The 144,179-nt window shown below is 36.2% G+C and overlaps 1 protein-coding gene across 1 annotated transcript; it reads left to right on the forward strand.

Moving 5' to 3' along the window:
* Window positions 1–106,264: 106,264 nt before the first annotated feature.
* LOC132285809 (uncharacterized) lies at window positions 106,265–107,034 on the forward strand. The gene has a single exon (XM_059788036.1). It carries the CDS (start codon window positions 106,333–106,335, stop codon window positions 106,831–106,833), a length of 501 nt encoding a protein of 166 aa, XP_059644019.1. The 5' UTR covers window positions 106,265–106,332; the 3' UTR covers window positions 106,834–107,034.
* The last annotated feature ends 37,145 nt before the right edge of the window (window positions 107,035–144,179 follow it).

Raw genomic sequence — 144,179 nt, forward strand, 5'->3', positions numbered from 1 at the left:
AATTACCATTCAAGAGGCCACAAACACTAATTCTACATCTAATTAGTAATATGCTCACAAGGTAATTAAACATACTAAGTTTCAAGAAGTTATCAACCTAACACAAAAAGTCTCTAGATTTCAATCAATTCTAAATAGACTCAAATTAATATATGTTAAAGGATATAGCACGGTCTTCACATATATTATACCCAATATCAATTTAAGTGACTACAACACTTAAAATAAAATTAATTAAGCTAATTAATTAATTTTCTCTAGATTTTTAAACAACTCCAAATGTCCTCAAGTTAACATAGGTTAAAGAACTCACCAATGCCTACTTTAATATCACATTACAAGTTGATTTCATGCTTGTTTCAACTATGTGAATTAAACTTTAATAAAAGAAAATTATTAAATAAAATTTGCAATTCTTATTCAAATAATCCTAATTCAATATATGTTAACAAACATACCAATGCCTAATTTACTAGCATATCATAATTTAATTCTAAGTCGTATACCATCATGGGAATTAAATCTTAAACATAGAAAATAACTAAATTAAATTCTAAAACTTGGACAAAGGCATGCATACAAGTTGTATAAGCTATCAAAACATCAATACAACATTAATATGAACCTAAGACATCCCCTACCTCACTTTGAGATGAAATCTCAAATTCCCCACCGAAATGAAACCGCTCCAAATCCTTTGAAACTTCGGGGTTTTGTTGGGGACAACACGGTGATCATTAAACCCCAAGGGAGTCCTACCATAATCCTAACTTGGCTTCAAACCTGAACTCAAAAAATGGCCAAAACGGGATTCCAATCGGTTGGAATCGAAGGCCTCGTCAAGGCAAACAATAAATACTAAGGCATCACCACTTTTTAATAAAGGGAAGAAGTCCAAAAGAGGAGAGAGAAGGCGGCAGCCATTGGAGGAGCTTTGGCCAGCCAAGAGAGGGGAAAGAGATTAAAATATCTGATTTTTCATTTTAGAGACCCCTATTTATAGAAAAACCCTAAAAGTGCCCCAAACGGGTCTCGTCGAGTCTGAAAAAGTTGAATTTGAGCAGACGTACTCAAATAGCAAAACACCATGAATGAAAAAGAACTGAAATGATAAAAAATGATCAACGAAAGAAACATCGTCGAAAATCGAGTCCCAAGCAGAGAGATATGCCCCAAACAAGTTTAGCGGCAACCAGGGTCAAAAACCCGAAAACTGGAGGGATTGACCGCTAGACAATTCTAAGAGTACATGACTTGATGAAAAGTGAAAATGAATCCCGTACAAGAATTCAAGACCCAAGGAGACACTTTGCAATTAACTTTCATTAATTACATAAAGGCCCCTACACAAAAGGATAACTGCGTAAGTGACCCAGAAGGAAAATATCTTCCAAAAGATATTTTCTTAAAAACCCTTGAAATAAATATCTTCAAAAGATATTTACGAAAAATGCCCTAAGAAACATAAATGTTTTTAAAGAATCCTTTCATCCACGCCCTTGTGGGAAAAGGAAACAACCGGCGAGCTTCTCTCTAAAAGTAAAGTTATGCCTTTCAAGGAAATAAAACTACGTGAAGTCAAAAATCAACTCCGACCACGAAGAGTAAGGTTATGTGAAAGGAAATTTCAACGAAAAAAATTAATCCGTAAAAATGAAAAAAAAAAAAGGAAAGGAAGGAAAATGACCGAGTCATTACAGTTATCGCCTCTCTCTATCACACAATAGACCCAACCCTAAACCCCATTTTCTTGAATTTACATCAACAAATACTATTACGCAGCTCTACAACTCCTCCATGAAACCCAAACTGGAAATGAAACTTACAGGCTTCCAATAGCGTGACTTACTCATATTTCTCTACATACAACCTTTACTGAAATGCAACTGTGTAGATAAACCCGATTGCTGCGAATATGGTGGTTGGAGTTTGGTGGTTATAGATTTTTCCTTACCCAAAAAAATTAAGGATTGTTAGGTATGTTGTTAACTCGGGTCAAATTTAACTTAATCAAGAACTCTCTCCGACAACTACTGTATGTGCCACCATCCAGTCTGTGATCTTGTACATATCATTGATTGTCCCCAATGATGACACACTTTAACAGGCTTGTTAGCCGCCATGGCAGTCTAGTCGCGAATGGTGGCGAGCAATTTTTCATTGACAGCGTTGAGGAAATTAGTAGAGGCATCGATAGAATGTGTGTTAGATTTCGTCTTGAGATTGGTTGCAAAAATAGAAAGATGGAAAAGAGGTAGAGAGAAAAGACACGTAACACCCACAACCACCACCTCAGACCATCAGAACGGCCGCCACTGCAAATCGTTGACCACCACATCTACATAACAAAACCATCACAGCCAAATTGGCGTTACCACCAAATCTGCATAACAAAACCCATAGCCAAATTAGTGTAACCACCACCATTCCACCTCCACAACCACCAATAATAATAATATATTTTGGCAAACTAACCACTGCTGCCATCCTCACCCCACAACCTTTGCCACTATCCCTATAAACATCACCACCAAAACTCCCTCGCAGATAATGAATCCCATAACCGATAGTTAGGAAAGAGAATGAATCATTGATATTTAACATATGTGTGTTAGTGATTTTGTGGTACAATAGTTTGGCCGAGTTAGGGTTGTAGATGATAGGTGGTACAGTGGTACAGTGTGTTTGAGTTTTTGGGTCTAGTTAAAAAAGATGACAACCTTATCTTTTTAGTTCCATTAGTTGTTGAAATTTTCTTTGCCACGTCAGTAAATTAAAGATGACAACATTTGAAACTACGTCATTTTATAGTAAGAGCGAAACTATCTTTTACGTTTTTTGGTGACTTGATGAGATAAATTGCAACAAAATAATAGTTAGGGGGGGGGGGGGGGTTTCCAATAGGGGTTTCTTGCATTTTACCCTATAATTTATTACATAATGTCTAAGAATGGCACTTGGTCCTCACTCATGGAGTGTTTATGCGAGTTGAATGTAAAGTTTCAAGTGATAGAAATGGGTAATATAAGATAAAAAAAAAAAGAATGAAGCTTTTATCAAATCCAAATATTTTTTTCCCTCCCGTTGGGTAGTGTGAAGCCTGATAGATACTATACACCAAGGCCTAACTCCGCGTGGAAGATACAGATTGAGGATTATTTGTATCAGAAGAAGTTGTATCTGCCTCTTTCTGGAATAAAGCTAGAAGAGATAAAGGATGATGATTGGGCCCTTCTTGATTGACAGATATTAGGGGTCATTTGATTGATACTGTCTTGCAAGTTGCCTTCAACATAGCAAAAGAGACGAGAACAACAAGTTTGATGGCTGCCTTTTCAAAAATGCATGAGAAACCCACTGCGTATAACAAGGTATATTTGATACGACGATTACTCAACTTAAGAATGTCAGAAGGTGCTTCAGTGACTAACCTTTTGAACGAGTTTAACAATGTTACGACTTAGTTAAGCTCTGTAAAGATCGAGTTTGATGATGAAGTTAAGGCGCTGCTTCTCTTATCCTTTTTGCCAGAAAACTGCAACGGTTGTGAGTAGTTTTTCAGGGAAAAAAAAAATTGAAGTTAGATGATATTCAGGACTTGATTCTCAATGAAGATATTCACATAAAGGAAATAGGGGAATCATGTGGATTTGATTTGAATACCGAGGGTAAAGGAAAAACTTCTGAAAGATTAGACTCAAGCCGTGGTAAATCCAAATCTAGACACAAAAGAAATTCGAAAACTAGAACCTGCTGGAATTGGACAAAGAAGGGGTATTTAAGGTTTAAGTGTCAAGTACCAAAGAAGAAGAGCATAGGAAAACAAGAATCTGTAAACACCGTCAGAGAAGATGTTATTGATGCTCTGATTATGAGTGTAGATAGCCCGGTTAAGTCTTGGGTTTTAGACTCAGGTGCATCCTTTCACTCCACCCCGTATCGTGAAATCATGGAGAACTATATCAATCGTGATTTCAGGAAGGTTTATCTGGCTGATGATAAACCTTTGAATATTATGGGTAAAGGTGATGTTCGGATCATGAAACCTAATGGGGTTGCATGGGAGATTCATAATGTGAGGCATGTTCCTGGCTTGAAGAGAAATTTGATCTTTGTGGGATAACTTGATGACAATGGGCACGCAATTAACTTCGTAGGTGGTTTGTGGAAAATCACCAAGCGAGCTATGGTCGTGGCTCATGGAAGGAAGATGGGTACTCTGTATATGACAACAAACACCAAGAACGCCATTGCAGTTGCTGATGTTGGTGTACATTCAACTATGTGGCACTGTAGGTTGGGTTATATAAGTGAGATTGGGATGAAGGTACTTCTTTGAAACAAAAATGGTCGGGTATTAAATTAATTGAAATTGGTTTGTGTAAGGACTGTATCTTCAGGAAATAGAAGAGGCTTAGTTTTTTAAAGGCTAGTAGGACACCTAAGACAAAGAAATTAGAGTTAGTATATATAGACGTGTGGGGGCCTTCTCCAGTTTCATCTCTTAGCGGCTCATTGTATTATGTTACCTTTATCGATGATTCTACGAGAAAGGTATGGATTTATTTTTTAGCAAATAAATCTAAAGTATATGGTACTTTCAAGAAGTGAAAGGCCACGGTGGAGAATGAAACAGGCTTGAAAGTGAAGTGTTTGAGGTTTGATAATGGTGGTGAGTATAAAGACAGAGGCTTCAAAGAGTTCTGTTCTATTAATGGCATTAGAATGGAGAAGACTATTCCTAAAACCCCGTAACAGAATGGGGTTGCAGAATACATGAACAGAACCTTGAATGAGCATGCTCGGAGTATGATGATACATAATGTATTGCTTAAGATGATTTGGGCTGATGTAATTAATACTATAACATACTTGATCAATCGGGGACCTTCTGTTCCTTTGGATAGAGGCTTACCAGAGGAGGCTTGGAACAGAAAAGAGGTAACTCTTTCAAATCTGAAAGTGTTTGGTCGTGTTTCATATGTATATATAAGTTCTGATGGTAGAAGCAAGCTTAATCCAAAGTCCAAAAAACATAATTTTATTGGGTATAGCACTGATGAGTTTGGTTTTCGGTTTTGGGATGATCAAAATTGAAAGATTATTAGAAGCAGAGATGTCGTATTCAATGAAAAACTAATGTATAAGGATATGTTAGCAGCAAATTCTACTGATGCAGGTGCTAATGCTGAAAAAGATTAGTATGTTGAGTTAAGGGAAATCTCTGAGGAAAATGTGCAGAGGAAAGTTCAGAACAATCCAGAAAATATAGTTCCATATGCAGAACGAGGCACACCTACTACTGTATTGAGACGATCCTCCATAATATCTAGACATACACATCATTTTTCACCTTCTTTACAAGATTTGTTGTTGTCTGATGGTGGTGAAACAAAGAGTTATGATGAAGCAGTGCAGGTTGGTGATCAACCCAGTGGGAGTCAGCTATGCAGGATGAGATGGACTTACTCATGTTAAATCAGATATGGGAGCTAACTGAACTACCAAAGGGCAAGAAGGCTTTACATAACAAATGGGTTTACAAAATCAAAGAACATTATGGCAGGAAGCGTTACAAAGCCAGATTGGTTGTGAAGGGATTTCAGCAAAAGCATGGTGTTGATTACACTCAGATTTTCTCCCTAGTAATGAAGTTAACTACAATCAGATTGGTGTTGGGAATCGTGGCTATGAAAAATTTACATCTTAAGCAGTTAGATGTGAAAACTGCCTTTTTCCATGGTGATTTAGAGGAAGATATCTACATAAGACAACCACAGGGATTTACAGTGACATAAAAGCAGGATTTGATATACAAGCTGAAAAAGAGCTTGCATGGTTTGAAGCAGACCCTAAGATAGTGATACAATAAGTTTGATGCATTCATGTGTAGTAATGGTTTCATGATTTGCTTTGCTGATCATTGTAGTTATGTTAAGAGGTTTGACAACATCTATATCATCTTACTATTGTATGTTGATGATATATTGGTTATTGGGTCAAGTCTTGAGGAGATTTAAAATCTGAAGAAACAGTTGTCTGAGCATTTTGCAATGAAAGATTTGGGCGAAACAAAAATAGATTCTTGGCATGAGGATTTGCAGAGACAGAATGGGCGGTACTCTGAAGCTATCACAAGTAGAGTATGTTAAAAAGGTTCTCAACAGGTTAAGCATACAAGATGCAAAACTAGTGAACACCCCATTAGCTAGTCACTTCAGACTTACTAAGGAGCAGTCACCTAAGACAGAGGAAGAGCGAGTATACATGGAAAAAGTTCTATATGCCTCAACTTTTGGCAGCCTAATGTATGCTATGGTTTGTTCCAGACTGGACATAGCACATGCAGTGGCAGTTGTGAGCAGGTACATGAGTAATCCAGGTAAACATATAATGTCCCAGATTTTTTGCTATTTTTATTTTATTTATTTTTTATACCTCGATTTGCGTGTCTTGTTGGTTTATTAATTTTTTCCATTATTCTTTTAATTATTTATCATCTTATTTTATGTAAATGAATGTGGCTATGCATATATAGTGGTACATATATATATGTGATTGTATATGCGAAGAGATATTTTGTCGTATGGATGAAGTTATGAACCTTTGGTGTAGCTAGTGGAGGGTATTTTTTACCTTGACAATGGAAGACTCTAGAGTCAAGTCTTGACCACAAGTCTTCATATTCATTTTGGCACCATTCAATCCCTCCCACCCAGCCACATGTTTTCCCCTATCTTCTTTCTACATTTCTTCCATCTTTTCATCTTTCCATATACAAATATAGAGATTTGATCTACTTGGGGTATGATTTAGACAATGAGCAAGAAGGGAAGTTGGTTCTACTCGATAAGGACTACTGGTCTTACAACCATTTGGTGCATTTTAAGTTTGGGATTTAAGGGCTTGGTTTCATTTTTGAGGTAGGGATGTTTAAAGTATTATGTTTTGCCTCTATTTGAGTTTCCCTACTTGATTTTATGCAATATTTGCTCCAAAATGATGATTGATAGAAGTTGAAATGATGTATGTATTCTTAATGAAAATGTTTTGCTTATAAATATTGTTGGGTGTATTTTTGAAATGCTAGAATAGTTAAAAGCACGATATATGTGCAAGTTGCTATTTTGAGATTATTTGATCTATCATGATGATGTGATTCCATTGATGTAAAGCATGCTTATTTGAGTATAAAAAGTATAAATAATTTTAGTTACTCTTGAATAATGTATGATTTCATTCATGGCATGAGCATAATTGGGGAATTGAGGTTGAAACGGTTTTAAAGAATATGTTTAGGAAGGGTTGTTAAAAGTGATTTTATGAAAGAAACCGGATTTCGCGAGTTTGAGGCTAATTCGACCTAGAGGGAGTGCATGCTGAATTTGGACGTGAAACATTGATTACTAGGCTCCAAATGGCTGCTGATTTTGGAGTCAGTGATACCTAACCAATCTCGCCTCGATAAAGTCGGTTAGTGGTTTTCGGTGTGTGTCGTGTTGGGTTGGGATTATGGTCGGGATGGTGGTGCATTTCATACCATTGTTGCATCCATGTATATGAACTAGTTGTGAAGAATGTTGCGTTGAATGAATTATGTTACTTATTTGTTTCTTGACGTTCTTGTGCATGATCCTAACTTCTCTTGACCGTTCTTTGGTTGTTGACTCAAGGGAGTCCAAAGCCATTGCTTTAGGCATTTCCTACTAAGCCATTGTGCTCACCCTTTTCTTTAACATTTTCAAGACATGGCAAGAAGGTTGTAGACGACACACCCCCACAAACTTAGAAGTTAATTTACGTATTTTTGTTATCTTTTTTAATAGAATTATGTAGGCAATGATCAAATGCATGTAACCTTATTCTTTAGCTAGCTTTATGAGAGGCCCTTGTAATCATAGCTATGGAGGCCTCATTATTTTGTAAACTTATTCTTTTGGACATAAATTATTCATTTGTAGTATGTATGTAATGGATTATGGAGATTTTTGATTTCTAAATGATGAATCAATGGTTTATTTTAGCAATTATATGCGTTGTTGTTGAGTTAGATAGTGTTCATAGACTTATATTTGATGTTTGAGAACTTTGGGTAGCATTTGACCATGTTCGAGAAGTGATCTAATTTATGGGCACCATCTAACTAGTTAGATGGGGTCATCTAATCGGTTAGATATTCCCATCTAACCGGTTAATTAGGCGGACATTTTTCCATCTAATCGGTTAGATGGTATTATCTAACTGATCAGATAGCCATCTAACCGATTAAATGCATCCATCAACCCAGTTAGATGGGTCCTTAGTTTTACATGCTCTCTAGACTAAGCCATCTAACCAGTTTGATGAAATCATGTAACCGGTTAGATAAGTTAGTAATTGCACTTTGGCCCTAGTCTTTAGTACAATTACCTTATTAACCCTAGACTTCAACTAAAGCATAGAATAACCAAGAAAAAATGTCAGTTTTACCCCTTAACAGTTTTGAAGCTACATTGAACGTACTATATGACTATTTTGCCCTTTTTGGATAATAAACCATTATTTGACCACGATAAATAACCATTATACCGTTATGGACTTCAGAACTATTATAATGAGGTGAAACGACCATAGTACCTTTGTGTGACCTTGGGTTCAGGTAAGGATTGGGTTAGTGATTCGGATCCTCGGATTTGGGTCATTACAAAACATCATTGGGAGGCAATTAAATGGATCCTTAAATACTTGAAGATTACCACAGAAACAATAGTATGTTTTACATGGAGAAGTATTGCATTGCACGGTTATGTTGATTCAGATTTGGCTGCAGATACGGTTATTTTGATTCAGATTTGCATGATTAACTTGTTTGATGTGTGGAGGACCATTTTTGCTTACATGATGTTGAAATGTTGGGAATAGCTTAAAAATGGTAGAAATTTGCATACTTGAAGTAGTCTACTATCAACACTTGTTTGATATGTGTCGTTACTTCTCAAGTAAGAAAGAGCTATTAATATTGGTGGGTACCATTTCTGGAAACCCTCACGAGACTTCACTCGTCCATTAGGGGTAACCTAGGGGTTTAAAAGGCTTGTTGCATATGCTAAATGCAACCGTGATCCCTACGAAAGTGGTGTTATCTTTATTTGCTTTATTAGTTCATAGTTGGATATAAGATTCTTTCATTTTCATACTATAGTTCATTGCTAGGGACTAGCAATATCTAAGTTTGGGAATGTGATAAGTACTTAAATGTTGCACATTTCAGCACCTAAGCTAGGGTATTTTAGTCCTTCCATCTATCTTACTTTTATGTTTTAGTTCTAATTTATGTTTTTGTCAATTTCAGGTCAATAAGGTTCAAACGGACTAATTTCGGTTCATTAAAGCCTTTTTGGAGTCAAGCAAAGACAGTTGGAAAAAGTTTAGAAAATGGTAAAAAGAGGCCGCAGCCATTGTTCGTATAGTGTACTTATCCTTCAAAAGCGGTCAATTCTACCTTTATCGGGCCTTTTATGATGTTCCCAAAGATCAAGAAGCAAACCGATTAGCTCGGGCCAAAAATGGAGTTAAATAAGGCTTAAAGGAAATTTCCAACACTGGGGAATTGATCCCCCAGAGTTCACAGAACTAAAAATGCCCTTAGGGGATCGATCCCCCAGCCCCTAACAACATTGCAGGATTTATCTATTTACTTGGCTACGGAATTTGGTGATTTGGGCTGATTTTGTAACTTATTGGTCTCTAATAAGGCTTATACTTAAGGAAACCAATATCCATTAGTTTTTAGTGAGTTTTTATTATTTTATTATTACATTTTATTTTTTTGTAATCGATATCAACGTTCTCTCTGGAAAACACGAAAAAAAAAAAGCTAGGGTTCTTAAGAAAAGTTCAGAGTCAAAGGATGGAGCTTGTTAACATCTTGTATCCATCAACCATGAGTGGCTAATTCTTCACTTAGGGCTTGGATGAGCCCTAAGTTCATGTATTCTAAACCTTTGTATTTCTATTCTTGGGGAATTATTATGTTGTAATTAAATGTATGGCCTTGTGATTTATTTATATATACTTGCTTGATTTGACAAATTAGGGCTTGTATTGATAAATTATTCTATTGAAATCTCTAAGTTGATTGTATGTCAATGTATGATTAATTAGGGATTTTACTCTTCATTAGATGATTAAAAATTAATTCTTTCATTAATTCTATATGTTAATTGCATGTATATGTGTGATTAATTAAGAATTATACTTTACACTAGATATTTCTTGTTGTTGTGTTTAGTGATGGCCATGGTATAGTATTTATTGGATACAATTGCCAATTAATTTGATGGATAAAGACTTAATCTTGATGGGTTGTTCTACAAATTAGCTTACTTGTCATTAGTTAATTGTAGTTAAGTAGGCAATTTGTGCTTGATTGTGTTAATCCATGCTTCTAATTACAATTAGTATTATCCTCATGATTGATGTGTGCTCTTATTGGATACATTTATGAATGTGTATGGTGGGTTATGACGTAGTCTTGAATGGGTTCTACATTTTAGTTTAATTGTCATTAAGTAGACAACTCATTCTTGATGTTGATAATCAATGCTTACAATTATGATTTGTGTTGATAATATGGCCACATCTATAATTACACTAATGATTTCCCCATTAATTGAAAGCATATGGTTAATTGTATGAGCTTAGTGGTGAATCCTAACCCTAAGACTCTTTTCCTATCCCTTAAACCCCTTAGTTTAATTTACTTTCATTGCAATTTATTTAATCACTTCACCAAACTCTTTTTCTGTCAAACTATCTCTCTCCCTCTATCTCTCTTTTACAATCTAATTAACTTTGAAACCAAGTTTAATCCCAACACGTGTTCAATCCCTTAGGAACGATCCTTTCTTACTTTATACTTGATGGTATAAATGTTAAGCGGCTTTTATATAAATTTAAAGTATGATACCCGTTTGATACCATTTCCAAAACCAAAGTGTTGTTCATTATTTTGTGCACACGCTCGGGTCGCATCATAATTTTGGCGCTGTTGCCGGGGATTGACGGTTTAGTTGGAATTGAATTAGGCATTAGGGCTATTTTGATTGTTTTATTTAAATAACTATTTTTTTTTTACTAATCCCTCTTGTTCAATTAGATACTTGAAAATAAGAGGAGCAAGTATTGGATCTTGGCACCATTGTGACGTTGTTGCTAGGGACTTTCGTGAGCTTCCTTGAATTTCTTTTACTATAATTGTTCAATTCTCTCTTTGCTTGTGAGATAGCCCTTGTTGACGCTATCACATTGTTTAAATTCCTGTCCAAGCATAAGCCCAAAAGGAGGCTATTACTTTCTTGATAGAAAGCATCGGCCCGTGTGAAGGCAATTTGATTTTGTGCATTGATATAACATGGAGTATAGGAACATTGTATGTGGAGGTGGTGAATTATTGTTGATTATTGTTCTGGTTTGTTGTGATGTTGTTGTGGTCTAATCTTGAATCATCCATTCGGCGTTAGGAGGTAGTTCTAGGAGAATTCTTCCCATTCTTGACTATCCCACACTTAGTGGAAAACTAATTCTAAGATCTAGGGAATATAGATAATCTAGGTGTGTATCACCCTCTTAATGGGCATCCACCTCAAGGTATGCATCCACCCTTGGGAATTCCCCATCCTAATGTATTTTCACAGCCCAATCAAATGCAACAACATCCAATAATACAAATCCATCCTCAAGATCATGTAGTGTATCCCCCAAATCCTCAATTATCTCTTCGGGATCACTATACTCCCAATGAATACAATGCACCAACATACATACGGTTGCCAAACTTCCGGGCACACCATTATGAAATCAAGCCCGCAAGCATCCAAATGTGCCCCATTTTCTATGGGTTAAACAATGAAGAACCACATAAACATTTGGATGAGTTTTTGGAAGTTTGTTCAACCGTGAAAATCACGGATCTTCCTGAAGAAGTCTTAAAAATGAAGCTTTTCCCTTTCACTTTTTGAGAAAAGGCTAAACATTGGTTCAATAACTTGAGGGCAAATTCAATCACATCTTGGGCTCAACTATGATGTGAATTCCTAAAAAAAATTTACCCCGAAAGTAGAACCGATGCTATGAGAGCTTCTATCAGTGAATTCTCCTAAAGCAAGGGAGAAACTTTGTATAAAACATGGGAGCATTTGAACGATTTGCTACGGAAATGTCCGCATCACGACATTCCTAAGTAGCAATTAATTCGCTGCTTCTATGAAAGCTTATCCGATACCCAAAAGGGTATGGTTGATGCTTCATGTGGAGGTGACTATTTAGACAAAAATGAAGACGATATTTGGCATCTTTTTGATCGCATGAGCGAAAATTCAATGCATTGTTCTTCATTGTCCCGATTGGGCCAAAATTTGAATGAAGGAGGCAAAAAAACCTCCAATCTTTCTCAAGTGGAGAGTTCCATGGAGATTGCCGCCAAGGTTGACATTCTTACTTAAAGGTTTGATAAATTCCTTTTGAGCTAAAACCCGGCAATTCAATCATCCAACTCCTTTCATTCTCAAAGTGTGATGTGCATGACTTGCTCTAGTTATACTCACAATACTTCCAATTGTCCTCATGGACGAAGTTTTTCGAGTGAGTATCAAGACCAAATCAATGCCACTTTCATTCATCCGGAAAGTAATCCATATTCCTACTCCTACAATCCCTGATGGAGTGATCCTAACTTTTCTTGGAGAAATCAAGGAGGAGGTATCATTCCTCCTCTTCATAAAAATTCCCAAGAAAAGTATGTGCCTCCCTACCTCCGAAATGCAAACTCTCAAACATACCTCTCTCCATCTTGTCCTCCTCTAAATGTGAATTAATACTCCAATCCTCAATCTTCAAATCACCAATCTTACTCTCATCCACCTCAAGAGCCTCCTAGAAATCCCACTTTTGAGGTGATCTTCGAAAGGAAAATCAAGTGTTTCATTCGCATTCTCAATTAATTGTAAAGCTTGAAGACCAAATAGGGCAAATGGTTCAATCAATGAAAGGGAAAGGGCCTATTCAACCCAAGCTTAATCAAAAGGCATACTCCATTTCCACCTTGAGGAGTGGGAGAAAAATTGATAACAAAGTTGAGAGGCTTAGTGAAGTTAGTGTTCCAGTGCAACCAAGTGTTAGCCCATTTACCATTCCCAGTTCCATGCCTACTTCACTAGGGACAAATGGTCACATTAAGGAGCAAATTCTATCATCATCATCTTCCTCCCATGTAGAGGAGCCTTATGAGCCAAAAGCTCCATTTCCTCAAGCTTTAAACTTTGCTCCATTTTCGAGGCAAGAAGGAAAAATCCATGACATGATGGAAGTTTTTTAACAAGTTAAAATCAACCTTCCTCTTCTTGATGTTATTCGATAAATTCCACCATATGCCAAGTTCTTGAAGGACTTGTGTACTCAAAAGAGGAAGAACAAGGGACCAAGCCCAAAGAAAGTGCTTCTCACGGAGCAGTTGAGCTCCATCATTAAGCTTAACACCCCACCTAAGTTCAAAGACCCAGGCGCTTCAACCATCTCTTGTACGATAAGGAACCATGAGGTCCATAAGGCTCTTTTTGACTTAAGGGCAAGTGTTAACCTCATTCCCTACTCTGTGTATCTTCAACTAGGTTTGGGAGACCTTAAGCCAACTTCGGTAGTTATTCAACTAGCCGATAGGTCTACAAAACAGCCAAGGGGAATTGTTAAGTACATCCTCATCAAAGTCGACAAATTTTACTTCCCGGTTGATTTTGTTGTGCCGGACACTGAACCGGTACTAAATCCCACCACTTATATTCCCATCATCCTAGGAAGACCATTCCTTGCCACTGCCAATGCCACCATCAATTGTAGATCCGGCATCATGGACATTTCTTTTGGCAATATGATTGTTAAGCTTAATGTATTTAACACGAGCTAACATCCCATTGATGAAGGCGAGTGTTTCCTTGTGCATGTTGTGGATGAAATTATTGAAGCAGCCCTTCCTTCCATTCCTTCCGAAGGTCTTTTGAGGTATGCCTCTCTCACTTCAATATGGATGCATTTGACATTGAAAGCTCCATATATGAAGTGAATTCTCTAATGGACTCCGTGGCCATCTTAGACTTCCTGCTATGGAAAAACTCAAAAGAACTTCTTCCTCCAATCGCAAGTACTCTTTCTTATTAAGAAGAGGAAGAAGTGGTAAGTCCGCCAATGGCCAATCCAATTTATGAGGACATTCATTATAATATTAAGCATGAATTCCTTGAGGCGACCTTAATGAATGAGGAGAAAGTGATCAATGTGGAAGTTGTCAAAAAGGATGAAGAGATTGAGTTTCCTAATAATCCAACCGAGTCTTTGAAAGATATTGCCTTGCCAAGTGCAAGGCCACTCATTATGGACTTTATTTTCAAGACCTTGGATGAAAGGAAACTAATTGCATCTTCCATCATTTCTTTCCAAATCATTCTTTTGGGAGACGTATTCATTATTGTAAGAGAAGATCCATTGGGGAAAATAGATAAACGAATCAATAAGGATGTCTCATATCCGGTTTTTTATTCTTTCGACTAGTGAGTCATCCCAACGTCTTAGACATTAAACACTAGTTTTTTGTAGAGTTTTCAAAAAAAAAAAAAAAAAAAATTTATTTGCATTTTATTATTATTTTATTTTTTTCTTTTATTTTCTTTTCCTTTTGTACATTTATGCATTCATAAATTCAAAAATAAATAAATAACAAAATAAAAAAAAAAAATTTTAAGTAACATTCCGTCTTGCTAGGGACGTTAAACTTAGCCCATTTGATTTTTAATTTTGTAGGTTGTATATACAATACCCTTTTTATTTACATATTAAAAAAAAAAAAAATGTTTCTCCATTGTGCCCTTCTGCATACTTATGCATGTTTTCATTCTTACCAAGGGCTTGATCTCATATCTCTTTACATTTTGTTCTATATTGTTTTGGGATGTATGATTTGCTTATCTATATCCCATTTGATATTTGATGTGAGTTGGCTAGTATAGTTATTCATCTAAGTTTTTGCATCCAGATCTTTCATTTTAGATCATTGACGGATTTGATAGTCTTTGCACTTACGGTATACTCTTTCCATCTTTTTCATTGTTCTCTTTGCACATTGAGGACAATGTGTAGTTTAAGTTTGGGGGTAAGGTGATCTTGTTACATTCTATTTAAAGTTGAGTTTTAAATGCATGATTGAGATTTGAGATATATTTGGTAATGATTTCGAACTTTTGAAGCACAGTGCCTTTGAAAAGTAAGTTGTTAGAGTCTAATACTTCTTGTATGCTCTAAGATGCCATTTAGGGGTAAATTTTAATTTTTGATATCATGTTTGCTTTTGTGGTTCACATCATCACGCTTGTTGAAAATGCTTTGAGAGTTGATTTTAGAATTCTACATTTGCACTTGCGCATACTAACATTCAATTTGTAGGGTACATGCTTAGTTGATTATTGCCTTTATTTATCCCAATTGAGCTAGTATGCTTTGAAAGCTTTTATTCTTGATAAAACGACCTTGTAAAAAAAGAAATAAAAGCACTAGGAACAAAAATAAAAAATAAAAATAAAAATAAAAAAAACAAAACAAAAAGCATTCACCCAAGGTGAAAGAAAAAAAAAAAAAATGAAATCAATTAAATAAAAAAATAGTATTTGATTGAATAACAAGGTTCATTCAATGTCTTGATGATTGATACTATATCTGTATACTAGTTTGAGGGTAAGGCTATGCCATGATTTTAATTTGATAGGATAACAACACATTTTGATGCCGGTTCACTCAAAAAGGATGATAGACATGATTCAATTTGCATGATTAACTTGCTTGATGTGTGGAGGACCATTTTTACTTACATGATGTTAAAATGTTGGGAATAGCTTAGAAATGGCAGAAATTTGCATACTTGAAGTAGTCTACTTTCAACACTTGTTTGATGTGTGTCGTTACTTCTCAAGTAAGAAAGAGCTGTTGATGTTTGTGGGTACCATTTCTGGAAACTCTCACGAGACTTCACTCGTCCACTAGGGGTAACCTAGGGGTTTAAAAGGCTTGTTGGATATGCTAAATGCAACCGTGATCCCTACGAAAGTGGTGTTATCTTTATTTGCTTTATTACTTCATAGTTAGATATATGTTTGTTTCATTTTCATACTATAGTTCATTGCTAGGGACTAGCAATATCTAAGTTTGGGAGTGTGATAAGTGCTTAAATGTTACACATTTCAGCACCTAAGCTAGGGTATATCCTTGCATCTATCTTACTTTTATATTTTAGTTCTAATTTATGTTTTTGTCAATTTCAGGTCAATAAGGTTCAAACGGACTAATTTCGGTTCATTAAAGCCTTTTTAGAGTCAAGCAAAGACAGTTGGAAAAAGTTTATAAAACGGTAAAAAGAGGCCGCAGCCATTGTTCGTATAGTGTGCTTATCCTTAAAAAATGGTCAATTATACCTTTTTCAGGCTTTTGATGATGTTCCCAAAGATCAAGAAGCAAACCGATTAGCCCGAGGCCAAAATGGAACTAAATAAGGCTTAAAGGAAATTTCCAACACTAGGGGATCAATCCCCCACTGTTGGCAGAAAGTTACAAAAAAAATACCCCCTGGGGATTGATCCCCAAAGCTGTGGGATCGATCCCCCACTGTTCACAGAACTAAAAATGCCCTTAGGGGATCGATCCCCAAGGCTAGGGGATCGATCCCCCAGCCCCTAGCAACATTGCAGGATTTATCTGTTTACTTGGCTACAGCATTTGGTGATTTAGGCTGATTTTGTAACTTATTGGTCTCCAATAAGGCTTATACTTAAGGAAACCAATACTCGTTAGTTTTTAGTGAGTTTTTATTATTTTATTATTACATTTTATTTTTTTGTAATCAATATCAACGTTCTCTCTGGAAAATAAGAAAAAGAAAAAAAAGTTGGGGTTCTTGAGAAAAGTTCAGAGAAGAAGAAGAGGAGCCAGATGAATCAAAGGATGGAGCTTGTTAACATCTTGCATCTATCAACCATGATCGGCTAATTCTTTACTTAGGGCTTGGATGAGCCCTAAGTTTATGTATTCTAAACCTTTGTATTTCTATTTTTGGGGAATTATTATGTTGTAATTAAATGTATGGCCTTGCGACTTATTTATATATACATGCTTGATTTGACAAATTAGGGTTTGTATTGATAAATTATTCTATTGAAATCTCTAAGTTGATCGTATGTCTATGTATGATTAATTAGGGATTTTACTTTTCATTAGATGATTAAAAATAAATTCTTTCAATTCTATATGTTAATTGCATGTCTATGTGTGATTAATTAAGAATTATGTTCTACACTAGATATTTCTTGCATGTAGTTGTATTTAGTGATGGCCATGGCATAGTATTTATTGGATACAATTGTCAATTAATTTGATGGATAAAGACTTAATCTTGATGGATTATTCTACAAATTAGCTTACTTGTCACTAGTTAATGGTAGTTAAGTAGGCAATTTGTGCTTGATTATGTTAATCCATGCTTCTAATTACAATTAGTATTATCCTTTTGATTGATGTGTGCTCTTATTGGATACATTTGTGAATGTGTATGGTGGGTTATGACGTAGTCTTGAATGGGTTCTACACTTTAGTTTAATTGTCATTAAGTAGACAACTCATTCTTGATGTTGATAATCTATGCTTATAATTGTGATTTGTGTTGATAATGTGGCCACATCTATAATTACACTAATAGTTTCCCCATTAATTGAAAGCATATGGTTAATTGCATGAGCTTAGTGGTGAATCCTAACCCTAAGACTCTCTTCTTATCCCTTAAACCCCTTAGTTTAATTTACTTTCATTGCAATTTATTTAATCACTTCACCAAACACTTTTTCTCTCAAACTCTCTCTTTCCTTCTATCTCTCTTTTACAATCTAATTAACTTTGAAACCAATTTTAATCCCAACACGTGTTCAATCCCTTAGGAACGATCCCTTCTCATTTTATACTTGACGGTATAAGTGTTAAGCGGCTTTTATATAAATTTAAAGTACGATACCCTATTTGATACCATTTCCAAAACCAAAGTATTGTGCATTATTTTGTACACACGCTCCGGTCGCATCAATACCCCTAATTTATGGAGATTTACTTAAGTATTTTAATTTCATTTTTATTTAATTGTGTGGCTATTTGATTATTTGTTTTTATGTTTAATTGTGTTATTAATTGATTAATTATTTTATTTTTATTTTATTTAAGTTAATTAAATTATTTATGTAGCCAATTGTGTATGTGTATTTATTTGATTTCATGTGATGTGTTTATATAAATAAATTGTTTCTAAATGTTTAATTGTGTTAGTTAAATGATTTGTTTATTTTATTTCAAAAGTTTATGGATTTGGGTTGTAGCCCATAAACCAACTAGATTGGTTTTGGACTATTTGAGTAGAATTTTAAATGGGTTGGATATTGATCCATGGGGATTAGTATTTATATATATAGTGATGTGTATAAATATATGTATATAATTTTCATTAAAAATAATTATTTATTATCTTAGTTACCTTGTTTGAGATTGTTAGACGTATGTTAGTTCGAGGATATATGTGATGACTGTGTCATCTTTTTCATTTTTTTGGCATTTTATTTTATTTTATTTATTTATTTATTTCTTTTCTTGTTGCCTTTGGGTTTTGTAGGACCCATAGTATGGTTTGGTGTTTGGAATAGGTTTCCGACATTTTTTGCTTTCACTTTTGTTTCGAATTTTCACAAACCCGGATATGTTAATGTGACCCGAAAGTTGACTCGATAACGGATCCAGAATGCAGAAGCAGAAACAAAAATAAGGTCTATAGGGATGTTCAGTATGCCTAAGACGTTATGGTGACTTTCCATGAAGTCATGGAACCAAAAGAAAACAAATGCGGAAGCGAAAAAGGTGAAAATAGACCAAGCATGCCCCCAAGGGCAAAATTGTCATTTCACATGAAAACAGAGTCTCGAGAGATGTACGTCATCCCAAAGACATGAACATGACTTCTCATGAAGCCATGGAACTTAAAAGAAAATAACATGCGGAGTAATGTTTTAAAAACGGACAAGTTTAGCCCTAGGGGTAAAATAATAATTTTTAGAAATTTATAGGTACTACCAAGCACACCATTGGATAGACAACAAAAAGTTAACAAAGATAGACTTAAGAATCACTTGATTCGGAGTCCGGACAGAGGAGAACGGTCAAAAACAAAATCAGGCATCATCACAGCTGAGGGGGGCAGCCAAGGTAGCCCCCATGCGCGCGCGCTGAAGGGAACCCACATCAGCTGTGTGCTGTGCAAACGTGCACAGTGTTGATTGCAAGTGCTAGGAGTGATTAAAAAATCAAAAAAATAGTATGCAAAACGGACTCCAAAACGATATTTTTTTAGAAAAGCACAAAAAAGAAACCCTCCTTAAAATAATTTTTCCAAGCTGATCATGTCGAAAGAAAATTTTATTTTTGACGTAAAATCCCCAAAATACCCTTTAGATCAGTTTTGACAAAAAAAAATCCAAAAATGCAAATTTGCTTCAAGTGTTCAAATGACCAAATATGAAGTTGCGTGCTAAAACGATCGTGCACACAAACGTAATAAATAGTTCATGACCCTCCAATATGCCCGATGCAAAATCCGACATATTAAACCTCAAAAAATGCATTAAATGGAAAATTTGAAGCCTACTAGCATCTATATCAAGCAACCGTGATATTTTGTGCAAAGTGAGCTTTCTCACAAACGTAATATACATAATAAAATGCATTACAATGGTCCATGACCTCAAAATACTCCCAATGCAAAATATGACATGCCCAAACCCCTAAAGCATGAAAAATGACCTTTTAAGCAAAATTTAAAGTCAATCACCATAGATGCATTTAAAAGACTATTAGGCTTTTGGCCACACGTCACATATATTAAAAGAGCACTAAGAAATGTACTAAAGCACACTTCCTTCCATCCGAACTGAAAATGACGTGTTAAAACCTCACATTTTTTTATTTTATTTTTCTCATATTTAAGCATATAGTCAAATAGCATAAAAGTAAAGCATAAGATCTTTGGCTCTTGGCCGCATCACATACAAGTCAAATAGGTCTCAAAGGGTGCATTTAAGTACTTAATACATATTCCAAATAGAAGCTACTAGGTTTTAACATAATTAACCAAAATAAAACAAAATCATGCTAGCAAGTGCATGCAAGGAAATACGCCAAACTCATCAAGCCACAAAGTAAGTTCAAGAATGTTGTGCATTCCTAAAACATGGTTCTTTACCTAATAAATGTCTCAAACAACGCGGGTGAGTAAACAAGTTACTCGTAGGAAATGAATATGCGTATGAACTAAAGTTTTACAAATCTTTACAAGTTGATATAAATCAATCCATGTGGGTCATGCCACCTAATGTCTATGTTTAATGTGAGACTATAGGATCATCTTAAACTACATTAGAACATTCACATCATAAACCAAAATAATTATGCAACTTAAATAACATTAGAAAATCAAATACCAAATAATAAAATATAAATTCTCAAAGTAAGCAACTTGGAATTTAAAAATGCAAAATCAATCATACGGATACTTAGACATCACGCCGGAGTAGAACCAAACACATATGACCACTTTTGGGTTACTAGCCCGTGGGTATCTTCCCCTAAGTGCGCACAATAAATAGAGGGCTCTCAAATCCCCCATATTAGAGCCATGCCCTAGCCATGGTCATTCTTACGACATCCCAAGTTTTCAAAATCAACAAATTGTGTAACAACGTGTGTGTGTATATATATATATATATATATATCAAATACATATAACCAAATACCATGCACAATCAAATTGTGGAAACACACAAGACATGCCTTAAGTCCTCAACTACCATGGCATGTAATATAATACGCCTTGAATAACATCAAAAACATAAATAAATCGTAGGACAATAAAATGGAAATTAATTAAACAACATTAATTAATTTATCTAGATTACGAAATAGGTCCAAATGACATGAAATTAATATATATCAAGAATCACACCATGATTATCACATAAATCAAATTAAAAGTCTAATTAAGCCACTAAAACACTTAATTAATTTTTAGTTAACTTAATTAATTAAAAATCTCTAGATTTCAAAAGTCCTCCAAAAATTTCAAAATCAGAACAAGTGATGGGCTAATTAAATATAATATTTTTAGCCTAATCTAAGCATGCTACAACCATGAAATTAAATCACCATTTAATTAAAAATAAAACCCATTTCTAGATCTAAATAATAAACATGTATACAAGTTATATAAACCCCCAAAACATGTAATAAACTAAGATGATAAACATGAAACACCCTACCTCACTTTGAGATGAAAATTTCAAATCACACCAAAATCAAACTTCACTAGATGTGATGAAACTTCAAGTTATGACGGGGACAACGAGGAGAGCAAGAAATCCTCTTGTGACAACACCCAAATCCAAGCTTGAACTCACACCCCAAAACTCAAAGTGCTGCAAATCAAAATCTGGATGGATAGAAATCACCGCGTCGTCGAGGCCATCAAAAAAGTCTTCATCGGGAAGAGGAGAATCAAAGAGGAAGTAGATGAAAAGAGGAGAGAGGAGATGGCAACCCCAAGCTCTAACAATGGCGGCTGGTTACTATCTTAGGAAAGGGAAAAAGCAAAAATGACTTTCCCTCTCCTCCACCTACCTAAAATAGGTCAAAAAGGTGTCCTGAACAGTCCGAACGGGTCCCGTCCGGGTCTAAAAAGTGAAAACTGTCAAGACATGCTCAAATGAAGATAGTACGTGAACAAAAAAGGTTCAAAATGGAATTCTAAGATAAACAAAAGAAATGGAGTCGAAAACCAAGTCCCGAGCGAGGAAATATGCCCTGGATAAGTTTGATGACTAAGGGGAAAAGAAAATTCAAAATAAATGAAAAAAAATCCAAAAAATTATCCGAAAGCTCCAAAGTCAATAAAAAGTGAAAAGCAACCCCTCATGAAGATTTGGACCCAAAATGAGAAACTTTTTGATAACTTTCAATAATTACACAAAAACCCCTCCACTAAATAACTAAAAAAGTGAATTTCCCGAAAGACCCAAAATGAAGTTTCATTCAAAAGATACATATAAAAATACCTTAAATACAAAATATCTTCAAAAGATAATTATAAAAAACATCCCAAGTAAGAAAATAATTTTCAAGAATTTTTGCATTTATGCTGCTATGGGTAAAAGTAAACATCTAGCATACTTTTCTACAAAAGTAAAAATGCGCATCATATGGAAATCAAGTAAAATGGATGAATGCAAAAACGTTATCAAATCCAAACACGACCTGATAGGTTACGCAAGAGGAAACGAAGCCGGGAAAAAAATGAATGTCAAAAAAATGAAAGTGTGAAAATGACGCGGTCCTCTCAAGGATGTTGTCAAACCAAAAGAAAGAGTTTTGAAAACTATTCCCGAGTACTCGAAACAACACAAAGTGACAAAAACCTGAACTCAGAAATGAAAAATCAATAGAAAAAAAAAATATCCATAAAATTTGAGAAAATGGAAAGGAAGGAAAATGACCTGGTCATTATAACTTTATTTTATTTTATTGTCGATGCATAGCTTAATTGTGTAGAAAAGTATGTTAGTTCATTTTCATTTCTTAGGGGAGTTTCAACTGGTTGGTGATATGAGCCAGCCAACCGACAGTGTATTCTAGCTTAAACAGAAGGTACGCAAAGCTGAAATGTCATTTTAGCTGGCTTACCACCACTGTCAGCAGGCTAATCCTTTAGTTTCAGTTGGCTGACACGTGGTTTCAGCCGACTAAAACCATCAGCGCACCAAATTGATTAACCCAATTTCAAACAGTCATATATCCTTCAATTTTTAACTAAATTGGGTCAAATTTGAATCTAAATTCATGAAATTTGAGTTAAATTTCCAATTGTACCAATCCCATTCAAAAATTTCAATTGTGGAGGAAGTTATGACAATTTTAGTGCAGACTGCTCCGGAAATCTTCCAAACTGTAAATGCCCAACTAAGTGAGATCATTGCATTTGTATCTAAAACCGCACCAAATGAGTTTATATGGCTAAGATGACTTAAAAAGACTCACCTTGACTCATTTAAATTCAAATCATTTCTCTCCTTCACCTTGTAATAACCTTATTACCCTTGGGTGGTGTCGTGTCGGGTTAGGACCCAGATAGTGTTTTAGGCCCTCTAGTTTGGTTCGTTACACTCACACTCCACACACACCCTTATACAAGTTGAAACACTATTTTTCACAACCTCTGCACACACATTAAAGCCACTAAATGCACATTGCACTCCACTTGTGCACAACACCCTTGCTTGGACCAATAAAGCTATCAATTGCTTCCTTACCACAATAAAAAGGTGTCAACACACCAAATACATCATACAAGTTGTTAAAAATGATAAGTGCCCAACCATAACTCTAATATGTAATGCAATTGGAACCCTAGTTCACATTCTTTAAAATTCGAGGATAGAAATGTCAAGACACAATGCAGCTTTTACACAGATTAATACATGATGTTCACAGCCTTGACTTAGCTAGGTACACTTGCTCAGATGATAACTACAATAAACTCAAAAAGGTATATCAGTGTTAGAGCTCACCAGGGTTAAAATCTACAACAAACCCTGATTAGCAAAGTTTGGGATATCATTCTGCAATGCAGCTTCAAAGAGGACCCAAACATAGTATCTTCAACTTTATCTCACTATAATACTCTCGCTTAGATAATGGACACAAAGAATGTAGTAAGGAGTTGAAATGTCAATACAATGTAAAAACTGATTTCAGCGTAGAACACAAACAATCTGAGATTTAAAGGTCAACTACAGAACTACTCCTAGTTCAGCTCAAATGTTACCATATACAGCTCCTAAACTATAAAATGAACTTGCTTAAAATGATAAACATGATGGTTGCACCAAGGTATTAGCATATAATGGTCAAACTAGAAGCCTTGCACCAGAAAACTTGCCTAAATAGAAGTTTGAGTATACAAAACTGATTGCAGCTTTAAAATAGATCAAATGTTGATTTCTATAGTCTTCATTCTACTAGATACACTTGCTCAAACAATAGATAATAATCTAGAGTGTATAGCTAGGTATATCAAAGAGTAGCTCAAAACATGCTTTAGTTAACAATTTGCTGAAACATTGTGCATAGGGGTAAATCTGGTATTTCACAACAGGATAGACTTGAACATTATTCCTTTAATCATATAAGGGAATTATTCACATGCTCAGAAGATGAACATAACCCTCTCTTTATGAAATGGTTAATTCTCAGATCAATATTCAACTTTTTCAACTTTAAATCAACTAACTATTCATGCTCATATGATATACAAGATGTTCACATTATGATTTCAATAAGTTAAGCTCAAAATAGTTATAATTACACTAGAAAAACACATTGAACAGAGCTATGAGCTGATAAATATATTGCAACTAAGATATGAATAAAAACTCAGGTTCTGCAAATGTAAATAAGTAAATCATGCTTGCCTCAACCTTCACTTGGAACCAAAATTGATTTAAACCAAATTTGACCACCTAAACCAGCTTTTAGCACCAGAAAACAGTCTCAATTGGCCTTCTTATTGATCAACAGTGAATATGCTCTCATTATAAAATTCTGAGTTAGATTTCAACTCAAATCATCACTCAAAAACTAAGAAGACAGTACTCATTCTTGGCCTTCAAATACCCTCACACATTGCAGCTCACATTTAGGTCGAAAGACTTTCCTCTTGGTGCTTCTTTTAGCTATTGTTTATAACTGCATATATATATATATATATATATATATGTATATATGCACACATGAATTGCTAAGGCAGCCCTATTGATGGACAAGAGTGGATGTGATCCTCCAATCATAGCGGAGAGAAGAAATATGACATTTTTAGAGAGTAAAGACAATTTTACCCCATGCCAAATGTAATACCCCTAATTTTAAAAGGATAGTCTCGGTATTTATTTATTTATTTTAATTGCATTTTTTAATTGTTTAATTGATTATTTGATTAATTGCTTACGTATTTAATTGAATTAAGTGTTACTTAATTAATTGACTATTTGTCTAGGTGTTATTTGTATTATTTGTTTATTAGATTGTGTGCTTAAATGATGTGTTTGATTAATTGTAGATTAAATGATTAAATATTTTATTTTATTTTATTTTATAGTTAGTAGTAATGGCCAACCAATTAGGTCCCATGAACTACTTGGATTTGAGGTTTAATGGGTATGGATAATTATCCATGGATAGTTGTATATGTACATATATAGATATATATGTATATACACATATATATAAAATGAAATAATTTATTAATTAATATTATGGTAACTTTAGTATTAATAAATAATCTAATGTATATATTTTATATATTTATATAATAAGGATATACATAGATTTTATGCGTATCATGTTTTAAGTTACCTTTTAATATTATGGTAATTTTAGTATTAATAAATAATTTGATGTATATATTTTATTTATTTAATAAGGATATACATAGATTATATACGTAACATGCTTTAAGTTATCTTTTTAATATTTTAATTTTAATATTTTTCTTTATTAAGTTGACTTGGATTAGGAAATGGAGTAGGGTTATTATTTAGCCTATAAATATATAACTATAGGTTTGTAAAGGGGGCTAGAAATATATCACGTAATATATTTTAGAGAGAGAGAGTTAGAGAGAGAAGGAGGAAGAGGAAGGAAGGAAGAGAAGAACCTTTAGAAAAGAAGATCAAGGAAGAAGAAGTTTAACTTTATATCCGAAAGTTAAAGGCAATTTCTTCTACTATCTCTCTCCCTTTGATTTGTGTTTCTATATCTGCCTAGGAGATTCCAGAATTCTTAAACACATAAAACTAAATAATTATGCATGTTTAATTGGATTAGAACATAGGTTTTATGAATTTGGTTCATATTTGTTCTTGTTATATGAATTGATAAATTCATGGATTTGATCTAGTTTCTTTATGAATTTTTACATGTTTTAAATGATGTAATTTCATATATGTGGATTGATATAACTTAAAAACATGCCTTAGAATTCTTAAACATTAAAGAATGAATTCACAGTAGAAGTTCTGGGTTGAATCGCGTAAACAGTGTTCGATCCGTTGTTACAGTGCTCGAGTCTTAGAAGCAAAGCTCGAGCTATGGACAAAAAGCTCGAGCCTTAAAAGAAAAGCTCGAGCCATCGGTGAAAAGCTCGAGCCTTGAATCTAAAGCTCGAGCTATTGATGTAAAGCTCAAGCCATAGACAGGAAACTCGAGCTATGGATTGAAAGCTTGTGCTATTAGAAGGAAAGTTTGAGCCTTACCTGTGAAATTTTCTTAAACAGTGTTAAATTGATCTTAATTAGTTTTGAAGGGTCCTGAACATTAAATAGGGACTAGGTAGGAGTTTAAATAAATTTTAAATAGACTTGATCATAACGATGCATGCTATTTAAATGTTTTAAACAAATGAATGGATTTAATCTTTTAAATTGTTCTAGCAATTGAGATTAAATATTCAGCATGAATTAAAATTAAAGAATGTTTACTTGGCTGTAAAATAAATATCAGCATATTTAAGGTTCAGTTTGTGTGGGATACATGATATAGGAAGCTTAAATAAGTTATAAGTCATTCCTATTTGGTAATAGCATGATATTATGTTATTATGTTATTCTGGATTATTTGATGTATTATTTTATTTGATTACATCAATTATTGGATTGTGTGGATGTAGTGCACCAGTATGGGATGGTGGCACTCTAGGGATGGATTAACTTATCAGTTAAGTTCCGCCTATTTTATATAAGGAAATGAATTAACTAAAATGTTCCTCCTTATATTCGAGTCAGGTCAACTAAACAAGTTGAATGACTTATCGAGGATTACTTTAGAGGATTACTTTATTCTGGATAAGATGGATTTTATATATATAATTATATACCATGATATGAGCTTGAGTCTCAGGATCTATGGTTAGGATACGTATATTGCCTGGGATGTGTTGCTAGATATTGTGTAGTTGTGTGCCCTAGTAGGTTTAAGTACTCATGCCCACTATATGTGCGTTTTGCATGTTGCCTACTATTCAGGTTGAGGCAACCCTATAGTCTAGCAAAGTTCCTTTAGTGTGTATTTATATATATATATACGGACTACTAGTTATTGTTGGATTGACTAGGATGTATACGTGTATCGAATCTCTGCTTGAACTGTAGTAGAGTAGAACTTGTTTGTGGGCCAGACCCACCATTATTTTTCAGGTATTCTTCAGGTGTAGTGGATGGTTCGTGCTAAGCGGGGATCAGTCTACTTCACTCTTCCGAGTTTTTTTTTAGGAGATTCATTTATGTTTCATGTAGACAGTCATTACTGTTACTTATTCTATTTTGTATTTTTTTAGGGGTCCATACAGTATGGATTCTCAAGTTATATTAATGGAGAATTAATTATATTAGAATGATTTTATTATTAATAAGAATTTATTCTGAGGAGTTATTGGATTATTATTTTAGTTTTCTTTTAGCAAATTATTTATTCTTATATTTATTTTGTACTCTGTGTTCGATTATTGTCGATTTGTTTTGATATCCCCGGGCGTTCGGGCATAGGCCTGGCTAACCCGTATTCGAAAATACGGGGTTATCATAATTGGTATCAGAGCACTCTAAGTTCAAGTGTCCTTAGGAGTGTCTTTCGTTATGTGACTTCCGCGTTGCGTTTCTTAAAACTTAGAGCCCATATTAGGATTCATTGTACTCTATTTACAATTCGTTAGGAGGAGCTATTGTCAATTATATTATGTAGCTACAGAATGGTTGACACTAGGAAAATGATGGGGTCTAAGGCGAAAGTGATAAAGACCCAAAGAAGTAAAGGAGTACGTAATCGATTTCTTTGACCAAATGGTAGAATTAGGGATCGAAGGTTTAGTTCCGGTTGGCGTTATTTTAACGTATAAAGCTAAGGAGGAATTTAGGTGTGTGTGATAGGTCATCGCGTCTTGGGGTCTATACGACTTCAGTTATTCTCAAATAGAAGAAAAATGAAGAGGAAGAGCCCAAAGAGGATCCTAATGGAGGATATTGTACATTATCTAATAAAGAGGGTGTTAAATCTTGAAGATGAGAGATCGCGCGACGGTGATCCTATTTGCTAGTATTATAGCGAATGATATTAGTAAAATTGATTTTTTTTTTTTTTTTTTTTTGGTCATCTCTAAAAGAGATATATAAGAAGTACTCTTCAGGAGTTTGGGGATATGGTGGAATTCTTATCAGAACAAAACATATGATTTTATATCACATGTAGGAGAACATTGGTATCACGTTGTGACGTTCTAATTTGTTTTATAAAGCCAAGTTAGACAGTCTACATTTCACATATAAGGAGGATGAGGGTTAAGCCCTTGGTATTTGCTTAGGCAAACATATGTTGCTTTTAAGCTATCTTTAAAGGATCTGTTTCGAGGTTGGATGATTACCTACGAAAGTATAAAAGGAAATTGTGAAATAATCTGGTAAGGTTGATTTCAAAAGAGATTTTTTTTTTTTTTTTTCTAGATTGAATGATGTCTAAAGTAGGAGTATATTTTGTATTATTGTGTTTGTCATATGTGTTCTATTTTCGTTAACTATTCGGGATTTTGGTATGTGTTTTAGTTGGGGACACAAGTATATGATCAACCAACTATTGTTTTTAATAACATGGAGTAATAGCTCTATTTACGCTAGATTTGTGAGCATGTGGTCATAAGACTTGGTAGATACACATAAATCTAGCTAATCTATTGGACCTGGATATGCATCATTATGGTATGTTATTTGGGATGGGATAGTTAAACCATCACCATGAGTCAAATAATCTAGTTTGAAATATTTTATGCTAGGTCTAAGTACGTATGGTTTTACAATGCCATGATAATGGTGGTTGATAATGTTTCTGTATTCGTGTGGTGGTGGTAAATAAAGATCACTGTAACGCCACAATGATTTATTAAAGGTGCTGGATTTGCTGAACATCTTCTTGGAAATTCCAGAAGTTGTTACCAAGTCAGAAGGAGGATTTTGTATTGATTTAGGTACCTAGTAAAATAACGCCAAGTGAGGATAGTAGACTGAATAAAGAATGTATTCACGAGGGTGTGTCATTAGGAGGAGTTTCCGGTGTTGCACATGGAGGAAGAAACCAAGTCTCTTCATTTACATAAATAATATGGAATTTTTTTTAGGTCACAATTTGCAACAATTAGCTGTTGCTAGGAAATTGATAACCTATTTGAAGGATAGAGAGATTTCATATTCTTTTGAAGTTAGACAAAAATGTCGGATTGACACTAAGTTGTCTTAAAGAAGCAGGGTGTGTCAAAGACAAGATAGTGAGACCAAACATGTGACGGCCCAAGTTTTTCAACCCGGTGCGTCAGTGATGAACCGAAAGATGACCCGATAATGAATCCGAAATGTGGAAGCAAAAGACAAAACAATGGTCTCTAGAGATACCATGCATCTCTAAGACACCAATGTGACACTCAATGAGGTCACGGAACCCAAAGGAAATAAATGCGGAAGCAACATTTCAAAAACGGACATGAATGCACCTAGGGGAAAAATTGTCATTTCCAGCTTAAAAGTGGGTGTCACCGAGCATGCCATTGGAAAGAAAACTAAAAATTAATGAATTTAGACTCAAGAAATACTTGATTCGGAGTCCGAATGAAGAAGATATGGCTAACGGAAGAAGAAGGGGCAAAACGGTCAAAAAGGTGACAACCAAGAACATCTAACCGGTTAGGAGACCTTCCTAACAGATTAGGAGGCCAAAAATCACGACATATACACTACCCACACTCATCTAACCGGTTACGAAACCCCTCGTAACCGTTTAGATGTGAAGGCGGCAGAATGGGCAGCAAGAAACCCTGGCAAAACACAAAGAAGAAACCCCCCTCAAAATCTAGTTTTCTACGTGAATCATGGGAAAAATTGAAAAATACGCACTGTGAAATGCCTAAAATGCCCTCCCAAGAAAACTGGTCCAGAGGGTCCAAAAAGCCGCTAAATGGAAAAATAGAAGCTGAACTTCGGGATTGATTTCCGATACCAAGACGACATTTTCTAGAAAAACACGAAGTAGAAACCCTCCCTAAAATCACATTTTCTATTCAACCATTTGAAGAACGGAATTTATTTCCCAAAGGAAATTTCCAAAATACCCTTAGGTCAGAATATGCAACAAAAGTGTAAAACGAGTCCGTAGGAGGCTCATTTCACCAAAAAAGAAGCTTTGCCCGGAAATAATCATGCACGCAAACGTAACTTACCTAGTAAGATATGCTACAATGGTCCATGGCCCAAAAATATGGCCGATGCAAAATGTGACCCCCCAACGGCCAAAATGCCAAAAATATAATTTGCAATGAAAACTTGGAATTCAAAACTATGAAATGACTTCAAAATACCATTTGGCCTCTGGCCACACCTCATACATGTTAAATGAATTCTAGATAACGAATTTCATACACAATACATGCTCCGGTGCAAAATAGCGTACTAAAACGCATGAATTTCATATAATCTCATTAAAGGCAAAATCAACATCCATGACATAAATGTGATTCTAAAAGAAGTTTGGCCCTTGGCCTCATGTCATACACATAAAATGATAATTAAAAGTGTGCTTAGGCACGCATTACAAGTTTTAAATCAAATATACACATTTGACAATTAAGACTACAATTGGCATTCCGAGCCAACCTTCACAAAAATGGAAGTCTTCAAGTCCACAAGTCATCCAAGCATAATGGAAGTCTCAACTTTAATTGTTGTACCTGAAATATACCCTAGTATCGTAGGGGTGAGTAACATAAAGCTACTCGTAGGAAATGATCATGCATTGACCTACGTTTTACAAGTTTGCATGATTTAATTATTGTGGTTCATTCCACCTAATGTCTATGTCAAAGGTGAGACTCAAGGAGCATCCTAGCTACCTAAGATCATTTCTAGCATCAATCACCTCATTCACGCAATTTTAGCAACATAGGGTCATGCTTACACAAAGCAACAATATAGGAGCATGCTTACACAAAGCAACAACATAGAGATTCTCAAGGTAATCAACTTGAAGTCTAAAATGCAATATCAACTAAATATAACAATTTAACATAATTAGAATATCTAATACCACACATCAAGACATAGATTCTCTAGGTTATCAACTAGAAATCTAAAAATGTGAAATTAACTAAATATATCAATTTAGTATGGATGTACATAACAACATTAAAATCGCCAATAACCAAAACCACAAGTCAACAAGGTAAACATGATTGTCAAGTTGGAATTGAATGCGAAAACAAATAGTGGAAGACTTGGACATCACGCTCGGAATTCTACCGAGACCTCAATGGTTATTCCGAGCACTAACCCGCAAGGAAGACCACCCTAAGTGCGCACTATCTCAATGACTTAGAGGACTCACGTCCCCGTACTAGAGCCAAACCCTAGCCATCTCAACTCAACAATGTTCCAAGATTCCAAAATAAGCCAAATAAGTTCATAACTTATACATATTGCTACTACATAGTAACAAGTTAGCAATATAACTCTCAATTGTGTATAATAAGCATTTCATATCCATAATGCTACGAAATCACAAGCCAACAATATATTCATATAGAAACATACTTTCATGAATATAAATTTAACAACAATGCCCCTTCAATACATATAACACAATCAAGTGAATACTTCACAAGTCTAAATCCATGATCTTAAAATAGAAGCACCTTCTAAAACATGATTAAATCCATGGATAAACAAGATAGAATCTAATTACATCAAAATAATTAAACTCTCTAGATTTCAAATCATTTCCAATTGGCCCCAATTTAATATATGCTAATAGAGATATCATGGTCATTACATATATTCCCACAAAAGCTTAATTAGGCCCATGAAACCACAAAATTAGATTTTATTTAATTCTCTTAATTAAAGTCTCTAAATTTTCAAACTCAACCAAATTCTCTCAAATTAAAGTATGTTAACAAACATGCCAAAAATTAATTTAGAAGCATAATACAACTCAATTTCATGCAAGGTATGACCATGAACTTTAATCTTTCACAAAAGATAAATATTAATTAAAAAGAGCAATTCTTATTTAATTAATCCAAATTTAATATATGTTAACCAACATATTAAAATAAGATTTTCTACCATGCCACAATTCAAATCAATGTTATCTATCATCATGAATTTTAAATCTTATACAAAGAATTAAAAATTACTAACTTTCTAGATTTCATACAAGGCACACATATAAGTTGTATAATCATGCTAAACATTCAATACAACACACACAAAAGCCTAAAACATTCCCTACCTCTATGTGAGATGAAATCTCAAATCCTCACCAAAATAAATCGGCTCCGAATCCGACGAAACTCCTAGGTTTTGTCAGGGACAACACCACGAACATGAATCCCAAGGAAGCCCCATCAAAAACACAACTTGAATTCAAACCCGAACTCAAAAAATGGCTAAAACGAGATTCTAATCGGTTGAAATCGAAGGCCTCGCCGAGGGAAACAATAAACACTAAGGCATTATGGTATTTCATTGAAGGGAAGAAGTTCAAAAGAAGAGAGAGAAGATGGCAGCCATGGCTACCTCTAGATCCAGCCAAGAGAGAGGAGAGAGAGAGAAAAAATCTAATTTTTCACTTAAAGACCACTTATTTATAGAAAAACTCAAAAAGTGCCCCGGAAGGGCCCCGCCGGGTCCGGAAAAGTTAAATCTGAGCAAACATACTCAAACGGCAAAAATTTGTTAACAAAAAAGATTCCAAATGAGAAAATATGAACAATGGAAGAAACGGTGTCAAAAACCGAGTCCCGAGCAGAGAGTTATGCCCAAAACAAGTTTGGCACAAACCGGGGCCAGAAACCCTGAAACTGGAAAACATCGTTCAGGAGGAAATTCTAAGAGTCCACGACTCGATGAAATGTGAAAATGAATCCCATACGAGGATCCAGGCTCAAAACGAGGCATTGAGCAATAAATTTCATTAATTGCACAATGACCCCTCTAAAAAGTGAAAACTGCGAAACTGCCCAAGAATGAAAATATCTTCCAAAAGATATTTTCTTAGATACCCCTAAAATAACATATCTTCAAAAGATATTTATGAAAAACACCCCAAGAAAAGAAAAAGTTTCCAAAGAACTTTGCATTTATGCCCCTATGGACACCGGGAGTAACCAGAGTACTTTCTCACGAAAGTAAAGATACGTATCTCATAGAAATCATTGGGAATGAAGATATGTGAAGTCAGAAACCAACTCCGAACACAAGAAGTGTGGTTACGCAAATAGAGTGAAAAATGAGGAAAAGACGAAATAGGGAAAAAGACAAAAAATGAATAGTGTCGAAAAACGAAAAATGTGGGAATGACTCGGTCCTCAAAGGAAGTTGTCAATCCACAGAAAAGAGTCTCGGAAATCACTCCAAAGCACTCGAGACAACACTAATCGGCAAGAAACCAAACTCAGAAGGGAAACGACAACGGAAAAAATTTATCCGAAAAATCTAGGTCATTACAAAACACCTATATAAAGAAGAGGTGCACAGTATGTATGGAAAGATCGTAGTTAGTTAAATTTTGTTGTGTTGACTTTCTTTATCGGTAAGTCTATCACAGATCAATAATGCATGGATTCAGTTGCAGAGTTTGCTTTTGAAGATGCTCCAATTTAAATAGTGGATACAGATGAAAGCTGGTGGTACCAGGCTAACGGTCCTTTCTGTAAACAAATTGGATGGAGGATGCAAGGACTGAGATTCACAACTCTTAGTTCTCTATTTCATCCAGGTGGAAATACGATGCATCACAATATGAAGCCGATGTTTGGAGGACAGGCAGGAGGAGGGATATAATGATTTTTCTCCAAGTCTAATATTTATTAGATAGTAGAGATGGACTATTAAAGATCACCAAATCCTTGCAGCTATTTCTTATACTGAAGTAGAAATAAGAGAGCATTTTATTGATTTAGTTGAGAGATTGCCGATTTTACATAAGGGTCAGGATTCTGGATGGGATATTGGTTGACTGATTAAATTAGGTCAGCTTAATTCTAGTTTATTTCAAACTGGTAGGACTTCAGTTCATACGAATAGAATGGATCATGAGCCGGTTTAGATGGATAGAGGTGGTGATTTACACTTTATATCAAGTTCCGTTTGGTGGAAGCAATTATGGAAGTGGATGCTCTCAACAACCGATAAGATATTTAAATCTTTCGATTTGTTGATGAGTTATCAGTTGAATTTAAAATAGGTGTAAGAATAACACTTGTTATTACTAAGGTAATTGAGAAGGTCAACTTTGAGTATCATAGCTGACCTTGGAAAAGGTGTTACCTTACTCAGATGGAGTTTAAGGCATTAGAGGAAGATTTAGTAGTTTCTGTAAATAGTGATATGACGGTCGGGCGACTGAGATGGGAAACTTATAATTTTTCTCAGTGCACTCAGACGATTAAAACGTATAACATGACATTAAATGTCAATTTTGGTGAACAGGTACGGATAAGGATGTGTATATAATTGCCCCAAGTGTAATATCTGTTAGAAAGGTGGAAAGTTGAATATCGGATATCATAGGAATCTTTAGCCACTTCCTATAACGAATATGGAAGTAGGACTAAACTGTAGTGGACGGTCAATAGGGATTATCGACATTGATTTGGAATTTAAATTTTTCATATGGAATAAGAGTGGTGGATTGAGAAAGTTCACTTGAGGACATTAATTGGAGTGATGTTCATTTTAGAGCTTCGTAATAGTTCTATAGTACAGTGATAGTGGTGTTATAACATGTGGATGTCCATTATAGTGGATGCAAAGTGCTATTTCGAAGGAGCTTTATAAAGATTTTGGAGCAGCAGCTTTGCTTCATATCTTTAGATGGAGGAATTGATTGAGAGATTAAATTAGACCATAAAGGATATGCTTGAGGCGTATATCCTAGGTTTTCATGGACAATTGGAAGCATTTACTTTGCTTTTTCAATTTTTGTCTGTAGTATTGTTGACACACAGAGGTTAGGGTGACAACACTTGAGGTTTTGTATATTACCTCGTGCATACCTCTCATTTGTTGGCTTGAAATGGAAGCAAGGATTGTACAATCGAACCTTGACTTCATTTAAAAAATATGTCGGAGAGAAATACTCTCCTTTGTAATGGACTGCGCGCAGTTTGGAGGCGACAGTACGATGTTGTAAATAGTCAAACTCGTATACTAAAGTTTTCTATCAGGGAGTAGTTTACTCATTATGTCTTCCATATAGGAAGTAAGACGATTTTTGGAGAAAGGTCAATTTTACTTATTATATTGACTTTTAGAGGATTGTGTTTATAAAGTGAGGCAGTAACCTCTGGATTAGCATTACCAAATCCTTAGCATTTGGTGCATAAGGAGTTTTGTGCGTATATTCTATGGAACTTGGATGAATATAAATCATTACTTTGTCAAATTAGGTGGATTACGTTATTGTTCGATACAACCTATGAATCGTATGATTATGGCGTTTCTTAAATATAGGAACCATGTATGCTACTTGATACATTAGAGTTAAGTGGAGTCATCATAGTGAGGTTGCGTCTACTTGCGAATAAGAGGATGTAATTCGCTTACCGTTTCCAAACATAATGGAAGAAAGTAAAGGCGAATTCTGAGGATGGAATTCTTTTTGTTAGGGGGGAAGAATGTAATACCCCTAATTTTAAAAGGATAGTCTCAGTATTTATTTATTTGTTTTAATTGCATTTTTTAATTATTTAATTGATTTTTTGATTAATTGTTTATGTGTTTAATTGAATTAAATGTTACTTGATTAATTGACTATTTGTCTAGGTGTTATTTGTATTATTTGTTTATTAGATTATGTGATTAAATGATGTGTTTGATTAATTGTAATTAATTGTAGATTAAATGATTAAATATTTTATTTTATTTTATTTTATGGTTAGTAGTAATGGGCCAACTAATTAGGTCCCACGGACTACTTGGATAAGAGTGCAATGAGTATGAATAATTATTTATGGATAGTTGTATATGTATATACATATATATATAAAAGGAAATAATTTATTAATTAATATTATGGTAACTTTAGTATTAATAAAAAATCTGATGTATATATTTTATATATTTATATAATAAGGGTATACATAGATTTTATGCGTATCATGTTTTAAGTTACCTTTTAATATTATAGTAAATTTAGTATTAATAAATAATTTGATGTATATATTTTATTTATTTAACATGGATATACATAGATTATATACGTAACATAATTAAAGTTACCTTTTTAATATTTTAATTTTATTATTTTTCTTTATTAAGTTGACTTGGATTGGGAAAATGAGTAGGGTTATTATTATAGCTATAGGTTTGTAAATGGGAGCTAGAAATATATTATGTAATATATTTTAGAAAGAGAGAGTTAGAGAGAGAAGGAGGAAAAGGAAGGAAGGAGGAGCAGAACCTTTAAAGAAGAAGATCAAAGAAGAAGAAGTTTAACTTTCGATCCGAAAGTTAAAGGTAAGTTCTTCTTCTGTCTCTCTCCCTTTGATTTGTGTTTCTATACATGCCTAGGAGATTCCAGAATTCTTAAACACATAAAACTAAATAATTATGTATGTTGAATTGGATTAGAACATAGGTTTTATGAATTTGGTTCATATTTGCTCTTGTTATATGAATTGATAAATTCATGGATTTGATCTAGTTTCTTTATGAATTTTTACATGTTTTAAATGATGTAATTTCATATTTGTGGATTTATGTAACTTAGAAATATGCCTTAGAATCCTTAAACATTAAAGAATGAATTCACAGTAGAAGTTCGGGGTTGAATCGCGTAAACAGTGTTCGATCCGTTGTTACAGCGCTCGAGCCTTGGAAACAAAGCTCAAGCCATGGACAAAAAGGTTGAGCCTTAAAAGAAAAGCTTGAGCCTTTAATGTAAAGCTCAAGCTATTGATGTAAAGCTCGAGCCATGGATTCAAAGCTCGAGTGATTAGGAGGAAAGTTCGAGCCTTACCAGGGAAATTTTCGTAAACAATGTTAAATTGATCATAATTGGTTTTGAAGGATCCTGAACATTAAATAGGAACTTGGTAGGAGTTTAAATAAATTTTAAATAGACTTGATCATAACGATGCATGCTATTTAAATGTTTTAAACAAATGAGTGGTTTTAATTTTTTAAATTGTTCTAGCAATTGAGATTAAATATTCAGCGTGAATTGAAATTGAAGAATGCTTACTTGGCTGTAAAATAAATATCAGCATGTTTAAGGTTCAGTATGTGTGGGATACATGATATAGGAAGCTTAAATAAGTTATAAGTCATTCCTATTTGGTAATAGCATGATATAATGTTATTATGTTATTTTGGATTATTTGATGTATTATTTTATTTGATTACATCAATTATTAGATTGTGTGGATATAGTGCACCAGTATGGGATGGTGGCACTCTAGGGACGGATTAACTTATCAGTTAAGTCCTACCTATTTTGTATAAAGAAATGGATTAACTAAAATGTTAAGTCCTCCTTATATTCGAGTCAGGTCAACTAAACAAGTTGAATGACTTATAGAGGATTACTTTAGAGTGGATATGATGGATTATATATATATAATTATATGCCATGATATGAACTTGAGTCTCAAGATCTATGGTTAGGGTGCATATATTGCCAGGATGTGTAGCTAGATATAGTGTAGTTGTGTGCCCTAGTAGGTTTAGGTACTCATGCCCACTATATGTGCGTTTTGCATGTTGCCTACTATTTAGGTTGAGGTAACCCTATAGTCTAGTGAGGTTCTTTTAGTGTGTGTATATATATATATATATATACACGGACTACTAGTTATTGTTGGATTGACGGGGATGTATACGTGTATCGGATCTCTGCTTGGACTGTAGTAGAGTAGAACTTATTCGTGGGCCTGACCCACCATTATTTTTTAGGTATTCTTCATGTGTAGAGGATGGTTTGTGCTGAGCAGGGATCAGTCTACTTCACCCTTCCGAGTTTATTTAGGAGATTCATTTATGTTTCATGTAGATAGTCATTACTGTTACTTGTTCTATTTTGGATTTTTCTAGGGGTCCACACAGTATGGATTCCCGAGTTATATTAATGGAGGATTAATTGTATCAGAATAATTTTATTATTAATAAGAATTTATTCTGAGGAGTTATTGGATTATTATTTTAGTTTTCTGTTAGCAAATTATTTATTCCTATTTATTCTATTGTACTCTGTATTTGATTATTATTGATTTGTTTTTATATCCCCGGGCGTTCGGTCGTGGTCCTGGCCAACCCGCATTCGGAAATTTGGGGGTATCACACCAAATCACCTATTTTTTTCTTATAGTGCTCAATGAAATTACAACTAATATATAATCATATTAGAAAATATCTTCATAGGCTTAAACCCCAAGAATTATAAAACTGGCCTTACCTTCTCTCTTAAGGACCATATAATACGTGTCAGCCTTGATGCAACCTTTGTGTGTCCACAAAAATAGATGTTTATATGCGGCAAATGGGACATCAACTTTTAAATTTATAAAACCACTAAACAACCATACGTTAGTATAGTGAGAAGGGATCGTCCACTGGGATTATTGGCTTGGAATTAACTTAATATCAATATACGACAATGTGAACTAACATCCCTATGTCAATGAAGGGCAATGAAAAATGATCTTTTCGAGTGGATGAATTAAGCTTCCTATAATCAATGCATACACGCATGAGGTGGTGGTGCATTTTGAAATTAGGTCCCCTTTGGAGCTCTCTACAACATTTATTCTCGATTTTTTAAGATTAACTTGAGTAGGACTCATCCACTTACTATCAAAAATAGGATAGATAATTCCGGCATCCAATAGTTTGACCACCTCCTTCATCACAACTTCTTTCATATTAGGATTCAACCTTCTTTGAGCTTCTCAAAAAGGTTTGGCATCCTCCTCCATATAAATGTGATGCATGCAAATGGAAGGATTGATGCCCTTTAAGTTGGTAACACTCCATTTTATGGCTTCTTTATTTTCCTTAAGAACATCTAAAAGACTTTCTTCTTGGTCATATGGCAAATTAGAAGCAATGATGACTGAAAGAGTATCATTTGGGCCAAGAAAGGCGTACTTGAGATTGAATGGGGTGGCTTAAGCTCTAGAATAGGTGGTGAGACAAGAGATGGTACCGAAGGAATACTTGAGAGATGAGGGAGTGGTTCCTTGGAGTTTTCCATGGAGGATAATCCATTAAGGAAACGGTATCCATCAAAGCATTCATTTCACAAATGAAGCTATCAATATCAAAAGCATCCATATTAAAGTAAGCAAGACATGCTTCTAATGGATCCTTGTAGAGGATAGAAAGAAGAGATTCTTGGACAAGGTCATCAAGGACATTGACTAGAAAACGCTCGCCTTCATCTATGGGATATTAGCTTACATTGAACACATTCAACTTAACCATCCTATTGCCAAACGATATATCTATGATACCCGACCGACAATTAATTGTGGTATTAGTGGTGGCAAGGAAAGGTCGACCTAGGATGATTGAGATGTGATTTATGGGATTAGGCACCGGTTCGGTATCAAGAACTACAAAATCAACTGGGAAATAGAATTTATCCACTTTGATGAGGATATCTTCAACTATTCCCTGTGGTTGTTTTGTTGACCTATCGGCTCGTTAAAGCACTATCGATGTTGGTTTTAGATCTTCTAACCCCAATTGATAATATACCGAGTATGGAACAAGATTAACACTTGCTTCTAAATCCAAAAGAGCCTTATGAATTTCATGATCCCCAATGATACAAGAGATGGTGGGGGTGCCGGGATCTTTAAATTTTGGAGGAGTGTTATACTTGATTATTGAACTTACTTGTTCAGTAAGGAGCACCTTCTTTGGAATTTGAATTTTTGACTTCCTCTTTTGAGTACACAAGTCCTTCAAGAACTTGACATATGGTGGAATTTGACGAATAGCATCAAGAAGAGGAAGATTAATTTTCGCTTGTCTGAAAACCTCCATTATGTCATTTATTTTTCCTTGTTGTCTCCCGAAAGAGGAAGAATCTTTTAAAGCTTGAGGAAATTGAGCCCTAGGCTCATATGATTTCTCTAATGGAGAGGGAAAAGATGATGATGGGCTTCCCTTCTGTTCATGATCACTTTCTTTGAATGGAGTATAAATGGATTTGGGAATGGGTAATGGACAACCATATGGTTACACCGGGTCACTCTCTTCACTAGGCATCTTTTGGACCTTATTGCCAATGACTCTACCACTTTTCAAGGTAGTGATGGCTTAAATTTGCTCATGAGTGGAAGGTCCCAAATTGGGATTGGATTCCACCATGTAATGAGCCTTTGGGTTTGGCTCGGGTTGACTAGGCAACTTTCCTTTTTCCTTTACACTCATAGAATTTTCAATTTGCCCGATTTGGGATTTAAGTTTTGTAATGGATTGGGAATGATAATGAAATAATTGTGTATTTACCTCGAGGTTACCCAAAGCAGCCAACACCTTATCCTTAAAAGCAGAGTTCCTTTGAGATGCTTGAGAAGTATGAGAATATGATTGAAAATTTAGAGATTGATGATGTGAATTGGAAGAGTGACCAACATTTTGATGATGAGAGTATTGTGATGGATGATATGATTGAGACTGGGATTGAGAATTTTGGAGATGAGGTGGGACATAATTTCCTTGAGGAGGCTTTGCACTCACTCCTTCATTTCTCCATGAGAAATATAGATGATCTCTCTATCCGGGATTGTAGGTGTTAAAGAAATGATTATGTCCTGGACGAGAGAAAGTAACATTAGCTTGCTCTTGAGAATCATTTGAGATTAAATGTCTATAGGGACAATTTTGAGTATTGTAACTTTGACTAGAGCAAATTATGCATATTTTATTTTGAATTTGGGGAGGAAAGGATGATTGATTCTTTAAGGTTTGACTCAAAAGGAATTAATCAAACCTTCGAGTGAGATTTTTAACCTCGGCGGTGACCTCAAAAGACTTATCGATATGGTAAAGATTTTTAATTTTCTTCCCCCCTAACATAGACACACGACCCAACCGAGAAGATGAAGTACGGTGCATAGAGTTTTCACTCAAATTATTAAACAGAGTCCATAGGCCATCTTCATGCTTTAGCAAGAATGTACTTCCACATGAAGCATCTACAATTTTCCTATGAGTATCGGATAATCTTTTATAGAAACATTGAACAAGTTGCCACTTTTGAAAGTCATAATGTGGACACTTCCGTAGGAAATCATTCAACCTTTCCCAAGCTTCATGGAATGGCTCTCCATCACTTTGAGAGAATCCCATAAGAGCCGTCCTCATTTGATTGGTTTTACTTATGGGGTAGTACTTCTTAAGAAATTCTTGTTGCATTTGCCCCCAAGAAGTGATTGTGTTCACCCCTAAGTTATTAAACCAATATTTTGCCTTATTTCGGAGTGAGAAAAGGAAAAGTTTCATTCTCAAGGCTTCTTTCAGAAAATTAGTGATTTTAACAGTAGAGCACACATCAAGGAATTCATCCAAATGTTTATAAGGATCTTCATGTAGAAGACCACTAAATAATGGGTACATTTGGATAATTCTGAGCTTGATCTCATAATGGTTAGCTCTCACATTTGGTAGACGGTAATATGTCACAGCATTGTAGATATTTGGAGTGTAATGATCACGAAGTAACATTTGAGGATTAGGATGTGGATGTTCTATATGAGGTGGTTCGGGAAGAACCGAAGGAGAGTTATTTTGTGCCATTAAATTAATTGGATAATTAAAAATGGGAAGAGTTCTTCTTTCATGATCGCTTAATTTCCTAAGGGAAGATTCAATTTCTTGGTCTATAGGAACAAGAGGATTGATGGGCGCTAAAAAGTGCGCATTTAAACCCCTTAAGCTTGAGTATTCTAGGACTTTTATCTATTTTACTTTCCTGTTTTAGACTAATTTCGTGTTATTGCCCTTTTCAGGTGCTTACCACAAAATAAATTAATTCAGCCAAATAAGAGCTTAAAAGAAGCTAACTCAAGCTGAATGGAAGAAACGAGCAAAGTGGAAGCAGATTGAACCAAAGTGTGGAAATTCAGCATGTTTGATCGATCTCAGCATTTTTTTGATCGATCGAAAGTTCATCGATCTAGACATTTCAAGATGGATCCAAGCCTTTGTCCTTATCCAAAAGAATTCACTAAGTTCGATCGATCCAACATTTCTTAGATCGATCGAAATGATTCGATCTTATCTTATCTTATCGACACCTACCACCCACCTACCACTTTTGTCTTTTTCCCAAAAATATCTTAAAATATCTCAGAGATTTGTCTTTATTCAAAAAGGTGCCACCAAGGATGATCGATCTCTGCAACATTCGATGGATCTCAGCCAAGTTCGATCGATCTTAACATAGTTCGATTGATCGAACTTCCGCAAGTCCGAAAAAAGACAAATTTCAGCTCATTAAAAGTTGGCTCATGGTGCAATCATCGGAAGGACCTTGATGCTCGAATCCAGACCATTGGTGTGACATTTGACCTACCTATATAAGGATTGAGAGCCATTTTTAGAGCATAGTTGTTATTCATAACTTGTAACATTCAACATAACTTGTATTTTTTCATATCTTGGAGAGGAGGCTAGAGATTAGAGAGCTTTACACATTTTGGGAGTTTTTCCATTCTTCTAGGGTTTCCATCAAGAAGGAGGTTATTCCTACCATGGAGATAGCCCTTGAGGGTTGGATGACTACTTCAATGAGTGGCTAGACATCTACTTGGGGCTAGAGTAGCCCCTAAGTTTGCTTCCTAGACTTAGTTCTTTGTATATTTTTGGGGATTTATTTGTAACAATGTTTTGATCTTGGATTTATATATATATCTTGTGGTTTTTACTTGATGTGTATGGATTAATGCTTTCAATTGATTATCTACTTCTAACCATATGTCTATGTATGCTAGAATTGATATTCATGTGTTTTTCTCTAGATCTAGTGGAGTTTATGCATGTCTATGTGTATGGATGAAGTTAATCTAGAGATGGTTAAAACATAGAGCTTAATTGAACACTCTTGCAATTTATTTGATGGTTTACACTTGTTTCTTGATGGATTGTACCACACCCTTAGCTTACTTAGTTTAATTTCATGTCTTTAGTGTAGATGTAGTGTAGTTGCTTTAAATTCATAGATAGCTGGACAATCTACTCTTGTTCCTTGGTGTTCCATACTTATGAATGCATTAGGTGTATGCTTCTAGATAGTTGTGTGTGCATAAATTGTGGTTTTATTGAATAGATTTTGGTCTTATTTGATAAGTTGTGCTTTCCATTTGATTTGGCTTGACAATCTATGCTTATTTGCCATCCATGCCTAGTTTCAATTAATGTCACACACACATAAGTTACAAGTCAATTTCCCCATTAATATACAATTGCTAGTGCCTAGTGAAGTCAAGCTTAGTGGTGAGCTATAGTACCCCAAGTCCTCCCCTCTATATCTTTCTCCACTTTATTAATCATTGAATTTTGTTTAATTTAATTTCATTTACATAATAACTTAATCAATCAATCCAACCAATCTTTGATCACTCGACCTACTAACCCTATACATTGTTTCCATTGCTAGTGCACCCCTATACTCCCTTGGGACGATCCCTACTCACCCTAGCTATATTTTTAGTTAGAGGTAGTAGTGGCTTTTATAAATTTAAGACTTAGCCACATTGCACACTCACACTCTTAGTTCATCTCTTTGCACACTTTTAGACGTTGGTGCAGCGACCACACTAAGTTTTTGGTGCCGTTGCTGGGGATTTGAATTGGCAACATCGTCCTTTGGAAACAAATAGGAATAAGTACTCTATTGATCGTGTCTTTACTTTATTTTCTTTTTGATTACTTATTGTGTTGGTTCTTGATTGACTAGGTGTATTGAGTGAAGGAAGTTGAGCAAAAGAGAATTCAAAGCAAGGAGCTAAGCAAGGCAAAAGGACTAAAAATCTAAAAAATTGTAAAGCAAAGCAAGGCTAGAAAGTTAAAAGTTAAATTGAAGTTGCTTAAGGACCCTTGGTGAGATCTTTCTAACTCAATCTCTTGTTAAATCATCGGCCTGCGTGGAGGCTTATTTTTCATTTCTTAGATAAATCGTGAGCCCGCGTGGAGGCAATTTACTTTTTTTTGCATGTTATTCAAGCATAGGGAGTATGGGATCATTGTATGTGAAGATTTGTTGATTTGTTGTAGGGGCGAAGTGTTTGTTACTTGCTTATTTCTTGTTATTTGTTTTGCTAGTGCATGCATGGTCGTCAGTCATTAAATCCTACTCTTGTCCCTCTTAATTTTCATCTTGAATAGGTTGTTCATAATCCTAGGGGAAAAGGTAGTTCTCATCACTCCATTTCATCAATGGAGGAGTAAAATAATGACCATGTGGAGGACCTTGGTTACATAGACCAACAAGGCATCCCCCACCCTAATGTACATCATGAAAACATCCAAGTACCATTAGGCATGCCTAGACCATTCATTCCACCACCACAACAAGGCTGACGAGGCCGTTTGTATATACGCCAAGATTGATGTAGTGAATGTGCGGTTCAAGAAAAGCCTTTTAGGTCAAATTTAAATTTATAAAAACCACTACCAACACTACTACTAACGTAGCAAGAGTGAGTAGGGATCGTCCCAAGGGATTGGAGTTGAATTTGGTTGTGGAATCACAATTAGGGTTAGTAGGTCGAATGATCAAACAAATAATTGGTTGGTTGATTAAACTAAAGAACAAATTAAACTAAATAATTGAATGCAATAAAGAGTAAGTAAGAGAGAGAAAGTTCTTGGGGTTTAGAGGTCACCACCAAGCAATGCTTTTCTACACCATTAACAAGTGACTAATGAGGGGAATGTGTGTTGCAATATTGATGTGTGTGTGTGTTTAGTTGATTCAATTGGTAAGGGTGACCAATTAAGCATACATTGTCTAACCAACATGTGAAAAGCACAATATATATAATAAGTAAGTATATGTAGTCTAAATAGCATGTGAAAAGCACAATATATCTAGCAAGTCATTAATCCTTTCATTAAGCTCATAAGCTAAATACACCACAAGGTTAGAGACATATGTTTCTTGCATTCAAAAGTATGGAGCATCAAACAACAAGCATGGATTGTCCTCCCATCTAACAACTATGCTACCACTACACTACAATTAAGCTAAAGACATGAAATTAAGCTAAGGGGGAGGCACAATCTATCAAGAAATGAGCATGAACCATCTAGAAAATTCCAAGAGCATTCCATTAAGCACAATGTTTTGACAATCTTTATATCTATAGCATCAATACACATAGACATGCATTAATAACACAAGAAATAAGGACAAACACATGAACATCTATTCTACCATATATAGAGCTCGGATCGAATCGGTATATCAATACCGCCACAGCTACTCAGGTTTAAACCGTTGTTGAACATCATTGGACGGGCCTACATGGGCTTAGATATGGATAGAATGAAATGATCAATTGGAAGCATTAAACCACATAAATCATTGAATAAACAAGATCTATATATATAAAAGTGCCAAAACATGTATTACAACACTAATCCCTCAATAATACACAAAATAAAGATGTAGAAAGCATGCTTAGGGCTAACTCTAGCCCCAAGAGGATGTCTAACCACTCATGGTAGTGCTCTTCCAACCCTCAAGGGCTAACTCCATGGTAGAGATTTGCTCCTTAGTTGATGAAGAGTCTCCAATGGTGTCTCTAGCCTCTTCTTCCTCTAAGCTTACTCTCCAAGAGTTCTTATAAGGTATGAGATGATCTGATGTGATATGGTATCCGTATCCTTATATAGGTAGGTTAAAATAACATACCAAATGAGCTGGGGTCGTGCACAAAATATTCCCTAATGATTGGATAAAGGACAACTTTTAGTGAGCTGGAAATTTAACTTTTTTGTACTGGAGGAAGTTCGATCGATCGAACCTTGGACTTAGATCGATCGAACATGGCTGAGATCTACCGAACTTAGGCTGGATCGATCTTTAATGGTGGCCCTTTTTGGATAAAGACAAATCTGAGATATTTTGAAGATATTTTTGGGAAAAGGACAAAAGTGGTTGGTACGGTGGTACAACTAGATAAGATCAATCATTTGGATAGGGACAAAGTAATTCGATCGATCAAAGAATGATGTTGGATTGATCGAACTTTTGAGATCTCTAAAAATGTCATCATGGCTCTGATCCATCTTGAAGTGCTGAGATCGATCATGTTGGATTGATCGAGCTTTAATCTGAGATCGATTGAAGATGTTGATTTCCACCTTTTTCTTTCTTTTGCTTCTACTTGGCTCATTTCTTTAATTCATCCCAGAATTGCTTCAATTAAGCTCTTATTTGGCTGAGTTAGCTTATTTTCGGGATAAGTGCCTGAAAATGGAAATAATACGGAATCAATCTAAAACGGTAAAGTAAGATGGATAAAGTTGCTAGAATGCCTAAGCTTAAGGGGTTTAAATACGCACTTTTCAACGCTCATCACACCCCCAAACTTAAATATTGCTAGTCCCTATCAATGAACTAGAGAGTAAAGGAATGAAATGAACAACTATACAAGTATGAACTAGAAAGCAATAAATGGATAACGCCACTTTCGTAGGGAACACGATTGCACTTAGCACATGCAACAAGCCTTTTAAACCCCTAGGCTACCCCTAGTGGACTAGTAAAGTCTCGTGAGCATTTCCAGAAATGATACCCACAAACATTAAGCTCATTCTTTCTAAAGAGGCACCAATATTGCAAACAAGCATTGGGAGAAAACTATCTCAAGTATGCAATTTTTCAAACATTTCTAAGCAAGCAAGTATGGTCCTCCACACATCAAGAAAATAATCATACAAATCAAAACAACTCTAGAATCCTTTTGAGTGGACCGACATCAAATGTGTTGCTATCTTAGCCAACTAAAGAATTAATCACATCCTTACCCTCAAACTAGCACACAAATCTAGTTCCGATCATTAAGACAAAGAGTGGACCTTTTATTAAAGCTTTATTATTCTAGGTGCGCTTATTCTTTTCACTCATATTAAATTTATTTATTATTTTTTATTTATTATTATTTTTTTATAGGATCAAAGATGGAAGTATGGTGCAATGTGTTGATCTATTAAGCTTTCTAGCGATTCATGAGGTCGAGCGTTAGGTCAATGACTCCCAAACCAGACGGCTTTAGGGCATTAGGCGTTCAAACACCCCTACAGACTTATAAGCTCAAATCAACTAGGCTACAAATCAAGACAGCCTCCATCTAATCATTTCCCACTTCTCTCCATTTGGGAGAAGTCCTCACTTTTTTTATTGTTTTTGCTTTTTTTTTTTTTGATCAATTCAATTATTAACCTAGAGTTTGGGCCCTCCACCTTTCGGCGCGAGAAATTCAGTGCTTGATGAGGTTAGAATCCCGGTTACTTAGTGAAAAGGGGTTGTTATCCACCTTTATCAAGAATGAAAGCTTTTAATGCACTACTAGCCCAATTGGGATATAACTAACTCAATAATCAACAAAGCATGTACCCCACAAATGAATGCTAGTGTGCGCCTGTGCTAGTGTAGAATTCTAGAATGAATCTCAAAACAATCACAAAATCAGGATGATGTGGACCACAAGTGCAAGCAAGATATCAATCTTTCAAAAAATTTACTCCTAAATGGCATCCATAAGGCATACAAGGAGTATTGGACTCTCAAGTCAAGCAATTTTTAAATTTTAAGCAATATAGTCCTTAAAAGATCAAAATCATAGCTAGATATGGACCAATCATAGAAAATCTCTCAAATACACAAGTCATACTCAAAAATTTGAATTTAAAAGCAAACACTGTAATATACAACATTACCCCCAAACTTAAATGGCACAATGTCCTCAATATGCAAAGAGAACAAAGGAAAGAGTATATCGGTGCAATTAAGGCATAGAATGATCGGGACTGAAGTATCCCAATTGGGTGGCATGGCCCCCCTAAACTCGGGATTAACTGTGGTCCTAAAATTTGGCACTCGGATAAACTCATCAGATAACAAAAAGGGATAATCAGTGCACAGTGGACATACAAGTGTAAATGAAATAAAGCAGGGAGAGAGGTATAAGGGTGGTCCTGAAAATCGGGTAGCATTCTCTCTCACTGTAGTCACTGTGATACACCTGATGAAGTCAAACATACAGATATAAGAATATAATAGATGACATCCATAGTAAAAACATATATAGAGAAAATAAAGTATAGAGTACATCAAAAGATCAAAGCCGACATATTCGGCTGCAAATAATATACATTGACAAAAATGAAGTATAGAGCACAGAGGTGTAATATAAAAAGATAGAAGAAACTGGAAATCTCAGGTGGATGAGGCAGGACGGGTAGGGCGAGCTCCGCGGATATCCCTAGATAAATCTCGGAACATAGTCGTGATATCCGTACGGAGTGCAGCAAAATCAGCTCTGTGGGCTACAACATCGGCTCGAATGGCAGCAGTATTAGCTCTGATAGCAACCACTGCATCCTCAAGAGCCTGAAGACACTCTCCAAAGCCGGGTGTCTGACTAGGAGCCTCAGGTATGGATGAATCAGAAGAAAGATCCTGAGTCTGCTCTTCCTTGTGTATTGGCAACCCAGCTGGAGAGTGTTGCTCTGCGTCATCTGCAGGTCGCTCTAAATCAATGTCCATACGCTCGACAGCCGGATCAACTGGTGCATCGTCTGCTGTGGGATCTGCTGCTACTGCCTCAACTACTGGCTTTGCCTCCTCAGCCTCTAGTTCCTCTGCAGCCACTACTACGTGGTCCTACAATTTGGTGATGATAGCATTGTAGCTCTTATCCTAGTCCTTCTTCAAGAAGTGACAGGAACCTTTCTTAGGGTGCTCCCGAGGATGAAAAGGATATCGCTGATCAATAAGTATCTGGGTGATGAGGTGGCCAAAAGGGAGAGACTTAGCCCTTTTGGGCTTCTCCTTGCTGATATACTCGTCGAAGAGCTTCCTCATCACGCTCCAGATGAGCGAGGGGATAGATACCCTGTGGCCTGTATAAAATGCGTAGAGGGCTGTCAGATAGTTTCCTTGCCGCTGAATCTTGTGCCCTACTATATATATGTTCCGAAAAAGGATGGAATCAAAGAACCATAGGTCATCTGGAAGAAAGGTGCGGGTGACGAAAGTCTCGCCATCAGCATTGTGACCTGTAAGAAATACTGCCATGTCGGCATAAGAAGGCCTATATAGCCACGGATATAGCTCCTGTAGCTCCGGAGGGCATTAGTGTGGACAATGGCAAGAGCGGGCTAACGAGTCCACAGTAATAGTAATCTGATGGCCATCTATAGTAGTGACCAGCTCTGCCGTGGTACGCGGGGACGATCGGAGGTTCTGGAAGAACTTCCGTACCAGCCGTAGGTAGACTGGCTCAGTAACTGGGGCAAAAATAGCTGTAAGGCCCCTCTGGATAATATCCTGGTAAGCTGATCGGGTTAGCACCGATCTGGAGAAGAAATCTGTGTCGAACACTGACTTATGATCCACTATCATGTTCGCATATCTAGGCGCGGGCCTATTGACGAGGCCGTTCCTATGCGCCAAAATTGATGTAGCAAGAGTGAGTAGGAATCGTCCCAAGGGATTGTACGTGTTGGAATTTCACTTTGACTCTAATGTATCACAAGATTGCAAAGAGAGAGATTGGTTTGATTAAACTAAGGTGCAATGAAATTAAAATGTAAGTAAAGTAAACTAGTTAGAAGTAGGGATTTAAGAGATATGAAGAGAGGTCTTAGGGTGTTAGAATCACCACTAAGCTCGTGTAATTAACCACTTGCTTTCCATTAATGGAGAATACATTGTTGTGAACAAAATGCGACTACCAATTGCAATATTAAGCATGGACCATCTAATTTATGTATGAATTTTCTACCTAAACTAAGTGTAGCACAACCCATCAATTTTAAGCATGACCCATCTAGATAGCAACAATTGTAGCACACATCAATCTAGAGAATCATGGAATTTGCAATAATAAGCCATGGAATATCTAAGCAAACATAGATTGTCTACCTACCTACAAGTATGAATTAAATTGTAGAACAACCCATCAAGCATAAGTATAAACCATCAAACTAATTGACAAAGCCATTTAATGAAAACCCATACTTAGCCATCACTAAATCCTTAATTAATCACACATAGACATCCAACCAATATAGAGAATCTAGTATATAAATCAATTCCCCAAATAATCACATATAAGACAACATGTAATTACAAAGAGAATCAATAGGAAGAATTAATCCATATGAATCATGTAAGAAATAATTCCTAATTTAATCACACATAGACATGTAAATAAACTAGAGAATTAATAGGAAGAATTAAACCATAGAAATCATAGAAATATACCAAGATTCATTAAATTCACAATGCTAGAACACTAATCACAACAATATATATAAATCCCCAAAAATAGAAATATAAGGGTTTAGATTACACAAGACTTAGGGCTCATCCAAGCCCTAAGTGTAGATCTAGCCAATCATGGAGGAGGTAGATGTGGTCATGAAATCAAGCTCCAACTATGGCTCCATCTTCTTATTCCTCGTATTCTTCTTCTTCTTTGAAGCTCTAGAGATGGAGAGAGAGTGGGTCTAGAGATGGATCTTAAGATGTGCCTCCACTTCCCTCTTTTCTTCTAACCCTAATCTCTAACTTTGCTAGAGAGAAAAACAAAATACAATGTAAAAAATAAAAAGATAAAAAGCTTCTTTACAAAATTGGTCACTTCCCTTTATATAGAAGGTCCTTTTCTTAGCCATTAAGTCAGGAATATAGCTCCAAAAATATCTAATCCCGTAACTTTTTGGTAGGTAGAATTCGCGCGCACGGGAATAAGACAACTCGCTGCAAGCAAAAGTTCGATCGATCAGAGAAAAAGTTCGATCGATCAGAGAAAAGTTCGATCAATCCAACTTTGATCGATCTCACTTTCTGCGATCGATCTCACTTGGCAGGTTTTCAAGATCAGCCTCTTTTTGCTCCAAATCAGCCTCCTTTTGCTTCAGATCCTCACCAAGACTTAGTTTGACTCCAAAAAGGCCTTAAGAAACCATTTTTAGCCCATTTTAACATTATTGACCTGAAATAGAAAAAAACACAAATAAGTACTAAAATGGGAAAATAAGATAGATAAAGGTCCTAGAATACTCAAGCTTAAGGGTTTTAAAAGTGTACTTTTCAGCGCTCATCACACCCCCAAACTTAAATATTGCTAGTCCCTAGTAATGAACTATGAAGTAAAGAAATGAAATGAACAGCTAAACAACTATAACTAGAAAGTAATAAATAGATAACGCCACTTTCGTAGGGACCACGATTGCACTTAGCACATGCAACAAGCCTTTTAAACCCTTAGATTACCCCTAGTGGACGAGTGAAGTCTCGTGAGGGTTTCCAGAAATGATACCCACAAACACTAAGCTCATTCTTTCAAAAGAGGCACCAATATTGCAAACAAGTATTGGGAGAAAACTACCTCAAGTATGCAATTTTTCAACCATTTCCAAGCAATCTCCCAAAATCTCAACATCAAGCAAGTAAATATGGTCCTCCACACATCAAGACAATGATCATGGAAATCAAAACAACTCTAGAATCTTTTTTGAGTGGTCCGGCATCAAATATGTTGCTATCTTAGCCAACTAAAGAATTAATCACATTATTACCCTCAAACTAGCACACAAATCTAGTACCGATCATCGAGACAAAAAGTGGACCTTTTATTAAAGCTTTATTCATCTAGGTGCACTTATTCTTTTCACTCGATTTTTTTTTTTTTTTTTTTTTTTTTTTTTTTTTTTTTTTTTTTTTTTTAGGCTCAAAGATGGAAGCATGAAGTAATGTATTGATCTATTAAGCTTTCTAGTGATCCATGAGGTCGAGCGTTAGGTCAATGACTCCCAAACCAGACGGCTTTAGGGCATTAGGCGTTCAAACACCCCTACGGACTTACAAGCTCAAATCAACTAAGGTACAAATCAAGACAACCTCCATCTAATCATTTCTTGCTTTCTCACCATTTGGGAGAAGTCATCACTTTTTATTGCTTTTACTTTTGCTTTTTTTTTTTTTTTTTTTGCAAGCAAGTTCAATTATTAACCTAGAGTTTGGGCCCTCCACCTTTCGACATGAGAAGTTCAGTGCTTGATGAATCTAGAATCCCGGCTACTTAGTGAAAATGGTTTGTTATCCACCTTTATCAAGAATGAAAGTTTTCAATGCACTACTAGCTTAATTGGGATATAACTAATTCAATAATTAACAAAGCATGTACCTCACAAATGAATGCTAGTGTGCGCTTGTGCTAGTGTAGAATCGTAGAGTGAATATCAAAACAATCATAAAATCAGGATGATGTGGACCACAAATGCTAGCAAGATATCAATCTTTTGAAAAATTTACTCCTAAATCGCATCCATAAGGCATACAAGGAGTATCGAACTCTCAATTCAAGCAACTTTTAAATTTTAAGCAATATAGTCCTCAAAAGATCAAAATCATCGCTAACATCAATCTCAATTCTCAATCATGCATTTAAAGTTCAACTTTAAGTAAAATGCAACAAGACATCTTACCCCTAAACTTAAACTGCACATTGTCCTCAATGTGCAATGAGAACAATGGAAAAGATGGAAAGAGTATACCGTGGTGGCGAAAGCATGAAGCCCGATAATGATCCAATTCGAAAGACGTCTCCGCCAAACTTGGAATCAACAACCTACTTGAATAACCACACTAACAAACTCACATCAAATATCAACTGGGATAAGAATAATCAAATCATGCATTCTAAGGCAATATGGCATAAAATGGGATAAGAATAATCAAATCATACATTCTAAGGCAATATGGCATAAGATGAAAGAGAGATATGAGATTAAGCCCTAGCTAAAGCATGAAAGTATGCATGACTACACATAAAGGCACAATGGTGAAAAGTTTTTATATTTTAATATTTTCATTTAATGAAAACAAGTATATAAAAAATACAAGAAAAACAAAGAATAAGATGCATAAATAAAATATAAAAAATAAAAATAAAGAAGGTAAAATGCAATGAAAGAATATGTACAATGCAAGAAATGAAAAACAATATGTACAATGTAAGAAATGAAAAAGAATATGTACAACGCAAGTATATACAAAATTTTCTTACTTTTTGTTTTTCATTTTATTTATGACATAACAAGTATGTACACACACAAAAAAATAAGACAAATAAACATGCAAGAAATGAAAATGCAAGGAAATAAGGAATGAATTTTTTTTTTTTTTTTTAAATATGTACAATGAAACAAAATGCAAGAAAAATAAAGAAATAAAAATACAAATGAACATGAGCTATACAAAAGGTAAAAGACACAATGTGTCATGTGGGTACTAAGTTTAACGTCTCTAACAAGACGGAATGCTACTTTGAAAAACCGTCTTTTTTTTTTTTTTTTTTTAGACAAAACAAATATGTATGCAAACAAAAATAAAAAGGCAAGTAAATAACAATGCAAGAAGAAAAAAAATGCAAGGAAATAAAGAATGCAAAGAATAATAATTTTTTTTTTTCAAAATTAAAAATAAAAAATTAAGAAAAATTAAAAATTAAAGTTAAACAAAATATTTTTGGATTTTTTTTGAAATAAGATAAAAGGAAATAAAATAAAAGAAAAATATTTTTGGGATATATATATATTTTTTTAAAAAAAGTTTGTGATGAGTACTGAAAGTGTGTATTTAAACCCCTCAAGCTTAAGCATTCTAGCATATTTATCTATCTTACTTTACCATTTTAGATTCATTTCATATTATTTCCATTTTCAGGCACTTATCCCAAAAATAAGCTAACTCAGCCAAATAAGAGCTTAATTGAAGCAATTCTGGGATTAAACAAATAAAGGAGCAAAGTGGAGAACGAAGAAAGCAAATGAAGCCAAAGGTGGGATCCAACTTCAAGGTTCGATCGATCCAACTTCAAGGTTCGATCGATCGAACAATGATCGATCTCAGCACTTCAAGAGAGATCCAAGCCTTGGCCCAAAAGCATAAAGTCCAAAAGTTTGATCAATCGAACACTTTTGTCCTTATTCAAATGATTGATCCTATCCACAGCTGTACCACCCACTAACCACTTTTGTCCTTTTTCCAAAAATATCTCTCAAAATATCTTGGATTTGTCTTTTTCCAAAAAGCTCAACCAGTTGGATCAATCCAGCCTAAGTTCGATGGATCTCAGCCAGTTCGATCGATCCAAGTCCAAGTTTCGATCGATCGAACTTCCTCCAGTGCGAAAAAGTTAAATTTCCATCTCATTGAAAGTTATCCTTTGTCCAATCATTAAGGAATATTGTGTGCACGACCCCAGCTCATTTTGGGTGTCATTTGACCTACCTATATAAAGATAAGGATTGCTTTTTACAAAGGGGAGCCAATATCATTTTCATATCATCTCTTGGAGAGGAAACATAGAGGAGGAGGCTAGAGACACCATTGGAGTTCTTCATCAACAAGGAGCAAATTTAAACCATGGAGTTAGCCCTTAAGGGTTGGAGCAACATCACCATGAGTGGCTAGACATCCTCTTGGGGCTAGAGTTAGCCCCAAGCATGCTTTCTATATCTTAATCTTGTGTGTTATTGAGGGATTAGTGTTATAATTGATGTTTTGACACTTTGATATATATAGATCTTGTTTATTCAATGATTTATGTGGTTTAATACTTCCAATTGATCATTTCATTCTTTCCATATGTCTATGTATGCTAGAATAGATGTTCATGTGCTTGTCTCTAGATTTTGTGTTATTGATGCATCTCTATGTGTATTGATGCTATAAATTTGGAGATTGTTAAAACATAGTGATTAAAGGAATGCTCTTGTGATTCTCTTGATGGTTCATACTTATTCCTTGATGGATTGTGCCTCTCTCCTAATTTATTTTCATGCTAGTAGTGTAGTTGTAGTGTAGTGTTAAATGGGAGGACAATCTATGCTTGTTGTTTGACGATCCAAGTTTTTGAATGCAAGTAGCATATGTCTCTATCCTTGTGTTGTATTTAGATTGTGAGCTTAATGAAAGGATTAATGACTTGTTTTGATCTATTGTGCCTTTCACATGTTATTTAGACAATATATGCTTCATTGCTTAGATATATTGTGCCTTTCACATGATATTTAGACAATACATGCTTAACTAGTCATCCTTGCTTGTTGAAACAACCAAACACACACACACCAATATTGCAACACACCATTTGCCCTCATGAATCACTTGTCAATGGTATAGAAATGCATTGCTTGGTGGTGATCTCTAAACCCCAAGACCTCTCTCTCTATTACTTACTCTTAATTGCATTCTTTGTTATCACTTAGTTTAATTTAGTTCCTCTCTAATCAACCAACCAACCAATTATTTGATCACTCGACCTACTAGCCCTAATAACGATTCCACGACCTTGTTCGATCCTTACAATCCATTGGGACGATCCCTACTCACCCTTACTATATTTTTAGTAAAGGTAGTAGTGGCTTTTATAAATGTAAAACTCTTGGCCCTTACCTTAAAATGCACACACACTCTCAAGCTTGATATGGTGTAGCGACCCCACTAGGGGCCACATCAGTTTAAAATAAAAATAAATCTTGATAGTAAAAATGAAAATAAAAATCTTTTCTTTTCTTTTCTTTTTTTTTTTTTTTTTTTTTTTTTTTTTTTTTTTTTTTTTTTTTTGGAGTTTTCGAAAATAAAATAAAATAAACAAAAATATTTTTGTATTTTTAACAAATTTTAAAACTTTTTTTTTTTTTAAGAGAAAAGAGAGTAAATAAAATAAAAGAAATAACAAAAGTCAAAGAAGATGAAAAATAAAATAAAATAAAAATAGAAAGAAGAAAAAGTCAAAAATCCAATTGGGCAAAGTTGTGATCGATCTTGACAAGGATTGATCACACCCTGATCTATGCTAGCATGATGGGATAGAGAGTATGAAATTTGCAGTGCTTTGAAATTTTTTCTAAGTATGGAATCTCGATCGATCTAATAATGAAGTTGGATCGATCAAAGAACTTTAGATAGATCTAGGAATGTTTTCGATCGATCTGACAGAGAGCTGAAATATGTAGGTTAATGCAGGCTCAAAATTTTTCTAAGTGTTGGAGCTCCAGATCGATCGAACTTTATGTTTGGATCGATCGAAGGTCTTCTGATCGATCTAACTAAGAACTGAGATCTGAAGATTTTCTTGGATCGATGAGACAGAGAGTGATTTGGATGCAGGTTTGCTGCAGGAATGAAGTTCGATTGATCGAACTCTCATTTGAGATCGATTGAACTTATGCAAAATGCTCAATTTTCAATATGAAAGTGTAGAAAACCCTATGCTAAGCCCCAATGATGGTAACAAAAATAGAGATTGAAAAATAGATAGAAGAATGTACACAAAAATGAAAAATAAAAATAAATAATAAAAAGAAATGGGAGAGGAATAGAGTTGAAAACTCTACGAATACTAGTGTTTAACGTCTCTAGCAAGACGTTGGGCCAACTCACTAATCAAAAGAATCAAAAACCGGATATGAAACATCCTTATTGACCCTCTTTTCACTTTTCTCATTTAATGTCCCACTTACAACAATGAAATCATCCTCTAAAAGAATGACTTGAAAAGAAATGAAAGAGATGATATTGTTCCTTTCATCCACGGTCTTGAAAAAAAAATCAATCATGGTTAGCCTTGCCTTAGTTTTGTGCTCTTGAAATGTATTCAAAGAATCACTTCCTTTGTGAATTGGCAAGTCAATGTCTTTCAAAGACTTGTTTAGAATATCAAGGAACACCTTCTCTTCATCCCTCTTCTCTTCCTCAAAAATAACCATCTCCTCACCTTCCAAGTTAGCTAAGGAGTCCATTAGAGAGTTTATTTCAGTTTTAGAGCTTTCAAGGTTAAAACCATAATTTTTATACATTTCAAAAAGGCACTCCTCAAGAGGGTCATTAGAGATAATAGAAGGAAGGCCCTCTTTAACAAGTTCCTCCTCCTCCTCTCCTACCTCAAGTGTGGTCAACATTTCCTCACTCTCTAAAGTAGCAATATCCGAGATAAAATCATAATTAAAACAAAGAAAGTCCTCATTAATCATGTTATGCTCTATTGGATTAGCCACTAACTCATTTGCCACTTCCTCCTCTATACAGGATAGAGTGCTAGGCATTAGCTCACTTGTCTCATTCTCCTCTTCGCTCTCATCATCCTCATCTATATACATTGAAGTTCTTGCCATTTTTTCATTTGCCTCTTCCTCCTCCTCTTAACAAGAAAAAGTACTTGCAATTTTCTCAACTTGAGCATCAAGCTTGGCTAAAGTTTGAGTATAAGAATTAATAAGTGAAGTGTGTGAAATATGCATATCAAGTAAAGCTAACACTTTTTCTTTAAATCCGGGTGAATACCTAGAAGGTGGTGGATTTGGTTCATCATAAAATGGTAGGGGAGGGTAATAGTCATAAGAAGGATTAAATGAGTGATCAAGTCCATAATAAGATGATGCATGAAATGAATTGGACTCAATCTCATAAGGATCAAAAAATGATGGAGGAGCATAAGGTAAAGGGATATAATTTCCCACCAAACTTGGATCAAACAATTCCTCCATTCACAATTAAAACCCAAATGCAACAAATAATGGCCTCAATAAGGGCTTATGCTTGGACAAAGATAAAGCAATATAATGAGCCTCAATAAGGGCTATCACAAGCATTCAAAGAAGTGAAACAATTAAAATACAAGAATTCCAAGAATTGCTCACAACGGTCCTTAAGCAACTTCAAATTTTAATATTAGCTTTAAGCTCTAATTATTGCTTTAAGTTCCAAAGTTTGCCTTCCTTGTAGTCAAGTGCCTAATTAAACAAATAATAATGAGAACAAGAGAAAAGAACATACAATGGAAAATAAAATAAAAATAGAAGCAATCAAATGAACAATATTATCTAGTTTAATTCCAACAAAACCGTTAATCCCTGGCAACGGCGCCAAAATCTGACGAGGCCGTTCCTATACGCCAAAATTGATGTAATGAATGTGCGGTTAAGAAAAGCCTTTTGGGTCAAGTTTAAATTTATAAAAACCACTACCAACACTACTACTTAAGTAGCAAGAGTGAGTAGGGATTGTCCCAAGGGATTGTACGTGTTGGAATTTAACTTTGACTCTAATGTATCACAAGATTACAACGAGAGAAATTGATTTGATTAAACTAAGGTGCAATGAAATTAAAATGCAAGTAAAGTAAACTAGTTAGAGATAGGGATTTAAGAGATATGAAGAGAGGTCTTAGGGTGTTGGAATCACCACTAAGCTCGTGTAATTAACCACTTGCTTTCCATTAATAAGGAATACATTGTTGTGAACAAAATGCGACTACCAATTGCAATATTTAGCATGGACCATCTAATTTATGTATGAATTGTCTACCTAAACTAAGTGTAGCACAACCCATCAATTTTAAGCATGACCCATCTAGATAGCAACAATTGTAGCACACATCAATCTAGAGAATCATAGAATTTGCAATAATAAGCCATGAAATATTTAAGCAAGCATAGATTGTCTACCTACCTACAAGCATGAATTAAATTGTAGAACAACCCATCAAGCATAAATATAAACCATCAAATTAATTGACAAACCCATTCAATGAAAACCAATGCTTAGCCATCACTAAATCCTTAATTAATCACACATAGACATGTAACCAACATAGAGAATCTAGTGTAGAGATCAATTCCCTAAATAATCACATATAAGACAACATGTAATTACAAAGAGAATCAATAGGAAGAATTAATTCATTTGAATTATGTAAGAATTAATTCCTAATTTAATCACGCATAGACATGTAAATAAACTAGAGAATTAATAGGAAGAATTAAACCGTAGAAATCATAGAAATATACCAAGATTCATTAAATTCACAAGGCTAGAACACTAATCACAACAATATATACAAATCCCCAAAAATAGAAATACAAGGGTTTAGATTACACAAGACTTAGGGCTCATCCAAGCCCTAAGTGTAGATCTAGCCAATCATGGAGGAGGTAGATGTGGTCATGAAATCAAGCTCCAAATATGGCTCCATCTTTTTCTTCCTCTTCTTCTTCTTCTTTTTTGAAGCTCTAGAGATGGAGAGAGAGTGGGTCTAGAGATGGATCTTGAGATGTGCCTTCACTTCCCTCTTTTCTTCTAACCCTAATCTCTAACTTTGTTGGAGAGAAAAATAAAATACAATGTAAAAAATAAAAAGATAAAAAGCTTCTTTACAAAATGGGTCACTTCCCTTTATATAGAAGGTCCTTTTCTTAGCCATTAAGTCAGGAATATAGCTCCAAAAATATCTAATCCCGCAACTTTTTGGTAGGTAGAATTCGCGCGCACGGAAATAAGACAGCTCGCTGCCAGCAAAAGTTCGATCGATCAGAAAAAAGTTTAATCGATCCAACTTTGATTTTCAATTGATCCAACTTTGATCGATCTCTCTTTCTGCGATCGATCTCATGATCAATCTCACTTAGCAGCTTTTCATGATCAGCCTCTTTTTGCTCCAAATTAGCCTCCTTTTGCTCCGGATCCTCACTAAGACTTAGTTTGACTCCAAAAAGGCCTTAAGAAACCATTTTTAGCCCATTTTAACATTATTGACCTGAAATAGACAAAAACAAAAATAAGTACTAAAATGGGAAAATAAGATAGATAAAGGTCCTAGAATACTCAAGCTTAAGGGGTTTAAAAATGTACTTTCAGCGCTCATCACCTATCACGCTCTTTAGCTGGCTGAGCTGGCTGGTGTGGTGGATATGGTAATGGGGAATGCTCAGCTCCAGCATGTGATGGAGATGGTGATGGTGTAAACGCAGCCTGAGCCTGAGAAGGAGATGGAATATGATCATCCTCAGCCTCATGAGTAGGTCACTGAGGTGGAGTAGGCTTTAATGGCTCCTCCTGTGTAGGGTCATGGTCATGAGAAGGACCGGCCTCGGCATCAAAAGTGTGCTTGCCCCAGCGGTGATAGTGACAGCGGGTTACAGTCTTGTGCTTAGTCATGGCCTGAAAAATAATTTAAAAACTTGCAAGGGGAGTCGGTACCAGAATTAAGAATTGAAAGCACAAAGTAGAAACATGCATGTCAAATAAGATAGATAAATCATATAGATGACATGAATCTATGCAAGTGATAGGATATGAAGCATGCTAAATAATGTAAATCATCCAATGTGGAATATCACAGGCATTGGGCTGATATGAGATAGCATGAACATCATACATGATGAATGAAGTGTGTGCATGAGATCTATGAAATTCGATCGATCACAAAAAGGTTTGAGATCGATCTCAAAACTTCGATCGATCTGAGAAATTTGAAAAACTAAGTTCGATCGGTCTTTCAAGATTGATCTGAGATAGAAGTTCGATCAATCAAACTGTGCGAAGGTGAAAACTAAAAAGTCACAGATTTGTGACATGGATGGCACGGGGCCTTCACAACATGGTCGTGGGCCCATCAACACATCAAATCCTCAATACTAGTCACATAGCATGGCCCATACTCCCACAAATCTAATCAAAACTCAAAAATATATAGGCATATATACATATACATACACATATATACAAACATGCTTCAAGCTCATCAATGGTGGATTTCATCAACAATACATCCTAGATCTAGCATGTTGGTAACATGTATTGTCAAGTTGAAGCTTGAAATGACAAGGTGTGGCACGGATTTTACCTCAAGTCGCGAGAGAAGATGAGAGGAAGATGGTGATGCAAATCCGAGAGGAGAGAGAGAAAATCAAAGTTTGGATCTCACCGAAGATTCGCCGGAGAAAATGCTGATGATGGGGCATAGTGGTAACAGGAAGGATGAGGGACAAGGGTTTGGAGGGTTGGATCAATCTAATGAATCGATCTTGAGACCCTCCAGGTCTATTTTTTTAAAAACTTTTCCCGATTTGTTCGATTGATCGAACTGAGATTTCAGATTGATCGAACTTTGATGGTCTCTCTTCAAAGTGTTTTTGGAATTTTTGAAATTTTTTTTTTTTAAAAAAATTAGAAATTAAATTAAAAATTTAAATAGAAAATATTTTTGGATTTTTGAAAAATAGAATAAAAATAAAAATAAAAATATTTTTGGATTTTTTTTTTAAATTAAAATAAATCAAATAAAGTCAAACAAAAGTCAAAATAGAGAATTGAATAACTAAGATCGATCTGAACAAAAAGTTCGATCGATCAGACAGAGAGCAAAAATATGCAAGTTTTTGGTTCAAAAATTCAGCTAAGTATTGGAACTTGCAGATCGATCGAATGATGAAGTTGGATCAATCGAAGAACTTCAGATCGATCTTGAAATGTTTTTGATCAATGAGACAGAGAGCTGAAATATGCAGGTTGATGCAGGCTCAAAATTTTCTAAGTGTTGGAGCACGAGATCGATTGAACTTTAAAGTTAGATCGATCTAAGGTCTTCTAATCGATCTGAGAATAAGTTCGAACGATGAGACAGAGAGGTGATTTGGATGCAGGTAGATGCAGGTTAAAAAATTTTCTAAGTGTTGGATGCAGGTGGAAGTTCGATCGATCGAACTCTCATTTGAGATAGATCGAACTTATGCAAAATGCTTAATCACAACATAAAAATTCATGCAATCCTAATCACAGTTCCTAGCAATGCATATAAACCAAAAACAAGTATCTAGACTTCACAAGAAATGAAATTTAAGATAGAAATGAGGGAGGAATAGGGTTTTGACACCCTACGAAATGTTTTGCTAGTTTTTAACATCTCTAGCAAGACATTGGGCTCTTTTAGCCCAGATAAAAGATCTTATAATCCGTCCCCTCCTTGTTGGGGTGATAGATGCTTTGAACTCCACCCAACAAATGGTTCTTTGAAGAACTTGTTGGATTAAGCTTAAAAGAAATTTTTGATCCCTTGTCAATGCAATCACAACCTTTGGGCTTCCATGCCCTTTCAAAGCAAGAATTTGAAACAACACTTTGAGAATACAAGGTTGAAGATGATCCCTTTGAAGTTTTGGTCTTAGACAAAAACTCACTTCCTTGACATTGAAGATTATGACATTTATCTACAACATTAACTTCTCCTTCATATTTGTCAAATGAATTGGGTATGGGATTGAAGATATTCAACTTCACCTTCATGTGGCCAAATGAGATCTTCATTATCCCCATCCTACAATTGATGTTGGCATTAGCGCTTGCCAAGAAAGTACGGTCAAAGATAACGGGAATTTGGCTTTTAGGATTAGGGACCGGTTCAGTGTCAATGACAACGAAATCAACGGGGAAGAAGAATTTGTCAATCTTAATCAATACATCCTCAATTATACCCCTAGGCTTCTTAATGGATCGGTCGGCAAGTTGTAAAACTACCGACGTCGGTTTCAATTCACCTAGGCCCAATTTGACATAAATCGAGTATGGAAGAAGGTTAACACTTGCTCCTAAGTCAAGAAACTCCCGATTAATGATATGATCACCAATGATGCATGAAGTAGTAGGTGAACCGGGGTCCTTAAACTTTGGTAAAGTGTTATGTTGCAAAATTGAGCTTACTTACTCGGTTAATACCACTTTTCTTGGTGCTTGGCTCTTGTTCTTCTGCTTTTAGGTGCACAAGTCTTTCAAGAATTTGGCATAGGCCGGAATTTGCTTGATTGCATCCAAAAGTGGAAGATTGACTTTCACTTGCCTAAACATTTTCATAATTTCATTGGTTTTTGCCTTTTGCTTGTCTTTTGAAATGGATCCTTTTAAGGCATCTGGAAATGAAACTTTTGGTTCAAAACTCTTTTCAAAATTTTCTTTTGAAATCTCTTCAACACAAGAATTTTTTAAAGCACTTTGTTTCAAATCAGTTTTCAACAAAACCTGTTCAAACTCATTTTTTAGCAAATCTTTCTCCAAATCATTTTCATAATCACTCTTTAAATCACATTTTGAAGTTTTCTCATTCACAAGATCATGTATATGCAATGAAGGAGGAATGGGATGTGAAACGGGACGGGTGACAACTTGAGATTACACCAGTTCACTATCGTCATTGGACATTTCAACTTGATTGTCCACAATTCTATCACTCCGCAAGGTAGTCACCGCATTAACATACTCAATGGTGTGGCCTTCTGATGAGGAATGGGTTTCCACAACACATTGTTGCTTAGGTGGGGCATTCATAGGCATCTTTCCCTTCTCTCTAGCATTAAGAGTGCTAGCTATTTTTCCTTCTTGGGTATCTAGTTTCGCAATAGATTGAGAGTGGGAATGAAACAATTGTGTGTTAGCCTCAAGAGTGCCCAAAGCATTCAAAAGTTTTTCTTCAAAGGCGGGGCTTTTAGCATTTCCTTGGGAATAAGATTGGTTTGGAAAATGAGAGTTAGCAAATTTATTCCCTTGTGATTGATAAGGTCTATAACCTTGGGATCCTTGGTTTTGAAGTGGATGGGGAATGTACTTCCCTTGAAAACCGCCTTGGGAAGGGTTTGAGCCCTCTCCTTGGTTTTTCCAAGAGAAATTCGAAAGATTTCTCCAACTTGGATTATAATGAGTACCTTAAGGATTGTTCCCTTGGTTCACAAAAGCTGCATTGACTTGTTCATTAGGTTCATTTTGCACTTGTCCGTGAGGACAATGAGAAGTAGAATGAAGAACACGAAAACAAGTCATACATAATCCATTTGATGCACGATGAGAATGATTAGAGAAGGAAGATACTTGGTTCGCCGAGTTTTGGTTAATCAAAAATTGATCAAATCTTTGAGATAAAGACTTCATTTCGGCGGGTATTTTATTTGAATGGTTGACTTGATGTAAGCCAACACTCTTTCTACCTTGTGAATTTCTACCATTCTTGGATGATAATGTTCTATGCAAAGAATTTTCACTCATGCTCTCATAAAGACGCCACACATCATCCTCATGCCTATCAATGTATAAGCCACCCATGGAAGCATCAACCATACCCTTATAATTGTCCGATAAGCTCTCAAAGAAATATTGAACTAATTGCCATTTGGACATGTCATGATGTGGACACTTCCTAAGCAATTCATTAAAGCATTCCCATGCCTCATGAAATGTTTCTCCATCCCCATGTGTGAATTCTCTAATGGAAGTTCTCATGGCATTGGTCTTAGAAACCGGATAGTACTTCTTCAAGAACTCTTGTTGCATTTCTGCCCAAGAAGTGATTAAAAAAGGCCTAAGATTGTTAAACCAATACTTTGCCTTGTCTTTTAAGGTGAATAGAAAAAGTTTGAGTCTTAAGACCTCTTCCGGCATGTCTGTATATTTCACGGTGGAACATACTTCTAGAAACTTATCCAAATGCTTGTAAGGTTCTTCACTTGGAAGTCTATGATAGTTAGGAAGCATTTAAATGGTTTGTGGCTTAATTTCATAGTGATGTGTTCTAAATGGTGGCAATTGAATGCATGTGGGTGCATTGTATTTATTAAGCACATAGTGATCTCTTAAAGCAAGTGGAGGATTGGCCATTTGAGGTGCAATATGGGCACCTTGATTTTGATTTCCTTGAATGATGGGAGGTTGTGGAGCGTACATTGGCCTTGGCATTCCAAATGGAACTTGGCCTTGTTGTTGTTGTGGTTAGTGAATGAATAGCCTAAGCATGTCTAATGGTACTTGAATGTTCTCTTGATGCACATTTGGATGGAGGATACCTTATTGGTCTATGTTACCAAGGTCCTCTACATACTCTTTATTATGGCCTTCCATTGATGTAATGGATTGGGTAGAACTAGAACTTCCTCTTCCCTAGGATTTCTAACTACGGATTCAAGATGCAAATCAAGAGGGACAAGAGTTGGTCTTAGTGATCTACGACCATGCATGCACAATGCAAAAACACACAAACACAATGAATGAACAAGCACTTCGACTTCACAACAATTCAATGAAACTTCCTCCATAAACACTTAACCTATACTCCTATGCTTTAACAACAATGATGCAAAGAACAATTAAGAATGCCTCTACGCGGGCTCACGATTTATCTAAGAATTTAAAAACAAGCCTGCACGCGGGCCGACGATTTAATTAAGAGATTGAGTAAAGAAAGTCTCACAAAGGTCCTTTAGCACTTCAACTCCAAATTTAAAGCTTAGCTTAGCAATTTTTTAAAATTTTTAGAACTTTTCCTTGCTTGCTTAGCTCCTTTGCTTGGTTGACTCCTTTGCTTGAATCCTAGCTCAATGCTCCTTGTCAAAGATGAACAAACACAATAAGTAATCAAAAGAAAAATAAAAACAAAGTAAAGACACGATCAAAAGAGTACTAATTCCTAATTGATTCCACAAATACGACGTTGCCTAATACCGGGCAACGGCGCCAAAATCTGACGACGGCTGATCCTATATATACGCCAAGATTGATGTAATGAATGTGCGGTTCAAGAAAAACCTTTTAGGCTAAATTTAAATTTATAAAAACGACTACCAACACTACTACTTACGTAGCAAGAGTAAGTAGGGATCATCCCAAGGGATTGGAGTCGAATTTGGTTGTGGAATCACTATTAGGGTTAGTAGGTCGAATGATCAAACAAATAATTAGTTGGTTGATTAAACTAAAGAGCAAATTAAACTAAATAATTGAATGTAGTAAAGAGTAAGTAAGAGAGAAAGAGTCCTTGGGGTTTACAGGTCACCACCAAGCAATGCTTTTCTACACCCTTAACAAGTGACTAATGAGGGGAATGTGTGTTGCAATATTGATGTGTGTGTATGTTTGGTTGATTCAATTAGTAAGAGTGACCAATTAAGCATTCATTGTCTAACCAACATGTGAAAAGCACAATATATCTAACAAGTAAGTATATATTGTCTAAATAGCATGTGAAAAGCACAATATATCTAGCAAGTCATTAATCCTTTCATTAAGCTCATAAGCCAAATACACCACAAGGTTAGAGACATATGCTTCTTGTATTCAAAAGTATGGAGTATCAAAAAACAAGCATGGATTGTCCTTCCATCTAACAACTATGCTACCACTACACTACAATTAAGCTAAAGACATGAAATTAAACTAATTAAGCTAAGGGGGAGGCACAATCCATCAAGAAATGAGCATGAACCATCTAGAAAATTACAAGAGCATTCTATTAAGTACAATGTTTTGACAATCTCTAGATCTATAGCATCAATACACATAGACATGCATTAATAACACAAGAAATAGGGACAAACACATGAACATCTATTCTAGCATACATAGACATATGGGTAGAATAAAATGATCAATTGGAAGCATTAAACCACATAAATTATTGAATAAACAAGATCTATATATATAAAAGTACCAAAACATGTATTACAACACTAATCCCTCAATAATACACAAAATCAAGATGTAGAAAGCATGCTTGGGGCTAACTCTAGCCCCAAGAGGATGTCTAGCCACTCATAGTAGTGCTCCTCCAACCCTTAAGGGCTAACTCCATGATAGAGATTTGCTCCTTGGTTGATGAAGAGTCTCCAATGGTGTCTCTAGCCTCCTCCTCCTCTAAGCTTGCTCTCTAAGAGTTCTTACAGGGTATGAGATGATATAATGTGATATGGTATCCTTATCCTTATATAGGTAGGTCAAAATGATACACCAAATGAGCTGGGGTCGTGCACAAAATATTCCCCAATGATTGGATAAAGGATAACTTTTGGTGAACTGGAAATTTAACTTTTTCGCACTAGAGGAAGTTTGATCGATTGAACCTTGGACTTAGATCGATCGAACATGGCTGAGATCTATCGAACTTAGGCTGGATTGATCCTTAATGGTGGCGCTTTTTGGATAAAGACAAATCTGAGATATTTTGAAGATATTTTTGGGAAAAGGACAAAAGTGGTTAGTAGGGTGGTACAACTAGATAAGATCAATCATTTGGATAAGGATAAAGTAGTTCGATCGATCAAAGAATGATGTTGGATTGATCGAACTTTTGAGATCTCTAAAAATGTCATCATGGCTCTGATCCATCTTGAAGTGCTGAGATCGATCATGTTGGATCAATCAAACTTTGATCTGAGATTGATCGAAGATATTGATTTCCACTTTTTTCTTCCTTTTGCTTCCACTTGGCTCATTTCTTTGATTCATCCCAGAATTGCTTCAATTAAGCTCTTATTTGGCTAAGTTAGCTTATTTTCGGGATAAGTGCCTGAAAATGGAAATAATATGGAATCAATCTAAAACGGTAAAGTAAGATAGATAAAGGTGCTAGAATGCCTAAGCTTAAGGGGTTTAAGTTCGCACTTTTCAGCGCTCATCAAAGGCCAAATTCCATTGGGAATGCCTTAACCAATCTTTGCTCCACAACCTCCTATGGTTCAAGCTAACCATGGTGTTCGAGTAGCACCACCGGTTGTAAATCCCCCTCTTGCTTTAAGAGACTATTATGTGCCTAATGAATATAATGCACCTACTTGCATTCAATTGCCTCCATTTAGAGTACATCACTATGAAATCAAACCACAAACCATTCAAATGCTTTCTAACTATCATGGACTTCCAAGTGAAGAACCCTATAAGTATTTGGATGAGTTTCCTGAAGTGTGTTCCACCGTGAAATACACGGACATGCCAGAAGAAGTGTTAAGACTCAAACTTTTTTCCTTTTACCCTCAAAGACAAGGCAAAATATTGGTTCAACAATCTTAGGCCTTTTTCGATAACTTCTTGGGCAGAAATGCAACAAGAGTTCTTGAAGAAGTACTACCCAATTTCAAAGACCAATACCATGAGAACATCCATTCATGATTTTTCTCAAGGGGATGGGGAAATGTTTCATCAGGCATGGGAAAGATTCAATGACTTGTTTAGGAAGTGCCCACATTATGACATACCTAAGTGGCAATTAGTTCAATATTTCTTTGAAAGTTTACCGGATAATCACAAGGGTATGGTTGATGCATCTATGGGTGATTCTTATCTTGATAAGCATGAAAATGATGTGTGGCAATTGTATGAAAGTATAAGGGAAAATTCCATGCATAGATCTTTGTTTTCTAAAAATGGTAGAAATCTAGGTGGAAGAAAGAATGTTGACTTGTATCAAGTTGATAACTCTAATGATATAGCCGTCAAAATGAAATCCTTATCTTAAATGTTTAATCAATTTTTGATCAACCAAACTACGGCGAATAAATGCCTTCCTCCTGTAATCATGTTCATCATCGTGCATCTAATGAATCATGTTCATCATCGTGCATCTAATGAATCATGTATGACTTGTTCTAGTGTGTTACATTTTACTTCCAATTGTCCCCATGGACATATGCAAAATGACAACCATGAGCAAGCCAATGCCATTTTTGCTAATCAAGGGAATAATCCCTATGGCAATCATTACAATCCAAGTTGGAGGAACCATCCGAATTTCTCTTGGAAAGCTAAGGGGAAGGCTCAAACCCTCCCCAAGGTGATTTTCAAGGAAAGTATGTTCCTCCTCCAATGCAAAGCTAAGGTTCCCAAGGTTTTAGATCATCGTCATTTCAATCACATGGCAATCAATTCTCTAATTCTCATTTTCCAAATCAATCATATTCTTAAGGAAACTCTAGGAGTTCCGCTTTTGAAGAAAAAGTTTTGACCGCTTTAGGCACTCTAGAGGCGAACACTCAGTTGCTTCATTCTCATTCTCAATCCATTGCTAAGCTAGAAACCCAAGTAGGGCAAATAACTAGTACTTTAAATGCTAGAGAGAAAGAGAAAATGCCTTTGAATGCCCCACCAAAGTAACAATGTGTTGTGGAGACTCATTCCTCATCGGAGGGTCCCACAATTGAGCATGTCAATATAGTGACAACCTTTAGAAGTGGGAAGATTATGGACAACTAAGTAGGTATGTCCAATGAAGAGAGTGAACCAGTGCAACCAAAAGTTGACACCCGTCCCGTTTCACATTTTATTCCTCCTTCATTGCATATGCATGATCATCATGTTGAGAAAGCATTAAAAAATGATTTGAAAGATGAATCAAAGCATGATTTAAAAAAGGACTTGAAAAATTATTGTGTTGATGATGTTTCAAAGAAAGATTTTGAAAAAGCCTTTGAGCCAAGAGCTCCATTTCCGGATGCCTTGAAAGGATCCATTTATCTTGACAAACAAAAGACCAAGACTAATAAAATCATTGAAATGTTTAGGCAAGTGAAGATTAATCTCCCGCTTTTGGATGCAATTAAGCAAATTCCGGCTTATGCCAAGTTCTTAAAAGATCTTTGCACCCAAAAGAGGAAGAACAAAAGCCAAGCACCAAGAAAAGTGGTCTTGACCGAGCAAGTGAGCTCTATTTTGCAACATAACACTCCCCCAAAGTTTAAAGACCCCGGTTCACCTACTACTTCTTGCATCATTGGTGACCATGTCATCAATCGGGCTCTCTTAGACTTAGGAGCAAGTGTCAATCTTCTTCCATATTCTGTATATGTCAAATTGGGCTTAGGAGACTTGAAACTGACGTCGGTAGTTTTATAAATTGCCGACTGATCAATCAAAAAGCCTCAGGGTAACATTGAGGATGTTTTGACTAAAATTGATGAGTTCTTCTTCCCGGTTGATTTCGTTGTCATAGACACGGAACCGGTTCCAAATCCCAAGAGCCAAATTCCCATTATCCTTAGCCGTCCTTTCTTGGTAACTTCAAAGGCCAACATCAACTGTAGGATGGGGATAATGAAAATCTCATTTGGCCATATGAAAGTGAAGTTGAACATTTTTAACCCAACCCCGAATTCAATAAACCAACATGAAGAAGTGTGTGTTATAGAAGAGTGTGTAAACCATGAATTTGATGAAGTTAAGTCTTTACTTGATGTTGAACATTTCCATGGTTTGTCTACCAACTTGAAAGCACAGAAAGTTGCATTAAAGTCAAGTGTTCCAAGGGCATGGAAGCCCAAGAGTTGTTTTAACCAAGGACCGTCAATGTCGTTTGAATCAAATCCAATGAGTTCCTTAGGGAGCAATTTGTTGGGTGGGGTTCAAAAATCCATTCACCCCATCAAGGAGGGGTTACATAACAAGATATTTGATCAAGGCTAAAAGAGCCCAACGTTTTGCTAGAGACGTTAAACACTAGTAAATGCTTAGTAGGGTTTACAACCCTATTCCTCCCTCATTTCTATTTTACCTTTCATTTCTTGCGTCGTCTAGATATGTTTTTGGGTTTATACACATTGATAGGAACTATGATTGAGAATGAATTCACTTTCATTATGAAAATAGGCATTTTGTTCCTGTTCGATCGATCTCAAAAGAGGTTCGATCGATCGAAATCCCTTCCTGCATCCAATCATCCCTCTGTTCCATCGATCAAAATTTTCCTGCATAAATCAGCTCTCTGTGTATCAATCGAAAATTATCTTGGATCGATCTGAAAGTTCTAAGATCGATCCAATTTTTTCTTGGATCGATCTGAAAGTCCACACTTAGAAAAAATTTTGAGATCCATGAAAAAGGCCTCTATGTGCATCGTTTGAACTTGTCTGCAGGTTTTCACTTGTTCGATAGATCGAAGTATCTTCCAGACCGATCTTGCATTGATCAATCTATACCCCCTTTGTTGACTTTGATTTGACTACTCTTTTGAATTTTGCACTTTAATTGAATAAAAATCCAAAAATATTTTAAATTTTTAGTTTATTTCATTTTATTCTCAAAAATTTCAAAAATATTTTTAATTTTAGGAAATTTTTAAAAAATCTAAAAATATTTTCATTTTATCTTATTTTTATCTTATCTTTTATTTTTATTTTTATTTTTGTTTTTATTTTTATTTTTATTTTTATCTTAAAAATATTTTCAAAAATTCCAAAAGATTTTTATTAATTTTATTATCCATAAATCCATAAAATATTTTCAGTTTCAAAAATCCAAAAATTTTCAAAAATACTTAATCATTTCGAAGCATAGATCGATCTGTGTTCCTTCAAGATCAATTTATGTTCGATCGATCTGAGATTTTTCTAGATCGATCGAACTTGTTGGGACCAGTTTTTAAAATAAAACCCTGGGGTCATTTTGATCGATTTGTACATTGATCTCAGACCATCATCTCTCTTGCCACTGCAACCCATCTCTCTCAGTTCCGATGTGTCTCCAGCGTGCTTCCCGTGCCTCCAATATCTCTCTTCCTCACCTCAAATCTCATCTATCTCTCTCTCAGACCACTTCTCTCCCGTTTTGGTAAGTTTGAGTTGGGTTTTGAGTTTCAATCATATATTTTTGATGTTACCATGTTAGATCTGAGTTTCCCATGTTTGATTCTTGCTATTTTTTAGTTGATGAAGCATGTATATATATGTATATATATATGTATATAGATTTTTTGTATATATTTTCATTTCCAAATTGATTTTGAGGGTCACGTGCCCAAACAAGTGCCCATTTGTGTGTTGTTGAGGAATTGTGGGACCCACGAGCTTGCTCAAGTGCCCCCATGCCATTCACGTCACAGATCTATGACTATTCACATTATTTGCAAAGTTCAATCGATCTCTATTTTTCTCAGATCGATTTAGTAAAGATCGATCCCACTTAAGTCCAGATTGATCTAACTTGGATCGATCTCATCTTTTCCTGATCGATTGAACCTCACAAATTTGCCTATACACTTCACACACCATCTTTTGTGTACCATGCTATCTTATTTATGTCCAATGCCTGTGTTTTCCATATTGGATGTATTCTATACTTATATTGTTTAGCATGTTTCACTTGGTCACTGTTTATTTGGCTGCTTCATCACTTGCATAGATTCATGATTATTATTCTGAGTTGTCTATCTTATTTGACATACATGTTTTTATATACTGTGTTTTAATTCTTTATACCGGTACTAACTTATTCTGTAAGTGTTTTTCTTTCTGTTTTGCAAGCCATGGCTAGGGTAAAGACTGTTGCCCGTAGGCATTATCCACGCCGGTGAGGCAGCGAGTAGAGGAGTAGGCAGGACCATCTCATATTCAGGATCCCATTCCAGAGCCAGTTCCATAGCAGGTTAATGAGGCTGAGCAGCCTAAGCAATTAGAGGAGTATCCAGAGGCAGATCTAGCTCAGTCCTCATCAGTCGACTCTTAACTACAGTCTTCAGCTTCAGCATCATCTTCTTCAGCTGAGACTGAGCATGTACCTTCTCCCTTACCACCACCGGCACAGGCAGGCCAGGTCCGCGACAGACCTATTAGGAGATATTCAAGCCTTGAGGTGGCTCATGAGTCAGTATTTGATATTATTTTCTTCTCCCGATATCTCCTGACCCGGTCAGCCTACGATGATATTGACCGGAGGGGCATTTTAGCTATTTTAGCCCTAGTTACATATCCAGTTTACCCGTGGCTTGTTCGGTTGTACTACCAGAACCTTCGGCCGGCCACGAGTAACATGTCAGAGCTACACACTACCATTGATGGCCACCCCATCCGGATCACAGTTGATATTCGTGCCAGATCTTCTCGATGCCCGCATGTCTGCCCTCCTGATGTTCATTATCCTATCTTGGAGTGGAGGCCTTCTTACGCAGACATAGCAGCGGTACTGACTGGCCACTATGCAAATGGCGAGACTTTCGCCACCCTGACTTATCTGCCCGATGACCTTCGGTTCTACGATTCAGTACTATTCTTAAACGTATTTATGGCGGGCCATAAGATCCAGAGGTGTTAAGACTTTTTGGTTGCTTTATATGCATTCTATATAGGCCACTAGGTATCTATGCTGGCACTCTACTGGAGTGTCATGATGAGATTGTATTCGACTTACATTAGCAAGTGATGAGCATGGAAAAGTGCGTATTTAAACCCCTTAAGCTTAGGCATTCTAGTACCTTTATCTATCTTACTTTACCGTTTTAGATTGATTTCGTATTATTTCCATTTTTAGGCACTTATCCCGAAAATAAGCTAACTCAGCCAAATAAGAGCTTAATTGAAGCAATTCTGGGATTGAACAAAGAAAAGAGCAAAGTAGAGAAAGAAAGAAACAAAATAAAGTAAAGTAGCAAGTTCGATCGATCCAAGTCCAAGGTTCGATCGATCGAACATTGATCGATCTCAGCACTTCAAGATAGATCCAAGCCTTGACCCAAAACACTTAAGTCCAAAAGTTCAATCGATCCAACATCATTCTTCGATCGATCGAACACCTTTGTCCTTATCCAAATGATTGATCCTATCCACAGCTGTACCACCCACCAACCATTTTTGTCCTTTTCCCATAAATATCTCCCATAAATATCTCGGATTGGTCTTTTTCCAAAAAGCTTAGCCAGTTGGATCAATCCAGCCTAAGTTCGATCGATCTCACTTACTTTCGATCGATCGAACTTCCTCCAATGCGAAAAAGTTAAAATTCCATCTCATTGAAAGTTGTCCTTTATCCAATCATTAGGGAATATTGTGTACACGACCCCAGCTCATTTTGGGTGTCATTTTGACTTACCTATATGAGGAGAATGATTACTTTTTCAAAAGGGGGCCAACATTATTTTTGATATCATCTCTTGGAGAGGAAGTTTAGAGGAGGAGGAGGCTAGAGACACCATTGGAGATCTTCATCAACAAGGAGCAAACCTCTTCCATGGAGTTAGCCCTTGAGGTTTGGAGCATCCTCACCATGAGTGGCTAAACATCCTCTTGGGGCTAGAGTTAGCCCCAAGCATGCTTTCTATATCTTAATCTTGTGTATTATTGAGGGATTAATGTTATAATTGATGTTTTGACACTTTGATATGTATAGATCTTGTTTATTCAATGATTTATGTGGTTTAATGTTTTCAATTGATCATTTCAGTCTATCCTTATGTCTATGTATGCTAGAATTGATGTTCATGTTCTTGTCTCTAAATTTTATGTTATTGATGCATGTCTATGTGTATTGATGCCATAGATTTAGAAGTTGTCAAAACATAGTGGTTAAAGGAATGCTTTTGTGATTCTCTTGATGGGTCATGCTTACCTCTTGATGGATTGTGCCTCTCCCTTAGTTTATTTTCATGCTAGTAGTGTAGATGTAGTGTAGTTGTAGTGTAGTGTTAAATGGGAGGACAATCTATGCTTATTGTTTGATGATCCAAGCTTGTGAATGCAATTAGCATATGTTTCTATCCTTGTGTTGTATTTGGATTGTGAGCTTAATGAATGGATTAATAACTTGATTTGATTTATTGTGCCTTTCACATGTTGTTTAGACAATATATGCTTCATAGCTTAGATATATTGTGCCTTTCACATGATGTTTAGATAATACATGCTTAACTAGTCATCATTGCTTGTTAAATCAACCAAATACACACATTCCAATATTGCAACACCCTAATTGCCCTCATTAATCATTTGTCAATGATATAGAAATGCATTACTTGGTGGTGATCTCTAAACCTCAAGATCTCTCTCTCCCTTACTTACTCTCTTTAGCATTGCATTCTTACTTAATTTAATTTAGTTGCTCTCTAGTTTAAATAACCAACCAACCACTTGTTTGATCATTCGACCTACTGACCTTAGTTGCATTTTTACATTCAAGTACGACTCCAATCCCTTAGGACGATCCCCACTCACCCTAGCTATATTTATAGTGAAAGGTAGTAGTGGCTTTTACAAATGTAAAACTTGACCCTCGCCTAAATTGCACATTCTCAAATGTATGGTAGGACGACGGCCATCACCAGTTTTTGGCGCCGTTGCCGGGGATTAGGCAATGTCATATTTGTGGAATTGATTAGGATTAGTACTCTTTTGATCGTGTTTTTACTTTATTTTTATTTTTCTTTTTGGTTACTTATTGTGTTGTTCTTACTTAACTAGGTGCATTGTTGGAGAGGAAGCAAGTAAATGAGCCATTGAGCATTCAATTCAAGCAAGTAAATAAAGGAAAAATGCTAAAAACTTAAAAAAATTGCTTAGCTAAGCTTTAAAATTTGGAGTTGAAATGCTAAAGGACCTTTGTGAGACTTTCTTTACTCAATTCCTTAGTTAAATCGTCGGCCCGCATGGTGGTTTGTAATTCAATTCTTAGATAAATCGTGAGCCCGCGTGGAGGCTATTTTTACGTTCTTTGCATCATCTTTGTTAAAGCATAGGAATATGGGTTAAGTGTTTGTGGAGGGAGTTTCATTACATTGTTGTTAAGGCATATTGTTTGTCATTCTTTGTGTTTCTTGTGTTTTGTATTATGCATGCATGGACGTCGTTCATTAAGACTAACTCTTGCCCCTCTTGATTTGCATCTTGAATCTATCGTTAGAAATCCTAGGGGAAGAGGAAGTTCGAATAGAGCCAATCTATCAATGGATGACCATAATGATGACCAAATTGAGGACATTGGTCACATAGACCAACAAGGCATCCTTCATCCAAATGTGCACAATGAAAACATTCAAGTATCATTAGGCATGCCTAGGCCATACATTCACCCACCACCACAACAACAAGGCCAAGTTCCATTCAGAATGCCAAGGCCCATGTATGCTCCACAACCTCCCATTGTCAATCGAGGAATTCAAAATCAAGGTGTTTATGTTGCACCTCAAGTAGCTAATCCACCTCTTGCTTTAAGAGATCACTATGTGCCTAATGAATACAATGCACCCACATGCATTCAATTGCCACCATTTCGAGCACACCATTATGAAATTAAAGCGCAAACCATTCAAATGCTTCCTAACTTTCATGGACTTCCTAGTGAAGAACCTTACAAGCATTTGGATGAGTTTCTTGAAGTTTGTTCTACCGTGAAATACACGGTCATGCTGGAAGAAGTCTTAAGGCTTAAAATTTTTCCATTCACCCTTAAAGACAAGGCAAAATATTGGTTTAACAATCTTAGGCCTTTTTTAATCACTTCTTGGGTAGAAATGCAACAAGAGTTTTTGAAGAAGTACTATCTGGTTTCTAAGACCAATGCCATGAGGACCTCAATTCGAGAATTTTCACATGGGGATGGACAAACATTTCATGAGGCATGGGAACGCTTTAATGCATTGCTAAGGAAGTGTCCACATCATGACATGCCCAAATGGCAATTAGTTCAATATTTCTTTGAGAGCTTATCAGATAATTATAAGGGCATGGTTGATGCTTCCATGGGTGGCTCTTACATTAATAGGTATGAGGATGACGTATGGCGTCTCTATGAAAGCATGAGTGAAAATTCTTTGCATAGAACATTGTCATCAAAGAATGGTAGAAATTCACAAGGTAGGAAGAGTGTAGGCTTACATCAAGTCGAACATTCAAATGAAATAGCCGCCGAAATGAAGTCTTTGTCTCAAAGGTTTGATCAATTTTTTATTAACTAGAACTCGGCGAACCAAGTATCTTCCTTTCCTAACCATTCTCATCGTGCATCAAATGAAACTTGTATGACTTATTCTAGTGTTCTTCATTCTACTTCTCATTGTCTTCATGGACAAATGCAAAATGAACCTAATGAACAAGTCAATGCGGCTTTTGTGAACCAAGGGAACAATCCTTCTAGTACTCATTACAATCCAAGTTGGAGAAATCATCCGAACTTCTCATGGAAAAACCAAGGGGAAGGCTCAAACCCTCCCCAAGGCGGTTTTCAAGGGAAGTCTATTCCAGCTCCAATGCAAAACCAAGGATCCCAAGGTTATAAGCCACACCAATCACAAGGGAATCAATTCTCTAATTCTTATTTTCCCAACCAATCATATTCCCAAGGTAATTCTCAAAATCCTGCTTTTGAAGAGAAAGTTTTAAATGCTTTGGGCACTTTAGAGGCTAACACACAATTGCTCCATTCTCACTCTCAATCTATTGCAAAGCTAGAAACCCAAGTAGGGCAAATAGCTAGTACTCTTAATGCTAGAGAGAAGGGAAAGATGCCTATTAATGCCCCACCTAAGCAACAATGTGTTGTGGAAACCCATTCCTCATCGGAAGGGCATACCATTAAACATGTCAATACGGTGACCACCTTGCGGAGTGGTAGAGTTGTAGATAATCAAGTAGAAATGACCAATGAAGTGAGTGAACCGGTGCAACCACAAGTTGTCACCCGTCCCGTTTCACATTATATTCCTCTTTCATTACATGTGTATGATCTTATAAATGAGAAAGCTGAAAAATGTGATTTGAAAAGCGAACTTGAAAATGATCCATTGAAGAAAGTTTTGAAAAATGATGTTAAGAAAGTTTTGTTGAAAAGTGAATTGAAACCTAATTTGAAAACTTCTTGTGTTGAAGAGGCTTTAAAAGAAAATTCTCAAAATGTTTTCGAGCCAAGAGCTCCATTTCTAGATGCCTTGAAAGGGTCCATTTCAAAAGAAAAGCAAAAAGTCAAGACCAATGAGATTTTGGAAATGTTTAGGCAATTAAAAGTTAATCTCCCACTTTTGGATGCAATCAAGCAAATTCCGGCTTATGCCAAGTTTTTAAAAGATCTTTGCACCCAAAAGCGAAAGAACAAAAGCCAAGTACCAAAAAATGTGGTTTTGACCGAGCAAGTAAGCTCAATTTTACAACATAACACTCTTCCAAAGTTTAAGGACCTCGGTTCACCCACTACATCATGCATCATTGGTGAACATATCATTAATCGGGCACTTCTTGACTTAGGAGCAAGTGTTAACCTTCTTCCTTACTTGGTTTATGTCAAACTAGGCTTAGGTGAATTGAAATCGACGTCGGTAGTTTTGCAACTTGCCAACCGATCCATTAAAAAGCCTAGAGGTGTCATTGAAGATGTTTTGATTAAGATTGATAAATTCTTCTTTCCCGTTGATTTCGTTGTCATAGACACGGAACCAGTTTCCAATCCTAAGAACCAAATTCCCGTTATCCTTGGCCGTCCTTTCTTGGCAACCGCAAATGCCAACATCAATTGTAGGACGGGGATAATGAAGATTTCATTTGGCCACATGAAGGTGAAGTTGAATATCTTTAATCCCACACCCAATTTATTTGACAAATATGAAGGAGCGGTCAATGTTGTAGAAAAATGTCATGATCTTCAACGTCAAGGAAATAAAATTTTGTGTAAAACCAAAACTTCCAAAGGATCATCTTCAACCTTGCATTCTCAAAGTGTTGTTTCAAATTCTTGCTTTGAAAGGGCATGGAAGCCCAAAAGTTTTGATGGCATAGACAAAGGATCAAAAGCCTCTTTTGAGCTTGATCCAACAAGTTCTTCAAAGGACCATTTGCTGGGTAGAGTTCAAAGCATCTATCACCCCAACAAGGAGGGGATGCATTATAAGATCTTTGATCCGGGCTAAAAGAGCCCAATGTCTTGCTAGAGACATTAAAGACTAGCAAAAGCATTCGTAGGGTGTCAAAACCCTATTCCTCCCCCATTTCTATCTTTCATTTCATTTCTTGCGAAGTCTAGATACTTATTTTTGGTTCATATGCATTTCAAGGAACTTTGGTGAGGATTGCATAAGCTTTCATGTCATTTTTGAGCATTCTGCATAAGTTCGATTAATCTCATACCTGAGTTTGATCGATCGAACTTCCATCTGAATCCAACACTTAGAAAATTTTCAAGCCTGCATCCAAATAAGCTCTCTGTCCCATCGATCTAAAAAAAATCTGCGATCTTAGTTCTCAGTTGGATCGATCATAGGACCTTCGATCGATCCAACTATCCTATTCGATCGATCTTGAGTGTTGACACTTAGAATATTTTTGAACCTGCAGAACCTGCATCCAAATCACCTCTCTGTCCCATCGTTCGAACTAATTCTCAGATCGATCAAGAAACATTCGATCGATCCAACTTCCAAGTTCAATCGATCTCATGCCTCAACACTTAGAAAAATTTTGAGCCTGCATCCACCTGTATATTTTTGCTCTCTGTATGATCGATCGAACTCTTGATTCAATCGATCACAAATCTTCATTTCATTATTTTAAGTTTAGTTTGACTTTTTAACTTTTCAAAAATTTAAAAATATTTTCATTTTTATTTTATTATATTTTCACTCTCATTTTATTTTGTTTCAATTTTCAACAAATTTTCAAAAATTCAAAAATATTTTAATTTATTTAGTTTTTAATTAACTATTTAATTTAAAAAAAAAAACCAAAATCTAAAAATACTTTGAAAGAAGTTCATCAAAGTTCTATCGATCAAACTAGTGGGGAAATGTTTTTTTTAAAAAAAAGATCCAAGGGTCTTGAGATCGATCATTTGGATCGATCTCAACATATCAAACCCTAGCATCTTATTCCCTTCTACTGCAAATCATCTCCTCTAGCTCATATCTTCCATCTCCGGCGAGATCTCCGGCGATAACCAAGCTTCTCTCTCTCTCTCTCATCTTCATTTCATCCCTCCCTCTTTGCATCCACATCTCCCTTCGATTTGGGTAAGATCCAAGACCTCACTAGTCGATTTCAAGCTTCAATCTCGTGCATACATGGTTTATATGTTTGATTCATGCTTTATATATGATTGAACCACCATTGTTGATGCTTGAAATATGTATATATATATATATATATGTATATCGTTGTATATATTTTTGCTATTTTTGTTTGATTTGGGAGTATGGGCCATGTTTGGGTGATGGGAGTTGTTGATTTGATGTGTTGTAAGGCCCACGAACACGTTCGTGTGGGCCCCATTCTTCAAAAGTCACAGATCTGTGACTGTTAGGTTTCATCGTCGCACTGTTCGATCGATCGAACAAATTTATAATCGATCAAATATTTGCGATCGATCCAACTCAACCTTCGATCGATCCAACTTTTGTGATCGATCTCATTTCTTTTTATGATCGATCAAATTTCACAGATCTCATATACACGCTCCATTCATCTTATCTTATGTTCATGCTACCTTATATATGCCCAATGCCTGTGATATTCCACATTGGATGCATTTCATACTCACATTGTTTGGTATGTTTCATATTCGGCCACTTGCATAGAATCATGCGATATCTTGTTTTGTCTATCTTATCTGACATACATGTTTCTATATTGTGCCTTATATTCTATATATGCTGGCACTAACTCTTGAAATTCCTTTTTGCAGACTATGGCTCGTGTCAAGACTGTAGCACGTAGACACTGTCATGGCACCAGACGCCGACTTGACGATGGGGCCGGTCCATCTCATGTCCGGGATCCTAGCCCTGAGCACACACAGAGGAGAGTCCGACAGCGGACAGAGGAGACTGCACAGCCCTCCTATATAGAGGAGCCATTACACCCTACTCCACCCCAGTCACCAGCTCGTCCAGCATTCACTCCATCACCATCTCCACCACATAGAGGCGCTAAGCAGCTAGCTCAGCCGGCTCTACCTGTTCAGCCAGCTCCTTTACAGTGCGACAGATTCGCACCTCGATATGCACACATGACTATCGACCACGAGTCAGCATTCGATACCGCATTGTTCTCCAGATCGGTGCTGACTCGATCTGCCTATCAAGACATCATTCAGCGGGGCCTCTCAGCTATTCTTGCCCCTGTCACAGAGCCGATCTACCCGCGACTAGTACGATTATTCTACCAGAACCTCCGACCATAGCCGCACACTAAAGCCGAGCTCATCACCTCTATCGATGGCCATGAGATCACCATTATAGTGGATACTCTGGCCCTTTCGACTCGTTGTCCACATCGGTGCCCGCCAGAGCTTCAGGAGACTTATCCCAGGCTCTATAGGCCTTCTTACGCCGATATAGCGGTTTTTCTCACAGGTCACCATACCGGTGGTGAGACCTTCGCCACCCGGACATTCTTGTAAGATGACTTGTGGTTTACATATTCGATGCTCTACCGAAACATGTATATGGTAGGACACAAGATTCAGAGGTGGGGCGACTATCTAGCAGCCCTGTACGCCTTCTATACCGGCCACTGGGTGTCTATTCCTGCGCTTATCTGGAGCATGATGAGGAAGCTCTACGATGAGTACGTCACCAAAAAGGCGCCCGGAAAGGCCAAGTCTCTTCCATTCAGCCACCTCATCACCCAGATTCTCAAAGACCAACGTTATCCCATCCACCCGCAGGAGGACCCCGAGAGAGGTTCCTGTCACTTCTTCAAGAAGGACTGGGACAAGAGCTACAGAGCTATTATCACTCGCCTATAGACCCATGCCGTACTGGTGGCTGCAGAGCTAGAGTTAGAGGAGGCAACAGCAGCACAGACAGCCCCGGCACCAGCAGAGCCAGCAGTAGCAGCTCCCGCAGCAGATGATGCACCAGTCGATCCAGCTGCCGAGCATGATGACATTGATATAGACATTGACTTAGAGCACTCAACAGATGATGCAGTTCAGCATTCTCCAGCCGGGTCACCTATCCACGAGCAGGAGCAAACCCAGGAGCTGTCTTCTGACTCCTCCATACCAAACTTGACCCCCAGCTTCGGAGTGCGTCTGCAAATGCTCGAGGGAACTGTTGTTGCCATCAGAGCTGACCTCACGGCCCATAGAGCGGAGTTTGCTACCTTCCGCACGGATGTCGCGACCATGTTCAGAGATTTGTCTAGAGACATCCGCGGAGCCAGACCAGCCCGTCCTACCTCATCTTCCTGAGCTCCCACTCTTTTCTAACTTATGATCCCTCTCTCATTTTTATACTTTATTATTGTCACTGTATTATTTTTACAGTCGGTCTATCGGCTTTGATATTTTTGTTATACCGACACTTTATTTATTTTATATATCTGTTTTTGTTATGGATGTTGTAATACCCCTAATTTTCAAAAGGATAGTCTCGGTATTTTGTTTAATTGTTTTCTTTTCATTAATTGTTTTATTTAATGTTTTAATTGGTTTAATTGTGTTTTGTAAATTCTTTGATTATTATTTTATTTTAATTTTCAATTTAATGTTTTAATTGGTTTAATTGTGTTCTGTAAATTCTTTGATTATTGTTATATTTTAATTTTCAACTTAATGTTTTAATTGGTTTAATTGTGTTCTGTAATTTTTTTTTATTATTGTTTTATTTTAATTTTCAATTTAATGTTTTAATTGGTTTAATTGTGTTCTGTAAATTCTTTGATTATTGTTTTATTTAGTTTTTGGTTAATTGGTTATTAAAATAAAAGGTTACTTGTTTTCCTAAATTCACGTTACTGTAGGATTGGTGGTAAGCAGCCAACATGTTTTTCACTTAGATGGTGTTATGGGCCGATTAGGTTTCACATTAGGGCTTCAATTAGCTTTAGGTTTGTGTAACCTTATAAATAGATGTAATAATGTTATACTAGGGTGTTTTAAAAAAACAAAAAAACAAAACCCAAAACACGTCTGTGGAAATAGAGACGAGGAACAGAGGAAGTTTGCAGTAGGAATCGCCGGAGATCGCAGAAGACAACGTGGAGATTTTTAACAAAAATCTCAAAAGGCAAGTTCTATCCTCACTCTCTCCCTTAGGTTTCGTGTTCTTTGCATTCTTAAAAAATTTTAGGATTAATCAGATCAATTAAAACATTCTTTGTTTGTGCTTAAACCGAAACTGGTCTGTAAGTTTTCACGCTTTGTAAAACTGTTAAGAACCTGTTGTTTGCTTGCATGAATCTCTGTTTAAAGCAATGTGTGTAATGTTAACTGGACTTAAGCACAAACTGGGATGTACTGGGAGTGGGTTACAGTCTCCGGAAATCATGGCGTGAGGTAGCAGAGGCGTAAAAACGAAGATAGAGGGCGAAGAGACGAGGCAAAGAGGGGGAGAGCCGGCTCTCCCTTGGAGAGAGCCGGCTCCCTTTCTAGGTGGAGGCGGCTCCAAAAAGTGGAGCCGGCTCCAAGGTCTAAAGGAGGCGGCTCCACTTTTTGGAGACGTCTCCTTTGGTGAATTTTTATTTTTTTTCCTTTGTTCTCCAGTAAATTTTGCATGCAGTAGTTGTTTCTGGAGTATTCAGTTGAATGCAAGGTGATTATGGAGGGTTTAATTGATGTATATGGTTAGATTAAAGCTTCTGTTGTGGTGTTAATTAAGTCTACTTACTTAGATTAGCTTGGACAGTAGGGATTTAATCAGGTATTTAAACTATGTTTAAATCTGTGAAGCTAGTAGTGCTTAACTCTCTCTGCAATAGAAATCTTGTGAGACGGATGATATAACTGGAACTTGTTAAACTCTATAACATGAGCATGTATCTGAATTATACTCTTCTGGGATGTGTTAGAGTTGAATGAGATTAAGTCTTAAACTTGGCACTAAAGGAAATTTTGTAAAACAACTTAAATTAAGTATGTTTATGTACATACTGTGGTTTCTGCTGTTGATGCTTATCTTACCACTGCTAGTATCACTTCTTGGAGGAATGGACATAGTTAATGGTTATCTTAACTGACTGTAATACCAACTGCTGGATGTTGGATGCTAATAAGATTTAAACTTAGCACTAAATCAGATTTTGTGGAACACTATAAACGGAGCATGTGTAGAAAAATATTTTGACTGTGCTTAATTGATAGTATCAGTAATGGATATAAAACTGAGCCTGTTTATGGATATGGTTGACTGTGTTTATTGATTCTTACAATATGACTATTAGTATCAGAAAGGGAGATATGGATTGAGTTGATATTTATGGTAGTTGTCTGTATTATCAACTGCTGGATGATTGGATAATATACACCGGTATGGGACGGTGGTATACTAGGGATGGTTTGGTTTCAAAATACCAAAACCTACCTACTCTGGATTAAGAATTGGATTAACTAAAAGTTAAGTCCTATTAATTGTAGTGTCATGGCAATGACTAGTTGAGCGGCACTACTAGGATTCGTACCTCGATATGAGCTTGAGTCTCAGGATCGACGGTTAGGAAGCGTATATGCATTGGGATGCATAGCTGGATACGATGGTTAGAGGTGTACCCTATTTAGGTATAGGTACATATGCCCACTTCGTGTGCGTTTTCGCATGTTACCTCTATTCAGGTTGAGACCGGCCTGTAGTCCAGTGAGAGTCCTTTAGTGTGACTATATATATATTTACGGACTATTAGCTATTGTTGAATTGTTTAGGATGTATATATGTATCGGGCCTCTGTTTGGATTGTAGTAGTATAGTATTTGCGCGTGGGCTTGACCCACTTCTATTTTTCAGGTACAAGACAGTTCTAGGCTTAGACATGTTTGTGCTGACCAGAGGTCTCTATTCACTCTTCTGACGATGTAGGATTCTCTCCATAGTTTATTTCTAGATGCTTATTACAGATGCTTTATTTTCCGTTTGGATGTTTAATAGGGGTCCACTAGAGATGGATTCCCGAGTTGTAAATTGATGGAGTTTTGGAGTTTGGGTTTGATAGATTTTAATAATTATATTATTTTTACTGATTCTATTTTTAGTTTCCTTTTAGCTTTAATTTCATTTCTTAATTCGTTTTGTATTCCGTGTTCATTATAAAATATTAATTGTTTGATATTCCCTCAGGCTCGGGCCTGGGCCTGATCAACACGTGTCTCGGATCCGAGGGGTATCACAGTTGGTATCAGAGCACTCCAGGTTCAAGTGTCTCTAGGATTCTATCGTATAAGACTTCCGCGTAGCGTTTTCTCTTGAGTAGAGCTTAAGTTAGGATTCATTGTATTCCTTATGGTTCGTATAGAAATGGTACTGATGTCTGTCTTTTTGCGTTAACAGATGGTTAACGCTAGAAATGGACAGAACATGCAAGGAACTAGGAAGGAAAGGAGAGCGGCACGTAGGCAACAATATCTCCTACGGCGTCAGCAAATGGAGGAAGAGCAGCAAAGGTTTGGGTTTCAGGATAACATGGGTCAGTTTCAGGAGGAACAGGAGAAAGTTCAACAGGCTCAGGAACGAATCAGAGATCCAGAGATTCCTCCTCACCTCAATGACCTCGTTGCTCGGGCTATAGAAGCTGGGGTAACAGCTGCACTTCGGAATCAGCCTTAGGTACAGCCGGCACAGCTACCAGCACCGGTTGTTCAGACGGATTCTTGGGGAAAGGCTAGGAGCTCTTTCACAAAGGGGAATCCACCTGTGTTCTCAGGCTCAACCGATGCGAGAGTAGCTCACCAGTGGAAACAGGACATTGAGCGTCATCTTCGTTTGGTTCAGTGCACGAAGGTTCAGAAGCAGATGCTTGCTACTTTCAAGTTAGTTGGGGATGCACTACAGTGGTGGGAGTCAGTTACCACCTCAGAGGAGAGGATGACATTGTCTTATGATGAGTTCAGTGCTCACTTTGATGAGAAATATTTTCCCTATGCGGTCAGGGCAGCTATGAAGACCGAGTTTCTAAGTCTGCAGTAGGGAAACATGACAGTGGCGGAGTATGAGCAGTAGTTCACACGCTTGTCTCTCTTTGCACTAGAGGAGGTGGATACAGAGGAGAAGAAGCGTAACGGTTTCGTCAAGGGACTGATGTGGTCTATCAAGAGAGCTATTACAGGTAGTCTAGCCTATACTACCTATGCTCAGGTGGTAGACGCCGCTCTACAACAGTATCAGTTGACTGTGGACATCAGACAGGCTCGTGGTGAGAAGCGAGGTGATAAAGACTCTACTAATTAGTCAGCTGAAAAAGGGAACGGCAATGGTCACCGGCAGAATGACAAAGGCAAGTTCCAGGGACAACAGCCTTGGAAGAAGCACAAGGGTGGTTTAGATGCTCATCGGAATGGGGCACCTATTCAGAGGCAACAGAATGGGGGACCACAGGCAGGACAGGGTCAGCCACAGGCTAACCAACAGAGGAGACCATTTGGTATTTTCCAGGGTAGTTGTTACACTTGTGGAGAGTATGGTCATACCACCAGGTAGTGTCCTAAAGCAGGACAAGGATAGGGACATAGACAGTATGTGCAGCAGGGACAGAGGGCGCCAGTGCCTCTACCAGCTCCACAGGTTCCACGGATTCAGGGACAGACACATCTGGCTTTACCGGCACCGCCGCAGACTCAGGGACAGGCACCATAGCAGTTGCACTATGGCAGGGTGTATAACCCCATGCCACAGGATGTTCAGGCACCTCAGACTATTGAGGGTAAGTTTCCTATTCATGGTTTGCATGGACGTGTTTTATTTGATACAGGTGCTACACACTCATTTGTAGCTAGGACTTTTGTTGCTTTATCTGGGATGAGGACGAGGGTATGCACTAGACCTCAGGGTATTTCTACACCATTGGGTGATACAGCTATTATACATAAGAGTGATGGGCCTGTGACACTAGATATTGGCAGACTCAGATTTCTAGCCAATCTATTAGTCCTGGACATGCACACTTATGATGTGATACTTGGGATGGATTGGTTGTCTCACTACCATGCCCAAGTTGATTGTTTTTATAGATCTATTATTTTTACCATACCTGGTCAGGATATGTATGTAGTAGCTATGCCACGTTCTAAAGGGGGCGGTAGCACCTATTTGTTCCATGTGGAAGAGGAAAATGAGGAGGGGATTACTGTGTCATTGGATAATATACCGATTGTACAGGATTTCCCGGATGTATTTCAGGAGATTCCAGGGTTGCCACCTAGTCGAGAGATTGATTTTGTGATAGACTTAGCTCCAGGCACTGCGCCTATTGCTAGGGCACCCTATAGGATGGCACCGGTAGAGATGAGAGAGCTGAGGGATCAGATTCAGCAGTTACTCAGCCAGGGTTTTATTCGTAGGAGTACATCACCTTGGGGAGCACCGGTTCTGTTTATGAAGAAAAAGGATGGTTCGCTTCATCTGTGTATAGATTACAGGGAGTTGAACAAGGTTACGATTCGTAACAAGTACCCTTTGCCCAGGATTGATGACTTGTTTGATCAGTTAAGGGGAGCCACATACTTTTCCAAGATTGATTTGCGTTCTGGGTATCATCAGCTGAGGGTTAGGGAGCAGGATGTTCCTAAGACAGCATTTCTCACGAGATATGGTTCTTATGAGTTTCGTGTTATGCCATTTGGGACGACTAATGCACCTGCAGTATTCATGCACTTAATGAATAGAGTCTTCTGGGCTTATTTGGATCAGTTTGTTATTGTCTTTATTGATGACATCTTGATCTATTCTCGGTCGGAAGACGATCATGCTAGCCATCTTTGCATAGTCTTGCAGACGCTTCGTGAGCACCAGTTATATGCCAAGTTCGAGAAGTGTGAATTTTGGCAGCGGGAGGTGAAATTTCTGGGTCACGTGGTGTCAAAAAAGGGGATAGCAGTGGATCCGGCCAAGGTTTCAGCGGTGGTTGAGTGGGGACAGCCTACATCACCTACTGAGATTCGGAGTTTTCTCGGTCTGGCAGGATATTACAGGAGATTCATCCAGGGGTTCTCCAAGATAGCAGGACCACTCACTCATCTGACCAAGAAGGGTGTACAGTTCGTGTTGGATGAACACTGTCAGCGAGCTTTTGATGAGCTGAAAAGGAAGCTGACTTCTGCACCGGTTCTAGCTACTCCGCAGAGCGGGATAGAGTATCTTGTTTACACGGATGCTTCGTTGCGGGGTCTTGGATGTGTGATGATGCAGGAGGAGCGACCAATTTCTTATGGATCTTGGAAACTTAAGCCTCATGAGCTTAATTATCCAACACATGATTTGGAGTTGGCAGCAGTGGTCTTTGCCTTGCGTATTTGGAGGCATTATCTGTTGGGTGAGTCCTTCAGATTATTCAGTGATCACAAGAGTCTGTAGTACTTGTTCACTCAGCGGGAGCTGAATATGAGACAGCGCAGGTGGTTGGAGTTTGTAAAAGACTATCATTTTTCTATACAGTACCATCCAGGGAAAGCGAATGTAGTGGAGGATGCACTCAGTCGCCGACCTATTGGTAGTCTTTCTGCTCTATTCACTACTGAGTGGAATGCTTTGAAGAGTGTAGATGAGTTGTCAGACGCTTTTATGGCTTGCATGGTGGTTACACCTTCCATCATTCGCAAGGTTTTACAAACACAACTCACCGATCAGCAGTGTGTCGACAAGGTCGCAGAGATAGCTTTCGGAGAGGTTCCATTCTACTATGTTGGGGCTGATGGAGGTTTAAGGTACAAGGGACGGTTAGTGGTACCTTCTGTTGATAATTTGAGGAAGGATGTGATGACTGAGACTCATCACTCTGAGTTCTCTGTTCATCCAGGAGGCGATAAGATGTATCAAGATATGAAGCGGCAGTTTTGGTGGGCAGGTATGAAGAGGGACATTGCTCTTTTTGTTTCTTAGTGTAGTACTTGTCAGATGGTTAAGATTGATCATCAGAGGCCGCCAGGAGCTCTACAGCCACTACCAATTCCGGAGTGGAAATGGGAGAGCATATCTATGGATTTTGTGGAAGGGTTGCCAAATTCTTTCAAGGGGCATAATTCCATATGGGTCATTGTGGATAGGTAGACCAAGTCAGCTCATTTCTTGCCTATTTGCACTGACTACATTTCGGAGCAGTTGGCGAGGCTTTACATTTCAGAGATTGTGAAGCTACATGGCATTCCATTGTCTATTATATCGGACAGGGATTCGAGCTTTGTATCTGGATTTTAGAAGAGTTTTCAGCAGGCTTTAGGTACGGAGTTACACCTTAGTACTGCTTATCATCCTCAGACTGACGGACAGACTGAGAGGGTGAATCAGATTATGGAAGATATGCTTCGGTCGTGTGTTCTGGATTTCAAGGGCCACTGGGAGGAATATTTGCCACTTGTGGAGTTTACTTATAACAATAGTTTTCAGAAGACTATTGGTATGGCACCATTTGAGGCATTATACGGTCGACCGTGTCGATCACCTGTTTGTTGGATGGAGGTTAGAGAAAATCAATTCTTAGGTCCTGAGTTTATCACGGATACTTCTGAGAAGATAGCTCTTATTCGAGATCGCATGCGTACTGCCCAAAGTAGGCAGAAGAGCTATGCTGATCGTCGTACTCGAGCATTGGAGTTTCAGGTTGGGGATCAGGTTCTACTCAAAGTGTCTCCTATGAAGGGTGTTATGCACTTTGGGAAGAAAGGGAAGTTGTCATCGCGATTTGTCGGTCCATTCATGATTACGGATCGCATTGGAGCTGTTGCTTATCGGTTGGCACTTCTGGATACTTTGGATCGCGTCCACAACGTGTTTCATGTTTCCATGTTACGGAAATTTCTGCGAGATGAGGATCGGTATCAGCATATCGATGTTGGGGAGATTGAGTTGCAGCCGGATGCAACTTATTTAGAGCCACCGTGTCGTATTGTCGACCAACGAGATCAGACTCTTCATAATAAGGTTATTCCTTTGGTTCGTGTTCAGTGGAGTCATTATAATGAGGCTGAGTCTACTTGGGAACGAGAGGATGTCATTCGCTCGCAGTTTCCTGAAATATTGGAAGAAGGGAAGAGCGAATTCCGAGGATGGAATTCCTTTTGTTAGGGGGAAGAATGTAATACCCCTAATTTTCAAAAGGATAGTCTCGGTATTTTGTTTAATTGTTTTCTTTTCATTAATTGTTTTATTTAATGTTTTAATTGGTTTAATTGTGTTCTGTAAATTCTTTGATTATTGTTTTATTTTAATTTTCAATTTAATGTTTTAATTGGTTTAATTGTGTTCTGTAAATTCTTTGATTATTGTTTTATTTAATTTTCAATTTAATGTTTTAATTGGTTTAATTGTGTTCTGTAAATTTTTTTTATTATTGTTTTATTTTAATTTTTAATTTAATGTTTTAATTGGTTTAATTGTGTTCTGTAAATTCTTTGATTATTGTTTTATTTAGTTTTTGGTTAATTGGTTATTAAAATAAATTAAAGTTACTTGTTTTCCTAAATTCACGTTACTGTAGGATTGGTGGTAAGTAGCTGACATGTTTTTCACTTAGATGGTGTTATGGGCCGATTAGGTTTCACATTAGGGCTTCAATTAGCTTAAGTTTTGTGTAACCTTATAAATAGATGTAATAATGTTGTACTACGGTTTTTTAAAAAAACAAAAAACAAAACCCAAAACACGTCTGTGGAAATAGAGACGAGGAACAGAGGAAGTTTGCAGTAGGAATCGCCGGAGATCGCAGAAGACAACGTGGAGATTTTTAACAAAAATCTCAAAAGGCAAGTTCTATCCTCACTTCTTTGCATTCTTAAACAATTTTAGGATTAATCAGATCAATTAAAACATTCTTTGTTTGTGCTTAAACCGAAACTGGTCTGTAAGTTTTCACGCTTTGTAAAACTGTTAAGAACCTGTTGTTTACTTGCAGGAATCTCTGTTTAAAGCAATGTGTGTAATGTTAACTGGACTTAAGCACGAACTGGGATGTACTGGGAGTGGGTTACAGTCTCCGGAAATCATGGCGTGAGGTAGCAGAGGCGTAAAAACGAAGATAGACGGCGAAGAGACAAGGCAGAGAGGGGGAGAGCCGGCTCTCCCTTGGAGAGAGCCGGCTCCCTTTCTAGGTGGAGGCGGCTCCAAAAAGTGGAGCCGGCTCCACTTTTTGGAGACGTCTCCTTTGGTGAATTTTTATTTTTTTTCCTTTGTTCTCCAGTAAATTTTGCATGTAGTAGTTGTTTCTGGAGTATTCAGTTGAATGCAGGGTGATTATGGAGGGTTTAATTGATGTATATGGTTAGATTAAAGCTTCTGTTGTGGTGTTAATTAAGTCTACTTACTTAGATTAGCTTGGACAGTAGGGACTTAATCAGGTATTTAAACTATGTTTAAATCTGTGAAGCTAGTAGTGCTTAACTCTCTTTGTAATAGAAATCTTGTGAGACGGATGATATAACTGGAACTTGTTAAACTCTATAACATGAGCATGTGTCTGAATTATACTCTTCTGGGATGTGTTAGAGTTAAATGAGATTAAGTCCTAAACTTGGCACTAAAGGAAATTTTGTAAAACAACTTAAATTAAGTATGTTTATGTACATACTGTGGTTTCTGCTGTTGATGCTTATCTTACCACTGCTAGTATCACTTCTTGGAGGAATGGACATAGTTAATGGTTATCTTAACTGACTGTAATACCAACTGCTGGATGTTGGATGCTAATAAGATTTAAACTTAGCACTAAATCAGATTTTGTGGAACACTATAAACGGAGCATGTGTAGAAAAATATTTTGACTGTGCTTAATTGATAGTATCAGTAATGGATATAAAACTGAGCCTGTTTATGGATATGGTTGACTGTGTTTATTGATTCTTACAATATGACTATTAGTATCAGAAAGGGAGATATGGATTGAGTTGATATTTATGGTAGTTGTCTGTATTATCAACTGCTGGATGATTGGATAATATACACCGGTATGGGACGGTGGTATACTAGGGATGGTTTGGTTTCAAAATTCCAAAACCTACCTACTCTGGATTAAGAATTAGATTAACTAAAAGTTAAGTCCTATTAATTGTAGTGTCATGGCAACGACTAGTTGAGCGGCACTACTAGGATTCAGAATAGATTTTAAATATATTGTTATGGTACCTCGATATGAGCTTGAGTCTCGGGATCGACGGTTTAGGAAACGTATATGCATTGGGATGCATAGCTGGATACAATGGTTAGAGGTGTACCCTGTTTAGGTATAGGTACATATGCCCACTTCATGTGCGTTTTAGCATGTTACCTCTATTCAGGTTGAGACCGGCCTGTAGTCCAGTGAGAGTCCTTTAGTGTGACTATATATATATTTACGGACTATTAACTATTGTTGAATTGTTTAGGATGTACATGCGTATCGGGCCTCTGTTTGGATTGTAGTAGTATAGAACTTGCGCGTGGGCCTGACCCACTTCTATTTTTTAGGTACACGACAGTTCCAGGCTTAGACGTGTTCGTGCTGAGCAGAGGTCTCTATTCACTCTTCCGACGATGTAGGATTCTCTCCATAGTTTATTTCTAGATGCTTATTACAGATGCTTTATTTTCCGTTTGGATGTTTAATAGGGGTCCACTAGAGATGGATTCCCGAGTTGTAAATTGATGAAGTTTTGGAGTTTGGGTTTGATAGATTTTAATAATTTTATTATTTTTGCTGATTCTATTTTTAGTTTCCTTTCAGCTTTAATTTCATTTCTTAATTCGTTTTGTATTCCGTGTTCATTATAAAATATTAATTGTTTGATATTTCCTCGGGCTCGGGCCTGGGCATGATCAACCCGTGTCTCGGATCCGAGGGGTATCACAGATGTCATATGATTATATTCTCATATCTGTATGTTTGACTCCATCAGGTGCATCACAGTGACTTCAGTGAGAGTGTGCTACCTAATTTTCAGGACCACCCTTATACCTCTCTCATTTCATTATTTGTTTATCCCATTTACACTTGCATGTTCACTGTGCACTGATTATCCCATTTTGTTATCTGATAAGTTTATCCAAGTACCATTTTTCAGGACCACAGTTCATCCCAAGTTTGGGGGGGCCATGCCACCCACTTCGGATACTTCAGTCCCGATCATTCTTGCTTAGTTGCACTGGTATACTCTTTCCTTTGTTCTCTTTGCACATTGAGGACATTGTGCAATTTAAGTTTGTGGGGAATGGTGCTCTACAGTGATAATTTTAAATTCAAACTTTTAGCATGACTTATGTATTTAAGGGATATTTATATTATTGGTCCATATCTAGCAATGATTTTGATCTTTTGAGGACTACATTGCTTAAAATTTAAAAATTACTTGACTTGAGAGTCCAATACTCCTTATGTGCCTTATGAATGCCATTTAGGAGTAAATTTTTTGAAAGATTAATGTCTTGCTTGCACTTGTGGCCCACATCATCTTGATTTTGTGATTGTTTTGAGATTCACTTTAGTATTTTACACTAGCATAGGCGCACACTAGCATTTATTTGTGGGGTACATGCTTTGTTGATTATTGAATTGGCTATATCCCAATTGAGCTAGTAGTGCATTGAAAGCTTTCATTCTTGATAAAGGTGGATAACAACCCCTTTTCATTAAGTAGCCAGGATTCTAGCCTCATCAAGTACTGAACTTCTCGCGCCGAAAGGTGGAGGGCCCAAACTCTAGGTTAATAATTGAACTTGCTTCCCAAAAAAAAAAAAAAAAAAAAAAAAGCAATAAAAAGTTAAGACTTCTCCCAAATAGTGAGAAGTGGGAAATGATTAGATGTAGGTTGTCTTGATTTGTAGCCTAGTTTATTTGAGCTTGTAAGTCCGTAGGGGTGTTTGAACGCCTAATGCCCTAAAGCCGTCTAGTTTGGGAGTCATTGACCTAACGCTTAACCTCATGAATCGCTAGAAAGCTTAATAGATCAATACATTGCACTATGCTTCCATCTTTGATCCTATAAAAAAAAAATAAAAAATAAAAAGAGTGAAAAGAATAAGCGCAACTAGAACAATAAAGCTTTAATAAAATATCCACTTTTTGTCTTGATGATCGGTACTAGATTTGTATGCTAGTTTGAGGGTAAGGATGTGATTAATTCTTTAATTGGCTAAGATAGCAACACATTGATGCCGGTCCACTCAAAAGAATTTTAAGGTTGTTTTGATTTACATGATCATTTTCTTGACATGTGGAGGACCATACTTGCTTGCTTGATGTTGAAATTTTGAGAGATTGCTTGGAAAGGGTTGAAAAATTGCATACTTGAGGTAGTTTTCTCCCAATGCTTGTTTGCAATATTGGTGCCTCTTTCGAAAGAATGAGCTTAATGTTTATGGGTACCATTTCTGGAAACCCTCACGAGACTTCACTCATCCACTAGGGGTAACCTAGGGGTTTAAAAGACTTGTTGCATATGCTAAATGCAATCGTGTTCCCTACGAAAGTGGCGCTATCCATTTATCGCTTTCTAGTTATAATTGTATAGTTGTTCATTTCATTCCTTTACTTTCTAGTTCATTGCTAGGGACTAGCAATATTTAAGTTTAGGGGTGTGATGAGCACTGAAAAGTGCGTATTTAAACCCCTTAAGCTTAGGCATTCTAGTACTTTTATCTATCTTACTTTACCGTTTTAGATTGATTTCGTATTATTTCCATTTTCAGGCACTTAGCCCGAAAATAAGCTAACTCAGCCAAATAAGAGCTTAATTGAAGCAATTCTAGGATTGAACAAAGAAAGGAGCAAAGTGGAGAAAGAAAGAAGCAAAATAAAGCAAAGCAGCAAGTTCGATCGATCCAAGTCCAAGGTTTGATCGATCGAACATTGATTGATCTCAGCACTTCAAGATAGATCTAAGCCTTGACCCAAAACACTTAAGTCCAAAAGTTCGATTGATCCAACATCATTCTTCGATCGATTGAACACCTTTGTCCTTATCCAAATGATTGATCATATCTACAGCTGTACCACCCACCAACCACTTTTGTCCTTTTCTCATAGATATCTCCCATAAATATCTCGGATTTGTCTTTTTCCAAAAAGCTCAGCCAGTTGGATCGATGCAGCCTAAGGTTGATCAATCCCACTTACTTTCGATCGATCGAACTTCCTCCAGTGCGAAAAAGTTAAAATTCCATCTCATTAAAAGTTGTCCTTTATCCAATCATTGGGGAATATTGTGTGCACGACCCCAGCTCATTTTGGGTGTCATTTTAACCAACCTATATGAGGAGAAGGATTGCTTTTTCAAAAGGGGGCCAACATTATTTTTGATATCATCTCTTGGAGAGGAAGTTTAAAGGAGGAGGAGGCTAGAGACACCATTGGAGATCTTCAGCAACAAGGAGCAAACCTCTTCCATGGAGTTAGCACTTAAGGGTTGGAGCATCCTCACCATGAGTGGCTAGACATCCTCTTGGGGCTAGAGTTAGCCCCAAGCATGATTTCTATATCTTAATCTTGTGTATTATTGAGGGATTAGTGTTGTAATTGATGTTTTGACACTTTGATATATATAGATCTTGTTTATTCAATGATTTATGTGGTTTAATGCTTTCAATTGGTCATTTCATTCTATCCATATGTCTATGTATGCTAGAATTGATGTTCATGTTCTTGTCTCTAGATTTTATGTTATTGATGCATGTCTATGTGTATTGATGCCATAGATTTAGAGGTTGTCAAAACATAATGCTTAAAAGAATGCTTTTGTGATTCTCTTGATGGTTCATGCTTACCTCTTGATGGATTGTGGCTCTCCCTTAGTTTATTTTCATACTAGTAGTGTAGATGTAGTGTAGTTGTAGTGTAGTGTTAAATGGGAGGACAATCTATGCTTGTTGTTTGATGATCCAAGCTTGTGAATGCAATTAGCATATGTTTCTATCCTTGTGTTGTATTTAGATTGTGAGCTTAATGAAAGGATTAATAACTTCTTTTGATTTATGGTGCCTTTCACAAGTTGTTTAGACAATATATGCTTCATAGCTTAGATATATTGTGCCTTTCACATGATGTTTATACAATACATGCTTAACTAGTCATCCTTGCTTATTGAATCAACCAAATACACACACTCCAATATTACAACACCCTAATTGCCCTCATTAATCATTTGTCAATGATATAGAAATGCATTGCTTGGTGGTGATCTCTAAACCTCAAAATCTCTCTCTCCCTTACTTACTCTTTTTAGCATTGCATTCTTACTTAATTTAATTTAGTTGCTCTCTAGTTTAAATAACCAACCAACCACTTGTTTGATCATTTGACCTACTGAACCTAGTTACATTTTCACATTCAAGTACGACTCCAATCCCTTGGGACGATCCCTACTTGCCCTAGCTATATTTATAGTGAAAGGTAGTAGTGGCTTTTACAAATGTAAAACTTGACCCTCACCTAAATTGCACATTCTCAAACGTATGGTAGGACGCTGGCCATCACCAGCAAGGCCAAGCCCAGGTGAGCCACTTTCCTCCCATTCGGCGATATTATCACTCGTATCCTCCGAGATCAGCGTTATCCTTTCCATCCAGATGAGCGTCTAGAGACAGGAGCTTGCCATTATGGCAAGAAGGAATGGAATAAGAGCTATAATGCTCTTATTAAGAGTTTGGCAGAGGATGTTGTTCTAACAACTGATGAGCTTGAGGAGGAGGAGGAGATGGCAACAACAGCAGTAGCAGCAGACGATCTAGGGGTTGCACCGGCGGCTGCAGTACATATGGACATTGACTTAGAGTGAGAGCTTCCAATAAAGGAGTTACCACATCACTCTCCGGTAGGGTCGCCAATTCATTCTCTGGAGCAGGCTCAGGATGTACCATAGTTTCATGATTCGGTCGTCCTTGAGGCTCCAGCTTAGACACCTGGCCTAGGAGAGCATATCCAAAACTTGGAGGACGTCGTTGTCTCTCTTCAGTCCGACGTGGTCTCCCTAAAAGCAGATATTTCTACACTCCACTCCGATGTCTTAGCTACACTGCAGGGCATATCCAAAGATATCAGGGGATCATGCCCCACTCGCCCTACCTTATCTGCCTGATCTCTATTCCTCTATTTCATTATTCTATTATATCTGTGATACATTATTGCCCTTTTGATACTGTTGTGATATTTTTGCGGCCAGTCTGTCGGCCCTATTACTGTGATGTACCATATACTATTTTTATTTTCCTATTTTATGCATGATCTTTTGGATGTCATATTCTTCTATTGATATATTTGTTTGTCACTAACTCTATTATCAGGTGCATCCCAGTGACTTCAGTGAGAGACTACTGCCCGAATTTTTCAGGACCACCCTTATTCCTCTCTCATTATTTCATTTATTATCCCATTTACACTTGTATGTCTACTGTACACCATTATTGTCCCATTTGTTATCTGATCAACTTTTCTCCCAGTGCCATTTTTTCAGGACCACAATTAATCCCAAGTTTAGGGGGGATATACCACCCACTTTGGATACTTGTATCCCGGCCATTCTTTGTCATAGCCGCACTGATATACTCTTTCCTTTGTTCTCTTTGCATATTAAGGACACTGTGTCATTTAAGTTTGGGGGTAATGGGTATTATTACAGTATTTGTTTTTAATTCAAAATTTTAAGCATGACTTGGGTATTTGAGGGATTTTCTATGATTGGTCCATAACTAGCTATGATTTTGATCTTTTGAGGACTATATTGCTTAAAATTTAAAAATTGCTTGACTTGAGAGTCTAATACTCCTTGTATGCCTTGCAGATGCCATTTAGGAGTAAATTTTTCGAAAGATTGATATCTTACTTGCACTTGTGGTACACATCATCCTGATTTTGTGATTTTTTTGAGATTCACTTTAGGATTCTACACTAGCATAGGCGCACACTAGCATTCATTTGTGGGGTACATGCTTTGTTGACTATTGAATTGGTTATATCCCAATTAGGCTAGTAGTGCATTGAAAGCTTTCATCTTGATAAAAGTGGATAACAAACCCTTTTCATTGAGTAGCCAGAATTCTAGCCTCATCAAGCACTGAACTTCTTGCGCCGAAAGATGGAGGGCCCAAACTCTAGGTTAATAATTGAACTTGAAAAAAAAAAAAAAAAAAAAAAAAAAAAAAAAAAAAAAAAAAAAAAAAAAAAAAGAGAAAAAAGAAGAAAAAAAAGAGAAAAGTTGCAAAAATAATAAAAAAGTAAAGACTTCACCCAAAAAGTGAGAAGTGGGAAATGATTAGATGGAGGTTATTTTAATTTGTAGCCTAGTTGATTTGAGCTTGTAAGTCCTTAGGGGTGCTTGAACACCTAGTGCACTAAAGCCGTCCGGTTTGGGAGTCATTGACCTAACACTCGACCTCATGGATCGCTAGAAAGCTTAATAGATCAACACATTGCACTATGCTTCCATCTTTGATCCTTAGGATTAAAAAAAAAAAAATCGAGTGAAAAGAATAAGCGCACCTAGTTTAATAAAACTTTAATAAAAGGTCCACTCTTTATCTTGATGATCGGTACTAGATTTGTGTGCTAGTTTGAGGGTAAGGATGCGATTATTTCTTTAGTTGGCTAAGATAGCAACATATTTGATGCTGGTCCACTAAAAAAGGATTCTAGTATTGTTTTAATTTGCATGATCATTTTCTTGATATGTGGAGGACCATATTTGTTTACTTGATCTTGAAATTTTGGGAGATTGCTTGGAAAGGGTTGAAATATTACATACTTGAGGTAGTTTTCTCCCAATGCTTGTTAGTATAGTGAGAAGCGGTTGTCCACTTGGATTATTGGTTTAGAATTAACTTAATATCAATAAGCATGAGATTGAAAAGATAATGATTGGTTTGATTATATTAATGATGACTTTACTATGTAAATCATGCAAATGAAATAAAGCTAAGGTAAACTTGGATTAAGGTAATAAGAAGAGAGGCTTAGGGCATGGATTACACCACTAAGCTCATGCAATTATACCAAATGCCTTCAATTAATGGGGAAAACAAATTGTAATAGGAATGTGGTTATAAGCACACATCAATGTTCAAGAAGGTAATACAAGTTGCAATGAATAAGTATGAACTATCAAATTCAAGCATGTATTGTCTACCTAACTACAATTACTCTAAAGTGTAGAACAACCCATAAAAACTAAGCATAATCAATCAAACTAAGAGTAATTGTATCCAATACAAATCATGCATGGCTATCACTAAGCACAATTACAAAAAGTACTCAATGTAGAGATCAACCCATAATTAATCACACATAAGATAACATTTAATCAAAATAGAGAATCAATTGAAAGAATTATCAATATAAACCTTAGTACAACCAAGTTTGAATTCACAAAACCAAGCACTCAATTACAATTGATAATCCTCAAAATTGAAAGACAAGAGGCTTATTTACACAAACTTACGGCTCCTCCAAACCCTAAGTGAAAAACTAGCTACTCATGGAGAAGGTAAATGTCAGCTTGATGGTCTCACAATCCATCTCCAAGCTTAAGTTCATCTTATTTTTCTTCTTACTTGAGAGAAACCCTAGAGAGAGAGAGTAGATCTAGAATTCTCTTTAATCCTCCAAAATCTAACCTTAATCCAACCTCTTTTGCAAATGAGCTTAATCTGGCATGTATAGATGACTCTTGGAATTCAAAATGAGTCAGACTTTTACATTTAAGTCAGGAAATCTCGCGCACCATGGCTCACTATAATTAAAGCCTGAAAAATGAACTTTAAATGATTCTACCCGATGCACGATCGATCGTATTTTTCCCACGATCGATCGTGAAGTCCATCATAAGATCGATCGTGAATTCCACAATCAATAGTGTTTTTGCTTTTGGCTTTTTGGTGCTTTCCTTCTTCGCTGCAGTTTGATTAACTTCAAAAAGACTTTAATGTATTGAAATAACCCTTTTTCGATATAATAACCTGAAAACAACAATAATATAAATAAGTACTAAACAATGAATAATGATAGGACTAAAGTGGTAAAAATCATAAGAACAAAGGCCGAAATGTATATATTTGGCACTCATTAAGCATAATGTATCTACACCTAGCATTACTATAATGCCCTTGCAGTAATTATGTGACAGATAAACCAAGAAGATGGTGTTGCAGCATGTATATATGTAATTCAACTACCCCTAAAATCACATTTTCTATGTGACGGAGTCAAGACCGGAATTTATTAGGCTTAATATGTAAGAAAAATATGAAATGAATCCAAAGGAGGCTCATTTCACCAAGGAAAGGGTTTTTCTCGAAAATGATCATGCACGCAGATGTAATTTACCTATTAGGACGCGTTACAATGATCCACGGCTTAAAAATACCGCCGATACAAAATTTGAACTATCCAAACCCCAATGCGTGAAAAATGACCTTTAAAGGCAAATCATGCAACAATTGGACTTAAATGCTTTCAAAAGGATGTTTGGCCCTTGGCCACACTTCATGCATATAAAATGAGTCCTAATGGATATGCTCGTGCACACTTTGTACCACCTGATTTGGAAATGAACCCTTAAAGGCTCGGATTTTCTATTTTAGCCCAAAAATGCATTGTATGAAACTAAAGTGCAAAAATGAAAACGAAATGGTGTTTGGCCCTTGGCCACACCTCATACATATTAAATGAATGGTAGATAATATATTTCATACCCAATACACACTTCGGTGCATAAATGACATATTAAAATACATGATTTTCATATATTCTCATTGAAGGCAAAAATTGACATCCATGACATATATGTAATTCCAAAAGAAGTTTGGCCCTTGGCCACATGCCATGTACATAAAATGAGAATCAAAAAGTGTGCTTAAGCACACATTACAAGTTTAGAATCAAATATACACATTTGATAAATAAGGCTACAAATGGCATTTCTAGCCAAACTTCACAAGAATGGAAACCTTCAAGTCCACAAATCATCTAAGCATAATGAGAATCTCTAACCTTAATTCCTGTACCTGAAAAATGTCTCCACTATGTGGGTGAGTAACGTAAAGCTACTCGTAGGAGATGAGCATGCAAAGACCTAACGTTTTACAAAGTTATCACATTAATGCGAAACAATTCAAAAAGGTCATGCCACTTAACATCTATGTCAAATGTGAGACTCAGGGAGCATCATAAGCTACTTTAGATCATTTCTAGCATAAATCACAGCATTCATGTAATTCCAAACAATGTAAAAGCATGCTATACTAAGCAACAAGATATAGATTCTCAAAGCCATCAACTTGAAATCTAAAACACGAAAACAAATAGAGTGGATCATGCCACCTAACGTCTATGTTCCAAATGGATCTATAGGATCATTCATAAGCTACATTTGAACAATATATCATAGATGTACTTAACAACATCAAATTTACAATGATTCATTAAAACCATATAACATAAAAATGTACTTAACAACATTAAAACTTGCGATGATTCCTTACAAATCATAATGCACAAATGTACTTATAACATTAAAACCTGCAATGATTCATTAAAATCATAAAAGTATAAATGTACTTAACAACATTAAATCGCCAATAACCAAAACCACAAGTCACAATTAAACAGTGGTTGTCAACTTGGAATTGAATGCGAAATCAAATAGTGGAAGACTTGGACATCAAATATTGGATAAAGCTAAGACCTAAATGGTTATTTCGGGCATTAACCCGCTGGGAATGCCACCCTAGCGCATACTATAAAATAGGGAGAACTCATACCTCCCGTACTAGAACCGAACTTTAGCCATGTCTCTGTAACAATGTCCCAAGTAACTCCAAAATAAATAAGTTAACAACTTATATACGAAATATATAAAGCACGAAACTACATTCCATGCATAAGTAGGTTGAAACCACACAATATATGCTCTAAATCCACAGCTACTATAGGATGACAATGTCGAATCTTTATAGTGCGATTCATTACACGCTATACAACATCACATGTCGAATCTTCATTGTGCGATTCGTTACACGAGATAACAATATAATTCAATATTGAAAACATAACTCATGAATCTAGTACAAGTCTAAAATCATGCTTTAAACATACTACTAATGTCAAACTCATGATTAAATCAATAATGCAATAGAAACGAAAATTAATTACATAACCTAATTAATTTTTCTAGATTTCAAATCTCAATTAAATAATCCCTAATTAACACATGTTAAACAATATAGCATGGTCATTATATATACCAAATTAAAGACTTAACTAGGCCATTGGAACAATAAAATGGAATTTAATTAAATCATAATAATCAAATCCCTAATTTCTAAAATAACATTAAATGGTCCCAATTTAATATGTGCTAGTATACAAGTCATAGTCATCATAAATATCAAGTTAAAAACTTAATTAAGTCAAGGGAACCACTAAATAAATTTTAATTCATTCTTTTAATTAAAATCTCTAGATTTTCAAACTCATCCAAATATTCTCAAATTAAAGTATGTTAAAGAACATGCCAAGACTTAATTTAAAAGCATATCACAAGTTAATTCCATGCAAGGTACTTCCATGGGAATTAAACTTTCACCAAAAAAAATTATTAAATAAAAGTTGCAATACTTTATCAAATACTCCAATTTTAATATACGTTAACAAACATACCAAAGCCTAATTTACTAACTTGCCCCAATTTAATTCTAAGTTGAATATCATCATGAGAATTAAATCTTAAATATAAAAAATAATTAAATTAAATTCTAGATTATGAATAAAAGCATGCATACAAGTTGTATAAGCATCAATAGTATGCAAAACAACAAGATATAAACCTATAACATCCCCTACCTCCATTTGAGATGAAATCTCAAATCACCACCGAAAGAAAAGTGCTCTAAATCCGACGATACTCCTAGGTTATGTCAAGGACAACACGGTGATCATAAAACTCCAAAGAGGACATACCAAAATCCTAACTTGGCCTCAAACCTGAACTCAAAAAATGGCCAAAAATGGATTCTAATAAGGGGGAAAGATGCGCGTAGTCAAGACAAACATAAAACACGAAGGTACTATGACTTTTTAACAAAGGGAATAAGTCCAAAAGAAGAGAGAGAAGGTGGCAGTCCCATAGTCTTCCATGGCTGCCGGCCAAGAGGGAGGAAGAAGATAGAAAAAGTGAATTTTCACTTTAAGACATTCTAGTTATAGTAAAACCCTAAAAGTGCCCCGAAAGGGCCCTACCGGGTTCGGAAAAGTGGAATTTGAGCAGACGCTCTCAAACGGTGAAACTCCATGAACAAAAAAGAACCAAAATGAGAAAAGATGAACAACAGAAGAAACGGCGTCGAAAACTGGGTCCCAAGTAGAGAGATATGCCCCAAACAAGTTCGGCGGCAATTGGGGCCAGAAACCCTAAAACTGGGGGAAAAACGACCAGAAGAAAATTCTATGAGTACACGATTCGACGAAAAGTGAAAATGATCACGTACGAGAATCCAGGCTCAAAACAAGACATTTTGCAATAACTTTCATTAATTGCACAATGTCCCCTCTAAAAAGTGAAAACTGCACTATTGACCCAGAATGAAAATATCTTTCAAAATTATTTTCTTAGAAACCCCTGAAATAAAATATCTTCAAAAGATATTTATAAAAAATACCCCAAGAAAAGAAAAAGATTCTGAAGAACTGTACATCCATGCCCCTATGGACACCGGGAGCAATTAGAGTACTTTTCTGCAAAAGTAAAGATACGTATTTCGTGAAAACCATTTAGAATGAAGATACGTGAAGTCAAAAACTAACTCCGAACACAAAAAGTATAGTTAACAATAAAGTGACAAACAGGGAAAAGACAAAATAGAGAAAAAGACGAAAAGTGAATAGTGTCGAAAAAATGAAAATGCAGAAATGACGCGATCCTTAAAAAAAGTTGTCAATTCAAAGGAAAAAGTCTCGGAAATTATTCTAGAGCACTCGAGACGACACTAAGTGACGAGAAATTGAATTCAGAAAAGAAAAGATCAACGGGAAAAAAAAACTGAGAAAAGAAAAGAAAAAAAAAATGACCAAATTATTACATTGTCAGTGTTTCGCACCCATCCACATAGGTTACCACAATTGGTCTTGTACAAAAGATAAAAGAAGGAACGGTCAAAACCCAAAAGGTCATCTTTTAGAGGCAATCAGAATCCAAAAAAGAAGGGTAATTCATACTTCCTTCAATCGGTTAATCAAGAATTGACCGATTAATCGCCATCTGATTAATCACGTTTTGATAGGAATCGTTTGGCATGGTCATTCAAAAAATCAAGCCAAACAATTGGATCCTTTTCGTTGTTGGATTCATCTCTTAATTCATAGTCACGTGTCAACCTATGAGTGGCTTACAGGTTGAAGACTTAATCTCTAGGTAGAAATTCGCTATAGGTGATTCATTCACCTTTATATGGCCATGTGTCTGGTTTTCACTGGCCATTATCATAAGAATTCGATATAGTAATTTCTATTGGAACTCCCTACATATCATCTTCTTATTTCTCCACAATGTTAAGATTTCATTTTCTTTTATGTAGGTGATCCATGTCTCTTCATGGCCACCCGTCAAGCTCTTATGGACTGCTAGAACATAAATATGTTGTTGCAAGTTCCATTTGAACCTGCCACTTGTCATTTTCTAATTGGTCCACATTTAGAGTGTAAATATATATATCAAAAAGAAAAAAGAAAAAAGAAAAAGTAGTTTCTACTTAATTGCAATAACTTTACTTGAAGCTTAAAAAAATTATATTAAAATGGGTTTACAAATTACTAAATAGTGGTAATTTTTAAATAAAAATATTACTATCTGATATTAATATATTAAAAATTAAAATGTCTCTATTAAATTTTTCGTCTAAAATCTTAAATTATATTGAGGCAACCCTGCCCACATATCTGCACAATTTTATCTTACTTGAGGGGCTCCAACCCTCACCTCTGTTAACAAGGTGAGGTTATGCCAAGCAAACTAATGTCATGGTGGTGGTTAGATTTGAAATTAGAAAAATTTAATTCAAAGTTTGAATTAAACTTTCTTAATCTTGTTGTAGTCGGACTACTTTATCTATTCAGATGGCGGGTCTGACTCTGATACCAAGTATAACGGATTGAATGTCTCGCGATTTAATCTAAAATCTTAAGCTATTAGGTGGATCTAACATACAACTTATATATACTCATTTATTTTCCCATCCGAGTTGAATTTGAGACAAATTCCACTTGTAACGCTTGACCTATTGAAAGCTCGGAACTCGGAGAATATGTTAATAAGAACTCTTAATTAGTGATGAATAATTAAGGACATCTTCAAATAAATAATGAATAACTAATAATACCTATTCAAAACTTTTATCATTTTCTAAATTGTCTTCGTATTTATAAATATGAACAATTTCACTTGGCCAGCACTGATTTTCCTATTAACGAAATCACCCACTCGCATCCAAATAAGGAATACATATTTTTGCAAGCTAGCAAACGAGAGTGATTCCATACCTAGCGAATATATGATATTGCCTGTACAGATTCTCCTGTTCAGATATTATATATATTTCACATTTTAACATGTACCTAATCCTAATATGTCTCCTCTCTCTCTCACACACACACATACATATTTTTAAGGATGGAAAGAGCATGAGAGTTAGGTGACCCCCTTTCTATAAAGAATAATATTGAAAAATTGCTTGCCACCATGCCCTATCATTAGGTAGGTGGTGTCCTTAAGCGAGCTCTCCTGCATTGCCCAAAATTTTCTCCATCCCTCACCATGTGCTCACCTAAATAAAAAATTGTGAAAGGAAGTCGCTAAAGTCACCTCTATATCTAATTCCTTGTACTGAAATAGTGAAATATATATATATATATCTATATACATATTTATTCATTCTTTTGTTTTTTCTTCTTAACTTGAGTATGTTGGTGATAAATAGAGTTAATTCTATTACATGAGACTTCTGTTATCGGCATTTGAAATTTTTTATATCACAACTAAACAATCTTTCCTTTAAATTAAGACCCGACCTTAAATCCGTTTTCCATATCATTCATCATTTATGTAGTTTATTTATTATACTTTGGTACAATGGTACAGGTGATTTGAGCAGTGTATCCCAATCAATGTCAATAATCCATACATTGAATTTTATTAGTGACATCTTTAAAATATCCACCCATTTTTTGTGGGGTTCATCTTTTGAGTTATTTAATTTGATTAATTATATTTATCATATGAGAAAAATAAAATGAAACATCACCTCTCACCATCATATTAAATAAAATTAATCCAAAAAAAAAAAAAAATTCCAATAAATTAAATCAAAAAGGACAAATGCTGACCATTTCTCTCTCTCTCTCCCTCTCTCTATCTCTCACACCATCTAGCTTATTAAATGAAATTGAGGAAAATAAAAAATGATATTCATTAAATTAAATCAACAAGGACAAATGCTGACCATCTCTCTCTCAACTAACATCTTACATGCATAAATTTATGGTTCTTCTCAACTGACAGACTATCAACCAAAGTCCTCACCTGCTCAGTATTTCCTACCATCTCTCTCTCTCTCTCTCACTCACTCACTCACACACACACACACACACACACAGTCTCATGGGTAATGCAGCATCTTGTGCACCTTCAATAATCTCCAGTGGTGTAGTGAAGGTGATGATATTCAGCGAAGGAAGATTGGAAATCTACACAAGGCCAATGAGAGTGGGTGAGCTCATGGTAGAGAACCCTGGACAATTTGTCTGTGACTCCACCCATCTCCAAGTAGGTCATCGGATTCCGGGACTTTCAGCCGACGAAGAGCTTCAACGCCGCAAACTCTACTTTCTTCTCCCCATGGAAATGCTATACTCAGTCCTAACAAATGAGGAGCTGAGCTGTGTCACACACAAGGCTTCCAAAGCATTGAAGAATGGAAGTTTGAACTTTGCCAAGATTTTTCCGATCATCGGTGATTTCAGCTGCATGTTCCCTTCCGATGCCAAGACGTCGGATTCTTCATCGAGCACTTCAGAGCCACTTGAGAGGTACTCGAGGCAAAGATCGTGGGCTCCTGCTTTGGAGACCATAGCTGAAAGTTCGCCATTGTCAAAGAAATAAAAATTTGTTTGGTTTAATTTTCTGATAACAGTTTTTTTTTTTCATAAAGTTTTATGTGTAGAATGTTCATGAATGTTAAAATTACCTGGACTGACCGTTGTTACATAGTCACGTAGAATAAATTCTCAGAACATAATTTTTTCTGTCTTAAGAGTATCTGAATCAGACTACTTGGGATAGACAAATCAATCCCATATCATCTATGTACATCCCATGCTTTAAATTACCATGTTTGTATCAATTTGGGCAAACACGCTGGATGCAAGTACTTGGATGTTTCATTTAAACCAAAACAAAAGTAATTGATGTTTCGCAGTAACGACTAGTAAAATGTACACAGAGTTTTCTTACCCTTTTCACCTTTTCGAAAGCTTTTCTAGAGCAATTAGCAGTGATTATCTTTTGTCTTTGAGCTATAGCAATAATTATCACTCAAGCAAAGGACAACCTTTTGACTAATTTTCAAGCCTATATTATAAATACGATGCAAAGGGGAAAAAAAAATTTAAAAATTTGAGAATAAAAGCCACTAAACAAAATTACAAATATGACAGAAAAATAATTGGGGGTACCACTACGCAAAAGTGATTATCAGCAGTAAAAATGGACATGCATATATCCTACGTCCCATTTTTCTACAATAATTACATTTGGAGCTTGAAAGAGATTGATGGGAAAATAATCCTATGTGGACTAACTAAAGGGAAAATAATCTTATGTTGAGTAACCAAAGGAGTGAAGTTTTTTTGTGGCTATTGCATATGCTGTATGTGGTTGAAAGAAGACAGTTGTGGAGTGATTTGTTAAATTTTTTTCAGATTGTTCATAGGGCTTGGATTTTAATTGGTGATTGGAATATTGTGAGGTATAATCATGAAAAGAAGGGGGCCGGGGAAAGACCATCCTCCTAGGGTTCATAGAATTTAACCATTTGATTGATGTTCTAGGTATTATTGATATACTAGTTTTGAATGGAAGTCACACTTGGTGTGATAATCAGTTTGGTAGGCAAATGATTTATGGTCAATTGGATAGAGCTCTTATGAATGATGTTTGGCAAAACTCCTTTCCTACATCTCAAGTATTGTTAACCCCTCATTTAATTTCTGATCACTGGGATTGTGCGTGCAATGTCAAGATAAAATTGCTTTAGGCCCTAAACCATTTAGATTTCTTCAAGTGTGGAATCTCAACCTGCAATTTCTCAAGTGGTGGAAGAGGCTTGGAAGAGGAAAGTTAAAGGAGATCCAATTCAGATTTTGTGGCAGAAATTGAAGATCACAAAGGCTGCTGTTAAAAATTGGAATACAATGAAGTTTGGTTCTGTGTTTGAAGGTGTTTGCAAAGCTAGAAGTAATCTTGAAGCCTGCCAATGCAAATGGAAGTTCAGCAAAATCTAATGGATGTTGAGAGTATCCAAAAGCAATTCAATGCTAGGATGGAATTTGAATTTGCTTTAACTAATGAGGCTGTGATCCTTGCTCAGAAGGCTAGAACTAAATGGGTTAAAGACCTTGACAGAAATTCAAAGTTCTTTTACCAAAAGATCAAGCAACATAGAGCATGTAATAATATCACAGTGTTGGAGGATGGGGATGGAATAATCATTCATGACTCAAATATTATTTAGGAGAGGTTGATTGACTATTTTAGGGAGCTGTTTATAGAACCTAATTGTGCTGATATCCATGTATCAGAAAATTTTATTAAGAAGAAATTGTCAGTGGAAGATGATACTGCCCTTGAGGTTCCTATCACATGGTTGGAGGTCAAGCAAATTGTGTTTGGCATGGGAGCTGATAGAGCCCCTGGACTTTATGGGTTTACATCGAGGTTTTATCAACAATACTGGAGAATTCTGGGTGAAGATGTCACTAATGCTGTACTTTAATTTTTTCAAAATCTAGCTTTGGGAAAAGGTATTAACAGCACCTTCATTACACTTATACCAAAGAAGAAAGAAGCTACTAAAGTTGGGGAGTTTAGACCTATTTCTCTATGCAATGTTTTATATAAGATTATCACTAAGATTCTTGCAGTTAGATTAAGTGAGTCTCTTGGAAATTTGGTGGGACAAGAACAAAATGCTTTCATTAAGGGAAGGAAAATCCAAGATAACATAATTTTGGCTCATGAATTGCTGAAAAGGTTTGGTCACAATCATACCAAACCAACCATTGCATGGAAGGTGGACATCAAAAAGGTCTATGATTCAGTTAAATGGGATTTTTTGATCCAGTTGTTAAACAAGTTTGGTTTTGGTAATAGATGGATTGGGTGGATTAAAGAATGTATCTCAACTGTTTGGTTCTCTTTGCTGATAAATGGAAATCCTGCCGGGTATTTCAAATCAAGTAGGGGGTTGAGACAAGGTGCCCCTTATCTCCTCTTCTTTTTACCTTGGTTACAGAATACTTATCAGGAATTAATGTTTGCATGTGAAGTTAACAAAGGTAATTTAGTGATTTCTGAGGCTGTTAGAAAGTCTGAGGTGCCTGTTTCACATCAACTATTTACAGACAATTTGTTGATTGTAGTTAGAGCTAACTTGGGCAGTGTTGTAACTTTGAAGAGGCTTATGAAACAATTCGAATGTACCTCTGGTCTGGGGGTTAATAAAGAAAAATCTGAAGTTTATTTAACTAGGACAGTAAAGAGAAGCAAAACTGTACTTTCTATTCTGGGTTGCAAGCTGGGAAAACTTTTATTCAAGTACCTGGGACTTCTTATTTATGACAAGGCAATTAAAATTAGAGATTGCAAACCTCTTTTTGAGAAAAAGATTGCATCTACCACTACTTAGGCAGGGCTAAATCTTTCATTGGCTGGGAAAGTGGAGTTGGTAAGGGCAGTGATCACTCCTCTGGTGCACTATTGGGTTTTTATTTTTTCTTTGCAGGCCACAGTGATCAATACCATAGAAAGAAGTATGAGAAACTTCATTTGGGGGTATGAGGATAATGTGAGAAAGCTTCATGGCTTAGGGTGGAAAAAAATTACTGCTCCTAAAGCTAAAGGTGGATTTGGTATTCGAAGATTAATGGACATGGACAAGGCTGCAAAGTGTTCTCTTGCTTGGGATTTCCTGATTTCAAAAGATAGGTTATGGGTGGCTTGGTTTAGAAATTTGTTATGCTAGAAATATAGCTTATTGGTAAGCTGTGGTTCGTGATATTTATTCATTTACCTAGAAGAACATTGTTGCAGTAACGGAAATGATGTTGTTAGGATGCAGTTACAAAATTAGAGATGGCTTTTCTATAAAGTTGTTCTTAGATCCTTGGTGTGAAGGCTTTTTGTCCCAGAAATTTAGTTAGAGGATGTTGAGGGCTTTGCATCCTGTGAAGGACATGCCCCTAAGTTATTTACTTTCTAATAATGCTTAGGATATTGATAAATTTACTGCTGATCTTTAAGAGATGCTTCAGTTTTTTAATCAGTATAGTATTTTTAGAGGTTCAGATAAAGTGTTGTGGCAGAGGGATGAGTTTACTTTCAGAGCTGCGTGGGAGGTTTGTAGGGTTCCTATTCCAGAAGTTAATTGGTTTAGTTTGTGTTGGAATAGGGGAAGACCTCGTTGGTTAGTGCATGCAATGTTAACACCTCAGGAAGGAATTTTAACACATACAAATCTTCAAAGAAGGGGAGTTTAGTTAGCTTCTAGATATGCCTTATGTTTGGGTAATGTGGAGAGCACTGAGCATATGTTCTGTCAATGTGAATTTACAAAGCTTGTTTCGTATGGTTTGGGGGAGATTCTGAATTGGGATATTACAGGTTGGAAATCACTTGAGGGATTCAAGACAGTTTTGGTGCAGCAAGTGAAGATAAATTCTTTCCGGAACAAGTTGCTTCAAATGATGTTTTCTGCCACTCTTTATTCCATTTAGAATGAAAGGAATCGTAGGTTACATGATGAGGGTTCTAGAAATCATATGGTTTTAGTTAAATGTATCATTTGGGATGTTATAGATGTCTTAGGGGTATGCCTCCAGGATATCATAGGATCTTGAATGCTTTTGATTTCTAGGGTTTGTTTAGGTGTATCCCTTTATTTATGGGATATTATGAGGGTTCTCCTCGTGTGTAATTATACTTTTACTTGAAAAATTTATAAAATTTCCGTCATTTAAGAAAAAAAAAAAAAAGGGAAAATAATCTTATGTTGATCAACCACCAGTACTCTTCAATTTCTTGAGGATAGTGATCGTCTACGATAACGACGTTGTCATTCAATTGACGAAGATAAATAAACTCTGTTGATGACAATAAACCAAATCTCTACCATTGACATATACTTAATTGACTGGATACCAAAAAGGCCTGTAAATATGGGAAAGAATCATTAAATGAAGTATGATAAAAACTTATGTGTCTTATGACGAACATATTTTTTTCCTCTCAATCGCTCACCGACTTGATCATCGGAGGGTCTTCGGTCGGCACCACAACAGTGCCACCCAAAGTGACTTAGCCGTTATTGTTTTGTAGGTTATGGTGTTATTCTGGACTGTAAAGATTTTCTCCCCAATAGTTGGCGCTGTCTATGGGAATGACAATTCCTTTGGTAAAAATCAACAAGTTGCTCGGTTGGGTTTATGCATTTGCGGTCCGATATGCTTACCGGAGAAGAAACATCGTTGCATGGATCTGGTTAAAGGGAAGGATCCAATGAACTCCTAGATGTCCCAAATGACCAAAAATGTGTTGTAGCGTTGAAACGGCAAGTCTTGTGATGGCCTAAGTTTTGTAACCCGGTGCATTAGTGATGACCCGAAAGTTAACCCGATAACGGATTTGAAATGCGAAAGCATAAGACAAACCAAGGTCTCTAGAGACATAAATCATCCCTAAGGCACCAATGTGACCTTCCATGAAGTCACAGAACTTAAAGAGAGCGAAAGAGGAAATGAGAGTCAAAATGGGCAAAATTTGTTAGTCAAAGGGGCAAAATGGTTAATTTACAAATAAGAAGGGAAATTTGACTCCAAACATGTCAAATGAGGTCTATACAACCTAAAATAATCATTTTATAACATTCCAAAATGTTCTAAGGACATTGGCCAAGAATCCCACAAAAACGCCCATTCCCGATTTAAGCGAAAACTGACACTACCTCACTAAAACATAAATAACTCTCACTATGATTTGAATCTAAGAATGGAATTAGTACCATTGGAAATCTGACTCAAAATCCTTGAGTTTAGGCTCAAGAATCACCCTATTTGGATTAGAAATGAAGGAGTTATAACCCTTTGAAGTCCAAACAACAGTGCTGAAACAAAATCTGAAAGGCTGGTGTATAAAAGCTATTTAGGTTGACTGAAATGGCATTTCAGTCAACCAAAATGAACATAAATTTTCCTGAAAGTTGGTTTTTGAGGGGAGGTCACTTCGGTCGACCGCAATAAGGCATTGGTCGATCTAAATGAACCTAAACAGTGAAAATGGCTACTAGACTGTGTGTTTTACTGTTCAATGAACTTCCTAAAAGCCATCTTTCGGTCAACCGAAATAGCATTCATACACCAACCTTTCAGATTTTGTTTCAGCACTGTTGTTCCGACTTCAAAGGGTTATAACTCATTCATTTCTACTCCAAATAGGGTGATTCTTAAGCCTAAACTCAAGGATTTTGAGTCAACTTTCCAATGGTACTAATGTCATTCTCAGATTCAAATCATAGTATTAGTTATTCATGTTTTAGTGAGGTAGTGTCAGTTTTCGCTTAAACCGAGAATGGGCGTTTTTGTGGGATTCTTAGCCAAAGTCCTTAGAACCTTTTGGAATGTTATAAAATGATTAGTTTAGGTTGTATAGACCTCATTTGAATTGCTTGGAGTCAAATTTCCCTTCTTATTTGTAAATTGACCATTTTGCCCCTTTGACTAACGGATTTTGCCCATTTTGACTCTTATTTCCTCTTTCGCTCTCTTTAAGTTCCGTGACTTCATAGAAGGTCACATTAGTGACTTAGGGTTGATTTATATCTCTAGAGACCTTGGTTTGTCTTACGATTCCACATTTCGGATCCGTTATCGGGTTAACTTTCGGGTCATCACTGATGCACTGGGTTGCAAAACTTGGGTCGTCACAGGTCCAAACCTTAAATCAAGGAATGGACCAGTTGATCCAATAAAATGAAATGATCCTGCAACGTCTTGCCGCCCCAACAGTTGGCAACGTCTGTGGGAAATAATAGAATATGATGATGGGGAGAAAATCTGCATGGTCCAGAATGACATCGTTTCGTGCAAAATAATAACGGCTAAGTCACTTCGGGTAGCACCGGTGTGGTGTTAGCCAAAGACCCTCGGACTATCAAGTCTACGAGCGGATGAGAGGAGAAAAGTATGTTCATCACCAAACACATAAGTTTTTCTCATACCTTATTATTTAATGGCTCTCTCCCATATTTATGGTCCTTTTTAGAATCCAGCCGATTAAGCATATGTTAATTGTAGAGATTTGGTTTATCGTCATCAATCAATTTCATTTATCATTGTCAATTGAATGACGACATCGTTATCGTAGACGTTCATTATCCTTAGGAAGTTGCATAGAACTGGTGGCTAGTCAACATAAGATTATTTTCCCTTCAGTTGGTCAACAAATGGCTATTTTTCCATTAGTTGCCCCTTATTTTGAGTCCTTTTCAGACAAAGAAAATAATAATAAAAAATTCCCCGAGCACAGTTCTCGAGGTGAATAGTTTAACCTCGGGTATAATTCTCGAGGTGAACAATGCATCTAAATGTTTTTAGCCCTGGCACAGTTCCTGAGGTGAATAGTTCCACCTCGAGTACAATTTCTGATATGAATAGTGCATAAAAAATAAATAAAAAATTTACCCGGAGCATAGATCCCAAGGTAAATAGTTCCACCTAGGGTACAATTCCCGATTTAAATAGTGACGATGATTTTATTTTATTTTTTAAATTTAAAGTTTTAGTAGGATTCCTTTTGGAGAATTTTATTCTCACACAAAAAGAACTTTTATGCAATGATACCATGTATATATATATATATACTACGTACCTCTTCTTTTTCATTCACCTTTTTCTTTTCTCGTTGTCTGTAATTTTTGAACTGGATTCTACCTTTGAGTTCTTGGTGAGTCGTTACAATTATTATTCTTTTTGTTCTTATAAACCACGATTTGTGAGGTACGTAGTTAAGGCCAACCACTTGCTTTACGTCATAGGAGTAATCCCAAATTGGATTCATTGTCTACACGATATTCATAATCTCATGATGTCTCTGCACGAAGAAGATTTGGATATTGAATCTAACTCTCAAGACTCTGGCTCTGAATATGTTGAAGAGTTGGATCCTGAATATGTCAAATACTCGGGTGTTGATTGTATCTCAAGACCTAAGATAACTTTCTCCAAAAAGCTTTCAAGTGAAGGAGAATCCTCAGGGTAATTTACACAATTTTAAATTATAATATTCAATCCCCTCCACTATCCATCTTTGAAAGTCGGAACCAGAGGAGAGATGTTCTTCTCCTTATCCGGGCAAGGTTTGCCTTTTTAAGTCTGCTTCGCTGCTGGTTTGCGTTTCTTGTTTATCCCTTTGTTAAGGATTTACTTTGCCATATGAAAATAGCTCATTCTCAAGTTACCCCCAATTCGTGAAGGATTATTGTAGGTTGTCTATTTCTTTGGGTTGCATATGGCAATGGTCGCCTAATAATGAATCAGTTCTTGCATTGCTATTATCCCAAGTGTTGGTCCCACCTTTTAATTAGGGTTTACCCTTTTAAATGTCAAAAAGACCATTACAGGTTCTTTACATTGAGTTCCAAGTAATTCTGGCTTGAGCAATACATTTAATTGACCTACAAGGGTAGCTTGGTCATTTTTGCAGTATTGAGAAGACTATCCAAATGATTTAAGGAGGGTACATTGTCTTGAAGGCTATTCTGCAGACATCTCAGGGTTAAAAACCCTAGCACAGAAAATGATAATTTGATACAAAGTTTCTCAGGGGAAATAAGGTCTTTTCACATATATATTATGTGTATAATGGTACATTGTGTTGAATTGCTTGATTTCACAAGTTTTTTTAAGTGTTCACAGGTTTAGTTACTTAAATCTCTAATTATTGACAATATCTCTGTGAGGGCATTTTGGTCAATGCATATGTTGAGAACTCTTGTGACACGTGTCTTGTGGTCCTGATATAAGAATATACAGGTTATCATTTTTTGCTTAGTGATTAAGCTTGTGATACATTCATATACATATATATTTTCAAGGCTGTCAAATAAGGATGCTTATTGTAGGTATTTTCTAAAAAGGTGGCAAGGGTATTATTGTATATTCACAAAGGAATTTTAGATAATTCTGTGGCCAATGATTGGACAATGGTGACACATACATTTCCTATTTGAGATAGGATTTGTATTGCTAATATAATATATATATGCTGCTATAATCATTTTAGGGTTTTCAAGCTTTGAAAGTGAGCCTTTATAGCAACTGCATTGAGAGTGTATTGTGAGTAAAATATGAACACACTTTTATGAGATTATATGTAATGATGAAAGCTTGATTTAAGCTCAGAAATTCATTCAAAGAATACACAAGTGTAGTATATCAAACGAAGGCATGTAGTTGTGAGGTTTATAGGTGCAGAAGCTGGTTTCAAGGCCTTATGTTGGTTTGAGCTTGTTGTGCTACAGTGTGATACCCCCTAATTTCTGAACGCGGGTTAATCAATTCCTCGCCCAAAAACTAAGGGATATAAAAAATAATTAATAATAAACGAGAATAGAATACAAGAGGAAATAAAAATAAATAATATAATCTCTGAAAGAAAAAACTAAATAATAAATAGTAAACCTCTGTTACTAAAATCTCTAATTAAACCCGATAAAGGATAAATCCATAGTTATCTTACAACTCTAAAGCACAAATCGGGAATCCAAACAAGGACCCTAGATAAAATCCATAACTGGAAACAATAAATAACTGTCCAAGTTCGAGAAATAAAAAGAACTAAGATAATGTCCTACATCAAAGATCCAGAAGAGTGATAAAGAGTGGTTTCTGATCTGCACAAACAACTCTAAGTCTGGAACTGACGTGGAGCTAAACAAAACTGTGGGTCAGACCCAAAACTGAGAACCGATAAACGATACACCCCTAGACAACTTATGCAATATCTACATAGTCAATACATACATATATATACACTAAGACTCTCACTGAACAAGGCAGTCTCAACCAGATAGTGGGTATCTCATGGAAAAATAGCACACGAGGTAGTTTAGAATCCCCTTCTACCATGGTAAACACATCTCCTATATCCAGTTACCTATCTAAACCAGCAATATATGCCTCAGTCCTAACCACTTATCCCAAAACCTCAAGCTCATATCATGGCTCACATATACATATACATAAAATACATCATCAATAAAGCCATATCTAACAATGGCACAATTTAAAATGTCTAACTTATTAGTTAGCCCATCCACTCATCAAATATCAAAGCCATATCTACTAATAGCATACAATATTAAGGAGCCTAACTTAATAGTTATCTCAATGATTCATTCATCTATGAACAACAATCTCAATAATAACCATATCTAACAATGACATAACTGTCATAGATAGATTCTATATATAAGATCATAAATAGAAAATTGAGCTTGAATAAAATCATACTATCATCTATTGCTATTGTTATAACTAATAAAACAATAATAAACCATGCATGTAAATAACTTATAAGACAATAAAGTTTATTACATCTAGCAAAAGTAAACCAAAAAGTACAGTCATGGACCATTCATATAGATCACAATTAGAGCAGCTGCATTGATTAAAATCATGCATCACGCTAAAACATTTACTTACAAACTTTAAATGTTTCAAAGATTCAATTTACAATTTAATAATTAATCAAATCCCAAATCATAAAAGCATAAATAGTTTCCATGTAATGTAAATCATGTAACACTGTTCCCAGGGCTTTAGTACAAGTTTGGGACCTTAAGAAATCAATTTGGGGCTATACGGAATACTTTTGGGGCAAATTGGGTGTACAGTGCTCGAGTACTGGCTCATAAAACCAACATGGAAAGTCCATTTTAAGGCCAAAACTTCATCGTTATGGGTCTTAAAGCATATATCTATGTCCCAATTGATAACCAATATTATTATGAAGCATTTATATATGATTTAAGCAATCCAAATCTAAGTTTTCATGCACCAATTTACAAGATCCAATTCCTCAACCATATACATATATGAACACATAAACAAGTTTATTTTGATTTGATTTAAACATAGATGTAATGACCCGGGCTTTTTCCTCTTTTTCCTTTTTCGGTGATTTTCTTTTTTCGTCTTTTTATTTTTTTCATCTTTTTCTTATTTTGTCTTTTCCCGTTTATCGTCTTTCCTTGCATAACCTCACCTTTTGTACTCGGATTTGATTCTGGTTTTGCATGCATTCGTGATATTTGATTTCCATGACATTTGTATTTTCACTTTTGTAGAAAATACATTGTAGTTACTTACTTTTTGTAAAGGGCATGAATGTATACTTTAATGTAATTATTCTTTATTTTTGTGGTTTTAGTGTAATTTTGGAAAATATTTATTTTTCCTCTTAGGGACCATTTTGCAATATAATTTGTAAGATATTTTTAAAAAGAATCTTTTTGTAATTTTTGAAAAATGTGATAAGTGTCACATTCTCATGGAGCCACTTGTTGGCATTGGGGTGGAGTGACTTAGGAGCATAATCTATTGACATTTGGAGGGTGGAGATTCACCCACTTGTTGGCGTAGGATAGGTGCACTTGTTGGCTTAGATAGTTGACAAGTGTAGGCTCAAGATTAAGCCTAGGAAGGAGCCATTGATTTGTGACAAATGTAGGCACCAAAATAAGTCTTGCATTATGTGTGTGTGTGAGGTAGTGTAAGAACACATAGTGAGTGGAGGATTTTTAGACCTTCCAATCACCATTTTCACTTTATCCTTTCATCTTCACTTGTTCTTCAAGAACCCTAACCTAGCCACCATTGGAGAAAAGCTTAGTTAGTAGCTTTCTTCTTCATTTTGGCCTCCTTCCACTCACCTTAGACTTAAAAACTTGGGAGACAAAAGTTTCCCCACACTCTCCTCTTCATTAACAATAAACTTGTTTTCCATTTTGAGCTTGGTAGCTTGGATTGTAGAGATTCAATTCTCTATTGAGGTAGGGGTGGTAGTCTGTTTATATTCTGGTAGTATGTTTATATTCTAAGTGTTTTATAATCCTTTAGGGTTTAATATATATTGTGTACATACTTTTAGAATTGTAGTATTGCATACTATAGGAAATCCTTATGATTGACTTAGGATTTATTTATTTAAGCATGTATATTATGTATGTATCTTGTGTAGGATTATTAATGTTGTATAGAACTCTTATTAATTCGAATTACTATACTATTGTGATGTTAATCCTATATTCTAGTAAATTACTATTGGTAATTGTAATTATTTTAGAAGCTTAATACTATAATGTTGTAATCTAGTATATAAAGCATATTGTTGAGGCATGGTTTAAATTGATAAGTTGGTGATTTTGTTTTGCACATTATATCATGATAAGTACTTGTCATTTATTATGCCATTCTAGACTTGGAAGCCTTAGGACATGGTTTGTGTGGTTTCAAAATACTTGTGTATGGAAGGTGGTGTATATGCCTTAATAATTATGTATGAGTTTTGAACTTGCTATATTTTGGATTATCTTGGGACATTGTTACATGTGACATGGCTAGAGTTTGGCTTTAGTGCGGGAGGTATGTGTTCTCCCCATTTATAGTGCGCACTAGGGTGGTATTCCCAGCGGGTTAATGCCCGGAATAACCGTTTAGGTCTTGGCTTTATCTGAGATTTGATATCCAAGTATTCCACTAATTGATTTTGCATTCTTTTCCAAGTTGACAACCAATGTTTAATTGTGACTTGTGATTTTGGTTATTGGCGAATTTATGTTGTTAATTACATTGATATTGTTATTATGTTATAATGGAATCATTGTATTAGCCTAAGGTGATCCCTTAGAATACCTTGAACATAGACGTTAAGTGGACTGCTCCCTTGTATTCGTCAATATTAATCTTGCTATGATATTGAAACTTTAGGTATACACATATGCTTCTTCCTACGAGTAACTTGATTACTCACCCTAGTGGTTTGGGTTGTTTTACAGGTAAGGAGACAATGTTTTTGGATGCTTATCTTCCTTAGAGGCTCGTGAGCTATTTGAAGCATTTTTGTATATGGACATGCACTTATTTAGCATGCTTTATTTTTGGGTAACATATTGTGTATACCATGGATGTATGGTATTTTAAAAGCTAATTTAGCTACTTTGATATGTAATGATACTTAAGTAGTTGCTTTTGATGCAATTATCATGTATGTAATGAGGCCAAGGGCCAAACATGTTTATTTTAGCACTTGTATTCATTTGGTACCAACTTTTGCTACAAAAATGTATTTTATCCAACTTTGGGGAATGGACATATGAAATCCTTGTAATTAACATGTATAAGGCCATAAGTTGTTGTAATATATCCATTTATTCATTTAAAGGTTGTTGACATGCTCACATACTCAAATTTCATTGAAAAATCAGTTTTAAACTTCATTTTGAACCAATTCATGAGGGGATTTGAAGTATGGGTTAAACGTCAACATATTGGGCATATAGTAGGTCTTACTGCAGGTTTTTTAGGTATTTCGGTTTACTGAAACTCCATTTTGGTCGACTGATGGCTTTTGGAAGCTTCAATGCACAGTAAATCATCAATTCCAGTAGCCTTTTTCACTATTCAGGACCGTTTCGGTCGACCGATGGCCCATTTCGGTCTACCAAACCAACCTTCACTTAAAAACATGATTCTAGCAAAGTTTTTGTGAGTTTCGGTCGACCAAAACTCTTTTTTAGTTGACCAAAATAGCTCTCATGCACCTACATTCCAGGATTTGTTTCAGCACTGAAGTTCCAACTTCAAAGGGTCATAACTCCTTCGTTTTAAATCCAAATGGGGTGATTCTTGAGCCTAAACCCAAGGATTTTGAGTCAGATTTCCAATGGCACCAATGCCATTCTCAGATTCCAATCATAGTGGGAGTTATTCATGTTTTAGTGAGGTAGTGTCAGTTTTTGCTTAAACCGGGAAAGGGCATTTTGTGGGATTCTTGTCTAAACTTCTTAGAACCTCTTGGAGTATTGTGAAATGATTAGATTAGGTTGTATTTACCTTGTTTGAATTGTTTAGAGTCAATTTTCTCTTTTTATTAGTGAATTGACCTTTTTGCCCTTAATTGACGAATTTAGCCCGTTTTAACTCTTGTTTCCTCTTTCGCTCTCCTCAAGTTCCGTGACCTCATCGAATGTTACATTGGTGTCTTAAAGATGATTTATATCTCAAAGGACTATGGTTTCATCTTTTACTTCTGCATTTCGGATCAGTTATCAGGTCAAGTTTCGAGTCATCATTGACGCACCGGGTTAAAAAACTTGGGCCGTCACAATAGACACTTATTTAATTCATCTGTTTAATTTCTCTAAAGTCTATCTAATGATGTAGAGAATAAATATTCAAAGGGGAAGAGTAGATTATAGAACTTGCCTTATGATTTTCAGATTGAAAACCAAACTCCAAGTTCTCTACAATAGATCCGATCTTCTTCTCCAACTTTGGCAACCCTTGTCACCTTCGTTGTCCTTCTATGATCACCTTCTTCTTCCTCTTCTCTCTCTCTCCCTCTCTAGATCTCTACCTCTTTTTGTAACTCATGTATATATAAAAACCCTTTTCTTCTGAGACACACACACACACACAGAGATATATACTAACCGCCAAATCCTAACCTAAGTCTAACTATAATAATAATAATAATAATAATAAATCCCCAAATGTATTATTTTACAAAATTAATGTCCACATTATATATACATATATAAATTAACACACACACACACACACACACACACACACACACACACACATATATATATATATATATATTAATGTATACACCTTCCCATGTGTTGTAATTCTATATAACTTATCTAAGCCTTCTTCAATTAGCCCAAACCTATTCATTCGGGTCAAATAACTCCAAGCCCAAACCACGTTAAATTAAAATAAAATAAACTAATTAATTAAACAAGAAAATTTCACATAAACAAATAATGACAAGTAATGCACATTAAATAATTTAAAATAATATAATTAACCAAATAGCCGCTTAATCATTTAATAGGAACAACTAGCCAAATAAAATAATTAAAATACAATTAAAATAATAAATTAAATGCTCTAAAAATTAGGGGTATTACATTATTCCCCCCTAACAAAGGAATACCATCCCCGGAATTCACCACATACCTTATTTAAATAATTCTGAAAATTTTGAACGGATTTCATCTTCCCGTTCCTAAGTGGGCTCAACCTCATTATGATGGCTCCACTGAATATGTACAAGAGGAATAACTTTGGTGCAAAACACCTGATTCCTACGATCAAGAATACGACATGGTGGCCCTACATATGTCACATCAGGCTGCAACTCTATTTGACCAACATCTATATGGTAATAGCAATCCTCATCTCGCAAAAATTTTCGTAACATAGAAACATGGAAAACATTATGGACACGATGTAAATGGTACAGAAGTGCTAATCGATAAGCTATAGCTCCCACAAGATCCATAATTATAAATGGACCTACGAAACGTGGAGACAACTTCCCTTTCTTCCCAAAGCGCATCACTCCTTTCATGAGAAATACTTTGAGCAAAACTAGATCCCCAACCTGAAACTCTAGCAAATGAGTATGACGGTCAGCATAGCTCTCTTGCCTACTCTGAGCAGTGTGCATATGATCTCGAATAAGCGCAATTTTCTCCGAGATATCCTTACTGAATTCAGGACCCAAAAATCTGCTCTCACCAATCTCTAACCATCAAAAATGAGATTTACATGGTCGGCCATACAATACCTCAAAAGGTGCCATACCAATATTCTTCTGGTAATTAATATTATAAGCAAACTCTGCAAGTGGCAAGTAATCCTCCCAATTGCCCTTAAAATCAAAGACACGAGCTCTAAGCATATCTTACATAATCTGGTTAACTTTCTTGGTATGTTTGTCTGTCTAAGGATGATAAGCAGTGCTAAGATGTAACTCTATACCCAAATCCTGCTGAAAGCTCTCCCAAAATCCTGATACAAAGCTTGAATCCCTATCCGATATGATGGACAATAGTATGTCATACAGCTTCACAATCTTTGCAATGTAAAGCCTCGTTAACTATTCTGAAGTGAAATCAGTGCGAATAGGTAAGAAATAAGCTTATTTGGTTAACCTATCAACAATGACCCAAATGGAATTGTGATTCCTATTTGAATTAGGTAATCCTTCAACAAAGTCCATAGAAATACTCTCCCATTTTTACTCCAGTATACGAAGTGGCTATAAGGAACCCGGCAGTCTCTAATAGTCAATCTTAACTATTTGGCAAACACTACATTTAGAGACAAAAATAGCTATGTCCTTCTTTATACCTGATGAGCGCTGAATATACGCATATTTGAGCCCCTAAATATACGTATGTTAAGGCCTAAAGTGACACTTCTATCCATAGTTAGACTGATTTATGTTTAATGTGTGTTTCAGGTACTTTCCCAAAGAAATGGTTAAAATCGGGACTTTATGATGAGATCGAAGCTTACAGAGTCGTTGCTAGTCATTCAGAGCAAGCCGAGAGCTTAAATGGTGAAGTTTAAAGAAATTCAAGCCCTAGAGCTCGAGCCCAAGTGTTAAGGCTCGAGCATCACAATAAAGAAAAGTCAACAAGGCATTAAAGCTCAAGACTTATACCTTCAGGCTCGTGCTTGAACAAAGGGTGCTCAAGCCTTGACCCTCAAGCTCGAGCATGAGGCATCGGAAGTTGAAGAGTTGATTTTAATTGAAAGGCTATGCTCCTAGGTCTCGTGCCTCACCTTCAGGATTGAGCACTATCCATTGAAGCTTGAGCCTTGAGTCCCAAATGCTTGAGCCTGGTACCTAGTACTCGAGCCCATGAAGCTTGGATCGAGCAATGTTAATAGATTTCAATCCCAAAAATATTCTAAGTGTCAAAGAAAAAGACGCTTCGAAAAATAGTTGAAGAAAATTGGCTAAGTGTCAAAGTGAAGATCGAGCACCAATTATTGGAGCTCGACCATTAATCCAGAGAAACTCGAGCCTTGTTCTTAAAGCTCGAGTCTTGAACTTTAAAGCTCGAGCCTTTGTTCCTAAAGCTTGAGCTTTCCATAACATGCTAGAATTAAAGTACAAGATTGCTTTCTTTACCAGCCGTATCTCATTCCAGATGGGCCAGAAAACCTAAAAGCCCACCAGATCCGTATTTTCTTCTATAAAAGAAGGCTTACGCTTTGATAGAAGAGGTCCGAAATTCCAAGTCCTTTTGCCGTGTTTTTTAGAAGGCTGATACTGTGGTGGCTTTTAGGGTTTCCACAACCTTAGAAAGTGAAGATCCTGAGAAGAGAAGTGCCATCTGTGGCGATGGAGACAACTCCAACACAGATGATAGTCGACATCATCATGAGTAGCTAATTCCTCTTATAGGGCACTGATGTAACCCAATCTAGTATTATGGTTTTAACTCTGGGATTTTTTTTAATATATTATGTTTCATTGATCATATGACTATGAGTAATTGAGACAACTCAATTGGTTTTCATGCTTTAATATATTACAAACTCTTATTACCTTGTCTTAGATATAATTGTTTGCTGTCTATTCTCAACCTATCTTATTAGACGGTATTTGGCGGAGCCCTGCTGGACATGAGAATAGAGGTCATATAATGGTGTTTTAATGTTTTTTATAAATGAATGTTTTCATAGTCTATGCTTAAGAAAGGTGGATTGTTTGCAAAGTAGTTAGAGTAGGTAGATGGATAGTCCACGCTAACCGCAGATAGGTTATAAATAACTGAATTTTATAAAACATCTTTCTTTAAAACCCGAATTGAACGAATGGTATTGAGTTCAATTCATTTAAAAAACATAATTGTTAAATTCCCAGAGTTAGTATAATTAACCATAATATGATGATTGTGGTGAAGTCAAAGCCCTAAGATTTCTCTCTCTGATTATTTAATTTACTTTAGTTTAATATTTTGCTTTAAGTTTAGTTCATTTTCAATCGTGACAACCAGCCAATTTTTCAACCAGTTACCTGTAAACCAATGAAACTAAATTGAAAATTGAATATAAATCTCATTTCTTTGTGGGTTCGACACTTCTCTTTATAGCACTATCCTACATGGAATCGTACTATTGCGAGTGGTAAAATTAGACACATTAATTTTTGGCGCCGTTATTGGGGGGATTAGTTTTTGTTTAGTTTTTAATTTGGTTATTTTAGTTTAGCAGTCTTCGGACTTTCTGATATCTCACGTTATTTCTTTTTCTTTTCAGGTACAAGAAGTAGCAATGAGGGCAAAGACGCTTAAGGGAGAAAAAACTTCGGTTTATTAAACCTTTTGTGAGCTTTTCTTTTTACTTGGAAATTTTTATTTTTGTCACTTTTAGGATTAGTGGAATTAATGCAAGTTAACTCGCCAAACTAGGTCAAAACCTTTAGTGCATAATCCTGAAATAGAGAGAACTTTGAGTAAATTAAGAAAACTTAAAAAATATTTGAATAATATAGATAGTTCCTCTGATAACATGGCTAAACATCGTGATATACCGGGTAATGACAATGGTAATGGTAATGGTAATGGAGGACGGGTTCCCCCTATTCCTCTATAACCACAATTGAGGGACCATTTAATTCCTACCACATACACTTCTCCTTCGTGCTTTATATTTCCGGATGCTGATACAACCCATTTTGAGATCAAGCCTGCTATGATCCAAGTGCTTCCTACCTTCGATGGGTATGTAATAGAGGATCCTTATACGCACTTGGATGTATTTTTAGAATTGTGTTCAACTACCAAGTTGACTACTCTTACCAACGATTCATTCAGGATGTAACTTATCCAATTCTCTCTTAAGTATAAAGCAAGAACTTGGTTGCATTCCCTTCTTCCAAATTCCATATCTACATGGGAGATGTTACAACAAGAGTTCTTGAAAAAGTACTACACAATAGGTAAAACCTGTCAAATGAGAAGAGAAATCATGGCATTTTCCCAAATCCCGGGAGAATAGTTCCATGATGCTTAGGAGAGATATAATGATCTTCTAAGAAAGCGTCCACACCATGATATTGCACAATGGCACTTAATACAGATTTTCTATGATAGTCTCTTCAATTCTTATAGAAACATGGTTGATGCTTCTAGTAATGGAGCTTTTCTGTGTAAGAGTCCAACTAACGCTTGGGAACTGTTTGAGGCCCTAAGTGAAAATTCAACGCAACATGCGTCTTCCTCTAGGTCTAGGTCTTTACCTGGAATGCATAAAGTTAAAAAAAGTCTTTGAGGTAGACAAATCTAGTGAATTAGCTGCTCAAATAGAAGCCTTGAACTGTAGGTTCGCTCAAATTCTATCATCTGGCTTTGCTCCTGTTACTAATCCACAAACTGCCTTACCAAAGGAAGTTTGTTTAATCTGTGCTAATCCATCCCATTTTGCTAACACTTGCCCTATGATGGGACAATCATCTGAGATCCCATAGGAGCAAGTGAATGTTGCATTCTCTAGACCAGTATACAATCCATATTCGTCTACATATAATCCTGGCTGGAGAGATCATCCTAATCTATCATGGCGTAACCAAAATCAAGGAACTACTGCACCCTAATCTCAAGGACAGTATCAAAATTCATCCAATCATATGCCACAAAATAATTCTTTCAACCAATCTAGTATTTACCATCCGCCTCAGTTTAGGAATCAACCTACTCAAGCTCCTAATTTTCCTCCTCTTCCTAGAAATTCTGCTTTTGAGGAACAAGTACTCAATGCTCTTATTGATATTAAATGTGACGGCCCTAGTTTTTAGGCCAACACGTTCTGTGATGAACCAAGCGTAGATCCAATAATGAATCCAGAATACGAAAGTAAGAAACAAGACAACGGTCTCCCAAGGCACAACACACCACTAGGACACTTTGATGACCTTCCATGAGATCGTGGAACTCAATGAGAACTGACACGAAAGCAAAGATCGAAAAAATAACAATTAAGCCCCCAGGGGCAAAATAGTAATTTTACAACAAAATGATGTCCCTAGAATGTATATCATTCCTGAGAGATTGTGATATCTCTTTAGCTTAATTAGTTTAATTTTCTTGTTATTAGTATAGTTGTAGTGTAGTTGCTTTAAATTCCTAGATAGGCAGATAATCCATTCTGGTTGTTTGATGATCCACGCTTATAAGTGCAAATAGTATATTTCTCTAGATTTTTGTGTGCATTAATTATGGGTTTATTAAATGGTTAATGGCTAAATTTGATAGGTTGTGTTATTCACTAGATTGATTAGATAATTTATGCTTAATTTGCCATCCATGCTTAATATTTTAATTAATGCAACACACACTTGATTTACAACATGGAATCCCCCTAAATTAACAAATGCTAAATGTTTAATGAAGTGAAGCTTAGTGGTGAACTCTATACCCCATGACTTCTCTCTCATTCTCTATACCTTAATCTTTAGATTGTTCTTAATTATGATGTTTTTAATTTAATCATTAGCTTAATTCAACCAACCAAACCTCTCTTTGATAATTCGACCTACTAACCCAAATTCAATTCTGTAGTACCTTGCAAATCCCTTGGGACGATCCATACTCACTCTTGCTATGTTAGTAGTAGTAGTGGTTTCTATAAATTTAAATTTGACCAAAAAGGCTTCCCTTGAACCACTCTCACATTCATTACACTTTTGGGCGTATAATAATCGGCCTCATTCAGGTCCCATTAATATGTTGGACTTTGTAGGCCCCTTTGCCAATTACGTCTGTAATCCTGAATGGTCCCTTCCAACTTGGTTCAAGTTTTCCCACGTGTTTTTCTACCTTCCTTAGGACAAGGTCATAAAGATTGGAACTCCCGTGTTTTACCTTTTTGTTGTAGCTAGTCATTAGTTTCTATTGGTATGCCGTTAGCCGGATCAAAGCTTTCTTTCTTTTTTTTTTCCATGAAGTCCAAATTTTGTTCTGGTAGCTGGTTGTTATGATCCGGGCTCCAAGACAAGCTTCAAACTGTTGGTGCTACTATCATGGTAGGAATTATGGCCTTTGATCCATGGGACAATACGAAGGGGCTTTCACTTGTTGGATGTTTGGAAGTTGTATGATAGGCCCATAGGATGTGGGGGAGTTCCTCTAGCCATTTCACCTTCTTTTCTTCAAGCTTTTTCCTTAGGCAGGAAAAGATTATCCTGTTGGTTATCTCGGCTTGCTCATTTCCTGAGGGTGGTATGCTGCTGAGAGTTTCTGATTAATCTTGTACTTTTTAAAGAACCACTTCGTGTGTTGGTTGCCTAAATTTTTCCTGTAGCCCATAACAGTGGCTCGCAGGATTCCAAACTTGCATATCAGGTTGTTCTAAATGAACTTTTATATATGCTTAGTTACACTTGTGTATGCTTCAGCTTTAACCCATTTGGTGAAGTAATCTATTGTGAGTAAGATATATTTCTTCTGAGATGCAATGGGTGGTAATGGGCCACCACGTTCATCCCCCATTGGGTGAAAGGCCATCGGCTTCCCATGGTGTGTAACTCCTCTGGAGGTTGGTGTATGAACGGTGCATGCCGTTGGCATTTGTCACATCTCCTAGAGTATTCATATATTTCTCTTGCCATGTAGAGCCAAAAGTAGCCTTGAGTTAGTGATTTATGAGCTAATGATCTTCCTCCAGAATGGTTGCCACACTCCCATTCATGTAATGTTTTTAAAACAAATCTTGCCTCTGTTGGGGCCAAGCATCTCAAGTAGGGACCTGAGAATGATCTTCTGAAGAGTGGTCTGCCGATCATTGAATATTTGGCAGCTTTCAATCTGATTAGTCGAACTTCCTCTTTTAATTGGGGAAGAGTGTCCCTCTCAAGGTAAGTCAAGATAGGGTCCATCTAGCTAGGTTTTCTAGGGATGACTAGTACCTATAGGGGTTTGAGGCAGTATTCACCAGCCGATCAGGGTAAAATTTTCTTCTCTTGGGACTTGGCAGAATTTGATAGTTTCGAACATCCGTGCTATTTTTTTCCTCCTCTTTCCTGTACGAGTTCATCCTCTCCTCCTTGGGGGTGTATTCCCCTATCACCTATTTGACTATAAGTTGAGAGTCACTGAAGACCTACAAATGTTTTACCTGGAGTTCTTTGGCTAGTTTGAGCATGTATTTTTAATATTTCTAGAATTAAACAAAAGGATTTGCAAATTAAAGTGCTAATACTACAACTAATCCATAACTTGTTAAAGCTTCCATAAAAGCCAGACTAAGCAATAGAGTACCTTTTATGTTTCCCTCCGCCTTAGGCTGCTGATGAGCGCCGAATAATGTATATTCAAGCGCCCTAAATTACATTAACAAAGTCCAGTTATTAATTATTTTATGTAGATTAACTCCAATTCTATGTTTTTATGCATTTTCAGGTTCATTGGCCAAAATGGAACAAGAATAAGGCCTTGTGGAGTCTTGAGCAACAAAAGGGTGCCAATGCTGAATTCTGGCAGCAGTAGAGCCTGGTCTTTGCTTGCCATTTTGACCTTCCAAACTCGAGAACTGGACTTCCCTCATAACATGAAAGATTTAGAGCTCTGAATCAGCTTTCCAAATCTTCAAGTGGTTCATCATTCGGAGTTCGGAGCAGAGAGTTATGATCTTCACAACAGAGGTGCGCAGAACTGCCTGGCAGCACTGATGTACTGCCTTTCTCCCCATTTTCGACCAACCAGACTTGAGATTTGGGTCTTCATCAAAACATGAAGTTTTTAAAGCACTGAATCAGCTCTCCAAAGCTTTAAACAGATCATCATTCGGAGTTCGGGGCACAAAGTTATAGCAGTTTTGCCAAAATAGGTCAGCACTGAGCAAGAGGAGCATGTTACACATTGCACTAAGTTAGAGTGCTCGAAGTCACCAAGCGTGCGCTCGAAAATCAGGCAGAATGCCCTTCGGAAATGGCTCATTTCAGCCCACTTGCACATTGGATTCCTCAATGCCATCTTCCCTCTTTATGAAGTGGTTGGAGGTGTCCCTTGGAGGAGAGAGGGTATGGTTGGAGCATAAAAGGCTACCCAAAGGCCACATATATCATTAAGCTTTATCTTGAGCAAGAGAAAGGAGAGAGAAGAGAGCAAGGAGAGGGTGTTCTTGAGTGCTACAGTAGGAGCTCGAAAATTGGAGATGAGGATGATGCTTCTTCCTTCTTCTAGCTCACCAATGGGTAACTAAACCTCATCTAGGGAGGTGATGAAACCCCTCCCTTGTAAGCATGTGTTAGTATAGTTTATTTTTGGGGATTACAATGTATTTTTGATAGTCTTTCCATGGTCAAGAGCCTCACTTTTGTTGTAATGAATGTTGAATGTTTTAAATGATTATTGTGAGTTACTCATCTTGTCTTGGATGGTTGCCTTTCTTAATCATATTGCTTGCACTTCCATGGTGACAATGGAAGTTAGATCATGGAATGGTTTTAATGGCATGGAGTTGGAGAACCTAGATAGTTCATGGCTTAGGGTTTCCCTTTGATGGGCTATACTTGATTCTTAGCTTTATGTGCATTCACCATTTAAATTAGGGCTTGATAATCCTTGGCTTAGTAAGCATGTTCTAAGCTACATTTTAGTTTAGGTAGTTGATCATGTGAACCTTTGATGGTTTATTCTTGCCTTTCTAATTAAATGAACTTCTTAAGGATATTATAGCAACCTAGTTTTGTTATGTATCATGACTATCATATATGTTGTTTTCCCCTTAAATTAATCTTAACCTAGCATGTGTATAGGGATGGAGGTGGATTCATTTCCCTAGCCTCCTTTTCTAGACTTCTTCATCTTAAATTCCTTACATTTATTTCTTTAAGCACATTTCAATTCTAGTGACTAAGTGACAAACCAACAAAACTCTATATACCCCCTCATCATTCTAAAAGTAATCTAGACTCTTAGGTTGTATTAGACTAGCGTAGTCCCTGTGGTTCGACTTACCCGACCAATAGCCCTATTTTACAATGATTCGTGCTATTGCGAAGGTTGATGTATGATTGACCAACCGATCAGCTGCCTCGCTATACCTTCTACAGCTTGGCCTGCAGCAATACCTTGACCAACTCCAGGTCCAATAGAAGCAAGCCCAACAGCCAATCCAACAACAATAACGGTAGTGGCAAAAATCAGTGGATTTATGATAAGTTCCTCGCACCAAAATAAAGAAATGGTTAATGATATAATCAACCAATGAATTATGACTTAATTAGTTAATCACTAAGATTTATCCAATCGAAGTAAATAAGAACTCAGAATTGAAGTAATAATATTATTGAATCATCAGAACTACTTCAATATTTCTTTTTAATCAAAGGGATAAGGGTAAGCACTGTGCCTTTCACAACGATTTTGGTCATTTAACTAATGATTGCAGGAGCTTGAAAAGGCAAGTAGAAACTCTGTTGATAAAAGGAGAACTCACCGAATATCTCTCTGAGCCAATCAATCAAAAATAGTCTGAACGACCTAGGCTCGCATCGAAGGCACCATCAGATAATCAACCCGTTCACATCATCAATATGATCCATTGGCACCCAGAAGAGGGTGAGGAGCCAGAGAATTCTTACAGAATACAGCTTAAGCAAGCTCATAAACTATGTAGAATTGGAAAAGTCAACTCAATTAAGAACAAAGCAAACTATGCTCAGATTGCCTTTCATGACAAAGATCTCAAAAGGGTGCAACACCCAAATGAATATCCCTTAGTAATTAGCTTACTAGCTGCAAATTGCTTAGTAAAAAGGGTGTTTATTGATCAAGGCAGCAAAGCCAATATAATAACCTGATGGACCTTTGAACAACTGAAGATAGACCCAGAACAAGTCAGGCCAATGGGAAATCCTTTGGTAGGCTTTGACGGAAGGTGGGTAAAGCCAATGGGTGTAGTCATATTATCAGTCACAGTTACCAAAAGGACTTTAAAGGAGAATTTCGTAATTATAGACATCCACCCCACTTATAACCTCTTGATAGGACGGGGATGGATTCATTGAATGAATGACATACATCTACCATTCACCAAGCTATGTGGTGTGTGGCCCCCAACGGTTAAGAGGTGATTGATATTTGGGGAGATTCAGTAGCCGCGAAGGAATGCTACCATACCACTATCAAGATTCAAGATAAAGGCAAGCGACGAATCAAACAGCAATCACAGTACCCTTCAGACCCTAAATCAGAGAAGGAACCAGAGGAGAGGTCCCAGATGAAGAGCCCTTGGAAGCAGTACAGATTATTCACAGTGATCGTGAGAAAATAACTTACATGGGTTCACTCCAATCGCCCGAAGAGAAGACGAACTTGACAGAAGCCATATGTTAGAATGCAGACGTCTTCACCTAGAGCCATTTGAACATGCCTAGAATCAACCCACAAATAAATTGTCATAATCTAAACATTGACCCGAGTTTCCACCTGGTGAAGCAAAAGCAAAGAAAGTGCCCTAGAAAGAAACAAAATCATTGCAGAGGAAATCGAATGGCTCCTTAAGGCAGAATTTATTTCAGAAGTGCAATATCCACAGTGGTTGTCCAATGTGGTCTAGAAGAAGAATGAAAAATGGAAGGTCTGCACCAATTTTACTAACTTGAACAAGGCATGCCTGAAGGACAACTACCCACCCCCAAAGATCGACCAAATGGTAGACGCCACTACCAGGTACGAGAAGCTGACCTGCCTCGATACATACTCATGATATAATCAAATCCCAATGAACCTGACAAATAAGGAAAACACATCATTCATCACCGAAAAAGGAATCGAATGTTACAAGGTCACGCCTTTCGGATTAAAAAACACAGGGGACCTCTAGTCCCATTGAATTTAAAGAACTTTGGCATAACAAACTTTTTTGGCCTTTCAACCTGTTTTATCTCATCAGTGAATAGGGTTTTGATTATGGAGGCTATAAACTCTCTAACCATGTATTCAAGCTCTTGGGCCTTTAGTCACTTGATCCGCTCGTCCACTTATCTCATGAAAATTGCCAGAATATCATTGTCAGTCAAATGTTGAAGGTACCCCTTTAGAATTAAAGTGTGACACTTCTCAGATTTATCATGATCTTCAAAGCCTTGTATTCGTGTCTAACATGTTATTCCCAATTTAGATTCCGCCGTTACTTGGGATTGATTCCCTGTGTCATTTGCATTTCATTCAGGCATGGCTCAAAGCACATCAGGATTTTGTGAAGGAATCCTTGGTTGTTGGAGGTTGTTATTATCCCTTTGAGCCATTGGGATTAGTGGTAGGTTCAGCTGTTCGTTCCGTTGCTCGGGCTGTTGACCTTGGGGGATCTGCAGATCAACAACTGGCGGGGGAGGAGGCATGTTGGCCCGCTGAATAGAGTCCCTGAGCTCCTCATTCTCCGGTCGGAAGGCATTAATTTGGACGGCGCTTGCCTCGTTGGCTTGCCTTAAGATATTGATCTGCTAAGAATTGGCCTCGTTCGCTTGATACCTTTGGCTATGACCTTGATCTCACCCATTGGTTACTACTCAGGGGGGTGATTATCCCAGCCTCCCCTTGGTAAATTGGTGTTGTCTCTGTTATTTCCCATAGTGAACCTTCATAGGTGGCCCCTTCATATCAAACTCTCAATCTTATCCTTGAGATCGATGCAATCTTCCATGGTATACCCATGGTCCTTGTGGAACCTATAGTACTTATCATGAGATCTTCTTACCAGATCTGATTTTAGCTTCGATGCCTACTCCAGGGATAGTTCATCTTGGATCTGCATGAAAACTTGATCTATTGACATGTTTAAAGAAGTGTAGTTTGCGTGCTTCCCTACACCCTTATAACGAGATGTTCTTTCATTATGGTTGACTATGGATTTCTTATACTTCGTTTCATTTTCGTCCTTGGCACCCACAGCCAGCCTTTTCTTGTTTGCCTTCTTGTCATCCCCCTATTTTCCCTTTTGTGCGCTCATAATATCTTTAACATTCATGTTCTTTCAAACTCGGACCAACAACTTGGCCATGTTGGCAGGGTGCTACTTTGATAAGGAGAATAGAAATCTCAAAGTTTATAGTCCTTCTCTAAAGGCGGTTAGGGCCACCTGGTCGTCCACATCCTCCATCTGTAGCATATCTGTATTGAAACGACTAATGTAGTCTGGCAGTGATTCTCTATTATACTGCTTTATTGCGCAAAGTTAGGTACCCGACCTTCTATGCCTCTGGCCTGTAATGAAATGGCCTATAAACTTCTTACTCAATTCCTCAAAGGTCTCGATGGTTCCTTGCCTCAACTTATTGAACCATACTCACGTTGATCCTTGGAGGGTTGTTAGAAAGGCTCAACACATGATTTCATCTGGCATAACATGTAGATGCATAAGAACTTGAAATTTCTCCTGGTGGTCGAGGGGATTTTTGGTCCCGTCAAAGCTCTCAATCGAGGGCAATTTAAATTTGCTTGGAAAGGGGAATTTCATAATGGTGGGGCTGAATGGCAAGTTAATCCTCTGCATCAAGTAATCTATGCCAGCAGGACCTTTTTACTTCATAGCATACATCACATACTCCATTTTCGCCTTAAGATCCTAGATTTACAGGTTAAAATGGGTAACTTCCCCTATCTTTTCATTAACTGTCGCGTCTCCATGTAGTCAGGACCTCCATGGGAGAGATGGATAAGCCACATCTCTGTGTCAGTTTCCAACCTCACTTTGCTCCACTTTGGTTTTATTATAGAGAGGATTGTTATCCTGCTCCTCAAGGTTTCTATCCTTATTGTTTGGGTTTAGAAGATCTTATCGTGGCAGATTCCGTTAAAGTGGTGCGGTGTCGGCATAAATATTTATTATTTGCCTTTCTCTAAAAGGGTGGGCTTTTCCATTGGGTTGGTGGCCAATCCGTACAAGTGTTGAGCTTGGTCAGTTACCAAGACACTAAAGGACTTCATTAGATGAATAATGGCACTGTCAACATGTTTCCCCTCCAAAGTTGAGAGTATTGGTTTTTCCTTATAATCTAAAAAAATAAATAGATAAATTATATTTATATATATGTGTGTGTGTAAAAAATAATAATAATAATAATAATAATAATAATAATAATAATAATAATAAAATAAAAACTCATCTGCAGGATAAGAGTCACTCCAAACTTTGGGAAATTCTGAGTCGTCACCAGAAACAAAAAGAAACGATTCTTCCAACCCTTGTTGCGTCTGGAATTTCAGTGGCCAGATTTGTCTTCTTAGTGTCACAACGGAAGTACCAAAAATTTTCCAATTTCTTGGTGATGAACCAAGGGCGGCGGCATGGGGGCGGCCGGGGGAGGGGGTGAATTAGTTCTTGTATAAGATTTTCTTGTTTGGATGATCAATGCAATGTGGTAAGTATGATTAAAGATTCAACAAGTCTTCACACACACTTACAAAACTCAATGCATTTTCAAGGAAAAATCTCTCAATAAGGAAAAACCTTGGTATTTGGTTTCAGCCAATAAAATCTCCACTAGTTGTATGCAAGTAGTTACACACGCAGCTGTCTCACTCTCTGCACACACCCTTGTATAAGATGAAACACTAGTTTTCACAGCCTATACACACACTAGCTACACTAAGTGCACACTACACTTCCCCTGTCCACATCACCCTTGCTTGGACCAAATGAGCACTCATAGCTCACAAACAATATATGAAAAAGGTTACAATCAACATTACTTAAGTTGTATTACAAGATAAGAGTGATAAACAAGCTTAAAGTATCAATACACAACATTTTATCTTCATTCTGCTAAAACTAGGGTTTGAGGGGAAAAATAGGAATTTCGAGTCCCACAACCTTAAAGATGGAACCCACAACCTTGTATCTTTATTACAGTCATGCTCAAATGATGATAAAAATGAATATGGTATATGTATATACAAATGCTACTTAGCAACAGGCTCAGTTATGCAGAAACTTGAAAATTAGGGTTGTTGCCCAAGTATAGACTCTAGAGGGGGGGATTGAATAGAGTCTTTAGCAAACAATGGCCAATTTTTTGATTTACAAATTCTACTAAACCATTCTAACAATTATGCTATAATCAAGATATAAACATAAGTAATTAATAGCATCAATATAAATGAGATAAGGGAAGAGAGATTGTAAACATTCACACGGCGATTTTAGCGAGGTTTGGAAACTCCTACTTCTCGGCTCAACACCCCTCTTGAGATTTCCCAATCCACTATGGCTTCTCCTTACTGGTGGAGAGCAAACCTTTACATGAAGCAACACCTTGCTAAGAGACAACCTCTCTTAGTCTTTTTTTGGGTCACACCAACCCTTACAAATTGAAGCTAGCTTGCTTCTTCTTTCTTGGGCCACACTAGCCCTTACAAATTGAAGATCAAATTTGTTGCATACAAGTATATCTCTCAAAGATTGATATGCAAATCAAAGCTCACAATAATCTCTCACAGATTTGATATACAAAGTTTAGCTCACTCTAGAGTATATAAATGAATACAATGAAGCTCAATACTCTTCTAATGATATGGGATGTTATGAGATGAAGAACAAAAGCTCTTTGGATGCTATATGATGTTTGTCTATGGTAGCAACACTTAATCCCGAAGTCCCCTTACTCTATTTATGGAGTTCTGATGCAGCTATTCAAAAATATAGCTGTTGTGCACGGAGTTTAAGGCAAAATAGTCGTTCAGATTCAGATCTGGGCAAGGTTCGGTCGACCAAAATGAAACACCCTTGTGTTTCGGTCATCCGAAATGGTTTTAAGATTGGATCATCATTCTCAGTACTTTTGTTTCGGTAGACCGAAGTGAACCCCTTCTCTGTTTTGGTAGACCGAAATGGTTCAGGTTGGCCATGATTCCTTATTTTGGTAGACCGAAATAGAATGGTCCTGAATTTCGGTAGACTGAAATAGACTCGCTGCCTCATGAATTGTTCTAAGTTAAGAGGTGAGACAGTGCACTACAGGACATCTGCACAGACCTTATTTCCAATAAAAACATTAAAGTAAATGTCTTTTACTTTAATTTAAATGTTCATTTACTTTAAGTTTACAATGTAAATAAGGAAGTACCCCCCATTTGGATTCAATAAAAAATACTAGAAAATTGAAATCTAACTAAATCAAAATGTAGAAATTCAGTTTTAGTACAAATTTGGATTTCCGAAAGTTTTGGGAAAAATGAATCCGCATGTAGACCAATGTAGACTTGGTCAAAAATTATGATAAAATTAGTTTAGGCTAGTTGAAGTATAAAGAGTTATTACTGGGAAAAATTATTTTGAAATAATCATTATTTCAAAAATCCATTTTTCACACTTAGCCAGAAACACAGTTTTTCATGACACGCATTCTGGGGTCCTATTGTCCGTTACCAACTCATGGTAGTAAAGACTTCTCATGCCTTAATTATTGACCAATATGAATTATATGATTGATGTGCATGGTCTTAGCATTTCTAGCACAAGTGATGAGTTATTTTAAAGCTTATGCAAGCTTGAACTAACTCACTCTTTAGCAATGATTCCATATGTCAATTTTATATGAATGAAGTGCATAGTCTATTGCTAATGGATATAGGAGCATATGAATGATGATATGATATGCATGGTCCTATAGAGATGAGCTTCAAATGGATTCATAAATACTTTGACATTGAATCTTAAACACTCACCATCATATCTACCTCTTTCTTCACGCTTTGTCCATGATCGTGTAGGCTTTTAAATAGACTCGCTTTCTTCCTTTCTTTGAGTTGCTTTCTTGCTCGTTGTAGTCCAAGCTATCTTTGGATGGACTTTGCGTTTGGTTCTTTGCAACTTCATGTCTTCTTTGTATCCGTTGCTTTCCTTGATGTGATCTTGAATAATGGAATACTTGGAATGATCTTTTGTGCTTCATTGAGGTCATCCTTTGAATGTGAATAATCTATAACACTCAAGGTAAACATTAGTCCTTAAACACCATTAATGGTTGGTTATCATCAAAACCTTTAGATTGTCCTTAAATGAAATCATTAAGGTCAACAATCTCCCCCTTTTTGATAATGACAAAACATTGATGTGTTCATAAGCAAGTGGAGTAGCATTTGAAAAATGCTCCCCCTATCAAAGTCCATTCAATGAACATAATGTTATAAAATAGCATGCTTGTACATTCTTCATGAATTTTAGACATTAACATGCACATAAGATCATTTTACTCTTCAAGAGATTTCTACAAAACTCCCCCTATCAACATGCTTCCATTAAAAGATATATATCATTCATTTGACATGTAAGCACAATGAGATAATGATATATATATAACATCAAGTATTTGAATCACATCACATATATTTCTCCCCCTTTGTCATCTCAAAAAGGTGGGAGGCCTAGACAACTTCATTAAGCATAGTGAAGTGATGGTTATCATGAAATGACAATATATTAGTAATGACTATAATATGCTTTGGAGTTGCAAAATATAAGCAATTATATCATTAGATACCAATTTCATTGATAGCATGAGTTCAATAGATCATAAAGGTTAATACATACACAAAAGTATACATAAAGCATAAACCAATGATGAAATATAAACTCAATTAGGCAAAAGTATGCAAAAGTATACATAGTAGAGCGTAAACCAAAAAATAAAAATGAGGCATAGACTAGAATAAGCCAAAAGGCAAAAACCTTGTAAGGCAAATCTAGGGAGTGAAGTGTGCATCCATCCTAATATATTTTTCCAATTTGATATATTCAAGAATGAGGAAAAATTTCATCAAAATTATGAAAGCTTATAAGTGTGAGTATTATGACCAACAAGTCATTTTGTTGCATGTTTGAAAATTTCCTTAGTAATTCAATTAGGCTTAGCAAATCATGCAATATTCCTTTACAAGAGATTATCAATAATCTCCCCCTATGAGTATGCTTCCATTTGCATCATATATCATTTAATGGATATACCTGATTAAAAGCAATGATATATAAACTAAGTCTTTTATACCAAAAGATCCTCTTTTACAAGCATATGGTAGAATGATAAAAATCACATGTGGCATGGAAAGCAAAAGGCATATGCAAGTAGTGTCACTACTCAAGTTATGTGTAATAAATTTTCAATTATGCAAAAGCATCTTTTCTTTGACATATATGATTAGAAATAATTGGCTACATGATTATACATGAGGATGAACTCAATATTTCTCTTATTCATATTTCTCAAGATGTGATTTCAAGGTATCTCATGAAGTTCTAGATTGTAAAAAGCAATAATGTAGAAATTAAGGTCTTGATACCAAAATATCTTCTTTAAGAGATGTGGTGAGAGATTAGCTACATAATTCTTCATATGGATAAACAAATTATCTCTTTTAGACACATTCTTTAAGAATTGATCAAGAAATATCATATGAAGTTCTAGAGTGCTAAAAATGGATACATCAAAGTAGAATAGCACTTGTGATATCTCATTAGTCATCTAGGCTAGAACAAAGTGTTCTTTGAAAAATATAATCCCAAGACTAAAGTGTCAAATAGATATATGAAATTTAATTTTCATGACACTTGAGGAGTTTCACTCCTAAAAAGAATTCAAGTTTTACTCATCATTCTAATTTCAATTCATTTTGCATACTAGTGGTAAACTTCTTTGTATAGAACATGAATGTTGATTTAAAGATAATACTATCCATGTAAGTGCAATCAACACAATGTCGTCAATGGTTTTAAACATAATAAGAGAGATATATATAAACTTCGTTAAAAACCATTACTCATGAGAAAATCACTTGTGTCTTTCAAGATGAGCTTTAGGAGCTTGTTTATAAGTGCATAAGGCAATTAATAATTTTAAACAAGTTGTTCAAAAATTTTGCATTTCAAGTCCGGGTGATTTTTCTTCAAAAGACTTTTTAGATATGAAGTCAATAAGTCATGCATTTGATAAAAATCATTTCATGCAAAAACATGTAGCATTCTTATTGTTTTAATTCAAAGTCAAATGTGCACAAAGACATAAATTCAAAGTATTTTTCTTGATTGAAATCTTGGGAACACATTCTAGCATAGTTATTAATTGTGATCCATAATGCATATTATGATGTAGATTTTAAAAGCCCTGTAAGTATTGATGCTGCAACCACATCGGTCGACTGTTTCTTTGGCCCTTCTATTTCGGTCGTCCGAAATAACTAGAGGTTTGGTTTTCATGAATTTATTTCGGTAGGCCGAAATAAATTGGAGTTCTATTTCGGTAGGCCGAAATAACTTGAAGCTTAGTTCCAAAACTCTCTGTTTATACCAGGTCGACTGTTTCAAGTGGTTATTCCATTTCGGTCGACCGAAGTTATGTTTCGGTAGACCGGTTTGTGCAGGAATTGCAAAACTAGTAAATATCCTCATTAAAATAGAACTTGACTTTCTAGATATAGCTACTTAGAATTAAATTCAAATTAAGTAGCTTTTAACCTCTCTGGGTGACTTTTTTTGATAGCATGCAATTCCAAGTATCTTTCACAAATTTAGTCTTGATTAACAATAATTGCATGCTAGCATGTTTAAGTCACAAAGTTCAAGATAAGCTACTTTAACATAGGCACTTTTGTAACAAGTAGCATTTATGTCAAAATCACCAATCACATTAATTATACCATGACTAGATGTGGAAATGATAGTATTGTCCTTATCACATAGCACAATTAAGTCACATTCAAACTTATTAAATAAAAGCACACTTATGATAAGGAGGGGATATTTACCGAAGCAATCAATATCTCATTGTAGTGCATCCCTCATCTTATTCACTGCTTGATTCCTTTTTATGTGCTTTAGCCCTCCATATTGTGAATCCACTTGTTCTTGAAAGAAGAGGTCTTTAACCTACAAAATATGCTCAAGTGGAATTCTTTGGTACCCAATACTTTTAGGGTCCTTGTGAGTTAGTACACATGGTTAAGGTTTCTCGTGTGAGCTCAATTCAATACAATGCACATATGTAATATTGTCTTTGTTCAACATGCGTCATGATAGATTATCAGTTAATTTTTATTTAGCATGATGATGCATAGACAATATACACTTGTTCATATGATAGTAGCAAATTAAAAGGCAAGGTATAACATTGTATATGCTCACAGCAGCAATATTAGGATTAAAACCTAATTTTCAGCAATTGCCAAACACTGCCTTGTGATAATTCAAAAACTCTTCAAGCAAGGGCTCCCTCGACATAAAATAGATGAATAACACTTATTCTACTGCTGGGATAAGTTATATCAACTAGGGCTTAACACAGCAGCTTATACATCTGGAAAATAACAGCATGTAGCAGGCTTGTTTTCTATAACTGTAATATTCTGGTTTTGAGGGGTAATTCTGTAAATCCATGAGTGGACCTCTTTGATTCCACAAATTTCATTTAACATATAAAACATGGTCCAACTTTTACACCTCATTTTATATCAAGTAAATAACAATTTACAGTTCAATGTAGGCTTCACAAGTCAATTTCTGCAGCAGCATTGTTGTGAGGGTAATAATGGTATTTTACCACTATAAACTAATGGATTTTGACTCTATCAAGTGTATATAAACTTTATAAACATGCTCAAAGGGATAATACACCAAGCACAACACTAAATTGTATTATCAACCCTCAAACCAGATTTATAAACTGCTATAAACTCAAACTAGTGTGGTTCTTAGTACCAGAATTTGAATAGGTCATTCCTCAGTCCAAACCTCAACTTAGACAGCCTCAAAACATCAAACTAAGCATGCTTAGATGATAGATAGTCATAGTGTAGCATAATTATAGCATATTAAGATCAGTTTCAGAAGTGTAAACCAGAAAATCAATGCATACTAGAGGTTTGAGATATGAAAATCAATACCAGCTTCAATATGTGGTTTCAGACACTTTCTGCAGTTGTAAATCACTAACATATTGTTACCCAAACCTTGTTCTAGCTCCAAAAGTAACCATAACAGCTTTGGACCTCCTTAACCTCCCTTTGCACCAGAAAATCAGCACCAAGGAACCTCATTGATCTTCACTGTAACTGTGCACTCTTCTAGTAGTATTATGAGATCTATTAAAGCTCAAATCATCTAGCAAACTCTTAGAAATACCTCCTTCATTTTAGCCCTCGAAGAAACCTCTCACAGTAGTATGCTTTTGTAGTTGTTCCTAATTGTAATGCTCTTTTGCTTTGAGAGATAAGAATTTAGAACATTTCTTACATCATATGTTGAACAACTATCATCAAGAAGCCATTCTCCATGGATAATGAGGATTTCTTGAAGCAATCCTACAAGGCAAACTTAGAAAATCTTTGTTTGGTATCCAAATTTTCTTGGGTTCATAAAGGTTAGGCAATGGCACAAAAGTTCCTTTTGGAACCCAAATCTTCTTAATCCTTTTCTTCTTTCTAAATGGACAATTGTAAATTTTGTGTTCTAACCTTTAATAATAATTGCATTTAGGATATTGATAAGAACTTTTGTCAAATGAATCATTTAAGAGCTTTCTCTTTTTCAATAAGCATGCATCTTTATTACAAGGATTATATCTTATCCCATTTATGAAAAAGACATTTCTTTGATTTCCAAGCATAGTATTCAAGTTCTCTTTTCCTTTGGTTAACTTTGCTAAGATGTCATTTTGATCATCAATGACTTCCTTTGAAGAATTATATTCGAAAACACAATCAATTGATGATGACTCTTTAGATAGTGCATTATCATTTTCAATTTGAATCTTTTCTAATTCTTGCTCAAGATAGTGATTTTTCATTTTTAAAGAATCATTTTCCATTTGAACTTTTTCATGTCTTTGAGAGAGATCATGATTTTCCTTTTTAAGAGAATCACATTTCATAAGCATTTTTTCTAGTACACCATGCAACTCTTTAAAAGCATCATGCAACTCATTATGATCATCAACTAACTCATTATAGGAAGCATTTAAATCAAAAGAATCATGGTTGGAGTTTACCTCATCTTTGTCGGCCATGAGACAAAGACCAATATCTTCATAATGATTAACCATATCTTTAATGTCATTTGCTTCTTTGCTAGAAGCTTGGAGAGTTTCACTCTTCCTTTGAATTTTATCATTTTCTTCACTATTAGAAGATGAATAAGTTCTAGCAAAATCATTCACATGATTAGTAATGTTAGTAAAACTAAAATTCATCTCATTATTTGAACCATTATCATTTATGCTACAAGATTCATTTTCATTAATAAGCATGCATAAATTTGATTCCTCAACATTACCATAGAATATCTCAAGTGAGTCCCAAATTTCTTTTACCGCTTTACAATTTGCAATTCTATTGAACTTATTTTTGTTCAATGCACAATAAAGATTATTTATGGCTTTAGCATTGCATTGAATTAATCTATGGTCATTTGCATCCCATTCTTTCTGTTCTTTAGGAATCATTATCTTTTCCACTTCTTTCATGGGAATGAATGGTCCATTAACTATGGCAAGCCAAATTCTATAGTCTATGGATTGAAGAAAGTCTATCATTATACTTTTCCAATAGCTATAGTTGGTTCTATCAAAAATTGGAGGTCTATCAATACATTGTCCTTCTAGGTATGTGAATATGCCATTGTTAGCCATGATCGTACTCTAAGACGGTTAAGTCTTTTTAATTAGAGCTAGGCTCTAATACCAATTGTTGCCCAAGTATAGACTCTAGAGGGGGGTGAATAGAGTCTTTGGCAAATAATGGCCAATTTTTCGATTTGCAAATTCTACTAAACCCTTCTAACAATTATGCTATAATCAAGATATAAACATAAGCAATTAATAGCATCAATATAAAGGAGATAAGGGAAGAAAGATTGCAAACATTCACACGGCGATTTGAGTGAGGTTCGGAAACTCCTACTCCTCGGCTCAACACCTCTCTTGAGACTTCCCAATCCACTATGGCTTCTCCTTACTGGTGGAGAGCAAACCTTTACATGAAGCAACACCTTACTTCACCTTGCTAAGAGACAACCTCTCTTAATCTTCTTTTGGGCCACACCAACCCTTATAAATTGAAGCTAGCTTGCTTCTTCTTTCTTGGGCCACACCAGCCCTTACAAATTGAAGATTAAATTTGTTGCATACTAGTATATCGGTCAAAGATTGATATGCAAATCAAAGCTTATAATAATCAAATTTGATATACAAAGTTTAGCTCATTCTAGAGTATATAAATAAATACAATGAAGCTCAATACTCTTCTAATGATATGGGATGTTATGAGATGAAGAACAAAAGCTCTTTAGATACTATATGATGTTTGTCTATGGTAGCAACACTTAATCCCAAAGTCCCCTTACTCTATTTATAGAGTTCTGATGTAGCTATTAAAAAATATAACAGTTGTGCACGGAGTTCAAGGCAAAATAGCCGTTCAGATTCAGATCTGGGCAAGGTTCGGTCGACCGAAATGAAACACCCTTGTGTTTCGGTCATCCGAAATGGTTTTAAGATTGGATCATCATTCTCAGTACTTTTGTTTCGGTAGACCAAAGTGAACCCTTTCTCTGTTTTGATAGACCAAAATGGTTCAGGTTGGCCATGATTCCTTATTTCGGTAGACCGAAATAGAATGGTCCTGAATTTCGGTAAACCGAAATAGACCTACTGCCTCATGAATTGTTCTAAGTTAACAGGTGAGCCAGTGCACTATAGGACATCTGCACAGACCTTATTTCCTTATGTCTTTTACTTTAATTTATATGTCCATTTACTTTAAGTTTACAATGTTGATGAGCGCTAAAAAGTGCGTATTTAAACCCCTAAAGCTTAAGAATTCTAGTACCTTTATTTATCTTACTTTACCGTTTTAGATTAATTTCGTATTATTTCCACTTTCAGGCACTTATCCCGAAAATAAGCTAACTTAGCCAAATAAGAGTTTAATTGAAGCAATTCTGGGATTAAACAAAGAAAGGAGCAAAGTGGAGAAAGAAGGAAGCAAATGAAGCCAAAGGTGGAAAGCAGCAAAGTTCGATCGATCCAAGACCAAGGTTGGATCGATCGAAAAATGATCGATCTCAGCACTTCAAGATAGATCCAAACCTTAACCTAAA

The sequence above is a fragment of the Cornus florida genome, unplaced genomic scaffold (assembly GCF_030987335.1).
Source record: "Cornus florida cultivar Cherokee Brave unplaced genomic scaffold, ASM3098733v1 CherokeeBrave_3.0.0_Hap2_Chr11, whole genome shotgun sequence".
In the NCBI taxonomy this organism is placed as follows: domain Eukaryota; kingdom Viridiplantae; phylum Streptophyta; class Magnoliopsida; order Cornales; family Cornaceae; genus Cornus; species Cornus florida.

What these genes read in the sequence shown, in the direction of transcription:
- LOC132285809 (XM_059788036.1), top strand. Translation starts at nt 106,333, where the DNA reads ATGGGTAATGCAGCATCTTGTGCACCTTCAATAATCTCCAGTGGTGTA.